A 144,179-nucleotide genomic window follows, 5' to 3' on the forward strand; every position below is an offset into this window, starting at 1 on the left:
TAGGTGTATGCATCCTGAAAAAATTAATTAAAAATCCTATGTAGCCTCTTGGATGCGATTGAGGGCACTTCTTGTCCACCTATAACTATTGAGACTATTCCTATCACATATCTCCCAACCACCCTTAGAATGGTAGCTTTGGAACTCCATTATCAAGAGCTTTCATTGTCTTCATGATCTCCCTAAGACATCTCATAGCTTGTGAGAATCTCCTTTTATGATTTATTGGTGGATTGGATAGCTTGGAAGATTGACGGATCTTAGCAATGTTCCTAAATCAATCTTTTGCTTCCTTGTAGTTGCTTTAGTTCTAGCCATAGGTCAATAAAGCAATTGCAAGAGAAAGATAGAAAAATACAATTATTAACCCACTAATTTGCATATTGATGTATGATATACAAAAATATCGTCCTACAATAATAAAGACCCTTAAAATCACATTTCACTCGATAGCCATCAAAGTCAGATCAATAAATGTATGAAATGTGAAAAAAGAGCAGTCACAAAATGAACCAAGAAAAGGACATTGCGTTTCATATGACAAGAGAGACACAAGCAAGAAATAGGAATAATATTATTAAAATACAAGCATTATACTATATGTTGAAGGTTAGCTACCTCAATCATGTTTAATTGGATAAGTGTGTATCAAAAAATCAAAAAAAGAAGATTCTTTCACCCATATGTAGTGACTTGATGAAATTTTTTCATTGGAGGATTGAGTCATGAATGAAGAGGGTTGTTGATTTTGCTTAAATACTCTTGCTAGAGATGGAAAGGTCGTTGTATTTGAAATGAGCTTTCCTTTGAAAGGCTAGATGAAACTGAGTCTTTATTGGAAAGGCTAGGATAAAATGCCCAAGTTTATCTTATGTCAAAATAAATAATATTAAAATTGTTAATTAGAGTGGTACTTGGTAATACACGATCTCATTAATTACTTTTTGTAGGTCTAAAAAATAGTCTAACATGTGAAAAGTTATCTTTAAAAAAGTAAAAAAAGTTAGAGCTCTCTTTTTGGGTGAAATTTTTTATTTTTAGCATAAGTACAAGAATAATGACTCTATTATTAGATGCTTTCTTTGGAGTCATTTAAGAGTATCGTCTCATAATAGCTGAACATTTCTAGACACAATCTTCCCTATTTTCATCAAAGTGAAGCTAAGCCCTCCTATGCCCTATTGAAAGAAAATGCAAGTATTAATTACCAAATTAGACACTTGTAATTGATCATATCAAATTAGTTTTATCTCAATGCCAAATGAAACACAATTTTCTCACCTATGGGCATGCCTTCCTGACTTTCAATTGTGTTCCATTTGAACTTACTATTTGTCAAGTTGTTCTAGATCGAATCATGTGAAATAAGAGTTCAATATTGGTGTTCTCTATTGGCTGTAACTAGTCTCGTATTTCATATGTCAATGTTTTATTGTGTATATATTCCACTTGATTTTTTAATTTTTCTTGCTCATTAAGGTATGCTCTTTAACACTTTTTTGTTTTTGCATAGTTAGAATGTCAAAGAGAAAGCTATCCCTTGAGGGAATGGAGCAAGAAGATTTGGAGGATAATTGTGGTGATAGACTATTTGATTTTCTTCAAAAGACAAGGATCTCATCCAAGTTTATGTACATTAGGGATATGCTCAATATCCCTTTTGATTTGCAAGAACTCCTAGGATATCTTGAAGAGAAGCTTGAGGAGTACTTGGAATTTTATACTAGAGATGCAGACTCTCTCACAATTGATAACTATGTTCATTTGAATGATGTGATCCAAGCAACCAATGCTACCAAGACAACTTTGCTCACTATGTATTATCTTATTGATGAGGAGTTTAGAAGGCATGAAACGAATTGTCCTTTTATAGGGATTAGCAATAGTATCTTTTGATTTAGAAAGATACACATTTTCTTATCTTTCTCTAATATATGGAAGATTCTTCTTCAGAGAAAGTGCAAGAGAAGAAGGGAAAATACGATGCGTACATAGATCAAGAGGTTGAAGACAAGGTAGAGATATTTCCAAAGGATGCTGAGAACTAACTAGTGCAAGGTTTTGATCCTGTTGTGTTTAAGAGTCAAAATATCACAAAGGTAGAAGAAGAGGAGATGGAATTGAGCACAGAGATTGAAGAAGGCCCTTTTGATTGTACCACTACATTTCCTATCTACCTTATCAATAAAAACAAGATATATGTTGCTCAATGATATTCAACATCTTTTTTTATTTTAGAGATGATTACTACTTAGCCATCCTAGTAGCATGGGGCTAGATTGATAAGGATTTCACAAGTTATGAACCATGCTCACCACTAGTAACTTTGGATGTTGAGGGAGATATTTTTTAAGATAGCTCCATGGCCTTACACATGTATTAATCACACTGTGGAATATGAAAAGAAGGGGCTACCCACCACAAAAGAAGAGTTGTTAGAGGTCCAAAAAAGACACGACATTGAGAGCATAAGATATGAAGACACATTGAAGTCTCTATCAGAGGAGAAGTCGAAGAACTTAATAAATCTCTATGATAGGAGCTTTCTTGAAGATGATGAAAACCCAAAGGTATGAAATATATTTTCAAGATATTCATAGGCTTAATACTAGAGGCTTGTTGTGCTTACTGGATAAGCGACTTTTAGATTTCCATTTATTGAGAAGGAAAATTTTCTTGTTTCTTATGCAGATTGAAATTGAGGACCCTAATAAATTTCTTAGAAGAGCCAAGGGCTCTAGATCACTGAAGCTTAGAAAAAGTCAAGGACTTGGCCACTATATTTGAAGCTTAAATAACCAAACTATTATAATTTACCACAACAAATTCTCAAGCTCTTCAAGCATACAAATGATGGCTTTAAAAGCTTTTTCCAAAGTCATTGGATTTTAAGTTTTAAGTAGAGAAGTGGAGAGTATACTTTTGGTAAAGGAGGAAGAAGCCATAAGGGTTTTTGGCTACATGCTTAGTTATAGTGAGTCTAGAGCTAAATTCTTTGGAGTTTTTTGCTTCTATTTACTCTTCCATGTAGGAGATGCAAAAGATTTGAAGCTTCTCCCATGCTACAGAAAGTAAGAGTTTTTGAAATGTAGAGGTCTTATTGCTTGGGGTGAAATCAAAGATTCCTTTGTACAACATAAATAGATTGAAGGATTTTAAAGAGTCAAGGGTTTCTTGAAATCTATCTTTTGCTTTCTCTTTGTTTAGTTTGTAATCATTTTGAAAATCTCTACTTTGCACAAGAGTTTAGATATTTCTCTTTCCTTTTTTAGGTAATCATTTGTATGGTCTTTGTCAAAGATGATGTATTGCACTGTGTGATTTTTTCTTTAAGCTTAAATTTATGTCAAATTTATCTATAAAACCATTGAAAGATCTCTAATAAACTCTTTGCTTTGACTCTTCCTCCTCCATGTCTTGTGTGCCTAAAATATTTTGTTTTTGCTTAATAATGTGATTTTTTCATTCTTTGAGTTAACTAAATAGATAGGCTTTCATATAATTTTGATGAAATATGGAGCATGGTTGTATAAGTAAAAAATAAAGAGAGTTAGACATTTTATATGAGTTAGACGATGAAAAAATATAACAACTTACCATATAGTGAGTGAAGAGTTGATTATTCCAACCTTCTATCATTGCCTTTTTAAAAAGGTTCAATTGGTCTTTGAAGTCTTTGAGATAATCATCCTTTCAATTAATTTTATCGTAATGAATTTTTTTAATCTTATAATTTCCAAACTTTGACTTTTTTGTTTCGAGCCTGTCCATTATTAACGTGATCCTTAGTTGCATTAGATATGGATTTTCATTGATTATATTTAATGGTCGAATCCCCATTTCTAGAGTTAATCTTGCCAAGCTTTCCATGAAAGCCTAGGAACCTTCTAACCTTCACCACACCAATAGATGAATCTTTTGGGACACAATTTCCATCCTTGGACTTTTAAAGATTTGGTTTAATAACAATGTTATCTCCACGCAAACCAATTGTAGATAAAACTTGCTCAAACTTTGTTATAGCATCTTATATAGTTGATAAGGGTTTTAGCTTTCAAGCAAACCCTATGTAAAGATGAACAAGCTTTTCAATTATTCTACAGAGTGCATAAAGTGTATACATATGAGCATTGGCCAAAGGAATATCTAAAACTGGATTGAAGTGTGGATCTTTGATATACCATGAGGGGGCTCTATTCTAGTTGCTTGAGCTCAATTGCACATCTAGGGAATGTAATATAGGTAGGGACATCTAGAGCTTGCTCCTTTAGATACATTATTGTACATGCACTAGAGTGTCTTTAAGTCACTAGCTATGAGCCATTTAACCTTGTAGTTCCCAAATCCCTCAACGAATAGCTATTCTCCTGCTTGTTGGCTCTTAATCACATCACGTGTTGAAGTTTGATAGAAGACCTAATATAGTATATCAAAATCCTTTGTATCTATTTCAAAAGCTCCTAACGCCATATATTGTGTTCATATTGAATCACTACCATGGCTTGATGAAAGTGCTTTATTCATCAATGTAATGGAGATCCTTTCTAATTTTATACACTTTAAAATCTCAGTTTCATCAAGTTTGATCACAAACATGGCTATTTCTTGTGCTTCTTCTAAACATAGATCATAGAACACGATCATCAAACATTGTAGAGTAGGCAGATCAAGAAAAATGTTGTTCAATTTATTGTAAAGAACCTCTTTCTTCTTATCCTTAAATTTGGCCTTGTTATGAAAAGGCTTACCTAAAACTTCAATTACTTTACTATTAACTCTTTATCTCATAGTCTACACCATAGATGGCTTTGGAAATAAACAATTGCATAGTTGATCTTGTTTCATATTTGATTGCATTAGTTGGAAAATTTGTCTATATGCATCTCGACTAATACCAATACTGTCTACAGTCTTTTGCACTAGCTCAAAATCCAAAGAATGATGCTTACTGAAAGAGTCTCTTGGATGAAAGCATGCTACAATGTAAATACGATTGACAAAAATACTTAATACTAAAGGAAGCTTCCACTTAACGAGCATGAGAGAATACATGCCTTTACTACTCACATGGACGATAGAGTGAAGCTTATGGGAAAACCACTCTAGACTTGACACCCTAGAATTATATCTAGATAGTATAAATTCCATGCTTTAGTAACTATGTGTTTACTTTTTTGAAATTGAATTTGTGGCACCCTCTCTCTTTGGTGAGGTTGTCATCTCTTTGTGATATATATATATATATATATATATATATCTCATGCTCTCTATGTGTGAAGCTCTTGCTCTCTTTGTCTGTTTATCTCTCTCTATATGGCTCTGCGCATGTAGCCTTGACCATCAATCCAAGATGACAAAGGCATCAAAGAACTCCCCTGCAAGACAAAAAGTCATGGTGTGAAGAAATTACCTAAGAAGAGTTAGGGAAAGGCAAAAAGCAATGCCAAGGAGTAGAAGACTTTGATTGCACACTATGTTTTTCCTTGAGAAGTTAAGTTTGAGTGAAATTTCTTCCTACAAGCTAGGCCAGAGATTCATTGAGAGCTAGAGGAGTGGTTGATGAGAACATGGGGCTCATCACATCCTACAACATGCAAGGGCTACCACATAGGTTGCTTAAAGAAGGGGTCATGTGCTAACCTTTAGAGGTTGTACAAAAGGATTTACTGAACAAATATGATCATTAATAATGAAGTTGACATTGTCTTGGCTTGTACATTCAACGCATTAGAGTATGGAGGCATTGATGTTGACTAGGGGGATTTTGCTCACTTTTAGAGGGGGTCTACTTCTAGTAGCATAGGTGTTAGAACATAGGAAACATAGTCTCTAAATTCTCTAACACCAGGTTTACTTGAAAAATATGTAATCCAAAAATGTGGAATAACTAAAAGGCAGCAGTATGTATTGGTGACATGTAGGTGCCTTGTAAAAGATGTAAACCATGCATTTATTCAAGAGTTAGATGAAGCCTCCAAGTTGGAGATAGAAGTTGAGAAAAAGTGTGCCACAATCATAACCTCTTCTAATTGGATTCTCAACAAAACTCAAAATTTGCAAAACTAGGTACTTATTAAAGAGCTCCAAAAAGAGACCTTTGACATGCAAGAAAAGCTAAATGCTACAAGAGGAGAGCTATAGGCAACGAAGCACACTTGTGAAAGAATTGTAGAGTGGATGATAGGGAATGATGGATGGGTTTCTGCAAAACACCATGCATATGGTGGAGTCTTTGTCTATAATGGTTAAGGGCAGTTCATCCTACTCCAATTGAGCATCTTGTAGCCCCTAAAAGCTTGCTCCTTGACATTTCATGGTAATATACATTAGGTATATGTGTTAGTGTCCTTTGTGCTTTTGTGCTAAGTATAGATATGTTGATCTTCTTGTGCATTTTCTATACAACCATGTGTTTTGTGGTCTGGGTGATGCTTTGGATGTTGTATTTAGGCCTTGAACACACAGATATCACATGTTGTGTGCATCACATCACTTCTTCGATTCCAAATTATGCATGGCCCATTCATGTAATGAAAGCATGAGTTGTGACTAGATGGCTTCAATGGGTTTTAGGCCCCCTACATGCATCTATCTGATTTTGTAACTCTAGCAATAGAGTTGTAGGTAATACATTGTATTTTGCTAAGATCTACTCCTCATCAACTTTAAATACTAGGATAATTGTGGGATTAGCTTGCAAAAAGAACTCATCTTCATCATCACCTATCTCAAGTGCCACATTTATGGTCTAAGCCACTAAAGGCATAAACTTAGGTTTCAAAATACATTGGTTAGCTATAGAGAGCTTTACCTCCTTAACCCCATGCAAAATAAGCACTTTGTCTGCACCCTAATCTTGTTTAAGCTTGGGAAGTCTAAACCTAGGCTTCATGGGCTTTTACTTGGCTTAATCATGGTCTAAATATATCAAGGCTCACTTTCTATGTGATGCAAGACCCTCTTTATTTGTCTATCCACCACCAATAGCACAAATATAGAGAAGAGAGAAGCTAAAAGACAATAGTACTTTGGTGCCTGCACATGTAGTGAGACAAGAGGACCCAATACATTATGGTATAGGGGTACATGCACAATAGTTTATGTTGTTATCAAAGTTATGTTGTGTTTTTGAAACCCTTTTTTTTTGTTGTATCCAAGTATATGGCATTTTGCTTCTCTCCTCTCTCTATTTGTGTGTGCTCTCCCTCACTATTATGTATTTGGATATAGACACAGATATAGAGAGGAGAGGAGTCAAAACACAATAGTACATGGGAGCTGGCACAAGTAAAGAGAGGAGAGGACCCAATACATGGTTTGGATGACGTTGTTGTGCATCGGATGATTGTGTTGGTGTGGTCAAGTTTCCGTGGATATATCAAAGCTCACTTTTCTATGTGATGCAAACCCCTCTTTATTTGAAAATCCACCACCAACAACACCCTTTGTGGCCGGCTTAGCCATTAAGTTGCCTACTACTGTCCTATGTCCACATCTACCCCACCAAAGCTAAAGCAAGGGCAAAGAAAGAATCTAATACATAATGTAAAGCGTGTTCAAGCATAAGTAGAGAGACTAGAGGAGCCAATGCATAATGACATCTAGGTACATGCACAGAGAGAGAGAGAGAGAGAGAGAGAGAGAGAGAGAGAGAGAGAGAGAGAGAGAGAGAGAGAGAGAGAGAGAGAGAGAGAGAGAGAGAGAGAGAGAGAGAGAGAGAGAGAGAGAGAGAGAGAGAGCCAAAGGACATTAGTATTTGGGTACAATAACAAATAAGGGTACCTTGAATAATGCCGTTCTGCCTTGACCCAATAGATGACGGTATCATGTTACATGCACAAATAGACAAAAGTACAAGCATTGAGATTACCCTAATGCAAAGAGGATCTTAAAATAAGTAGTGCTTAGAGCTAAATGGTACTAAATATACTATTGAATTTTCTAAGTGTCCATACCCTGAGGTGAAGGGTACCCAAGTATTACCGTCCTCTCTCTCTCTCTCTCTCTCTCTCTCTCTCTCTCTCTCTCTCTCTCTCTCTCTCTATTTGTGCTTGTACCTAGAAGTCGTGCATTGGATCCTCTAGTCTCTAAATCCTAAACCCTAAACCCCTACCAATATCCCTTGTGATTGGATCCTCTAGTCTCTCTACTCTAAACCCTAAACCCTAAACCACCAATAGTAGCTCTTGTGGCTGGCTCAGCCGTCAAGGTGCCTATTGTTGTCCTATCCACATCTTGCAAAGCCAAAGTAAGGGCAAAGAAAGAATCTTATCCATAATGTAAAGAGTACTCTAACATAAGTAGAGAGAGTAAAGGGGCCAATAAATAACAATATTTGGGTACGGGCACAAATAGAGAGAGAAAGGAGCCAAATGACAATAGTATATCAAAGCCTACTTTTTTATGTGATAGAAAGCCCTCTTTGTTTGTCTATCCACCACCAACAACACCCCTTGTGGCGGCCGACTCAACCATCAAAAGTTGCCTATTGATGTCCTATTGACATCTGCCAAAGCCAAAGCAAGGGGAAATAAATCATCTAATACATTTAAATGTAAAGTGTATTTGAGCATAAGTAGAGAGCCTAGAGGAGCCAATGCATAGTGGCATCTGGGTATGGACACAAATATATATATATATATATATATATATATATATATATAGAGAGAGAGAGAGAGAGAGAGAGAGAGAGAGAGAGAGAGAGAGAGAGAGAGAAGGAGCCAAAAGCCAGTAGTACTTGGCTACCCTTCACCTTTGAGTATGGATGCTCAAGAAATTCAACAATATATTTACTACCCTTCACCTCTTAGTACTCCTTAAGTTACGATCCTCTTTGCATTAGGGTAATCTCAATGCTTGTACTTCTATCTATTTGTGCATGTAGCCCAACACCATCATCTATTGGGTACCCACCACCTCTGAGCCAATACATAATGACATATGGGTACGGGCACAAATAGAGAGAGAGAGAGAGAGAGAGAGAGAGAGAGAGAGAGAGAGAGAGAGAGAGAGAGAGAGAGAGAGAGAGAGAGAGAGAGAGAGAGAGAGAGAGAGAGAGAGAGAGAGAGGGAGAGGGAGAGGGAGAGGGAGAGGGAGAGGGAGAGGGAGAGGGAGAGGGAGAGGGAGAGGGAGAGGGAGAGGGAGAGGGAGAGGGAGAGGGAGAGGGAGAGGGAGAGGGAGAGGGAGAGGGAGAGGGAGAGGGAGAGGGAGAGGGAGAGCGGGAGCGGGAGGGGGAGCGGGAGGGGGAGGGAGAGGGAGAGAGAGAGGAGAGGGAGGAGAGGGAGGAGAGGGAGAGGGAGAGGGAGAGGGAGAGGGAGAGGGAGAGGGAGAGGGAGAGGGAGAGAGAGAGAGAGAGAGAGAGAGAGAGAGAGAGAGAGAGAGAGAGAGAGAGAGAGAGAGAGAGCCAAGGGATAGTAGTACTTGGATACAATAACAAATAAGGGTAACTTGAATAATGTCATTATGCATGAACCCAATAGATTATGATATTGAGCTACATGTACAAATATACAAAAGCACAAGCATTGAGATTATAGTAATGCAAAGAGGATCCTAACATAAGCAATACTCATAGGTGAAGGGTACTAAATATACTATTGAATTTTTTGAGCATCTGGACCTTGAGGTGAAGAGTACCTAGGTGCTACTATCCTTTAGCTTTGTGTGTGTGTGTGTGTGTGTGTGTGTGTGTGTGTGTGTGTGTGTGTGTGTACGTGCTATTATGCATTGGATCCTCTAGTCTCTAAACCCTAAACCCTAAACCCTAAGCAACCACCAACAACCCTTGTGAATGGCTCCTCTAGTCTCTCTACTCTAAACCCTATGCCCAACAACATATGATAGGAATCTCCTAATATCTCCACATAGAGTACTACAAAGCTGACTTTAAACTTCAAACCTACAACTCCAATTAATTGGTTCTTCAAGATCCCCAAAGGTTGCAATCTCCTCTAGTCATTCATCTTCATTTGAAATGGTGTAAGCAATAAACCCTGAAGTTTATAAGCAAGATATAACTCTTGAGGGATTATATTGACCCCTCGTCCTTTATCCAACAAAACATCATCAAAGCTCTTTCCCAAATACTCTACTTGACCTTGTAGTCCACTACCTCTATTTGGATAGATATCAATGCTTGGCATTTCATTGTACCCATTGCATTTTTCACATGATGCTTTCACACGTGTCCTTGGTTGTTCATAATCCTTAACAACAATTTCTCTTTGAATATTGGAATAAGATCAAGGGTTTTTTCTGTAAAGAAGACTTAGCTAATGCTCTAAACAACTCATAAGAGCCTCCTTGTTGCTCGTGGACCCAATCAGCATCAGTGTATCCATGCAACTGTATCTGAACCCCAGTCTCATAAAATAGTCCATACTTTCATCATAATCATTTTGCTACTGCAAAATCTCTTGTAGTCCTTAGTGTTCTTGGCAAATTCTTGATTTTTCCACATTTCTTGTAGTGGATATATGAGGTTGAATTGATTCACCCTTCTTATTTTTTATTGTCTTTGAACCTCTTTACAACAAAATATAGGGATAAATGGAGGTAGCTATGTGGGTAGCAATGAGTTTGGATAGGAGATTGTGATTGACATAGGGTCTCCCCCATATCACACCACAATGTATTGATCCATTGGGATCCCCTCTCCAATGCTTGTGACCCCCTCGCCACTACTTTTGACCCACTCTCCAATGTGCGCGATGTCTCCCTAATTGATATTGAGTTGCCACATGGCATGAACTTGCTTTGGTGTAGCCCTTAGCTAGGCTTCATTGGGCTAGCGTCTGCTCTACTCTCTCTCTCTCTCTCTCTCACTCTCACTCACTCACTCTCTCTCTCTCACTCTCACTCACTCTCTCACTCACACACACACACACACACACACACACACACACTCTCTCTCTCTCTCTCTCTCTCTCTCTCTCTCTCTCTCTCTCTCTCTCTCTCTCTCTCTCTCTCTCTCTCTCTCTCTCTCTCTCTGTGGGAAATTCATCTCTTCACTCCACCTCCTCTTTGTGACATTTAGCAAAATTGCAAATACAAAATGTTGAGTTGTAGCAGTGACTTTGAATTTCTTTACATTAAAATGGGAGTACATTTGTACATTGATCTCTTGTATAAAAAGCATTGTTACAAAATGAAACTTTGATTGAAAAAATAAGCTTTCATTACAAAATCCATTCACATTTGGAAGTTCAAATATATAGTTTAGGAGAAGAAAATCATTAAGGCACATTCTCCATCTACAATTAACATCATTAGTAGGTTGTTGTGGGACTCACATAACATGTGTAGTCATGTTATTTACGAGGTGATGCTCTATCAGAAGGTGCTCCAGGAAGCATACAATTTTGTGTGTAGCTCTAAAGACACAAGCCAGGTTAATGCTCTTGATGACACCTTGAAAGAACACAAACTAACCTCAAAGGAGAGGCCTAGGTGCTTATTGTGTCGATCTCCTCTTTGTAGTAGCCCTTGCTAACAATATTTGCAAAATAACATATACTTGTATGTAGAGCATACATTATTAAACTCGAGTGATGCCTATCCAATCAATCAGATTAGATCAAAATTCTAATACAAAAACTAGAATAGAAGAAGCTAGTATACACAAACAAGTAATGCTATTGATCAAGCATTTGTAGACTATGATAAATTCAAACTTTGTGAAAATGAAATTGCATCGTTTTGTAGATGCACTGAAATCAATGGGTTAAGGTAATATATGGCTCTTTGGACCTTCGGTGGGGCAACAAAGACATTACATAGCTATTTAAAAAAATCAAACTATTTTTTTTAAAAATTAATCAAGTCAACCTACGTAATGAGAAGAAGGATAAAGATTCCCAAACACTAAATATTAAAAACTTGCAATTGAACATTGTGAACAGCGAAGTCGGTCAGCTTCTCGTCATTTGGGTGAGAAAGCACTCGAATGTCAATGATCAAACTCTACCACCTCTCACTACCCTCTCAAGGCTAAAACAAATTGGGTGGAGAGCACTAGCTACTCTAGCTTGGCAACATAGTCACTTAGGACATTGTTAAGTTGGTTATCATAGCATGTTTTCCTCTGTCAAAATTGGCAATTTTTGAGGTGTGGGATGAGTTGAACTGGATATGGAGACTCAAATTGAGGAAGAGGTGGGTTGGGGCGAAGGCTCAAGCGTAGATTGGAGTCTCAACATTAATATATGCATAGGACGAGGACTCAGATTGGGTGTCACACTAGATCTCCAGCTAGGGCTCACGTTGGGGCTCAAGATTGACCTCAACTCAAGGATCAGGATCAGGGGCTTGAGCTAGGTCTTGAGTTGGGGCTCAAGCACGGGCTAGGTCTCAGGCCAGGGCTCGAATTGGGCATGGTGTTGGGGTTGAGGATCGTCCAAGATCGAGCTCTCGAGCTTAGACTATGACCAAGGGGATCCTTGAGTTGTTACTCATTGCAAGCATGTGTCCCTCTCATGGGAGATAAGGTATCTTAGGCTAGCTCGTGGGTAAAAAGAGGGGATGGCAAGAATCTTCCATGTGCACAAATGTAAGATCTCTATAGGATTCAAAACACTATCATAGTGTAGTTGCAAGTGGTGCAAGCTGAGTAAATCCTTGGGCTTTGACCGTGACCGAGTGAGCATGGGTAACAAGGAAATATATAGCTTCAAGAAATTTGGCAAGGAATCTTTTGACAATCTTCTGAAGTGTAAGGACGTGGAGATGATCCATCACATGCCTATGCCCAAGCACTCATGGGTTTTGCAAACCAATCTTTGGAAGGGCAGGCATGGCATTGTAGACTATATGTGGTGTTGTATCTTGCATAGCTCATGCACTACATAGTATGTTTGATATGTTCTACACTTGGGGTGGGAGGGACTACATGCCATGAATACTAAACCATGAACTGAAAAGAAACACTACGAAGTGATAGAAATTGCACCGTGATACTTATGAGCATGAACTGCTTGGTGGTGACCCTCAAAGATAGAGGTTGCTCCATGAGAATGAGTTGCCATGAATCACTCGATGGTGACTCTCAAAGACCTCGATAATAGCGAGCCCTTCGTGGGAGGACCACCACCAAGAAAAAGCAAGCTATTGCCTACAAAACGAGGCTAGTAATCACTTTGGCGATGATCCCCAAGATTACAACCTCATTTGGGGGGGGGGGGGGGGGTAGGGGGGGAGGGAAGGGGATTGTTTCGGGAAACAAAACATGGCACTACCTCTGAATAGGTCATGGAATGGGTACTATGGTTGCAATATGCTTCTCCTGGGAGTGGAGATATTGTGTGGATTGACTCATAGATATGCTTTTTATGGAGAGAAAGCTCGAAGCACTTAGCAAAGGGCTCAACACAGATGGCTACGTGCATGGTAGAAATTAGAACCAAGCAAATACATGTTTAAAAAAAGTGACAACATGGATGGTGAGTCCAATTTAATAGAAGACACCACCAGGGGAAATAAAATGGGGGTATCTTGCATTTAGAGTGGGATACATCCCAATAACTTGGATAGAGTAAGTATTGAGTACTTTGCATTAACATGGGAAATTTATTTGCTTGTTTTGATGGGCTAAAATAGCCAATTTTAGGCCCTGCTAGGACATAAAGCATTGCATCGCCAATGATTTTTGGAACTCATGCTTTCTTCTCCAAAATAAAAAATCTCTCAAAAGACCATAAATGAGACGAGAAAACCTTGCGGCTAGCAATGAAAAAGGTATATGTTGATAACATCACTCATTAATTTGAAATGTGCAAAATGAAACAAGGATGCATAGACACACACACACACATGCACACATACGCACGCACATACATAAACATAATGTCACTTATTGATTATAAAAGTGCAAAATGAAGCAAACACACATACACCCTCCCTCCCTGCCCCCCCAAAAAAAACAAAACCAATTTAGCATATATATCTTTTTTTCAATGGAAATGGTACATGTTTTTATAATGTGATAAGTGTAAAGTCCGCTTCAAGACCAAATGGTATTATACCTTTGAAAGCCGTTTAACAAAAAATTTATAGCCTTCATCCAAAATTGTGGAAATGGTTTAGGATATTAAACAAAAGGGGGGGAAAGTTTACAAAATGTGGACTTTTCCAAGGAGTCTAACCTTGGGTAAATTAAGCATTTCTCCTAATTAACATGGCAGTCCTTTAGATTTTTATATGTAAGGGAAACAAAATATTGATTTCCCATCTCTTGAGCTTAGGTGTTCTTTTGATGTAATGCCCGCTAACACAAGGTTTCGAGGACCTCTGCCATCTCAGTCTCGAAGAGGTTTTGGAACTTCGCCTCTTTGACCTCCATTTGCAATCTTTTTTCTTGATGAGTCGTTAACCGGCCCTATTCCTTCATTTGAGCCTTCATGATTTTTCTTCTTCTTTTGAACTTTGTTGAGGTCTTGCATTATCTTGGTGGCAATGCTCATAACTTGCAACAAAAATTCAACACTAAAACCATGCATTCCATCTTACTAGCCATGCTTCATCTTTGTTGGGAGCCAAGGACCATGACAAAGATGAACTAAAGCTTTTGCTTCATATTCATCATTCCATAACCTCAAACTATTAGTTGGTGCAGTTACCTTCTTGGCTTGAATTCACTGCTCTTCGGTCTCCAATCATCAAAGCTCCAATTGTAGCCTCTCGTTGGCCTCTTTTGTCATGTCTTGATTGATTTCCTGAAGTCTCTTGATCTCTGTTGTCTTCATTATACGAATCTTATTTTGTTGACCTGCTTTTGGATTGACCATCCAATCTAAAAGCATAAGCGTAGCCTAATAACATTTCTTAGGGTTGACATTCTTCTTTGTTGTGCATCTAGTCAATGTTGTTGCTATTCTACTATTCTAGGAGTAAGATGTTGCTAGACGCTTTGATTTAAAGAGTTGGTGTTGTGGTAAACACCTTGCTAAAGAAGAGGTTGAAAGAAGGTCTCAAAGGCTCAACTATTCCTTGGCCTTCATACAAAGAAGTTGCTGTCATCGATAGCATTATTGTGAGATCATGTTTGTATCATTATTTGAGATTGCAATTGTGTAGCTCTTCCTCGAAGGGGAGAGCTTGACTAGTTTTCCATATCCCATGAGCATTGTGTACTATCCTTAATAGTGACAGTGGGGAGGGTAGACAAGATGTTGCATGCAATGGGAAGGGACATTTGTAATGGAAACCTTATGGACTCCAATCCTCTTCTTCTTCTCTATTATGTGTAAACGGTCTTTTTTAGGTACATCTTTTCACTAGGTATTCTAAGTTGCCTAGCGCCATAGTGGAGGTGTTGGCCCACTAGAGCATATACATTGTGCTATAGAGAGACCTAGCCAATACCTTGCACGTACACTGGGACATCTCCTAAACTAAATCGAAACACATGTAACTCACACTACAAGGATCCCTCTAGAATTGAGGATTACTTAAAAAGGGTTTAGGGTTCAAGGCCTGCTCTCCTACTCTCTTCCTCTCTCTCAATCGCATGCACTCTTACTCTCTATTGCATATGCTCTTGTCTAGCTCTCTTGCTTCACCCTTGCTTTCTCAACATGGTAGATCAAGGAGCCCACTTAGCCAGGGATATCGCCTATTTTTCATGCAAGTACCATTTGATGACCTAGCATATGTAGGCTATTTCTAACTCTATGCAAGCACCATTAGGATATCCACAATAAAAAGCAATCCCATGTTTTTTAAATAAAATAAACCAAGTGAATTGCAACTTCTGACATCTAGAAGCTCTTTAAAATAATATGTGTAGTTTTCCAAAGGAAAAATTGAGTCATTTGGTAGTTTAGGCTAGACCCTCATGTAGCTCGATGGTGACCGTAGTGTGGTGTGGGTAGGTTTTGCCATTTTCCTTCACAAAAATCATATGGTAGTTTTCTAAAAGCCCTCATGTGGCTCAATGGTGACACTAGTGTGCTGTAAACCCCAAATAGGTCAACACTAACAGCTCCCTCTCAAAAGTGGAGACCCCTCATATCACTCCTTAGTGACCTTGGTATGGGGTAAACCTCAAATGGGACATCATCAAGCATAATAGGCTCCTCCTAGAAGTGCAAAGCCCTCATATTGTTGGGTGGTAACCCTTGTTTGGAATGAATCCTAAATGGACCACCATTAAGCGAGAGAGGCCTCTTCTAGAAGTGGAGAGGCCTCATATTACTAGGCAGTGATCCTTGTGTGGGTGGTGACCCTAATGTGATACAAATCCAGATAGCACTAAGCAAGAGAGACCTCCCCTAGTGTAGAGCCCTCATATTGCTAGGTGGTGATCCTGGTGGTTTAAGCTATTTGTTTAGCTTGGAGATTTTTTTTTGCTAATTGCTTAATTTTTATATTAGAAACACAAAACAAGATGAAGTCCAAGCTAGTGTTTGAGGATGATGTAGAGGAGAACCTCACTAAAAAGCTCTTTATGTTCCTCTACAATGCTCATGCTCCTACATTTGCCAATATGTTGAATGCATTGTTTCCTATTGAGAATGTACTGCACTCTTGTAGGATTGTGTTGGCTAAGCACATGGAGGAATATACCCTATACGCTAGCTATTGTAAAAATGAAACACTAAATACTAAACCCTCAACCCTCTCACTTGTTACCTTAGCAAACAACATATCAACGATGCAAATGATTAATATTTCTAATGTTTTAGCTTTAAAAATGTTTATATTTATATATGAGATTAAAATTGTGAAAATTTGAAAAAATAGAATCATATTTTATCAAAGAAAAGTGATCAAAACTGTGAACTAATTACTAAGAGCAATACAAATAAGAACCACTGGATTGTTTTAAATTAGATTGTTATTTGAAATAAAATCTTTAGCTTCTTTATAATTGTAACTATTTTCATGGGAAGTGAGATAATAATAATTGTCTGATATGCCATATCCAGTCTCTCAGATCACAATTGACTTGAGGATATCAAAGAAGTCTTTGTAACCCTTTGTGATTGTAAGATCGTACTTTGTACTATGCTTCTGTACCCTTGACTTACATTGCTTTGACTAGACGGATAAGTTATACCTTACCCCCCCTTTCTTAGTATCCCATAATGCTTCAAAAACTAAGGATTGTGATTATGAATAATATGCTTTGCATAAGAAAAGAGATTAAGTTAATTAAGAGCTAAACAATAACTTCAACAACTCCTTACCATATAGTGTATAAAATTATTGTTTTTGAAATTATCAAGCACCTTCTTGAAGATTGGGAGATCTTTATTGGATTAAAATATCTTATCACAATACAATAACATTATTTCCAATACCTCCCAAACTTCAATCTTCTAGTCATTGCTCCTCCATCATTCCCATGGTCTTTGATTGCATTGTGTAGTGATTTCCATTGGTTATATTGGACGAAACAAAAACCTTCTTTCAAGTTCTTTTTTTGGAGCTTGACATGTAATATTATATCCAATGCCTCCCAAACTTTAGTCTTCTAGTCCTTGCTCTTCCATCATCCCATGCTCTTTGATTGCATTGTGTAGCACTTTCCATTGGGTATACTTGATGCGAGAAGAATATGTTTTGGAGTTCTTTTTCCCGAGCTTGCTATGAAAGCCCAAAAACCTTTTGACCTTAACTCCACCTATTAAGGATTTTCTACAACACTATTCTCACTCTTGGATCTCTAAGGATCTTCCTCAATCACAACATTGCCCCCATGGAGATCAATATCTGTCATGACCTTTTCAATAGTTGTGATGGCATCATCCCTAACTATTTGGGGTTAGAATATGCACATGTGAGTGTGTGATAATGGGATACCTAGAATGACTTGAAAGTTTGTATCTTTAATATCTACCAAACATGTTATTTTAACTAGCATCATTGTACTCCTTGGTCGGGGCCATGTAGTAAATGTAAGAACTTTAGTATCTCTAAATATGTAGTCGTGTGCCACTTCACTTCATATTGTCCAAACCCTTCAATGCTTAGTTTCTCTCCTACTTGTTGAGCCTTTATCACCTTGGGTATAGAAGTTCGTTGAAATACCTGATTTTTTGCCTTACACTTATGCATGAAGGCTTTTCTCCCTATTCATAGGATCAATATGGTGTGAGATTTATGGCTTAAAAGCATGGTATTAAGGCTTGAAAGCATGACAATGATGATCTCATGCAAATTTTTTAGAAGATCTTTGCTCCTTGAAGCTTGTCAAAAAGCTCGTCAATCTTGGGGATTGGATATTTGTTTTTTACTGTCACTGCCATGGTAGCATATGCAAAGAGGAAGGGTACCATCCTTCTTTTGAAATAGAAGTGGGGCTCTCCATGGTGAATTACTTGGCATAATATATCCTCAATCTAATAGCTACTTAAGCTATTCCTTTAATTTGATGGCTTCGAGGATTGACATTGGATAAGACTACTTTGCCATACGTCCAACTCCTATGACAAGTTTAATCTCATGGTCTAATTCCCTTTTAGGAGGAAGCTCTATTAAATTTGCTTAGAAGATATTGGCATATTCCTTCATCCAAGAAGGTTTCTCTTCTACTTCTTTATTTTGCTCAATCCTGGCATGACTATGACTCCTACACTACATTCGAATTCAATGAGTGTCACTTGGTTGGCATGTAATCCGGTCTTCTATACAAAGACAAAGCACATTGAGGTGCGCTATCACTTCATTAGAAGTGGGGCTCTCCATGGTGAATTACTTGACATAATGTATCCTCAATCCCAAGATTACAACCTCATTTGGGGAGGGGGGGAGGGAAGGGGATTGTTTCGGGAAACAAAACATGGCACTACCTCTGAATAGGTCATGGAATGGGTACTATGGTTGCAATACGCTTCTCCTGGGAGTGGACATATTGTGCGGCTTGACTCATAGATATGCTTTTTATGGAGAGAAAGCTCGAAGCACTTAGCAAAGGGCTCAACACAGATGGCTACGTGCATGGTAGAAAATAGAACCAAGCAAATACGTGTTTAAAAAAAGTGACAACATGGATGGTGAGTCCAATTTAATAGAAGACACCACCAGGGGAAATAAAATGGGGGTATCTTGCATTTAGAGTGGGATACATCCCAATAACTTGGATAGAGTAAGTATTGAGTACTTTGCATTAACATGGGAAATTTATTTGCTTGTTTTGATGGGCTAAAATAGCCAATTTTAGGCCCTGCTAGGACATGAAGCATTGCATCGCCAATGATTTTTGGAACTCATGCTTTCTTCTCCAAAATAAAAAATCTCTCAAAAGACCATAAATGCGATGAGAAAACCTTGCGGCTAGCAATGAAAAAGGTATATGTTGATAACATCACTCATTAATTTGAAATGTGCAAAATGAAACAAGCATGCATATACACACACACATGCACACATACGCATGCACATACATAAACATAATGTCACTTATTGATTATAAAAGTGCAAAATGAAGCAAACACACATCCACCCTCCCTCCCTGCCCCCCCCAAAAAAAAAAAACCAATTTAGCATATATATATTTTTTTCAATGGAAATGGTACATGTTTTTATAATGTGATAAGTGTAAAGTCCGCTTCAAGACCAAATGGTATTATACCTTTGAAAGCCGTTTAACAAAAAATTTATAGCCTTCATCCAAAATTGTGGAAATGGTTTAGGATATTAAACAAAAGGGGGGGAAAGTTTACAAAATGTGGACTTTTCCAAGGAGTCTAACCTTGGGTAAATTAAGCATTTCGCCTAATTAACATGGCAGTCTTTTAGATTTTTATGTGTAAGGGAAACAAAATATTGATTTCCCATCTCTTGAGCTTAGGTGTTCTTTTGATGTAATGCCCGCTAACACAAGGTTTCGAGGACCTCTGCCATCTCAGTCTTGAAGAGGTTTTGGAACTTAGCCTCTTTGACCTCCGTTTGCAATCTTTTTTCTTGATGAGTCATTAACCGGCCCCATTCCTTCATCCGAGCCTTCATGATTTTTCTTCTTCTTTTGAACTTTGTTGAGGTCTTGCATTATCTTGGTGGAAGGAGGTCCCTGGTGGTCAGGGCATCTACTTTAATGACATGAGAATGGGCATTGACCTCTGCATCTCAATCTTCTTATTTGCTACATCAATACTCCCACCTTACTCTCCTTGGCCTCACCTGCAGCAAGTGAAATAGGCACCCAAATTAAGTTTCCTTTGACCAAATAACCACCGCTTAGTCAATTAGACATAGAATGGTAAACCTTTTCTGATGAGACCAATTCACAAGAAATTATGTGGGCTTAAAACATAATGACCAAGGCTTCATAATTGTTAGCTGTGGTTCATTCAGTAAAAAAAATATGGCTCAGGAAACCAGACACCCTTGAATTACTTGTAGCACACTGGCCACTTTTCCACAGCATTGGAGCTACTTGTACCTGTGCATATAGTGTCTGAAAATATGTGAATATGGAGAAGCTGTAAAAACTTAATAGCAATCTCTATTCATTGACATAAGTTTGTATCTACTGTCAATGCTGTGCAACTCACTTGAAAAATGGTGACTAACACTTTTTTCTAGAGTTGTCTAGAGATCTTGGCAAACATCACCAATACTTACCTCTACTTTAGCTTGGATTCCTTTGACAAAGTTCAATCAGAAGGTTTATAATACCATGACTAGTAGTTAGCAATAGTTTCAGAGGATAAATTATAAACTGGACTCCAACTTTCCAACTCAAGTTGAACAATTCAGAAATACCTTATGAGACTTTCTTGATACACTTCCAAACATATGCAGCAAGCCAAGCCAAAGCCAGCATGATGCTATAAGGTTTTCTACAAGTACAACAATTTGCTTCTCATATGATAACTTGTTCTGCTCTATCATCCTCCTTTCATGCATCTTCTTTTAGACTGCAGTGATCTGCTCTTCACCGCCGCACAACTACAAAATAGAAGCACACAAATTACAACACAAATAAGTAAGCAAAATAAGTGTAACTTATTTTCTGAGAGTTCAAGAAATAACCAGTCCTTTCCAGCTCCTACTTCAGCCAAGATAATTAGTAGGAGTGCTTGAAGACCACCAAAAGACATGAAAGCCTGATGTTCCACCAGACAAACTGTAAAATAAAATTTCGAAATAAGTATAAGCTCGCTCTTTGTAAACTGGAGAAATTAACACTACGTTTACACTAATTAATTATAATAACCCTACCTGCTTAAGGCACTTTGTTATTTCCAGTTGCTCAGATGTCTCAGTATACTCTTTGGCACTTGCCTAACAAATGACTGCCGCTTCTGCAGACCTCCCGAAAACAAACTCCATCTGCGGAATGTGTCCTCCATCCTTCAGCTTTACTCTCATTTGCTGTAAAAGGCCACTCAGAGGCTTATGTTGTGGATGGTCTAGATCACCCACCATAAAAGAATGCACTACATTACTATTCTCAATCCAACATTCGCCAGGCTTCTTCTGTGCATGTCCTTTCTGTCTGTAGCTATCCAGCTCAGTTGCACAATCAGACATCCCAGTATTAGCATAAATATTTGACATCAACACATATGCAGAAGCCTTGGAAGGCTGCAGTTGCAGTGCATGATCAAATGCTAGGAACCCAAGTTCCAGATTGCCATGCTTGCGACATGCACCCAATAAACACAACCACATGGCAAGATCAGGCTTCATGGGCATTTGGGACAAGATTTCTGTCACCCTGGCAAAATCACCTGCATTTCCAAGGAGATCTACAATAGTAACATAATGCTCAATCCCTGGGGTAATACCAAAGTCCCTACTCATGGATTCAAAATAGTCAACACCTTTGTCCACAAGACAAGCATGACTGCAGGCAGACAGGAGTGCAAGAAATGTAACTCCATTAGGCCGTACACCTGCTGATAGCATTTTGTCAAAATTCTGGATAGTTGCCTGAAAATCACCTTCTTGGCTATAGCCAGAGATTAATGCACTCCATGAAACCACATCATGCTGTGGGACACTAACAAATACTGACTTAGCATCCGACATGCATGCACAACTCCCATAGGCATGAATCAATGCAGTCGTCAAAAGAAGACTCATTTCACGTCCTGTAGAAACAATATCAGTATGGATTAGCCTACACAGCTTTGCACTTCCAATCTCACTGCAGACGTGCACGATGCAGACAAGCATGGCATCATCCAAAATCACATCTTCTTCATACATTTGCCTATACAGATGTAATGCCTTCTGTACAAGTCCCTGCTCAATGTATGCTGATAGCATGCTTGTCCATGCCACCAGGTCTTGCAGTGAAAGCCTATGAAAGACTTTTTCTGCTTCCATGATACTTCCTGTTTTACCATACATGCACACAATGCTGCTACCAACAAAACGGTCACGATCAAAGCAGTGCATTTGTGCATCAGCATGCAATGCCTGGCCAATTTGTAAAGATATTGCTTTGATGGGTCGCCCTCCTGCAATAATAGCTGCCTCCTTATCAGCAAGCACCGTACATGCCTGTAGAGCCATCATGATAGACCTTGCATTGGGACGTACCCCTTCCTCATGCATTTGTTTGTACAATTGTAGAAGCCTCCTTTCACTGTTGTTTTCCAAATAAACCGATAGCATTGCATTCCATGCCACCACATCACACTCCAACAATCTAGCAAACACACTTTCAGCTAGTGCAATGCTACTGCACTTTCCATACAAATTCAGAAGCGTACTACCAACATAGACATGTGAATCAAATCCCTTCTTTCTGGCGTCAGCATGTAAAGCCTGACCTATTCTAAAAGAAGTTGCAATGGACAATTCCCCTTGTGAAACAAGCACTTCTTCCTCCTCTGCAATCTTACAGCATGCTTGCAAAACCATTGCAAAAGTCCATTCATTTGGTTGCACACTACCCTCAAACATTTGTTTGTACAATTGTAAAGCTACTTTAGCTTGGCCCCTTTCAACAAGTGCTGAAAGCAGCATAGTCCAGGAGACCACATTGTGTTCAGACAACTGAGTGAAAAGATTTAACGCTTGGTCAACATTACCACATTTACTGTACATTTTGACAAGACCATTCCCAATGAAGATGTTTGAATCAAGTCCCCTATCCTTCACGTTTTCATGTAGCTCCTCGCCCATCTTCAATGATCTTGGCTTGATTGACTGCCCTTCCACAAAAGAAGAATCTTCTTCTTCAGCAAGAAGACAGCAAGCTTGGAGGAGACTTACGTACGTTCGCTCATTTGGAGTCACTCCTTTCTTTTGCATTTCCTGGTACAGCTTCAAACAAGTTTCAGCTTTTCTCTGTTCTACATATGCTGCAAACATTGCATTCCAAGCCACAATGCTATGCTCAGACATCATATGGAAAACTCTCTCTGCATCAGCATTACTTCCACATTTGGCATACATAGTCAAAAGAGCAGTCCCAACAAATACGAATGAATCAAAGCCTCGCATTTGGATATCTGCATGTATTGCTTTGCCACACTCAAGGTCCCGGATGCTGCTGCAAGCCTTGAGTAGGTTCACAAAGGTATATTCATTGGGGTTCACACCCTCTTTTATCATAAGTTGATACATTCCCAGTGCTTGTTGACATTCTAGCCGCTCAGTGTATGCTGCAATGATAGATGTCCACGAAAACACAGTACGCTGTGCCAGTTTCTGGAACAACTCAAGGGCCTCCTTCAGGCCACCACATTTAGCCAGTGTACTGACCAAATAATCATCAAGGAAGGGGGTGAACCACAATGGATGCTGGGAGAAATAGTTGTACACTTGTTTAGCTGGACCAAGTGCTTGGCTCTTATTGATGGCTTTTAGAAGGGACCGAAGCATGTGTTCAGAAGGTGCAATGTCTGCGCGTAGAATGGCATCTGCAGCTTCCTCAAGCTGTCCCTCATTCAACAAGTTTGCAACACCATGTTCTTGTTCATCACAGGCAAAATGCTGCATCTCACTTTGCTCCTCGTGTAGGCCATGAACATGTCGGATGGCCTGACATCCATAACACGTAGAGCTGAATTGATGACACAGGGGTTCCCTTGTGCACCTGTAAGTGAGATCTGCATGTGCTTTATACTGCCTCAAATAGCTACTGAGGCATTTCTCCATCATGGTAGGGATACAGAAGCTTGATCAATTGCGCTTAGCAAGGTGAAATGACGTTTCACATGAACCCAACAATGTCTGACATCAGAAGAAGCAAATATGACAGCCATGTCTCACTTTTTCTGATGAATAAAGTTGAACCGATAACGCAGGAGTTCCCTCGTCCACCTATGGATGAGACCTGCATGTGCTTTATACTGCCTCACATGGCTACTGAGGCATTTCTTCATCGTGGCATGGATGTCCCGATAATGCGCTGCTTCAGAAAAAGCAAACATGGCAGCCATGTTTGCTTGCTTTTGGCTTGCTAAATCCTCGCCAATCATGTCGTACATGCTCTGATAAGGCCTGCTAATCGCCGATCATCTGCATCTTAAGTCACATACCTGTGGAGACCTTATCTGTGGTTTATCAATATGCAAGTTCATCGAGCACGAGAACGACGATGAAATGGTGTCATTGCGTTCGTCGAGACATGGACTCTGACTCGATGTAGACATACGGTAGCCTAGGAACTCCATAGCCTCCCTATTTGTGTCTTAAGTTCGCGATTCGTGCAAAAAATATTATTGAATTGATTGTCTTTGAACGTTTATTATCATAACTAGCTGGCCAGTCACGCCCGCTAATGCGGTTCATGCGATGTGAATCATTGTGAAGCTCGCGAGGTTACATCTTGATTCTTGCTCATTTCACATTTTTTTAGACAAAAGTTTTTTCTCAAAATAATTACTTTTCAAATATGTTTCCTTTATGAAACACAAACATTTGTAGGAGAATATTATTAGGGTTCATAGCATTCAAGTTGGAGTGGGTGCATTAACTCCTCCAAGCATCCAAGTTGGAGTGGGTGCCATTAGCTTTTTACACATAAAAAACCCCAATAATGGAGCTCTCTCTCTCTCTCTCTCTCTCTCTCTCTAGGTTGCATCTTAGTTCTCTCATTGAAGATGGCATAATGCACAGTTTTCTCCTTACACATGACATAGCCCATATATACACATCTCGTGGATTTATAAGCCTTGAGAGTTGTTGAGAGATGGGCATGTGAACCCTATGTATGCACAAAGGTAGATAAGGGTAGTTGGTATTGGAAGAGACAAAGAGTGGAGCATAACCTATGAGCATCAACTCTTCTTCTTCTTCTTCTTCTTCATTATTACATTACCCAACTACTAACAGGAAGTGAGAGCATTACACTAGGTTTCACTAACCATCATCTAACTATGGTTAGGTCCCGATTTATTAATGTTACACATATGTACAGTTGTATCCAATTGGTGTCGATCAGTCACACAGGCATAAAGAGATACGGGTGGAGCTCGATTTCTGACACTCCTCCTCAAGCTCAAACCATCTGTAACACTCCAAGTAGCTGCCTAAAATAGATGAACTTTTCTTTACCAAGTGATTTGGTAAAGATATCTGCTACCTAGTCTTCAGTCTTCACATGTATCAAGTCAATCTGCTCTGCTAGTACCATTTCTTTGATGAAATGGTAATGAACTTCAATGTGTTTAGATCTTGCATGGTAGACAGGATTGCTTGCAACCATCACAGTGCTCATATTATCACAATGCAGCTTCACTTTGCTATCCAAGTGTATCCCCAAGTCATTAAGTAACTTCAGAACCAAATAGCTTCACAAGCCGCTAAGGCCGCACCCCTGTACTCAGCTTCTGTACTAGATATTGCAACTGTAGGCTGTTTTTTACTTTGCCAATTGATCATGCTGCTGCCCAATCCAAATGCATATCTACTGGTTGACCTCCTGTCATAGGTACAACCAGCCCAATCAGCGTCAGTGTACCCTGTCAAGTCAAGGGATTTCCGATATGCATAAAACAACCTATAATTTGTCGTACCCTTTACATATCTCATGATTCTCCTGACTGTATCTAAATGCGGTTTGCGAGGCTTCTACATGAATTGATTAACTAGCCCCACAGCATAGCTCAAGTCAAGTTGAGTAATAGTCATGTAGATCAAGTTGCCCACCATCTGTCTATACATGGTAACATTCTCTATCTCAGTCCCAACATCAATCTGCAGCTTGACATTTTGGTCTAGGGGTGTATCCATAGCCTTACATTCAGCCATACCATACTTCTGTAATATGTCATAAGCCTACTACTTCTGCAATAACCATATGCCTTGAGGCATAGACACTACCTCAATTCCTAGAAATATTTTAGCTCACCAAAATCTTTGACTTTGAATTTAGCCTACAACAATGACTTTATTTCAGCAATCCCGCTCTTATAATCTCCAGTAATGATTAAATCATCAACATAGACAACCAGAAACACATAGCCATGATATGTCTTCTTCACAAATAAATTGTGATCTGCATCACCTAATCTAAATCCATGCTGCTATAAATAACTGCTAATTTGAGCATTCCAAGCTTTGGGTACATGTTTTAGCCCATATAATGCATTTTTCAGCTTGCATACATGTGTCGAAAAATTCGGATGCACATAGCCTTCAGGCTGCTCCATATAAACTTCTTCTTGTAAGTCACCATTTAGAAAGTCATTTTTTACATCCATTTGCCATAGCTTCCATCCTTTAGTTGCTCCCAATGCACTGATTGTTCTGACTGTTGCCATTTTAGCTATAGGGCTAAAGTCCCCTCATAGTCAAGGCCATACTGTTGTGCATACCCTTTTGTGACCAGCCTAGCCTTATAGCATTCCAATGGCCCATTCAACTTGCATTTAACCTTGTACACCCATTTTCAGCCAATGGGGACTTTAACTTCACGCAACTGAACCAAATCCCATGTTCCATTTTCAATCAAAACTGAATACTTTTCGTCCATGGCAGTACACTAGTTCTCATCTACAACTGCCTCATCAAGTTTAGTGGGTTCTTTGAAACCTGTCACCTTAGTCATATAGGCATAATGACAGATTGAATATCTAGTGTATATAAACCTGTCAATTGGTCTTCTAACCGTCTCAGATCTTCGCAATTGTGGCTCACTCTAAGTTTGTCTCTCATGAGGTGGTACATATCGATTCTGCCTTGAACCAGGCATCATAACAAAAGGAATCCCCAACTCACTATCCAAGCTATCACTGCAGGACAACTCATAACCTGCAGTAAGTGGACCTATTACATCCTTAAACATCTTTTCTTTTCCCTTATCCAATCTCCCTCTCACTGAGATGTCCATATTAGTGGACGTAGGAGTGCTATTTCGTAACCGTCTTGACCAAGGACTCACTATAGATGACACATTACCTATTCGAGACCACTCATAGATGTACTAACTACAAGGGTATTTTTAGCATTACTTGTGCTGGCCAATCCATCAGTAGGCATTGCAACTAGATTCCCATACCAAGAAGCCAACTCATCAAAGACAACATCCTTGTTTATCAACGTCTCATGAGTAGACAACACATAGCATTTATAAGCTTTCCTATCCTTTGCATAACCCAAAAACACGCTCTTGACAACCTTAGGATCCAATTTCTTCCTCTTTTCATCCGAGATATGTACATATGCAATGCAACCAAAGACCTTTAAGTGCCTAATGTCAGGCTTATGACCATACAATCTCTCATAAGGTGTTATATCATGAATCCCAGCTATAGGGGTTCTATTCAGCACATATACAACAGTCACCACTGCTTTAGCCCAGTAAGCATTAGTCAAACACTTTTCATTCAGCATAGCTATAGCTGACTCCATCGGTACCCTATTTTTCCTCTCTGCTACACCATTTCGTTGCAATGTATAGCTACAAGTAAGCTGTCTTCTGATCTAGTACTTTGCAAGATATCTATCACACTCTTTAGAGACATATTCTCCGCCTCCATTTGACCTAAGACAAGAGATATAGTAGTCCAAATCATTTTCAGCATGCTTCTTGAAATCTTTGAATGCATCAAACACTTCATCTTTATGTTTCAATATGTATAGCCAAGTGTACATGCTAAAATCATCAATGAAAGATACATAGTAATGAGCACCTCCAAACGAAGCATTATGAGACGGACCCTAGACATCAGAGTGTATCAATTGTAAGGGTCTCGAGCTATTCTTGACATGCTTCATAAAGGCAAACCTTGCATGCTTTCCAAATTGACATGCAGGACATACATGGCCAAAGTCATTATACTTGAATTTGGGCAATCCAAGTACCACTTCCTTCTGCTGCATATATTTCAACTTTTGAACATTAACATGGCCAATCCTCTTATGCCAAATCTCAACATCCCGTATAGCACCGTCATCATATGCAAACATGGCTACCTTAAGTTCTGGAATGGTCGCATCCAATGTAAACATCATGCCATCCCTTCTACCTCGAGCAATTAATTTGCAATCATTATTGTATTCTTCAATAAAGCAATCATCTTTATTGAATCTAACATGGAGATTTTGTTCTGCCATCTATCCCATTGACAAGAGATTCTTAGTTATTGACGGTACATGCAATACATTATGCATGCTCTTTTTCTTGCCATCAGGCATCATCAACGGAACAACTCCTGTGTGCTAAATGTCATGCTAGGTGTTGTCCCCAATACAAACATAACCATGCAAAATTGCAACCAACTCATCAAACCACTCTCCATGGGGTGTCATATGGTTAGAAGCCCCAGAGTTAATGTACCATCTCTCATCTTCGTTCTGCCTAGGTTCATTCTTGGGCACATGCTGCATGACAAACAACCTGTCACCCTACTCATCATGAGCACCGCTAGAAGATGCATAGTTCCCATGTTGTTTGCCCTTAGCCTTCATATCTGCTTGCTTCTTATGACAATCCTTTGCAATGTGCCCATATCTGCCATAATAATGACAGCCCTTTGTCCCTATTGGACTGATTATTCGTTGACTGCCACGATCCACCACCTCTGCCTCGGGATGATCTCCCCCTGCCTCTAAAGCTATAGATCCACACTGGCCATATGTATTTGTGCCATGGCAAGTACTCTACTGCTACTGTCCATAGGTGTTTTGAGTGTCTCTATGACCTTGAAACGAGCCACGACCTCTATCGCCTTTGCCACACTGGCTAGAATAAAGGACAATGTCTCTGCTTTGAGATGTACTAGAACATGTGCTCAATCCAAGCTTTACTTTCTCATGCAACAGCAAAGCAAGCAGCTTATCCCAGTCAAGGGGTTCAGAGTGATAGCAATCATATCATCCTCAGATACTTGTGATCCAATAGTGGCAAGCTGGTCCGTTATGGTCTTAATCTCCGTCATGTAAGCCTGGATACTTCTGCCATTCCTAGACATGTTGTTAAATTGCTGTTTCAGCTGAATCTTTCATGCATGTGTTACATTTCCATAGTTCTTTATGAGTATGTCCCAAGCATCCTTCGGGGAATCACATCCAATGATCTATATTGCCATAGCATTAGATATACGTAAGAAAACTAATGTAGCACTTTGCATGCTCTCTCTGTCCATTGTTTATGAGCTCTTCTCCGATCATGTGTCGGCTGTTCAGGCAATTCAGGTTCAGCTTCATCATCAGTGCATAGATCCCAATATCCTTTGCCAACCAAAAAGTTATTCATTCTGAATTTTCACAAGGCCAAATTCTTGTTATCCAACTTCTCACCAACAATCTGGGTAACGTTGTTAGTGCCCTTTGCATTTACCATGTCGCAATACACAATGTCAATGCCTACCAATGCCTGACTACCTACAAGCCAGCAAGTATCACTAACCAACTATAGTCTTTGACTGTTTATGATAGTTTTTTGTAGCAAATTCACTGTTAAAACCAAGGTATTTCAGCCCATCAACATCTCAAAACCATCCACAAACATGTGGCATAACCCGTAGGTACATCAGTCAATACATAGACCATGTAGTTGCTTTAAGTCAGTATCATGCAACCTTACTGCCAAGGTACATACATGTAATTTGAAATTTGTAGGTTGTAAATGACTAGTAGTTGATTTACAGCCAAAACCAAGGTTTATGCATGTCATATATGATCCAAAAGCTCACACACATCTGCTAGTACATGTAGGGTTCCATACATAATCATTCGCATGCATACCAGCGCATATACATCAAGTACAAGTGTCAGATATCTTGCCTGCAGGTTGCAGTTAGCAAATACTCAGCAAAAAAAAGTTTATTCAGCTCCAAAATGTCTTCAAATCACTTCATACATTTGCTTCAGTGTGTCGGGGATACATGATCATACTCACAACCATAAACACTCTATCTTCAAGGAGCAAAGTCATGGACTGCATTCCCTGCTTGTAGCCAGCCAAGACATTTTAAATGCATTTGTTTTCAGCTCTAGACTTTAGTTTTTAGTAGCATTTAGTGCTTGTCTTAGTCCTCTAGACATTCAATAGACATATCTCAAGTCACATAGTTCATAGGAACCAACCAATGTCATGTAATGCTTCAAGTGCAGACAATGCCTATTGTTCACAGATCTATGGCAGTTTTCAGCTTGCAAAAGGCTCCCAGATCTGAGTGTTTTGACCTCCAAATTTTAGCTTCAAGGCATAAGAACAAGTGCATATGTCCTTCTTGCATATACCTATGCTTCAATTATGCTTTCTGAGCATGTTAGAGAGTTCCTATATGTCAATCATGACAAAGTACATGCTGTCCATTCAAGTATATAGCAATTCAAACTTAATTTTAGATTTGTACATTCATGTCTCAGCTCATAACTGAGCCCTCTCCAAAGCATTTTCATACAACAATCTTCAAGCACATTTCAAAGGGTATGGGTCATCATTCAACCACTTAGTAGCCACTTTATGTGATGTCTTGGCAATCAAGGAAGTTCAGCCTGTAGCAGGCATAGTTCACACAACTTGATAGGCAAAGTGCGCCAAGGCTCCATTGAGCTTGTATAAATTGTCAATGAGCACCATGTGCTACTAATCTGCTACAAACACAGCCTGCCCACAGACAATGCTTGAGCAATAGCAAACTCAATGTCTCAATGCATACCTTTCAAGAAACAATGGCAGCTTGCATGTCTTCAAAGAACCATGGATCTTCACTTTCTTCAGGTTTTCTTCATTGTTTCCTACTCCAGAGACCCCACTTGTCATGGCTCTGATACAATATTGGAAGAGAGGGAGAGACAGAGAGTGGAGCATAACCCATGAGCATCAGCTCTTCTTCTTCTTCTTCATTATTCCATTACCTGACTACTAAAACTGGAAGTGAGAGTATTATACTAGGTTTCACTAACCATCATCTAACTATGGTTAGGTCTCGACTTATTAATGCCACACACATGTATAGGTGTATCCAATCCTAGCCATCCAAAGGCTATTTAAATAGCCAAGAGGTCACTCTCAAATTGTGGGAGGGTATACCAGTTGTACTTGTAAATAACTCATTAAACAAGATCTTTTTCTTGCACTTGATCTCTCTCTCCTTCTTGTGCACACTTTCTCTTACTCTCATTCTGATATTCCAACATGGTATTAGAGCCATCTTTAATCCAATAAGCTTCCTTCAACTTTATTTCCCACTAAGTGCACATGAGCATACCATTTTCTCATAATACCCCTTTACCTCCATAGCTATCTGCCATACCTACCTCTATTAGAGGACTTGGAGACAACAAAAGAGAGCATATCTTACCTGGATTTCTTCTAAAGAGTTGCTCCCCAAGTTAAGGCACTTCCACATGCCACAACAAACCCCAACATTGGGTAACAAGGAAGGCAACATTGCGTGTTCTCTCATAGCATCGCAGTTTTGGATAACGTGGAGGTTGAATGATGGCATGACCTATATATGACACATCCATTGTAGTCACCATAGGTCTTTGTTAGCCCCCCAAGTGGGCTATCTCCACCTAAGAGGGTTTCTTTAAATTCCTTCCCTACTGCTCACACAGAGCATAAATGTGTACCTTGCTGGCAGCCATAGCCCAAGCTTGAAAGCTTGATTTTTAGGAATTTTCCACTCACTAAAATCATCAATAGTGATTTTAATCACCGATTTAAGTCATGTGGAGTCTATTGCAGATCTGAAGCTCTGTCTCTCGTTTAAAAACACTCGATGGACACCATTATGCTCATAAAAAGGCCAACTTATAAACATATACTATGATATGAGTATTTGTAAGCACTAATGCCACACTTCATAGTCATGATCTTGTTTCTAATCAATATGTGGAAGATGTTTTACACTAAATCTCAGTCTTGAGGAGATTAGTCTCCATCTTAAGCATATTCATTGAGTGCTTAACTGTCATTATAAGGCTATGTGTAGGATATAAACACATAGACCATTTTCCTCATCCCTCATCTTAACTTGTAACACATTACATTTGAACATGCTACTTATTAATAATCTCTTTTGCTTCCACACTTATTAGCCATTGTGTAAAGGACCAGACACTGCCATTGCCTATAGTCATCGGTAAGACATTCCTATCATGGCCATGGCCTATGTCGATGTTAGACCTCAAATTCGTGAGTTTGATGGAAAAGAATTTCATCCATGGCAAGTATTAGTGAAGTATAAAATGATAGAAGAGGGCTACTGGCCCTTCATCAAATTTACCAAGGTTATTAACCCATAAAACCCACTTGATGTAGAAGATGATGAAAAAGCTCAAGCTATAATCATGCTTCATTTGGATGAATCCTTGATTCATCACATTGATCAACTTGCCATTGCCAAGAAGAAATGGGATGAGCTTGAAAAGCTTTATGGAGCTGAGATGGAGCTAAAGGAAAGAACTCTAAAATTTTCCTTCAGACCTAATTTTTTAGCTTGGAGTATAAGCAATGAGAGGACCTAGATAAGTTCATCTCACACATGAAGGGACTCATGGCATAGCTATCCTTTGTTCAAGCTCCAATTCATGATGAAGATGCTATTGCAATTCTCTTAAAAGTTGTAAAAAAGGTATTCCCAACCCTTGTAACTACCCTTACAAATATCCCTAATCCAACCTTGGAAAGCACCATCTAATCTTGATTAGATGAGGAGAAAAGAAATTAGAAAGAAGGCATCACTAGTTAGCCATCTATTTTAATAGCTCGTGAGCAACTCTTGGTTCATACTGTCTCCACTAAATGCTCCTTTTGCAATGAAAAGGAACATCTTGTAAGCAACTATCGAAAAAAATATCCTGACAAGATGAAGTGCAACAAATGTAAGAAGATAGGGCATATTACCAATAAATACTCTACCACTCTTAAAGTATCAAAAGAATTGGAGCCCAACTTTATCTCCAAAACATCTGATGATCAACTCTTCTGAATCTGTAAATCCTTTACCTATAAGCACTCTTGTAGCATGATCTATAAAGGCATCCCATTTGGTTGAGGGAGGGAACAACAACATGTCTTGTATTCCAATGCCTCTTTGGCATTGGGGGGTGTTGAGAGATAGGCATGTGAACCCTATGTATGCAAGGGTGGATAAGGGTAGCTAGGTGTGATTGGATTGGAGGGAAGGGGGAAACCCTAACCCTAGCCATCCAGAGGCTATTTAAACAGCCAAGAGGTCAATCTTATATTGTGGGAGAGTATACCAGTTTTGTACTTGTGAACAACTCATTAAGCAAGATCTTCTACTTGTACTTGAGCTCTCCCTCCCTCTTGTGCACACTTTCTCTTGCTCTCACTTTAATATAACAACTATAAGAGCTTATGGTTGTAGTGTAAAGGGAGAAAGATTGTGGTTGCATGTGTGAGGAAGTCTCTACAATACATGAGCACTCAAAGCATGTGTGCCACTATTAGATTAGCCTCAATATGCTTCATGATTTGTGGCTAATGACTCTATAAACATCTTTACTATTAGTTAAGAGGGGTGGGCAAGTGCCACGTGGTAGCCCCCACACCCCCCTTCACTCAAACACGAGGCGCCATGCAATAGCACCCCGAGCAAATTGTGCACCTCTCTACCCTCGATAGCCCACATGATTTGCACACCCATCCACCTGTGCAAATTGAGGCCACACGATTCGAGCTTGTGCTTCGCTCCATTTGTCTTGTAAGCACAGAGCATCAAATAGACACAATTGCACCACTTTAAAGCGAAGGGTAGGGGATTTGCTTTTAGATCATGCAAACCTTACAGTCAAAATCAATGCCATGATTTTAGAATTGTTTAACAAAGCATCCCATCAAGTTGGACTTAGTGTCGTAATGCTGGACTTAGGGACATTTAATATTTTGATATTTATTAATATATTTACAGACTATCGATATACTAATATATATTATCAAATATATCAATATCGATATATTACGACATTGATGAATATTTAAATTAACATATAGTCGTTAATTATATATGTATTAAAATATGCTACGTTTAATATCATGTTATTGCCTATTGATATATATTTAATATTGATATTTGACGTAGCCATAATATACTATCTATATATACGTATTTATATTAATGTATAATCAATTAAATAATATATATATTAATATTAATATACTATCAATTATATATTATATTAATTGATATATAGTATATGATAATATAATATGTATCGATTATACTCTCTCTCCCTCTATATATATATATATATATATATATATATATATATATATATATATATATATATATATATATATGGACACACACACACACACACACACACACACACACACACACACACACACACACACACACACACACACACACACACACACACACATGTACACACATACGCGCAAATATCTTTATTGTTACTGTTATTAATGGAAGGTTTTTTTTGGGGGGGCACGTGCATCCACTAGATCCCCCCCCCCCCCCCCCCCCCCCCCCCACCCCCAAACAGAGGCAACTCCCGCCCATTGCATCCTCACAAAACACAAACAACTACTATCCACTACATCCTTGCTTGTGCCCCATGTCATCCTACCTAAATGTCATCTATCTGTTCGAGTGTTCACATCCCTTCCCCCCTAAACCCCCACCCTCGCCCTTATGTGTTTAGCTTAAGTTGGAGTGTAGTGCCAGCCGCCTTGGCACAAAGTGCTAACTAGTTCTAACTATCAAGAGCTATTGCTTCATTGGAAACCATATCTTAAATAGAGGTGAAGAATATGAGAACTCATAAAAACTATAAGTGCTTGCTTGTGAACGTGTGCAGTGATGGTCGTATAGTGTTGGTAGCAGTGTCATGCGGCATTGCTACCTTGCTCCTATCGGGTGGTTGTTCTCCTCACTTGTGGTTTAAAATCCTAGTAGACTTAAATAGTCGGTCTACTTGTAACAATCTTTTTCAAAGTGACCTTGCTTAGTTGTTGAGATAGTCGAGTCTTATTTTGTGGGATGAGGCTTGTACGACCCAATCGATATGCCTTTGAAGTAGTTAATAGAACTTTGAGAGACATTATGAGCTGTGATACACCATTTGGTGGAAATGTTGTTTTATTTGGAGGGGATTTTAGGTAGGTCGTGCTAGTTGTAGTGAAGGGAACATGTGAGGATATTGTTAATGTTGCAATGTGTTACTTTGATTTGTGGCATTATGTGAGGGTGTTAAGGCTATCTGGGAATATGCGAGTGTATCAATGGGGCTAGTAATGTGGTAGACAATGGGTTCATTTGTTGGATCCAATGAATAGGGGATGGAGTGGGCATTACTGAAAACTATGATAAGTTATGCATTCCACATGGCATGGTGTTAAATCGACACTCTACTGAAACCTTAATCGGTAGTGTGTATGGTGCAATATCCAGTGTGGGTGGCTATACAGTTTATTTCAGTGAGCAAGCTATACTAGCATCACAGAATATAGAGATAGCTACTTTGAATAAACATGCATTATAGTTGATGCCAGAGCAAGTTAGACAATATTATAGTGTAGACTCGATTATAGAGACATATGACTCATTTTTGTGCTCTATTGAGTATTTAAACATGTTAGATCTTGGAGGTGGATTTCCTCCTCATTTATTGTTGCTAAAGGTAAATACACTTGTTATTCTTCTTAGAAATCTAAACCTAGGAAGGGGTTTGTGTAATGGTACACGGTTGATTTGTAAGGCCTTCAATAGAAAGGTGATAGATGCTAAGATAATAACAAGGGAAAATGTGGATGAATGAGTTTTTATTCCTAGGATTACTTTTATTTCCAATGCTGCAAAACTACAATTTATTATGAAACGAAAGCAGTTTTCCATCTGATTGTCGTTCGCTATGACGATCAACAAGTCGCACAAGGGCAGACTCTATCCATTGTTGGGCTTTATCTAAAAGCCCCAGTATTTATGCATGATTAGTTGTATATTGCATTTTTAAGGATGAAATCTTTCCATGGTGTGAGTCCTATTGGGTGACAAGGATGGGGACATGACCACAAACATTGTGTATAAGAATGTACTTTAGAAAGTGCAGTGATATGCGTTGCTTTTTCTGCAAGGATGTAGCTGTTGTCGATCAAGTAGGGTCACTGGTTTGGCATATGTGTGAATTGCTCTTCATGCCATGTTTGATTAGCATATACTCTTTTGAAAGTGGATTATTTTTCACGTTTCAGTATTTATTCAACTTTTGCATATGCCTATCCAAGAGTGGGGATATTACTTGGCTTCTTACTATAAAAAGGAGCTATAGTGCATGTTGCATGTGGTAACGAGCAATGATATTATAAAAATGACACTTGCAAAAGTTGTTGCGTATTTACATAATGATGTCAACATAAACATTAAGCTCTCAATTTTTATTGAAGTTGTACATTGTGGATACACACAATGTTTTCAGGTGCATATGTATAAGATTGGCCAAGGAAGAGATTTCAACGGTCTCATACTAATAATAAGATACCAAGGCATTGGTTTAAATATGGGTCAAGGATTTGGGTTTTTTTATGACACTGCATCAACATCTGTTAGTACTTACTGGATGGTTCACAAGTGTTCAATCACTTATCATTATTTTGGGAATGAAATGGTTTTCATTAGTTGTTTCACGTACTTATGTTGAGATTTTGTTCAAATGTAGGTGCTACAAAGAGAGGTTAAACTATCATATCTCCCGTGTGGTTACCAATGAAAACTGTGGAATTAACCCTTGCTTCGCCTTCTCATGTTTTGCTTTAGGATGGTGATTTTGCCAATGATTCTTCGAAGAAGAGGAAGCTTTGTTTCTATTAGGCACCTCTGAAGCGGTGCCTTTTTTTGTTGGCATCGGCCACTTACTTGTGGTACTTGGAAACAACCATGTGTGTGTGGACAAAAAATAGAATGCCTTAAACTTGGCCTTTGTGGCTTGCTAATGGAAATTAGGATGTCTTATATCTTCCCTTCATGGCATGGTCGATAGAAAGAGGCCAGCGATAATGGCATTGGGCTCTACTTCACTTGTGAATACCCTACTCGCAGATAAAAACCAACTGTGCTTAGAGAAAGTTCTTTTGTGGTGCTTGACCTTTGTTTCAATTGTGATCCATTTTTCAGTATAACATTGCTATTTTTAAGTATCACACAAAACAAATATGTGATTTCTTGCCTTCCTGTAAGGGTGAACGTTGATAAGTACAGTGCATAGAAGAGATTGCTTGTATTTCTAGCATTCTATGTTACAAATTTTATAAAGTGCATTTAGTTTTAAGTTTGATGAGAGAGAGAGAGAGAGAGAGAGAGAGAGAGAGAGAGAGAGAGAGAGAGAGAGAGAGAGAGAGAGAGAGAGAGAGAGAGAGAGAGAGAGAGAGAGAGAGAGAGAGAGAGAGAGAGAGAGAGAGAGAGAGAGAGAAGCATTTCTAAATATTACACAAAGTAAGCATGCGTTTCTTATGATCACGTATAGGTGAGATTGTATGGATATATGGCATTCTCAATTGGAAATTTTATAAATGAGAGAGAGAGAGAGAGAGAGAGAGAGAGAGAGAGAGAGAGAGAGAGAGAGAGAGAGAGAGAGAGAGAGAGAGAGAGAGAGAGAGAGAGAGAGAGAGAGAGAGAGAGAGAGAGAGAGAGAGAGAGAGAGAGAGAGAGAGAGAGAGAAATTTGGGGGAAAGAGAGAGGGAGGGGGAAAAATATCTAGACATAGGGAATCCAAGGGGGGCAAAGAGAGAGAGAGAGAGAGAGAGAGAGAGAGAGAGAGAGAGAGAGAGAGAGAAATTTGGGGGAAAAGAGAGAGGGAGGGGAAAAATATCTAGACATAGGGAATCCAAGGGGGGCAAAGAGAGAGAGAGAGAGAGAGAGAGAGAGAGAGAGAGAGAGAGAGAGAGAGAGAGAGAGAGAGAGAGAGAGAGAGAGAGAGAGAGAGAGAGAGAGAGAGAGAGAGAGAGAGAGAGAGAGAGAGAGAGAGAGAGAGAGAGAGAGAGAGAGATGAGACAACTTAGAAACATGGTGGGGAAAGAGGGGAGAGAAAGAGGAGAAATGGATTATTGAGCGAAGTTATTGCACAGCAACTTCACTCCGCTTCATGGCAACTCCACACAGAGCTGTCATGAAATGACCTAGTGTTTGTGCACATGGGAGTGCATATCAATGGCTTGCTTATCACATGACGATTTTGATATGAGTAAATAGCTCCATCTGCAAAGATATTAGGTTGTTTTTGCAAGAATAGAAAGCATTTCACATCAGTGAGACCGAATGACTTTCCAAACTTTAATCTATATTGAGAGTGTAAAATATGAAGGTTGATCTATATTCTAAGTGTACAATATAGAGGACCCTCATTACATACACCAAAATAGACTACACAAATGATCACTTCCATATTTAAATTTAGAGTGCAAAATTTAGAGCCAGTAGAGGAAAAAGTAACTCAATGGGAGTTGAGGTGCAAAGAGAGAGAGAGAGAGAGAGAGAGAGAGAGAGAGAGAGAGAGAGAGAGAGAGAGAGAGAGAGAGAGAGAGAGAGAGAGAGAGAGAGAGAGAGAGAGAGAGAGAGAGAGAGAGAGAGAGAGAGAGAGAGAGAGAGAGAGAGAGAGAGAGAGAGAGAGAGAGAGAGAGAGAGAGAGAGAGAGAGAGAGAGAGAATGAGGCTCCTGAGGCTAGTAAGGCTACAATCTCCAATTGTAGTGAAACTTGGTGAGAAGGAAGAACATTGAATATCTAATTAGCTTTCATTGCCTAGACATACTCATATTTATTTTATTTGATTGTCCATACAATTGTCACAATGGATCAAAATGAGTGTTTTGCACCCAAGACCAGCAACCAAACAACACTTGCATGTGGAATGCCTAGCAAACATGTATTTAGGATTAAGCACAATAGTAGGAAACTGAAAAGTCGATATCACCATGGATTAGCAAGAGTGTTTGCAATTACACTAGCAACCAGCCAACACTTGCTGCAAAATGCCTCACAAACCTGTATGCATCCTTGATGATGCCTCTCCTACCCTCATCCTCACCGTGAGCATGAATCAAGACCTTCCCTGCATGTAGCGGCTTCTACGTTTGCAAATTTTTTTGCATCAAAACAGATGAAAGTTTCGGATTTTAGCAATATAGTTGTAGAAAGTATGTTACGATGATTGCTGATGTCTCCATATCTGTTTTAAATAGCTTCAGCTTGCAAGATCTTAGAGAATATCAATTTGCAAGAGTCATTGACATTGCTTGGCAGGGCTCATGTTAAGAATTGGCCTCCTTGCCTACGTGGCAAGGAGGCCCACCATCTTTTCTCCTTCCAAAGACCCCAGGCCTGCACCCTTTTCCACCATTTTACCTCGTCGAGACAGCGTGATGCTGGTCTCCCATCCTTGCTCAGCTGAGTATTCCATTAGCTCATTGAATGCACCTCCCCCCCTCTCTCTCATCCGCCACATTTCCATTCGCATATTTCACAATCTCCATATTCAATCTCTTTGTCCCCCTCCCTTTCATCCGCCACATTTCTCTCCCTCTCTATTCTCTCGCAATCCCTATGCCTCCATCTTTTATGTGTGCCTCCTAACCCAACCCACCTCTCCCTCTCATAGACAACCAAGAGGTTTGGAGCTGCATTTGAGTGCATCCATATCATCCCACCATATACCTTTGTCCATCTGCCTACCACCACAAAGCAAAGGAGCAAGTTAACCAGAGCAAGTGGCCTTCGTTTCCTCATTTGGAGCATGGATCTGAGGTGCCAGAGAGTATTTGGAGCACTTCATCACTGTTCAGCCCAAAACACCTTGCAGTTTTTCTCCCCATTATATGGATCTTCTACACCATTAATTCGAGTTTAGGGCTATATGCAACTATAGTGCAAACAATGTTTTGCACTATTGATGTACCACTGATTATTCTAGCTATGTATGCAGATCGATTATCACCTATAAGAATGTACGTACTACAAGAACATTATTCCGGTCTATGATATTGATCTTGAGCTATAAGAATGTATGTTTGTGCTCCTCCATTACATTTGTTATTAGCAATCAAAAAATAAGAATGTGTGTTCTATCCTACTCTATTGCATTTGTTATGTGTTTTGAGAATGTATGTACTGTAGTCTATAAATTGCATTGAATATAAGCTATAAGAATGTATGTAATGAATGCATATAAGGTACTCACAAAACAATTAAAGATATATAGCATAAAGAGTCCCAAGTTTTAACTTCATGTCATAAGCTATGACCAATAGATACACCACTATATGTAGCTAAACTACATCAATCTATGTATTACAAGAATCAACATTACTCTATCACATAATAGGTCATACAAAAATACGGTACAATAGGAATATATGCTACTCGATTGCATTGATTTTAAGCTACTACGGTGAAAGGTATGCACATAACTATTAATGATGCAAAGCATGAAATGTAATTGAAGTTGTAATTATATTTCATGTACTATGAGCAATAGATACATCACTACATGTAGCTAGACTACATCAATGCATATACTACAAGAAATAAAGTTCCTCTATTACATTTCTTATTGCTCATATAAGAATGTGTATATTATAAGTATTATATTAGGTAACCACAAAATCATTAGTGATGCACAACATGAAGTTCAAAGTTATTAATGTATGGAGAGAGAGAGAGAGAGAGAGAGAGAGAGAGAGAGAGAGAGAGAGAGAGAGAGAGAGAGAGAGAGAGAGAGAGAGAGAGAGAGAGAGAGAGAGAGAGAGAGAGAGGAGAGCTTGCACTAATGTATTCCTTTTTGACACTACAATAATATATAAACTAATCATACTTTAGAGAACAAACAACTTTAGAGGAAAGTAACATTTAGTCTATCTAATAAAATATATTGATGGGATAACTGTACTTTTGTGCATACACATAGCCCAAATTCTCACTCTCTTCTCCTAAATATGGCAAACCCACAATCCCTGACATTGCATGTCAGCATATTCAGTGCAAAGCATTTACAATGGCAGCTCGTCTATGACGAGAGATCGAAATATAAGGTTTTGAGAAGGGCAATTATTCCATGGTGTTGAATAAATGATTTTGCATAAGGGGAAGGAAAAAATATTGATTTTCCTACAACTTTCAAAAAGTACTCTCACCATCGACGACAACCAAATGAATTGAAAAAACCATCAGAGAACACATGGATAGAGAAGATCACGTAAGTGTATATAATTGTTTTGCTACTCATATTGATTTCCTTATTATTTGACCACACTAATAGCTACAACTTTCATTTCCTACAAAACAAATTTTAGTGTGCTTATGGTCCCAAGGACACCCAAAATGTGGAGGTTTTATGTCCTAATGACATCTTGACCAGCCAAGGACAACCAAGAAAACACAGACCACACAAAATAATGGGACAACTTAACAGGGGTTGTTTGTGTCATTTTATAGTGACTCGCCTATCCCATGAAACCAATTCGGCATTTATCTCATTTATCAATTTGTATCATAATGATGATGCAGATATGATTTGTCATGGCATTGCAATGGAGGATTTAAATGTCAATTCACATTCCTTTCAGTAGAGAAAAAATATGGGTGTCCAGTATGTTATACAAAGGTTTTTCACCACAACAAGTATTGGAGTGTCACATTCAATATGTGCATCAGCGCGAAAGCAACAATTAAAATCATCCTATTATGGAAAGAGATGACTTTCTCTCCATCTAAGATATTATGAATATATCTAGGAAGCTTGCCATCGACCAATATCAATTACATGACAATGATGTTGAAAGCATAAAGAGATGGTGCATTGAAAACAAGGAAATGTTTGTGTATGAGGAACAAAATCTTTCTACTGACAAGGATTTCATATTGGGGATTCAAACACCATGGCAACGAGATATGTGTGATAGATATGGAAATGGCAACTTATTAGCAATGGATTCGACATTTGGTACAAATAAGTATAAGGTAAGTTATATTCTTGCATACTTATAGTTTTTACTTCTCAGAGTTTTATGCATTTTGCTTATATTTGAAACTTGCATTTGGCAGTTCAATTTATACACAATCCTTGTATTTGACTCCCATTGAAATGATGCCCCAATTGCTTGGGTGTTAGCCTCAAGTGCAACATTTGAGGTAAACAAATTTTGGCTCACAAAGTTTATAGATCACATGCTAGATTTTCACAAATCATGGGAGCCAACAACTTTTTTGGTGGATGATGTTGAAAGAGAGATAGATACTTTAAGGTACATTTCACATGCATGCGTCATTTTGGAAAACATTTAATTCATGGACTAAAAGTGTTACATTTTTTGAAAAATTTATTGTGTGTAGGGTTGTCTTTAATTTGCCTATTTATTTGTGCCTATGGCATGTCTGTTGTTGTTGGTTAAAGCATCTTATTAAAAAAGTCCCAGAATGGCCAAAAAGAGCTATGATTTTTTGAGCTCTAGGCAATATTATGAACATGAAAGGTGAATGCAAGGCAATAGAAGGGGCTATAAAGGAGGAAGTAAGAGACATGATAGATATATTTTAAAAAGAGTTTGTAGATGATATAACATTCTTGCACTACTTCAAAACATAATGGGAGTCCAAGATTGGTAAGGACTCCTAATTATCTATTTCAGATTACTTTGTTATATTTTCATTTTTATACATATTTTAAATATTTGTATTATGTGTGTGTTGTAAGATATGTGGATACGTGCAACACATACACTTCCACATTTGGGTCAAGACATCGATGGTGCTATAGAGGCATACCATGGCACCTTGAAGTACAAATTCTTAGGTAGCTCAAAGAGGTTGACTAGCAAACGAGTGGATTGGCTCCTTCATAAATTGACAAGTTGAGCTCTTCCATATTATTGGTATGTGCAAGCTATGAAAGAAAGTGGATTTGTGAGAAACAATAACATTGAAAAGATAGTGGCTAACTCATATGAGAGGGCTTTGAAGATTCCAGTCGAGTATGTTAGATTCGAAATGAATGGTACAAGGGCTTCATGTGCATATGTAAGAAGCATGTCCAAAGTGTAATACCCCGCCTGTGGGGAATAGCCACGTGGCCTATCACTCCCCACCTGACTCCCCCTCGACAACACACTGCATGGATGTAGCCATTCCGACCGCCCAGATGGGGGTAAGGGCCCCCCCCCAATTGTCAAGGAAAAAAAGCCTTGGAGGAGGCCTCAACCTGTTGCTGCCGTGAAGAAGAGAAAGGGAGAGAGAGAAAAGATGATGATGATGATGATGAGGGAGAGAGAGAGGTAGAAGAAGAGAGAGGGAGAGAGAGAGGAGAAGAAGAAGAAGAAGAGGGAGAGAGAGAGGTAGAAGAAGAGAGAGGGAGAGAGAGAGAGAGAGGAGAAGAAGAAGAAGAAGAAGAGGAAGAAGAAGAAGAAGAAGAAGAGGGAGAAAGAGAGGGAGAAAGAGAGGGAGAAGAAGAGACAGGGAGAGACAGGGAGAGAGAGAGATGAGAAGAGGAGAAAGGGAGAGAGAGAGAGAAGAACAAGAAGAAGAAGAGAGAGGGAGAGAGAGAGGAGGAGAAGAAGAAGAGAGAGAGAGAGAGAGAGAGAGAGTTAGAGAGAGACTCTATGAGGGTTCTCCTTCCTTTTCCCTCCTTAGAGAGTGACCACATGTGTTTACCCCTCCCCTCCTATCCGCAAGCCTAACCCCTCCCATCGCGGTAGAAGGTCACTCGGCACGCCATCTCTCCAATGAGGGAAGGGGAGAAAGAGGTTTACAAGCCGAAATATGGCCCCAAAATGGAGGATGACACGCACCAATGGAAATCCCGCATCTAGCAGTGGAGCCATCGGTCCGGGCGATATCATCAATTCGAATGCAATGTTGGGTGTGGTTAAGCCATCTCTGAATATCCAGGTACTAATTGCCTTCGTCCCTATTCGTGAGTCATAGGCTATATCGCTTCGGTATACGCAAATATCTTGAACCTATTCCTATTATTACAATTTGGCATTCCGATTGTTCCTTTTAACCCAACTTAGTTGCATACGGCCTATTTGCTAATAGGCAATTGCAAGGAGGAACTAGTCAAGGTTTATGAACGATATAGTCGCTAAAAGAACGACACTAGAAGATTGTGCATACAAGTGCTGTTGAGATATCGAGCTCCACTCGTGATACGCCAGGATGACCGTTGTGCATTTATGTCACCGACTTGTCAGTTGTAGATGCGGTTGGTACACCACCCATGAATAATAGCTACATGATAGCTATCCTTATCTACTCTAGTTCGTGGCTCAGTTAGTATGCCACCTTAGTTACTTGAGTTTGGTTTGAGACCCATATAGAGGGTTCTTCTATTTTCTTTGTACTAGAGTTCTTTTGGCTTACACAACTAAGAAGAGGAAAACTGTTTTCAGCCTCCACCCTTGTGTGTATTCCCCCATTGTGCAAGCAAGGAAAGCTACAAGTGAGACTCCTTCCTTCTCTCCCACAATCTTGACATGGTATCAGAGCCTTGTTCGTGGTAAGGAGCTCAAGAAAGCAAGCCAAGCTCGCTGTGTTCTGGTAAGAGGAGCAGTGTTGCTTTCATTTTCTGTTTTGGGAGCAGATCTCTGCAGGCAGCACAGCCAGAAATTGCAGGAGTGCATTGTCTCAGGTTGAGACGCCCTTCGCGTTGAAGCAAGAGGGCAGTATATGCTGCGGGCGAGAGCTTTAGCTCTCGGCGACCCTGTTTTTTTGATTTGAGGCCATTTCGGGGCCTGTTTTGGAGGCGGAAGTTTTCTGCACGCACTCAGAAAAAAGCCCTGTTTTATGCTGTGCGACCACTGTTCTACAGGTCGGTGAAAAGTTACCACAGATATTGCATCGTATGCTCGTGTGCAGAGACATTGGGAGTTACAGAATCATCCTTGGTTCCTGTATATGCAAAATCGTCACTAGGAAGTGACTGTGTGGTTAAATACCACTTTCGTCAGTTTTGCAGATTTGCCCTTGTGAGGCTGAAGCTGTGTTCTCTGCAGTGACAGAATTTTTTTGCAGGATTCTGTAATGGCGTCTGATTCTCTTTCACAGATTGTAACTGAAAAGCTTGACAAGAACAACTTCCAAGCATGGAAGTTTAGAATGACGAATTTCCTTATGGGAAAAGGATATTGTGAATTTGTTGCAGGAAATGAAGAAGAACCAGTTCTTCCTGATGTTCCCAATCAACAGCAAATGCAGGCATTCAAAGCATGGCATGAGAGAGCCAGGAAAGTTATGTACTGGCTGTCTATCAGTATTTCAGACTCTATGATTGTGCATATTCAGGATGCAAGTACGCCAAAGGAGGCATGGGATACTTTGTCAAAAATGTATAGCACAAATACGCAAGCCAGGAAAATGCAGCTCAAGCAAGAGTTGCATAATGTGCAAAGAGAAAATATGAGCATCAATGACTACCACATGAAGGTGAAGAAGATTGCAGATACACTTGCTTCCATTGGGTCGCCAGTGGAAGATGATGATTTAGTTTCCGTGACCTTGAATGGTCTAGGAAAGGATTATGCACAGTTTCGAACATCCATTTCCGTTCGTGAAAGATTTCCTGACTTTGAGGAGTTGATTGCTCTTCTAATTTCTGAGGAGCAGAGAAATGGTGGTGCATCTTCTTCAGGAGGAACTTCAAAGGAAGCTGTCTTCTACTCAAATGCTGGAAGAGGTAGAGGCAGAGGTAGAGGAGGCCGATTTGGAGGCCGTGGTAGAAATCAGAATATGCAGCAAACTCAAGAAAACCAGTCCTATGGAGGAGGACGTGGTAACTCTAGAGGCAGGGGGAGCCAAAGAGGTCGTGGTGGATGGCAAAGAGGCCAAAATGCAAACAGTAATGTTGAATGCTACTATTGTGGTAAAATGGGACATATGGCTAAAGACTGCTACAAAAAGCAGAATGACATCATGAATGGAAAACTGCAACAAGAAAATTATGCATCTTCTAGTAGACAGGGTGATGACAGAAATGAGCATTTGTTCATGGTGCAGCACATGAACAATTCTGTAACAAGTGCAGAAGAAAGCAACGATGTATGGTATGTTGACTCAGGTGCGTCAAACCACATGACAGGTCATGCAGAATGGATGGAGGATGCAAGGAAAATGGAAAAACCAGGATTTGTGGAGACTGGTGATGATACTACACATCCTATTGTGCAGATTGGAAAAATTCCCTTGTCTATGCAGGATGGGAAAAAGAAATACCTGTCCGATGTATTTCATGTTCCGAATATCACCAAGAATCTGGTTTCTGTCGGTCAAATGGTTGAGCAGGGCTTGGAGGTCAGATTTAATCCTCATGGATGCTTTGTTGAGGATATGAAAAATAAAGGTCGCTTGATAGCAAAAGGAAAGAAGAAGGGCAGAATGTTTACATTGGATGCAGACATGTCTGAATTGAGTGCAGCAATGTTTGCATATGGGACCGGTGTAGTTGCAGATATTGATATCTGGCATAAACGCATTGGTCATGTTAATGTACAGCGACTTAAATCAATGCAGGCCCAAAATATTGTTGCAGGATTGCCCAAATTCAAGGTTGCAGAAATGCATAAGATATGTGAAGCCTGTCAATTTGGAAAACAGGCAAGGAAACCATTTCCTAGACATGTTCAAGAGAGTGAGAAGCCATTGGAATTAATCCACTCTGATGTGTGGACTACTAAAGCTGCATCTCTTGGAGGCTGTCATTATTTTGTCACTTTTATTGATGACTATAGCAGAAAAGTTTGGGTGTATTTTATGAAAAAGAAAAGTGAAGTTTTTGGGCATTTCAAAACTCTTAAAGCTATGGCTGAAAAAGAAACAGGTCTGCAAATAAAATGCCTAAGGTCAGATGGAGGGGGAGAGTACCTCTCAAATGAGTTTGCAAGGTTCTTGCAGGAGCATGGCATAAAGCAGCAATATTCATGCAGTTATACCCCACAACAAAATGGAATTGCAGAAAGGAAAAATAGGCATATTGGAGAGGTATCTCGTGCCATGCTCAATGAAAAAGACTTGCCAGATTTTTATTGGGCTGAAGCAGTTGCTACAGCAGTCTACATAATGAACAGGACTCCCACTGCAGCAATACATGGAATGACTCCAGAGGAGAGGTACACTGGTAGGAAACCACATATTTCTCATTTGAAAATTTTTGGTTGCATTGCCTATGTACATGTGCCAGATGAGCTGAGATCCAAGTTGGATCCAAAAGCTGAGAAGTGCATCTTTATTGGTTACTCTCTGCAGCAAAAAGGGTATAGATGCTATAACCCTTCTACTCGTAAGTTTACAGTGAGCAGAGATGTTGTTTTTGATGAGATGAGTAGCTGGTATAAACCAGTAAATGTGATTGTTGATGTAGATGCACAAAATGGTAATGCTGCACAAAATTCACAGCAGCAGTCACAAAATATTAGTGGACCTGGAGCATCTTCTAGTAGTGGTTCACATTCTTCGCCATGGACAGGCAGATTGAGATCAGGAGAATCTTCTCAAAGCAGTGCAGATGGTGGTATGCAGGTATCACGAAAAGGAAAAGAGAAGGTTGATCAACCCATGTTTGATGTGAATGCAGGTCACTCTTATGTGGATGGTGAATCCAGTGGCTCAGAACAGAGCATTGATGATGAGTTGGGTATTCTTTCTATTGTTACACCTGGAGTAAGGAAGACCAGGGATGTTTTGAGAGCACCTGGGAGTGAACCTACTTTGCGCAGGTCTACGAGAGCTAGGTATCCTGTGGATATGCTGAAATATGATGGATTTACAGCCATTCACTATGCATATATGGTCAAAGTGATACATGAACCAGAACCCACATCTTTTGAGCAAGCCATGGGAAAAGAAAAATGGGAGAAAGCCATGGATGAAGAAATGGATGCCTTGGAAGCAAATGCTACATGGGAATTGGTACCTTTGCCTAAAGGTAAGAATGCAATTGGCTGTAAGTGGGTTTATAAGGTGAAGCACAATGCTGATGGTTCTGTGAACAGATACAAGGCAAGATTAGTAGTCAAGGGGTATGCACAAACATATGGCATTGACTATGAAGAAACATTCAGTCCGGTTGCAAGGATGGCAACCGTAAGAGCAGTCATTGCTATGGCTGCATCAAAGGGATGGTCTTTACATTAGATGGATGTAAAGAATGCCTTCTTGCATGGTGATTTGCAAGAAGAGGTCTATATGGAGCAGCCAGCAGGTTATGTGCATGATGTTCATCCTCAGTTTGTTTGCAGGTTGAAGAAAGCCTTGTATGGCTTGAAGCAAGCACCTAGAGCATGGTCTGACAAGATAGGACAGTATCTTGTCACTATTGGCTTTCAGATTTCCAAGGCAGATTTCTCACTTTATGTGAGAAAAACAGAGAAAGGTATTATGCTACTTGTCATTTATGTTGATGATTTGATTATGACAGGTGACAGTGATGAAGATATCCTTCATGTGAAAATGCTATTGAAGCAGAAGTTTGAGATGAAGGATTTGGGAGAGCTGCGTTATTTCTTGGGCATTGAGGTGATTAGATCACCAAGTGGGATACAGCTCTTGCAGAGGCAGTATGGATTGGACATGCTGTCCAAATATGGGATGACAGGCTGTAAGCCTATTTCAGTTCCTTTGGAGCAGAATGTGAAGTTAAGCGCAGATGCAGGTGAGCTTCTGGAAGACCCTACTATGTACAGACACATAGTAGGAAGCTTGATTTATATGACTATTACCAGGCCAGATTTGAGCTATGCTGTTGGATTGGTAAGTCAGTTTATGCAGGCTCCAAGGAAATCGCATTTGGATGCGGCTAGACGCATACTCAGGTATGTGAAGTCCACATTGCAGTATGGACTATTTTATGAGACTGGGGTTCAGATACAGTTGCATGGATACACTGATGCTGATTGGGCTGGTAGTATTTCTGATAGACGATCTACCAGTGGATATGTGTTCTCTTTTGGGAGTGCTGCAGTCACTTGGAGCAGCAAGAAACAGCCTAAAGTTGCCTTGTCGAGCACAGAGGCTGAGTACAGGGGTGCAGCAATGGCTGCATGTGAGGTAGCTTGGTTGCATAAGCTACTTTATGATATGCATCAGTCTACAGATGGACCAGTTGTCATTTATTGTGACAACATGAGTAGTATACACTTGGCAAATAACCCAGTCTATCATGCTAGAACAAAGCACATTGAGGTGCATTATCACTATGTGCGGGAGAGGGTTTTACTAGGTCTTATTGATCTAGTTTATGTCAGCACAGAGGATCAGGTAGCTGACATATTCACGAAGGCATTGGGCGCGGAGAAGCTGCGTAAGTTCAGAGACCTGCTTGGTGTGCAGGAATTGGGATTGAGCTCGAGGGGGAGTGTTGAGATATCGAGCTCCACTCGTGATACGCCAGGATGACCGTTGTGCATTTATTTCACCGACTTGTCAGTTGTAGATGCGGTTGGTACACCACCCATGAATAATAGCTACATGATAGTTATCCTTATCTACTCTAGTTCGTGGCTCAGTTAGTATGCCACCTTAGTTAGTTGAGTTTGGTTTGAGACCCATATAGAGGGTTCTTCTATTTTCTTTGTACTAGAGTTCTTTTGGCTTACACAACTAAGAAGAGGAAAACTGTTTTCAGCCTCCACCCTTGTGTGTATTCCCCCATTGTGCAAGCAAGGAAAGCTACAAGTGAGACTCCTTCCTTCTCTCCCACAATCTTGACAAGTGCTAAGTTAAAGCATTGTCAAGGTTTACAACTAGCATAATTGACAAAAGAATATGATATTAAGATTTGAGAAATAGAAGGTTCTAGTTTAAAGTTTGGATACTTCAAAAGTACCTAGCCTAAGGGCCCAAATAACAAGGAACCCTAGATTCTAATTCAATGCAAGGCTTGTTAGAGTCCAGTTTACGTGAGATTATCTAGCACTTATCTTATCAAGTATTTACACATTACGCCTATAACATGTTCAACATATGGGAATAATTTCATGTTGCTTCATGCATGGCTTGACTAGGGGCTAGTACAAAAAATTAATCACAAGGATTGTAAGTAAGATGTCTTAAGATCCATTTGTTAACTACGACTCCCACCAATCCAATTCAGGGTTGGGTTATTGAACAATGCAAGTGACCTATAGAACTTACGTCGCGTACAGTGTTAAAACCCCTAACATATGCCTTAGCCGAAAGAAGGGTGTGTTAAGTAAATTTTATGTAAAACCGCCCTTACTCCCAAGGGGGAGAGTAAATACGTGATGGAAAGGTTATCACGACTATTCCTACAATGTTTGGAAAGGGATACCATTGTTTTTGTTGAATGACCAAATAACCTCCTAAATGCTTTTGCATTAAACTAATTGTGGGATGTGATTTGGATGATTATTCCAAGTGTTTGTATTTGATGGTAAATGCATGGTAGGGGTTTGTGATGACAAGTTGCCATGGGAATAAATGAATGTTTTCTTGGAAGATGATAACAGGTCGATTGCCTTCATTGTGCTTGGTTCTTAATTGGATTAATTAAGGAAGGATATTTTGCGCGGGTGGATCCTCTCCAAGGTTACGCCGTGTTTCAACCTGAGAGGGCACTTCTCGATTCACGAGTGGAAGGTCGAGTGGTGAAAAGGCCAACCACGGAAGTTGTATCTCACTCCTAGGTTGCTTGGGGCCAATGGAGCTCTAGACACCCCTTGCTTAGACCGAGACGGAGTTGTAGACTGCCGTGAGCCCAATGTCTAGGGCATTGGAAGATCCTATTCTAGATATTGGATGGAATTTATGGTGCCATGTGATTTGGGCCGGGTACTTCTGTTGGACAGAAGGGGATATATAATTCTCCTGTATGGGCAGGAGACAAAGATTAACTTGATATAAGTTAAGGAATTTGTTTGAACTTGTTTGTCAAAGGACTGCTTGCTCTGTATTTGTGTCTGAGACATAAATTACGCGAACGAACCCTGTTTTCTAAAAGGTTTAATTAAGGAAATTGATTTTAAGTGTCGCACATAAATGTGGTAGGACCTATTTAGAAAACTAAAGCTATTAAGAGAAGTGGGTGGGCAGAACCCCCGACGGGTCTATCCTACGACAGGGTGGTGTTAGAGAATTGGGAGGCTTCTCACAAGGTTTTACCGACGTTCAACCTTTAGGTATTATTAGGTTAGAACCGAATTCATGGCGTTTTAGGGGGATCGGATTGAGACTAAGCCCTATGGGCAGAGAGGTTAAACGGTGTCGTGATGTTATGAGGACACAATGTGAAAAAGTATGGAATGCATCATCATCCGACTTCTCTATTGATCTAAAGAGTCAATGTGATCTGAGCCATTAGTACTAGTGTGAGTTGCATGGATTATCCGAAAATACTAGATTTTTGGATAATTTTAGTCTATTTTTGATATTATTTATTGTAAAAATCTGAAAAAGTTAGAAAAAGCTTCTAGATTAGGATGGCATGCAAAAAGCTAGTTGCTTTTTCAGCCAATTACGAGATTTTTCATAAAAAAGACAGATTAACGAAATCGCACGCGTCACAATCGCTGTAAACAGGCTAAAAACTGCAAATTGAACTGAAAGAAGAAGGAGTGATCTGGGAGATCCGTGATTAGGCGTCCTGCGGTTTTACCCCCCTTTCGGAGCCATCAGATTTGGGTTCCAGACAGTAGAGAAAGAGCTGATTTTTCTGATCCACGTTTTTGGTCTACGAAGGAGCTCCAAGAGAACTAATGCCTACAGATTGCTTCTAAGTAGTGCAAAGATTCCAAGTTCTTTCAATATATATTGATTCAATTCATTGTGATTTGTTTTTGTCGTGTTTACCACTTGGGTATTCTCTATCTTCTCTTCCATCCCCTATCTCTACTTCCTTCTACTTCTGATCCCCGGTGGATTCGACCTTTCGACAAAAACCCCTTCGACATCGGCGCATCCCTCTCTTTTCCCATTCTCTTTGAACCAAGTGTGGTATGGATCTACTTCGGATTGGATATCTCTGCGTAAAGTAGGATATCCATAATCCACCGATGCTAGGATACTATCAGGAGACCTTGTCCACTAGGAGCCTAAATTTCAGGTCGATCCTAGTGGGTTCAGCCGTTGCGAACGTTCCATTGCGAGGCAGATTTAGGAAACTCTAGGAGACAAACCTCGTGACATTCCATGGGAGTGCCGAGCGGCATCGCTTAGACTCGTCTCTCAATGGACCACTAAAAGCGTGCCTGGACAGCCGATAGGTGGGCACGTTATACAAAGACACTATTGAATACATAGTTTATAATGCGGGGCATGTTGTACATGCAAGTGGGCAGAGTTGGGGAACATATGTAAGCACCAAATCAAGGTGCTACTTCTTATAGGGGTATCGAATACTACAGTGGTGACACAATGTATGGACTTATATAAAGGCATGGAACCAAGAGACAAATATAAAGGACTTATAAGTAACTCTCATGTGATACAAGATGAGGCTGCACATGATCCTTACACACCAACCACGCTAAATGTGGATAATCTCCAAGACATGGATACAACTATGATTAATATCTCTCGTGAAGACACCCACTCATCCACAACATTGCAACATCTATGCCACGATGTATTTGATTTGGTGGGGGATGACATGGAGCTTATTTCTGAGGCATGTTCTTCTATGAAGAAGATGTTGAGCCAACTTCAAGCTCTAAAAGCTCACAGAGAAGATATGTGCAATACACAAGCTTTTATGCCCATTAATGATAGATTTGGAAATACAATACAATGAGCTAAGCCTTTCATTGAAAAATGGCTAACTAAAAGAAGAGTTTCTAGATTGGTAGAATCACCCACAACATCATCCTTCATGGCTCCACCCAAAACCAAACAGCCCTCAATGCAAGAGAAGCTTGATGCTAGAGCAAAGAAAGAAGATGAAGAAGCCCATATCTCAAAATAGGAGGAATGCTACATTATTATATTCTTATGGTCCTCTTATTAAATTGTGAAATCTTTGAGCTTTTATTCTCTATGTCTTTAAGCATGTGTATTGGTCCTATCTAATTTTAAGGAATGTGTGTGTGTGTGTGTGTGTGTGTGTGTGAGAGAGAGAGAGAGAGAGAGAGAGAGAGAGAGGTATGTATGTTGATGGTGTTAGTCTTATGGAAATTCAAACCAACTAATTACCTATTTTGTTGTTATTTTGGGTGTAACAATTGGCTTATAATGTAGGGCACATTATGTCCTAATGATTGGCCACCTCTCCTTCGATAATATCCATGTGTGTTAAGTTTTTCATTCCATATTCTTCAATGGTAATATAGTTCACTAGAGCACAAAATTTGAGTAAAATTATGATCAATAACCCTTCGCATTTGAGTAATCCATCACTCGAGCACATATTTTTTCATATGCATATAATAGCACAAACACAATCCACCCATTCATATATGTATTGTTATATTATACAAGCACGCATACATATAGAGATACACACAAAATTTAATTGTTATATGAATATATACAAAATATAAATATCTTATATTTTGTCATGTAAAAATGCATTACTATATCTAATAGTTATATCATTATATAAATTTTTATCTAATAAAACCTAAAGCTAATTTGTACACCTTGGGATTTAAAGGGTAGCCTAATTAGTACCTTTATTTAATTGCATCGGAATTAAATTTTGGGTGCGGGTCAGGGGGTTGAGAGAGAGAGAGAGAGAGAGAGGTGGTGGGAGCAGCATGACTCCGTCTCAACGGGGTAAAACGCCTGGGCCCTTCAGAAGGAGAAAAGAAGGTGAGGAGCAAAAGCGCATAAGAGAGGCCTTGGTTCTTCAACAAAACCGAGCGGCGCCAAATTGCTCGAGAGACTGGAAGGTAAGAAGCTATTGTAGGGTTGCTATTGTAGCTTCTCGTGCCAGATCCACCACCACGCACACCTCTGCCTCCGTTGCAACGGAGTAGAGGTCAGAGGAGCATCCTTGGCCCACAACGGCCGAGAGAGAGAGAGAGAGAGAGAGGGAGGGGGGGTTCTTTCTCCACCTCCATCCCCAAAATAGAATACATCAATCCACCTCCATCCTAAAATAGAATGCCTCCTCTCACGAGAGAGAGAGAGAGAGAGAGAGAGAGAGAGAGAGGAAAAGAAGCACTGTCCACTTTCGGGGAAAATAAAATTTGTGAACTTGACATATATCCTTGTCTTAGCTTAAGGGGGTTTCATAAAATTTGAACCATCCAAAACCTTTACTTTTCCCCATCCAATTTTCTTTATTTTACAAATTGAATGACTTATTTTTTAATATTTAATAAAAAATAATCACCTTTTTTAGTATTTGAACGGATCTTTATTTTGAAGTTTTCCTTGGGATTTTTTACATTACTTATCTTTCATACCCTAAAAATGAAAACTTTTATTATCATTAAGAAATTTATTTAATTTATATTATGTATCTAAAATTTTAATAATAATAATAAAATGTATAGAGGTGGTTTCTGTGTCTCTTAATGGGTCTATGGCCTCAGAGAAGTATATACATCATAACCGCAAAGATAAAAGAAAGTCTAAAACAAAAACCCAAAAGAAAAGAAGTTAAATCTTAGAAGAAACAAAAATAAAAGAAAAAACATGAAAAAGAACATCATGAAATACAAGAAAAATTAAAAACGAAAATATTTTTAAAAAACAAAGCATATTTTATTGAAAGCAACCATGATACCAAAAAGAGAAAACAAAACTAACATGAAAGAGAACATAATGAAGTACAATTATAATTGAGCAAACATTATCTAAAAACAAATAGGAAAGCTTTCTACTCAAAAGATAAAAGCACTTGAGGAGTTTAACATAGAAAAAGGACTAAACATAGAGAAAAAAATTTACAAAGTTTACATTTTAAAAATACAATAAACACATAAGAGAAAAAAAATTGCACCAATGAAAAAATGCCAAAAATTCAAGATAACAAAAGTCCAAATAATGCACAATGACTTCAATATTATCATAGGCCATAAAAAATCAAATGCCCCTTTGAATATGCAAAGTTATTACAAAATCAATTAGCAAACTCATTGTGCTATGTATAAATGTAAATGTGTTTTTTCAACCCATAAGTCCATACTCTCAATGAATTCCATATTAGTAAATTTAGAAAGTCCTTTAATAAAGATTTTCATTAATGTATTTAAACTCTTAATCTCCAAACAATTACACAGCTTACTCTTTATCACAGTTCCAGAACTAAAATCTCTCTCACAAATAGCAATGCTCGAACATTGGACAAGAGCTCCTTAACAAAGAGTAAGAATATAACGATAAGCATCCCTCTGTATACTATTGCAAGCAAGTGTTGAAGCTACCTCTGGTAATGTGAATCCTACCCAATCTCTAGAAGCTTGATGCCTAAAATTTCTAAATTCTTTATTAAACTCATCAACTTCTATCATTGTAGGGAATTCCTCTATATTCAACTTTTTGGGAAAACCATAAAATGAAGTTACTTTATCTATATCTTGGATTCCATAGTTTTTTAAGGCCTTCTCATGTATTGGATGTTGTGTAGGCACAAGTATTTTTAAATAGTTAAGCATGGAATTATCTTCAAATCGAGAATTCAAGTTGCTTACCACTGACTTGGCAAAAGCAACTTGAAATTCTAAGGCCCTATTAAAGTCTTCTCCATTAATTTTACGTTTTAAATCATGCTTATAAAACTTATTTCTATGCAAAGCACATCCTAATGTATATAAATATTCTTTTTCAGGCCCATAGTTTGGAAGGATATCATAGCCATATACACCGACATCAGTTAATGCATTCACATCAAGACAGTGACAATAAATGTACTATTCTGTTTATGGATATAATTTCATTCTTCACACTAGACTATCTATAGTTGTGATATCTACAAAGTCTTTTTGAAACATTTGGCTTAATGTTGTTAAACCTCTTAAAATGTCAGCTAAAAAATGTAAGCAATAAACACACTCAAATTCAGTCAATTCTTCATAAATATGCAATGCCTCTTTTTTTGTCATACCAAGTATGGCATCTAAAGACTTGCATACTCTACTAATAGCTCTATATATACTTAACCATCTCATATCAAAAGTATGCTCAAGTCAAAGAATGGGACATGCCAAATCTTGTTGCATATCTTGCAACCCTTTTAATCTCTTTGTGCTAACATTAAAATAAGAAGCTATGGTATTAATAAGCTTTTCTAGCTTTTTACAATAAGGCATCTTTGTTGCTACACTCAATACTGCAAGGGCACTACGATGTGCAACACAATGAATTGAAGTTAGAAATGGATTAACATGTTTTTTCAATAAGGCTTGAATACCATTATCCTTTCCTACCATTGTGGAACATCCATTGGAGGCAAAAGCAACAAATCTAGACAAGTCTAGCTTGCTTCTCTTTAGCTCACTAATGATAGCCTCAAACAAAGATTTTACAGTACCATCATGCACATGTATAATGCCATGGAAACTTGTCTTGGGAATGCAATCTCCCTGAAGATATGATAAATAAATAACCAAATGTCTATGTGAGGAGATATCATTGGACTCATCAATTAAAACACCAAACCATGGACTAGCAGAAACCTTCTTTATTGTGGTTTTCATAAAATGTGATGCCATGCAATAGATCATTTGAGCACATATCTTATCACCATTATAGAGATAGTGGTATATGGTGCATGACAATCTTGCAATAAATTTATCATCTCAGAAAAAATTAAAAATTGTAAATTTTGTTTAGCAATTAAATATGCAATTCTAAATAATGAAAGTAATGCCTCATCTTTTACTTTCCTTATTTTTTAAACACTCTTTTCAATACAATATTTTCCTTCAAGCAGAATGCTTCCATGGCAAACTTATAACAAGTTGTGAGAACATGGGATTTTAAGTTACTAATTTTAAATTTTATTGATTCCCCTTTTGAATATGCACTAAGTGGATGAGGATATTTTAAACCATACTTACAATACATTTTTACTTAGTCTCTATCATAAACAAGCTATTTGAATTGGTCGAGTTGATCCTCTTGAAAAAGTAAGCTTCCTTTTTTTTCTTTCAAATTCAGCCTTATCTTCAAGTGAAATATTATTGAGTGGTCCATTCGAAGGCAATACATTAATTGAAGATGACTCCACAATATTATTAGTGTTTTCTTTTACCTTTTTAGAAGGCTGCTTAGCTATATGTTAAATCCCGACCCAAGATAGAAGATCTTCTTGTCTTTTTTCTTTTGATTTAGGTGCCATTTCTCAAAAATTAAAAGAGTGGTTTCAATCTTACCTTCTTTGCTAATAATACTTGAAATTTTCTACCTTTGTTCCTTTGAAAACCCAAGCTCCTCGGATCTTTAGTCTCTTTTTATCTTCAACCTTCAAAAATTTATCAATAAACACACAACAAAAAGAATTTGTTACTAATATTTCATTTCACCAATGATTAATGAATTTTCCATGCAGAGATGATGAGGAGAGAGAGGCAGAGATACACACACCAATATTATTTACCTAAAGACTCGAGAGGCCAAATGATGGAATTGTTATGCTCAGCAATTGCTAGCAGTAGCCACTAGTAAATAGTAAACTTTAATTCAAAGCCAATATATAATGAGTTATTAAAATAACCAATCTTAAGAGAAAAGAGATTGTATGCTTTTGCTTTATTGAAATATGTCAATACTTAATTAGAAATTACATTGGTAATAGTAAAACTTAGAAGACTTAACTTTAAACTTTAAAACTTAATGTAAAATAAAAATTGAACAATGGAGAATCGAGATGGGGCCTACATGCTTTGCCACTTGTGAACCATGATTTTCGAGAGAACATTGAGCAATGAGGCTTGGAAGTTGGAGGGCTAATTTAGGCCCAAGCACCTTTCTCTCTCTCTCTCTCTCTCTCTCTCTCTCTCTCTCTCTCTCTCTCTCTCTCTCTCTCTCTCTCTCTCTCTCTCTCTCTCTCTCTCTCTGTGTGTGTGTTTTTGTCTATGTCTCTATGTATGTGTCTGTTTGTTTGTCTATGCATGCCCAATGAAGCCCATGCCCCTCTTCCAAACCTCCAATGGCAACAAGGATAGTGGTTTGAAAGGGGGCCCTATGGTGCGCACACGCGAAGATAAATATTAGTACAGGCCCCAGATTTTTGCAGATGTGTCGGTTCTCTCTTTGTTACTGGCCAGTCGCTTAAATTTTTATATTTATTTGAATAATTAGTTTAGTAGATGCTCATCTATCATCAGCTTCTCACGCGGGCGCATGGTTCTGAGTATATGCCCATGATTGATAGAGTGCAGGGTTTGAATCAGGGAGAGTCCGTTGAGGAGACCAAACCTCATTTTAGGGGCCTTTTAATCTAAGGAACCCATAGTCACCATGTATGGGCTGAACCCGTTAAAATGTGTGGGGCCCGTGCTGATATATATCCACAACCAGCGCGTGCATGTGTCTATATCCATGCGGAGGATGTGGTTTTGATTTTGAGGACAAGCGGATCAATTAGATCCCCGCGAGCAACACAACAGCCCCTTCCACTTCCCAAGTAAGCTCTGCCAAAGCGTCATCATCATCGTCGTCATCAAAACCCTAAAACAAGTCCAAAAGATGATGCAAACAAGAGCATTACACAACCCTTAAACAAGTCCAAAGGGCAAGGAAAAGACATCACTAGCTAAAAGTGTTAAGAAGACATGGAGAAGGTTGCCCCATTGTCCAATCATGATCATCACACAGAGATTGCTGGGAAATCTTTAATGGATAATCAAGCTCAAAGCCAGATGAAGTTGCCAAGCTTGTGGAATAAGATGTTGCAGCCTCACCACTAAAGGCTAAAAAGACTTCACGTATGTGGACATTGGTCAAGGAAATCATGCTTTCAAATGAAATCTTGAACCATGTAAGATCTAGTGGGTACATTCCTAACAAAAAGGGTAATTGTTATTATCATTGTTTACATGTAAGTCTTGCCATTTCTCAAGATTTCAATCAAGTAGGTTCCTATTTATGTTATTAATTCTTGCATTTCAATCTTCCTTCTCTCATTCTTGCACCATTGGTATATTATTACCACTACTTGGCATTGGATGGATCATTATTAGTTTTAATCCATGCTTCTCAATTTGTATTCTCTTTCTTAACAAGTAGCATTGTGTCCTCATGTGCCCATGTCATGGTTCCTAATTTATCTCATGCCAATATTATTTTGTGTTAATGACCTGAGCAACAATGGTATATTTCTTAATTGAATAGTTGTTCAATGCACATTAGAGCAAGCTTTGTTTTAATGTTTTTTTCTTGTGATACACAAGAAGTTTTTGACATTTTCCCATGTGAAAAAAGTGGTTATTTTTCCTTGTTTTCCCTTATAGTGTTTTAAGTCATGAGCTTTAGGCCCTAGCTATGTGAGGTTGGGGCAAGGGGTTACCAATATGGGGTTTTTCCTCCCTATAGTTGATGCCAGGAGGCATATTCCACGGCGGATTCCATAAGTTTTTATTCCACGTGGATTTCGTGAGGTTTTGCGGTGGATTCTGTAAAACTATATTTATTTTTCGAGGCTCATACACAAGGTGGATTCCTTGTGCGAGAAGTTGACGGGGACACATGTCCTTTTCAGGTGTAATGTTAATTTAATGTGCACATGGGTGACTCCACATCGGGTGATTCCACAAAATACATATTTAAATTAATGGACGTTTATGAGTTTAGAGTGCACTCATATTAAATTAAGGTTAGGATAGAGTTTCAACCTATTTATTTATTTTGTAGATGAAGACAACTAGGCATTCACTTTTATCGATTTAATTTTATTATTTTCTAACAATTGTGAATGCTTCAGTTGATGTGTAGAGCAGACGGCGATGGCATTGGGAAGGACTGGGCAATAGGGTGTATTTAAATTACCTAGAAGAAATTATCATTTTTAATGGGTGCGCATCTTATCATTAAAGGCATGGCGCTAATATTTATTTAGGCGTGCTTATTTATTGAAGCACTTGACAAATATTTATTATTTTGTATGCACATGGATGCACGATTTAAATATTTCATTATTGGAGGCCCGCCCAACCGATTTATTTTTTATTTGGATAAAAGCAAACACAAAAGCTAAAGCATGCTTATTGTAAAATTGGGCTACTTTTTGAGCTTTGAGATGAATAAACTTTTAAATATATACCTTGTGAAGCGCTCACACAAGGCATAGAGGGAGATTGTACCCAATTTGTCTCTTTTCTTCATGTTGTGCAAGTTTATCTTCTTGGTTTTTGAGCTTAAATAGTAGAGTTCTTTTGTTCTTGGGGACCTTCCGGCGCTCACTACGTACACATCTAGCATCCGATTTGCGCACCACTAGTATCAGAGTGAACTACTGTCAAGAATAGATATCCAATCCCTAGGGTAGACGACCTCATGGATAAGCTATAAGGGGCCACAATATTTAGCAAGATGGATCTTAAATCTGGGTATCATCAAGTACAACTGGATACACTTGATATTTTCAAAACTGCATTTAGACCTCAATTTGGTCATTATGAATTCATTGTTATGCCTTTTGGTTTAACTAATGCACCAGCCACATTGAGTCATATGATGAACCGTATATTTTTGAGGCATCAGCATTGTGTAATTGTTTACTTTGATGACATATTGGTTTTCAATAAGAATGAGAACAAGCATTATGACCATTTATATTTGGTTTTCAAATTATTGAAAGAGAATCAATTATATGCTAACCCTGAAAAGAGTGATTTTTTCCAAACCCACATTGAATACTTATTATGACATATTGTTTCTTTTGATGGTATTAAAGTTGATCCTAAAAAGATAGAAGCAATTTTGAATTGGCCGATACCTAAAAATGTACATGAATTACGTTCTTTCTTAGGTCATGCTAGCTTTTACAGAAAATTTGTGAGAAAATTTTCATTGCTTGCATTGCCTTTGACAAAATTATTAAAGAAAGGTATTGTGTATCATTGGTTTGATAATCAACAAAAGTCTTTTGATTTACTGAAACATGCCTTAACACATGCCCCTGTTTAGCAAATACTTTACTTTAATAGACCATTCTTCCTAGTAGTCTCATCATCACTGATGCTAGTGAATCTGGAATAGGAGCTGTCCTTATGCAAGATTCACATCCTATCGCCTACTCTAACTACAAATTAAACCATCTAAACTCAAATATTCTACCTATGATAAGAAATTGTTAACTGTAGTACAAGCTTTACGTCAATGGAAACATTGTTTAATGGGATTTGAATTCATGATCAAAACTAACCAACAAAGTATCAAACATCTCCTTAGTCAACCCCACAAATCTCTGACCGTCATATTAAATGGGCTGCTTTTATTCAAAGTTTTCATCCACTTATTCAATATCAATCCGGAAAAGAGAATGTTGTCGATGCCTTAAGTAGAAGACCAAATATTCATAACATCTCCGTTATATCTTTTGATTCCCTTATCCCTATGAAAGATACATATAACCAAGACCCCAGTTTTCACATTGATTGGAATAAATTAGTTGCAAATAACTGGATTCCAATAGATTCATTGTCTTATACTGATGGATTTATGTTTTATGAGAAAAGGTTGTGTGTAACTGTTCAATTTAGATCATTTGTGTTGCATGAAATTCATTGTTCCCCATATCAAGGCCATAGAGGTATTATTTCTACTTTGCATACATTTCTTGAAGATTTTTATTGGCCATAGATGGAATCTGATGTTTCCAACTTTGTATCTGAGTGTTTAATTTGTCAAAGAATTAAGCGACACCATGGTAAGTAATATGGTTTATTAATGCCTTTACTGATTCCTGAACAACCATGGGAACATATTTCAATGGATTTTATTATTAGTTTGTCTAACATCCAAGCTAATCATGATATGCTTTGGACTATTATAGATCGATTTAGCAAACAAGCATTGCAAGAAAACATTAACTGCATCTCAAGCTGCTCAATTGTTTTTTAAAACTGTTTTCACTAACCATGGTTTGCCAAAAGTTATTATTTCTGATCGTGATTCTAGATTTTGCAATAATTTTTGGACTACATTATTTACTAATTTAGGTACAAAGATTGATTTCTCATCTGCATTTCATCCTGAAACAAATGGGCAAACAGAAGCTACTAATAGTACAATTTTAGATCTTTTACGTGCATACACAATTTCAAAACCACAAACATGGGATACATATTTGCATTTACTTCAATTTGCATATAATAATACACCACATATAGCTACACAGAAAGCACCTTTTGAAATCATTTATGGACATAGATTGCCTACACCTGTTACATCACTGTCAAACAAAGTTAAAGTTGCTAATGATATTGCCAATATGCATGCTACAATTTTTGTTGAAGTCAAAGACATGATTGCGAAAGTCTAGCAATCATACACAAAACAAGCTAACAAGAAAAGAAAAGCTATGAGTTTCAAAGTTGATGATTATGTTTGGTTATGCATTGAAAAGAGAAGATTGAGAAACACCCTGTTGTTAAGTTAGCCCCTAGATTTTATGGACATTTCAAAATCATTCACAAAATCAATGACAATGAATGTAAATTAGAACTACCCCAACACCGAAAAATCCACAATACTTTTCATATCAGTGTTACGACCTTTTAGAGGGCAATTACCTGTTCACCCTGTCTATGAAAACCCTCCTTTGTTAGAAGAAGAAACTGAATTCCTTGAACCTGAAACTATTCTAGACATTGACTTTATGACCACTAGAACTGGCCGCAGATACTCTAGATATTTGGTTAAGTTTAAAAATCATCCTGTTGAAGAGGCCCCATGCATGCACGGCCACGACCTAAGTGCTTACCCCTCACTACTCGCTCCACATTGAGCTAATAGCAATGGAGGACAATTACTATCTCACCCCGGGGGTATGATGCCATGAGACATATTCCACAGTGGATTCTGTGAGACCACAATGGATTCCGTGAGTTTTTATTCCACGTTGGATTCCATGAGGTTTTGCAGTGGATTCTGCAAAACTATATTTATTTGCCAGGGCTCGTACACAAGGTGGATTCCTTGTATAAGAAGTTGACGGGGACGTCTATCCTTTTCATGTATCATGTTAATTTAATGTGCACGTGGGTGACTCCACTGTAGGTGATTCCACAAAATACATATTTAAATTAATGGACATTTATGATTTTAGAGTGCACTCATATTAAATTAAGGTTAGGACAGAGTTCCAACTTATTTATTTATTTTGTAACTGAAGAAGGCTAGGTATTCACGTTTGTCGATTTAATTTTACTATTTTCTAACAATTGTGAATACTTCAGTTGATGTGTAGAGCAGGCGATGGTGGCGTTGGGAAACACTAGGTGATAGTGTGTATTCAAATTACCTAGAAGAAATTATCATTTTTTATGAACGTGCGTCTTATAATTAAAGGCGTGGCACAATATTTATTTAGGTGCGCTTATTTATTGAAGTGCTTGACAAATATTTATTATTTTGTATGCGCATGGACGCACGGTTTAAATATTTCATTATTGGACATTGTATTTGGGCACAACTTGACTTTTGGACCGCCCAACTGCTTTATTCTTTATTTGGACAAAAGCAAACACAAAAGTTAAAGCATGCTTATTGTAAAATTGGGCTACTTTTTGAGCTTTGAGATGAATAAATTTATAAATGCATACCTTGTGAAGTGCTTACACAAGGCATGGGGTGAGATTGTACCCAATTTGTCTCCTTTCTTCATGTAGTGCAAGTCTATCTTCTTGCTTTTTGGGCTTAACTAGAGTTCTTTTGTTCTTAGGGACCTTCCGGCGCTTGCTACGTACGCATCCAACATCCGATTTGCACACCAATGTTGAAGGATAGCAACCCCTTGCTGCAAGGGCACCAAACTTCCTATGGGAATTATAGTGGCAATTTGCCTAAAACTTCATGTGGTAGCCGATATACCCTATTGAGGGTCTTGAAAATACTTTCTTCATGTTTAACAAAATTATCAATGGGATTGAATCCAACACAAGGTATTGCTCTAAAATCAGAGAATTCCTAGCCTTGAAATGGTCAGAATCGCCAAAGTTCTATTAGCATGTGAGTAGGGCATAAACCCTAGATTTGTTTGCTTTAAGTCCTAACAAAGCTTGCTTCCAAGTAAGTTTCATGTGCCATCCAACATTTGTAAGCCATTTCTCTATTTTTTTCCAACAACTCCAAAAAACACCATGGAAATTGGTCTCTTTCTCATTATGGCACAATTATCATGGTACACCATCTCTTTCACTTTTTCCCTTTTGTGAATTTTTCCACAATCACTTTAAGCACTTGAATGCACCTATAGCAAAAGAAACATATATTGTCTAGTTATTGTTGCATGATTGTGTGAGAAACCATACACACTGACCTGTTCCAAGCAATGCTCACATGCACCATTGCTTTTGTCAGAGCCAAGTGAACCAAGGTGGTTTCTTGTGTCATGCAATGTTTGTGTTTGTCTCTTCTAAGCAAAGTATGTCCACACAAAACATCCCATCAAGCAATTACCATAGAGTTGAGACACACTTACGAAATGGTAGGCTTATGTTCTAGCAAGGAAATTCCAAGTGGTGAAATTTTGTCTTTAAGGTGACCATTTTACCTAGTGACAAAATTTCCTTTAAGATGACCATGAATAAGCAAATATATGTAAACCTCATGGACCCTTTTTCCTAGAAAGAGTTGCATAGACAAGCCCATGAGATCTTGTCTTTTGACATTAGTCATGTAGACCTTAGCCCTATGCATGGTATGAGCTCTGTGATTGACTATATTAGGAATCAGGTTTTAATTAGCATGGTTATTAGGACTTTGTCTTTGATTTCTACTATTGATGACTCTATCAAGCACATCAAATTTTCAAATTGCATATCAAATTTTATCATGAGTGTTACAAGAAGAGACTACAACAACCTTTTGAAGATTGAAATGTTGTGGTCATCTTTCAATCTAATTGTGAAAATATGAGCAATCTAATCCACGTATTTGATATTTGCAAGTCCTCATATGACATTAAGTGGATGGTTCATCATTTGGGAAGCATTTCATTTTTATAGGTAATACACATTTTCATATGTAGCATTGTCCCCCCCCCCCCCCCCCCCCAACCATGAAATAGTATACAAGATTATATTGTCTTCTAGTATACATGTAAGTAGACTTAAATCTTTTGGTAGTAACCATTATAATAAGTTGCGATGCCTTTTTGCTATTCAAGTTTGTTTTCTATGTTGTATGGTATGATATTACATATTTGGAGTTATCACTAAAGGCCTCCAAGCTCAACACTTTCTTCTACAAGTTGGTGAGTCTATTCATATACATATCCTTAAATTTTCCATCCTCTATATATGCTTCCTATGTTAAAATATTGCCAAGCAATGAATTTTTCTAGCAAACAAATTGTGGAAATGGAGAGTAAAAGACCAAGTTAGAGAGTGGTCAATGATATTACATAATGTTGAAGAAAATGGTGAGTGGTGATGGAAGGTTGACAAAGTTTGTAGAGATCGGCAACAATGGATTGCAAGTGTGGAAGATTTGAGGTGATTAAGCGAGGTAGAGGGGATAGCTAGGGACACAAGAGGTTGTGTTGGGATAAAGTGGGGTAATTGTGGATAGAGTGAGGTGGAGGGAGGTAGGGAGGGGTAGAGTGACATAAGTGGGGTATAGAACAATGGATGGAGGTTGATGAGAGCAAGGTGGAGGGAGATAGGCAAGGGTATAAAGACATAGGTGGAGGTAGGAAGGGGTGGAGTGACATATATGGAGGTAGAACAAGGGAGGAAAAGTTCAAGGAAGGTACATGGGTAGAGGGATATGGAGGGTGGAGAGATAGAGAGGGTAAGGTTGTGTGGGAGAGAGTTAATCACATGATTTTTGCATATGGAGGTCTAGGGAATGTAGGGAGGGAGGTAGAGAGAGGTGTAGGGGATCTAGATGGAGATGTGGGTAGAGGGGTGGTTTTGTGTATAAAGATTTGACTAGATGATTGTTGCATGTGCTACATTTTACATAGTCAATGACCCTCATTTCATTTGAAAGGGGGGAAGAGAGAGAGAGAGAGAGAGAGAGAGAGAGAGAGAGAGAGAGAGAGGCACATTTACATGATGCTCACATTTTAATCAACATGACTACCAAATATATGCACCTTTGAATGCAATTGACAAGCAAATACTATATTCTTCTCAATGATATGTGTAAAGTCTAGATAAATAAAATCAGAACATAATATAGTAAATGAATATCAAGATGACCAAAGTGATAGTATGATGATTGAATTCAATTTCAATGGTCTAGGTAGGTTCTATTTTTCTACAAGCAATGCATGAGGTTTCCTTGAGTCAGCATTGATTGGTGCATGTATATATTTCCATTTTGGTGGAGGCCAACAACAGTACTTGCATGCAAGTTGTGGCCTCATTCTCTCAACTCTATGTTAAAGCATTGGCTATAAGCAACTAGCATGACTCCATACCTATTCTTGATTCTATACATTCTTAACATCATTCTTCTTAGACATCATAGCTAATTTCTCATGTTTTCCCTCTTCAACCATAAGAACCTCTATGATCTTCACTAATATTGAGATTTCCTTAACTCTCTTTGTTTCTTTGTGGCATATGCCTACTCTACACCTCACCCACCTTCAACCCATGCATGCTTCGCTAGTGTCTTATTGATGAATCATGCCCTCTCTAGGCCCACTTTGTCTTTCTGGAGCCACTGTCACTTCAACCATAAGAACTTCTGTGAGCTTTGCTATTGTTGAGATTTCCTTCTCAATTCTCTTTGTTGATGATATGCCTACTCTATACCTTATTGTCTTCCATCCGTGTGTGTCTCACTAGTGTCTTGTTGCTAAGTCAAGCCCTCTTTGTCATGCTTGAGTTATTAGCAATTGCACCACCTCCATCTGCAACCACATGTACATTCATTCTAAAACGAGCCACACTTTTGGAACTCATTTTGTCACATCACTTATAACTTGAGTTTGTGTATATTGCATTAGTGAAACAAAACCACATAATTTTCTAATTCATGCCATTTACATGTGACCAACTAGAATGAAACAAAGGTCAAGTGTCCCATTAGCATATCTAGATATAATGCATCCACACTTCTCCTAACCAACCACCCCTATATAAGTCACCTTGCTCTTTACCATTATCCTTCTAATGTATCTACAACATCTCATGCACCTTGGTTCTTCCATTCCTTTCCTTAATGTAGAATTGTTATAGCTCTTTACGACATAATAGCATAAATTAACAAGAAATTGTTGAAACCCAAAAATTGTGAGGAGAAAAAATAGAAAAAGAGTGCACAATACAATATTAGGTACAATCTTTCCCCATGCATGTTTTTATGGATTTGCATTATCTTCTTGTGCTCAAAATATATGAAAACTATCCTTTTTGGGCTATCACTTTCTTTGCATATGAACCACAACAAGAATGAATCTCCCAGGAACAATATCAGAGCAAAATCTATGCTGAGATTCAATCTCTCACTCATGGAATAAAATGGAAAATGAAAAAAACCCGCATCATCATCCTCTCCTTTGTCACTCTAAATTTCCATTGCACAAAGAGAGAGAGAGAGAGAGAGAGAGAGAGAGAGAGAGAGAGAGAGAGAGAGAGAGAGAGAGAGAGAGAGAGAGAGAGGGAGAGAGAGGGAGAGAGAGGGAGAGAGAGGGAGAGAGAGAGAGAGAGAATTCTTTTTCAACACACGAATTGTTCAAGGTGCACTTGAAAGAGAGGAAGGGTGTATATGGAAAGGAGCACATCGAATCATCTCCCATGTGCACCCCTTTGTATTACCATTTATTAAAATAAAATATATTTTTGGTTTACATTTCCCTTTACCATTATTTCTTTAGGGCCTTCAAAGTTATGGTCGCCTTTTATGAATACAACATTTTATAAAACATAAAAAGAATACATTAAAATATGATATGGTTGATGTAGATGTGTTAGAGGGCTAGATTGAGCATTTTTAGGCTTCATTAGCATGAGCGTAATTTTCTTTGGCCTATTATTTTTGAGCTTCTAACTAAATAAACTATTGTAAGGTTCATATAAAAATATTATCTAGACCTATCAGCCATGCACAAAGATTACAACCAAATAAATAAATTATGCATATGCATATATAATAATCCCGCACTAGAGTAGCACCCAAAAATACAATAATTTTATACTAGAGAAGCACCCAAATTATTTACTACTTGGGGCTATTCAAGTATTGTCAATACGGGTGGCTAAGACATGGTGTCTTATGTAAAGCCACGTATTAAATTGGCAAATTAAATATCAATATCACCTACCATACTAAAGCTCGTTATGATGTAGTGGCAGTGGGATAATTAATCCTTGCATATCAAAATGCACTTCACATAACTCTATCTAATAATCTTCTCACCACAATACAAAACTCATTAGTTTCCTGTTATCTATCAACAAAGCACAATGTGACCAGTGCTGCACGTGGACCCATCCATAACAAGTCACTATTATGTTGCAAATAAACAAATGAAATCCACCAAAATAAATATATAAAAGTAATCTTATTTTTATATCAATTATCATAATATTGGCATGTGGTGAATTTGCACTACATCAATGAGGTAGTCCAAAATATCCATGTACTGCCTCATGCGGTAACCTCGTGCATACCATGGGAAACTAAGGAAGCCATGGACTTTCTCAGAATACTACCTCATGCAACAAATCTTGTTTATCCCACATTGATGTGACTGTAAGTGATGCAATTGCTAGATACTCATGCAACGACTTTTGAATCCATTAGGATTCTTTAACATAATGGTTATTGTATTTTACTAGATACCTATGGTGTTGAGGATTTATTCTTGTAGCGGTATGGTCATAGTCATGGTCATGGTCAAGGATAAAATTCAAGTATTAACTATATATGTGTCTTCCTTTGGTAAAGAAGAGCCATCTACAACTAGAGCTACTAGTGGATTTCCCTTGAAAGGTTTTAACAAACTAATTTGGGATGAATAATGAATTTGTTAATGAGGAGGAGCCCAATCTAAATGCATTATCATTAATTTTATATATAATACAAAATGGTCTATAATATCTTGGAGCTAATTTGATCCTAGGATGCTTTTTGATGGAATTTAACATTCTTTTCTCAATATGAAGCCAAATCAAATCAATTTCTTTGAATGTAATTGCTTTGTGTTTCTTGTTGGCTTGAGTGGCATACCTTAATTGGGATTGATTTATCTTGTTAATCACTTCTTCTAGAATTTTCACATGGTCAAGCATCAACTGTTGAAACATTGATTGCTATAGTGGTTGTAGGGATGGGTAATTTCTTGCCATAAACTTCAAAAGTTTCTCTACTTGAATGTGGAGTATTACTCTGAGAGAATTATAGGATAGGTAAATGTTGGCCCCAATTGTTTGGCTTATCAATTGTGTAAGATGTAAGAAGATCAAGGATAATATTATTGGTTGCTTCAGCTTGGCCATTGCTTTGAGAGTGAAAGGTTGAAGTAAAATCTATCTTAAAACCTAGATTTTTAAATAATACCACATAAAAGTGGTTATAAAATTACCATCATGGTCATAAAATATTACTTTTGGAAAATTGTGACGAGGAAAATGGTATTGATTAATAATTTAGTAGATTGAGGTATAATCAAAGTCTTTTTATAGAAAACTAAATATGCTTGTTTACTGAATCTATCTACAATTTTATATATCATATCATTGTGAGCAAATGTCATAAGTAGACCAATAATAAAGTCCATAAACATTTGTTCCAATGTTCAATTAGATACAAGAAAAGCCACGATTGATCCATAAGATTTACCATATGATGCTTAATTTGTTCATAAACATGTAGTTATGGTTAATTGAATGCCTCTATGTCCCATACAAACAAGTGCATGCATTTTATTCAGTGCATTGTTCCTCAATGGTGTAGCTATACACAATTTTCTTTGATAATGCAAGAACCCATTTGCATATGTATAATGATAGAAAACAAGGGTGTTAGTATTCTGAAACCTTCTCCATGCAATGGAAAAATCAAGATATGATGCATATGTAGATATCATGGCATTAAAGTTTGAATTTCAATAGTGGAAATATGATTCAAGTACATAATTTTATCAAAATGGCATGTAACATTCTCATTAGGTCTACAACTCAATGCATCTACAATCGCATTAGCATTTCTAGGTTGGTATTGGATCATGGGGTGAAAGTTTTGGATGACAAATCCCCATTTGATGTGATGGATGGAAATGAGTAACTAGTTCAATAAGTGATTGATGACTCATTGTTTAGTTTTGGAAAGAACTTTAGACCCCAAGAAGTTATTTTTCCCAATATTTAATGCATAGGCTATGGCCAATAGTTCTTTGTCATAGGCGTTGCAATTTTGTTTTGAGGGTTTGAGTTTCCTACTTTCATATGCAAAAGGATAATTGTTTTCAATTGAAATAACACCTATGCCATACGCACTAGCATGTGTCACCATAAAAAGAAAGGTTGAGAAAAATTGGGAAGTTATACAATTGGTGCATGGGTCAAAAGACATTTGAGAGTATCAAAAGATTTTTGTTTACTCAAACCCCATCTAAATAAAGTGTTTTTATGCCTATCAATGAAAAGTTTCAAACAATTTTTCTATTTAAAAACCTGTTAAACCAAGACAAGATCTAACTTCACAAACATTCTCAAGGACATGCCAATCTCAAATGGTTTGGACTTTCTTTGGGTCAACAATGATTCCTTTTGTTGATACTATATGCCCTAAGTATTCACTTTGGTATCAAAAGGATAAAGTCTTTGATATTAGCACATAAGTGCTAATCAAACAAAATATGAAAATGTTTCTTATGTTTTTTTTGATTTAGTGAAAACAAGAATATTAGCAAAGCCTTGATATTCTAGAAAGATTTTAGTCATTAAGCATGCAAAGGTGGCTGGTGCATTTGTGAGACCAAAAGGTATAACTCACAAATGATGAAACTATATCTTAAATGCATTCTTAAATACATTAACATGCAAATTTAATGATATCTTGGCTAAATATCTATCTTACTAAAGATTTTAGTTTCCCTAAGTGTATCCAAAAAACCATCTACTCTTGGAATAGAGTATCGATTTTTGATAATTACTTTGTTTAGTGCCTTATAATCAATGCATGTATGATAAGTTTTATTTTTCTTTTAAACTAAGAGAACATGTGCACCAAAGGAGAATGAACTATAGATTGGATTGACAAACATTTATCAACTCAATAACTTACCTTTGAATTTCCTTTTGGTGCAAAGGACAATACCTATCTAGAGCTTTGTGAGATGGAGTTACTCTAGAAAAGAGTTATGTTATATGATTTTAATCTCTGTAAGATGGTGATAACTCAAGTAGATAGCCCCTAGTGAAGCAACGTTTATATGAGTACAAAACCTTTTTCTATAGAGTCAATTAATTCAAAAGTTTGAAAGAGTTCTACTTCAATGAGAATTATACATGATTTTTATTGTTTGCTAAGTACTTATTTAGCTTGAGTGGTGACTAGTGACATAAAACAATTCAATTTTATAGTCAGTAGTCAAGAAAATACTTTGAACTTGGAATTCAAATGTGATGGTGTGTGTGTGTGATAGTCAATGCTTGGATTGTATTGGTGTCTAAAAGGCATACCCAAGATAATGTTAGTGTCGGATGTCCCAAGGATATAATACTTCCCCCCTTATGAACGGTCACTATGGTCATGAAGCGCCGAAGTGCAAAGGCACTAAGGACACTTTGGGGTTAGGGCACCTGAATCCTACTTATAAAACAAGGCCCTATTGTACATCATCGTGTGATCACCACTCTTAAGACTCTTGGCCCATTGGACGATGTGTCCATACACGAAGACAATGTGAGCTGGTGGTATGGGATGCCAATTCTTGGGATGTGGTCGTGACCCAGAATATTGCTAGCTTCCAAGCTCAGGGGTGAGCCCATTTGGCTCTAGGGATGGGAGGTGAACCTGATGTTCAATTCCTTATATTGGTAGATATAGCTTATATCATGTATTGTGTGCAAGTTTGGATCCTAGGTGGGTGTTACAAGCCCTCTAAGAGAGTTGATAGAACATTGCCAAAAGCTGGAGCGTAAAGTAAAAATTTTTACAAATGAGCTCAAAATTTGTCAGGGTTTGCAAACTTAGTTTCTGCTCACCTCTTGAGGGAGTAGACTCGGGGAGTCTTGGAGAATGTTGTCTTGTGGAACAAATCCTAAGTGTAACAAACCACCAATGCTCCATGTTAACATCTGATGTAGAGCACTCTGGCAGCAGTGATGACAGAGGATTGTCACACACAACAGTTATTGAAAGGAAAGGAGGTAAACGAGATGCTAGAGAGCTGGGGGACAGCAAGAAGGTAGGCTGAGATGCAAAATACAGCGGTGCATGAGAGCTGGAACTGCAAAACACAGCCTTGCTTCCTCAGATATAGAGGCCATGCCAAATCCAACTCCACAAGGGACAAAACCTATCCAGCACCAATCCCTACAGCTTTCCTCTGTAAATATCCTACTCTTCTTAGGGTTGGTTCAAACCCCACAGCCGGAAGAAATAATTTTGTGTTCAGAGAGTCTTTTTGTTCACACAAGGCAGAAGCCATCAGTTGAACACAAATGATGTTCTTGCCAAGTTGGCTTACATAGAGGTACATAGATTGTCACATGGGTTGGAAGCTTCCAAATGAAGGTGACTAAAACATCATAGGTCAGTACGCCTCATGCAAAGGTACCTTTCATGATAGCTCAGGATACTGCATTGAAGGACTTTGGGCTAAAAAATAGGCAATCAACAGAATATTCCCAAACATTTGGGTGCACAGTAAAACTTGTACAAATGAGCTCCAAATTTCTTGGAGTTTGAATATTTAGATTGTACTCCTCTTGAGCAAGTGAGCTGAGTGAGTGTCAGAGAATGTTGTCCTATGGAACAAACCCCAAGTCTAACAAACCACCAATGCTCAAATCTGGCAATTTCTTATTTTAAATAACCTTTCCATAAGTTATCCAGCCTTTCCAAGCCCTCATGATGGCTGATTTTGCAGTGCTAATCATAGAACCAATATTAGGCGGGCACACCAAAAGCCAGCCCACCCTTAGCTCTTTACAACCTCTTGGGGTCAAAAGGGAATTATCTCTGCCTCCACATTTCATTACAATGAACTCCTGGACCTCTTGGACCATATGGACACAAAAGCATCCGCCAACCATTGCCTTCTTTAGGCTGTATGCATTGCTTTTGGGCCACTAACTTGCGACTTCCTTGAGTTTACTACATGGCTTAATGGTGCAACAAGGATTTCCAGAATGTTCTTGTGGGCTTATTCTAGTAACAAGTAAACTCCCCCAACAAGCAGTTGCTCCATTGGTTGAGAGTGTGTGAGTTACGATGGGCCAAAGGTTCAAAACCCATAATTGGGCAGCTACACAATGCTGCACCTTCAGGTGAATAGTAGGTGTTAGTAGTGTTACCCATCAACAAATTCTGACAAACGGCTTTGAAAATAAAGAGTAGAGACTGACCAATTATGTCAGAATGGAAATTGGATAACACTTACCAATTCCAATTAAGTTTCTCTGCATAAGAGGCCACAGTAGTTTCCCTTCAAAGAGGAAAGAACACACGAAGGTTTATAGAAATATATAAACCAATTAGGCCTGCCCAAGAATCTGACCAACTAAATGTGCCTGAAGGGAGGGGAGGAGCCAAATACACCATGAACAACAGCACTGCAAATGAAGGTATCCTGCCGAGGCTACCTGGTTGTGAGCTAGCCACTAGCCTACTTGTTTATAAGTTCACCATTACCAGGTTCTAACTAGTTGCTTTACCATCTTTGAAATTATCGAAACATAAATCTTACAGACTTTGCCTCTCCACCAGGAACATGCATGCCCTTCAACCAGGCTCGACTCTGAAAAAACCAATCAAGTGAAAATGGTATGATTCTAACAGTTGAACATGGCATGCTGACGAATATAACAGTTCAATAGTGTAAACTGTATGAGACAGTCAGAATTAAAAAATGGATGTGATGTTTGTGTTCATCACTTTGGCAACAGTTTGGAACCAAATTCATTTGAAATGATCATAGCCAGTTCACCATTCAATAGGGACAAAAATAAACATGAATTCACAATCTACATTCTCATAAATACATCTGCATCGATTCTGAAAAAATGAGCTTAAGAAACAGGTGAAGATCATAAAAGCAATTACTTTCCTTTGATGATACAGCATCAAAGAGGCCCCCTCTTTGCTAGCTAGTGCCCTTCTCAACTCAAGTGGATACGATACCTACGTTAGATTCTTTATCAGCAGACTAAAAAATTCAAAAGTGTTTTTCTCCAGTTGGTGCCTCATAAAGCTTCCAATATGCAAATGCCCTCTGCGAGTGCCTCCCAGTCTTTCCGAGATATCACCAGATTAGAGATTACATGTTGTTGCACATTTGGAATTCGTGTGCACATTGTCATCCAAAGTACATACTTTCCATGGCAACAGAACCTTGCACTGCCTTCATTACCACAGCAGCACAGGTACAGTGCATCACAGTTAACCTCTCCTTTAGACGGTTCATTGGCGCTATCAAGCTGCACGCTTCCTCTTAGAACGCTTGCTCCTTTTTGATGATGGTGTTCCACTCTTGCTGTATATCTCCTCCAACGAGCCCTGCTTTTAGCATCCAAGTTAGACAAACCTCATGTGCTTCGATTTTTACAGGTCAAAATAGTCATACACATTTAATTGGGAAAAACTGAGAGAGTAAGACAAGCCCTAAGAATTTTGATTCATCTAACAGATAGCTGCAGAATACCTTCGCAGTGGTTAAGTTCAATGCTTCATCTCCAGGACGATCATCATCACTGGCGTCAGAATCAGACAAAGGGACTGCAGAGTTGGCACTCTCCCCTGAGCCACGTTTGACAGCCTCTGCTCGTTCAGCCTTCTTTCGTGCTTCCTCCATTTTGATCTGCCTAAATCTGGCACAACAAGTTTCATGAAGTTCATTACTCAAAACAATTGAGAAACCAGAAAAATAGTTAAGACAGTTCATGGTAAGCCATAGATGTTAAAGAGAGAACTACTACAGTTAGCCATCCCCTCTCAGAAGCACAAGGTTACCAGATATTTAAGTAATACAACTAGAATAAGAGAGACACCTTTCTGCACGGCGTTCCTTCTTATCAAGAACTGTTGTAGAGCTTGAACGCACTGCTTGTCCTGCACTGATGATCTCACCTCCATCTATGCCAACTGCAGGTTTTGCACCACCTAGCTTTCGCAACCATACTTGTTGCCCAGTGCTCAAAATATTGTTGGTTAACCTTCAGTTCAGAGGAAAAAGGAATTTCAACCTCAGCTGCTAGGACTAGAGTCATTTCTCTAAAAAACAACATAGACATGGTTGAAAACAGTTGAAAGATCTTTGCAAATTCTACGAGACTTGCTTGGACAGAAAAACAGATGTTTAAGAGAGAAGACTTAAGAACTGATTGGAAAGCAACTACGAAGTACTCACCAGTAAAGACTAAGGCCAGAGGGCACAGATAGGGAGAAATAACCTATCATTAAGGGAAGAAACTTCAGAATGAGCTGAGTGTTTTTCTGATTTGGATCATCTGACTGTCACAAAGTCCAAAATGTCAGCTCTTATGTAAGGAAAAGATTGACGAGGAAAGTGGTGCTGATTATCAAGGAAAATTTGTAGGCATGCTTGAGCATGAAGTTTTAGTTGTATTACCTGTGGAGTCTGCACAATTTGCATTGACACAAACTGTGAGACTATCAACAACACAGGTAAAACAAGGTAGGCTATAGTGTCTCCCCATCCTAAGGGGGGCTGGCCATCCTGCAAAACAATCCAGGGCAATGCAGAATAACCATCAGACAGTTGCAAAAGACATCTGACAAACTTCATGACAGCAAAGGAGACATGCAAATTAATCATTTCAATTGTATAGCGGTGTTTGATAGAGAGGTGTCCAATGCTGGTTCTTTTGGGACTGTGTCCATACAGAGAGTTGGCTTAGCAATATAACACAAAGCCAATATCATAGAACTTACAATAAAGGGAAATAACCATGAAATTCCACTTCCACTTTGACGAGCAGCTATGGTTGTGGGTCCAGCTAAAGATGGAATCCAGAAAAATCCCTCTGTCAATAGGCCCTGGCAGGACATAACCAGAACATAGGCATTATGTGCAATCATTCTGAAACTTCTGTTTGACCTCATATTTGGTAGCAATACTCAAGTACTTTATTAGCATATGAAGTACTTGAAAGTTCGCTACTTCCAGAAAGATTCTACGATTGAGATATAAGAGAACTATTGAATCGTGATCAGCTCCCTAAATCTTGAAGTATAGTTACATTAGGTTTATATAAAGTTCATTTAGAACAAAGATAACCAGTCTAAACAGAAAACAATCAGGTTAGTTTACGAAACTTTTCTAACCGGCATGTCATCAATCTAGACAGTAACAAAGAAGATCAGATCCTCCCTCTAGAAACCACATCGACTAGATTTGCAAACCTTGCCTCAAAAATCAGGTTTTTTTCATGTCTTCTGCACCCGTTTTGGTCAGCACAAGTTCTTCAACAAACATTTTTGTGTTACTCCTTGCAGCTTAAGTATATTCTGAGCTACCAAGGACTCATCCTTTTAGATCAAGAAGGCAGTGCACGTCGAGAGGCAACAGATCAATTACTGCATGAGTCGTCAAATGATGGCAAGCGACCTAACTTTCAAAGCACTTTGCGTGAATGCATGAATAGATTAAATGACCTAAGACAGTCTTCTACAAAATTTATGCACCTCATTAGCCACATTTGAAAGAGCTCGATAAAGACCAATCCAGACAGGGATGGTTGCCAATGTTGGAAAGCAACCTGCAAAGCCATGACCTTTTAGCTCCAAAATACAAGTTTTAAAAAACTGAGGTACAGGATCATTGCTTCCCGCTCACCTGCCAAAGGATTGACACCAGCCTGTTTGTAAAGTCGAGCTGTCTCCAGTTGTATCCTTTCCTGTTAAAAAAGCAGACTGACTTTGATTACTCTGCTTCACAGATTACTAGAATGAGATTTTTCTCTGTCTGTGTGTGTGTTTTTGGAGGTGGTGGTGATGGTTTGGGGGGCCAGGGGGGGAGGATGGGATGGGGATGTTGTTTTGCATTGGTATCAAGGATGGATATGTGTGGAAGAAGAGAGATTTCATGTAATATGACCCAGCAAAAAAACTGTACAGCATGCCTGACCAGAGAATTACAGTGAGAGAAGGGGGTGGAAAAATCCACGCCCCCTGCCCTGCCCCCACGTTCTTGTTACAAGACACTATCCGATACAGCCTTTTACCCTTTTAATAACAGCATGGTTACAATCATGAATGAGAACATTTGTAACATTGAACAGTAACATAAGTGTGTGTGAGCATATAATGCAACTACATCACGACTGGCTAGCTTTTAGGCTGTGTATGTGTGTGTTTGCACACGTGCACATGCAGGCACAGGTGTGCGCGCGCACGAGAGAGAGAGAGAGAGAGAGAGAGAGAGCATAAAAATGCAGCTACATCATGACTAGCTATCTGTTTTGCTTCACTATGAGATGCAACACCTGACACAATTCGCTTTCAATAACAGAACATTGGAATACAACTGTTAAAGTGTGCCACTCATAAAGAGGGTATAATATGTAGCATCCTCCTGATCTCACTTAATAAGTTTCATCTCCTTCTGTTGACCATGATCAGCAGTAAAGTTTGTTGACAATTATCAGACAACTCAGCTTATCTCATTAGAGTGCAACTCAGATAGCCAAAATTCATACTGGGGACATTCACAAACACAAATACAAAATCTTAACTTTCGTGGTAAGTTGTGTGCATGCATGTCTGTATGTCTGTGTGTCTGTGTATCAAAGAGAGGAACGGTGGTGCTTCTTCTATGGATTTGGATGGGAATGGAATAAATGGTCTCAATAGCAATGCCTTTGTGACCCTGATAAGTGGAAGCTGTTTTAAAACTATACACATAACATAAGTCTGCATATTGTTTGTTGCAAGAGCATAATCAACATACTTTGGCAGGACAATCAGGTCCCTTTGCAAGTTATGATGTCTTTTATGCTGCACTAGATCATTTCTACTGTTGCACTACTGGTAGATAATGATCTTCAGCCTTGTGTTGCATTCAATGTCCCTGCAGGAAGATGGATGATTGTTTGGTGTCTATGTATAGGCGAATCTTTAAATTTGCATCACTGTATACATCACAAGTCTCAAGGGAAAGAGCTCATTTGTGGTCTATTGGTTGCATAATGCTTTTATATGTGGAGATACCAATAATGTTCCTTTCTCCATGGAGCATTCAATAGTGCTTTCTCATATACAAGACTCAAGTATATGAAATGGATAATTGGATTACTATGATTGATACATTTTGATGCACTAGATTTTTGGAAACATATAAATCCTAATCATCCAAGATATACTTTTCAATAGAAACTTTGCAAGATGGTTGTCAAGGTAAATGCTCCACAAAATTGGTACAAATGTTGGCTGTCATTTTTAGGGTTTGGCAAGCTGAAGTGTTCATCTGCATTTTTGAACACTCTACAATAAGTTGGAGGCCAACATTGAAGGCGACAAGGTTATTTTGCACTTGTGGATCAGTTGCACCAAGAGAAATCACTGAAATACAACCATTTGTAACTAATTTCAAGCATACACCAATAATCTAAAGAAATATTGAAGAGGCACCAAGTTTTGGGGCAAAGAAGTGTCATGTGTGGTACAAGAGCACTTTAGCTCTAGTTTTGTGTGGATTTGTGACTTTGTCTAGCTGAATTTGCTGTTATGTTGATTAAATGTTAGGTAAACTATGGTTTACTGCCCTTGGATTTCCAAAGGCCAATTTCATCTACCATCTTAAATAATCTGCTCGAAAGTATGTGGTGGTGCTCTAGCTTTAGCTACAATAAAACTAGAACTTGCCACATCTTCAACATCATATATTTCTCTTGCACTTGCAACTTCCACAGCCACAATGGGACGTATGTCAATTCTTTGCACAAGGTTCCAAAACCCTTTTGCAACCAATACATGGCATACAATATAAGCCCACAACAAACAGTCAGTTCTATCCAACTTGTCCTCAACAACCAATATATGCAATAAATTATTGTTGCCACCCATGACCCCAATCAAAGAAGATGAAACGGAGCGTGTTGATAACTTTTGCCCAAAAGGTTGACCCCACTCCAATTCCAACAAGGTTTGGGTTTGCATCATCACATTATTCGGCATGCTATTATAGATACATTGCAACCCTTTCAGTCATGCCACATTTAGTTTCAGATCTTCAGCTGCAATATTGGAAGTTGAATTGCTGATCGTCACCTTGTTCGTCCTTTTCATTAGCAAATATTTCTGCTAAATATGTATTATCTCTTATTTCCACAGCAATGGATTCAGGAGTATGGTAATCGTCTTTGGAATTTGCATAAGCCTCTTGCCTAGTGGAAGAAATGTCTTCAACTCATTGGGAAAAGCAAGCTTTCTCTCAAGCAAAAGGTTTTTCTAAGACGTTTGGCTTATGGGTTCATAATTTAATTCAAAGACATCTTGCTCCACTGACTTGTTTTGTCTGTTCTCATTCATGTAACATGATGATACATTTGCTATGTGCATGCCCTGCTGCTCGAGGTCTCCTTATTCGCCTCTTTGGCCTTCTTCATTCCAGATTTCCAGGTATTGCATTTGGATGGAAGTTTTGGATAAATGGACATTATGCATCACAAGCTGATTATGCTCAGTTCTTCTCTTGGTGATATTGGGCTCTGCGGACTGTTTACCATGCCCATTAATACTCAGCTCTTCAATCAGCATTCCACTAATATGCATGCTTTTTTTCATAAATCCTGGTTCCTTTGAGATGCCCTTTCCCTTGAAGATCTTCACAAGTTCAATTTGAAGTGCTTTTTCGTAGTTTTTAGGGCTTTAATCTTAGTTGCTCCATATTGGGGCAACTAAGGCTGTGCATTTTAGATCAATGAAGATTGCATTCCACAAAGAAAGTTTTGTGTGCACACACGCACATGTAACATAAGATAGGAGATACAATTGTTTAGCTTTACTACTCATTAACAGGATTTAAGATGTAGCATCCTCCTAATCTCACTTAATAGTTTCATCTCTTTCTGTTGATCATCAGCAGTAAAGTTTAATGAAAATTATCAGATAACTCAGCTTATCTCATTAGAGTCACGAGTGCAACTTAGATGGTCAAAGGTCATAATGAGGACATTCAAAAATGCAAAAATATTTTTAATATTGTTGTAAGTTGAAAATTTTGTGTAAAAGCATTTAGAGAAAAATGACACCATGGCAAATAAAACAACTAATTAAGCTGAATGGCATTTTAGAAACCTTGGAGCATGTCTCTTGTCTAGTAACTTCATAGAAGGGCATTATAGGAGATTAAGTTTCAGTGAGATGAAGTGTTATTAAGTCAAGCCAGATGAACAAATATATCTATGGATTACGTCATCACTTGCAAGTGTGAACATTAGGTTCCTTTTGAGTCCTAATCAGATCAGGAAGGAGCGATCTAGAAGAGTTCAGAAGCAAGTGTAAGTGCTCATGGGTCAAGTTAAAATAAAATCAAAGGCCCCCCTCATACTGTCTACTTTCTAGGAGAGGTGGAAACTCTCTAGAAGGATTCCAAGGGCCTCAAATAATGACAATGGCAAATGTAATTCAAGCAGGAGTATGTAGGCCTTATTTGTCATCAATTGGTACAGAGATTCTACAAAAAATCAATGCACTAAATCATTTATAATAAGCAACTCAACACACATTGCCACAATTGGAGTGGGAAAACAGAAGGTGAAAAATAGATCTGCCAAATAGATTCTCAACAATGTTACACACAGACTAACCTAAGATATGATATATCTCCAACTTGGCCAGCAAACTCAATTCTAGGAACAGAATCACAGATAAAATTGAATGGAGCATTCATCTGAAGTAAAAACTTATGCTACTGCTAAGGGCCAAAGAAAGGGAACGTGCGACAAACCTGATCTCCAGCATATCGCTGTTGAATAGCTTTAATTTTTGGTTGCAGATTCTGCATAGCCAAAGACGATTCCACCTGACAGGCATTTAAAAGTAACAAATCAGTTCACAGGTGAAATCAAAACTCCTATATCTAGTTGTGATCAGGTGTAACTTAACCATTTTGTCTAGAAGTGACATTCACAACGAAAGTAGAGATTGCAACCAAAGTTCAAACCCTATGCATGATTATTGCTCGTCAGAAAGGCATTTGCTTTCCTTTTTAGAACATGTCAAGCCAAAATTGTCATGAGTTTATGTAACTTTAATACCTTCCCTACATTCTGATAAAGTGGGCAAATAAAATGAAGAGCCTTGAAGTCACAAAAAATTCCCAATCTTAAGTAGGTGGGTGGGTTAAGAATGTCATGTGTGTGCACGCACACATGTATACATGCGCAAGATAGTAACTGTGTATGTAAATCAAGCTGTAAATCAGATGCAGCTACTGCTGATTGAGTGGAAGCTAATTAAGAAACTTCAGGGATGCTCTAGACAAGAGCAATAATATCTGTAAATATCTTCACACCAGCTGTGGGCTGTTTCTCGAATTCTTCCAAAGGTAGGGCTGCATTTTCAACAAATACATCCCACAGGTAACAAGCACACGGCCAGTTGTTGCCTGTAAATTCAAGTGCCTCATCCTGAAGTTTAAGGCACTTCTGTGAAGGAGCAAATATGTGAGCTAGGCATCCAACAGTCCGCATGTGAGAGAAGTGGGCTTGCACCCATTCCATGCCTCATAAGGAATAATGGACTAATGCATCTAGCCATTCCATGAGTGATTTATTCTTGCGTTCAACAACCCCATTTTATTGTCATATAAAAGGTACCGTATACTAACGCATGATCTGACTTGGATCAAGAAGTGCATTCACAAGCACTAGTATTCAATAGCATGGAAAGCAAATGCTAAGAACAAGCAAATACATCCGACTTTACTCTTAGAGCAGAAGCCTCAAGAGGTGGTGCATACATGGGCCCACATATATCGCTATGCACAAGCTGCAATTTGCAGGTAGCAGCAACACTCAATCCTTAGAAAAGCTGAATCTATGTGACTGCCAAAGTAGTCATCCCTTAAATATATGCTTCCCAAGAGTTTGTAGTTGTGGTGAATCACGTACATATCAAGCCTGTGAGAATGAACACAGCTACTAAAGTGTCAAGGGACCAAAGCATACAAGCCATAACTCAATGATCACTGCAATCAAAGCATCAACATCCAATGCATCAAAATGCTGACTTCTGTCATGGGTGTACAATTTGTCTAACAGATTGCAAAAAGTCAGAGCATTCTGATTTACTGCAGCAATATTATTCGTCCAAATGTCCCTAACTACATGTCAACCATTATTGGGAGGAGGATGTAACTTCTGATGAGCAACAAGAAATTGTTGCTTACAAGCTTACACCAATGCCAATGACAATATTCTAAACCCCATTTGCCACCAATACATTGTTCATCACGCATGCCCACATAGCATAGCTTGAATCATCCAACTTGTTCTCCAATGGCCACATTCCAAATAAATTATTGTTACTCTAAGCAATTAGTGCAACTTCTCATATGCAAGGACTAATGCAAAAACTTCAGAAACTTCTCCAAATTGTGATGCTATATTGAGTACCTATAAAGGAACTAAGCCAAGGGAAAGAAGAGCAACACCCATCAAATATAACATTGAGTGGATGGATAGACTCTGCAAGTTTGACAACCACATTAAGAAACCAAAAGGTAGGGTCTGCAAAAGATCCTTGGATGGACAGTCATCATTTAGGTAGGCACAAATTTATGGATAAGAAAAACTGAAGTTAACTGCCCAAACAATGGCACAGTACCCAAACGTATGTTTGTCCACCCCAAGCTTAATTTAAGCCCAAATTAAGGACATCACAACCAGATATTTTAATAAGATCCTTGCATTCATAGGAATTCTTGTAGATGTGAAAGGAGCACATGTCTGCAAGATAGGACTTGGACCAAGTCACTCGTACAGTTCTGCCAAGTCACCACTACAAGGAACATGAAACCATGATTAAAAGGGTACAATGTGCTTGATAGCCAACTTGAAGTGTTGCCTAAAACAGCTCACTAGTTTTTCCTTAGATCAGTGGAAGCAAATTCTGAAATGCCAAGCGCACTAGTTTGTCCTTAAATCAGTGGAAGCAAACTCCAAAATGACAAGCTACGCAACAAAATACATGTCTGATTATCTCCTAAGACCAGCCACAATTCAAACCATGCAATTTACATGTACCTTGAAATAAAATGATTCTAGGGAAAAGAAGAATCCTTACTTGTTGTCTTGTCAGGGGGAAAGTACCAGCTTTCACTAGTAGTGTCAACAAGATAATAGCAAAACCATATGAATATGGCACATGTAGAAACTCAAAACAATTCTTCAAAACCTGCAAGCAAAACACAAATAAGGTTGACCAGAGCCATACTAAAACTGGTGCTATATGTTCAAGAACCAAGTTCCAATTCTTAGCATATCTGTACAAAGTAGTGTACTTGTTACAGCATGCAGAAAATCCCAATAGGGAGTTGACTTGCAAAGAGCTGAATATCTTTGGAAATTGTGCATCAGATTTGTATATTGCAGAACCATGGATGTCTTAGAACATACAAAGGAGTAAAACAGAAATCTTGCCACTTCAGCACTAAAAGCGCATAATGTTCTGAAGGCAATTGTAACTTGTACTATATGAACAAAATATTAAGCATGCCTGCTAAAGGACCACAAGCCTTATTTCTTTGTCATTGTTGGGAAAATCCATGTAAGCAGTTTAGTGTATATACATACATCTGGAAACAAACCCGAAATGGTTCAATTATCTAGTACTTCAAACTTACAAATTGCCCTGAATAAAGTGGATCTAGTGCATGCAAACAGCAGCTAGTGTAACATCCTTTGTAAGTGGGAACATCCTTTATGGGATATTTGTAAAGTGGATGCCCTCAAGTGCGACACCTTTAATCTGCCCCTAAATTTTCCTTGGCTCAATTCCAAATTATGCCAACAATTTGGTATCTGAGCATAAATGCTTTTCGCCCTATCCACCTCAGCTCTCAATAAATTTGTGCCTCTGGGCCTAGTTGATCTACTTCAGCCGTTTGTGGTGAACCACACCTGATTCAACAATTAGGTCTTCAGCTAAACTAGACAATGAAGCTCTATAACAAGGAAAAGAAGCAAAAAGAGGAAAAAGGGAAAGGTTTCTCAAAATTGTGCTTGAGTATTTCGGAATGAATCAAATTCTACAACTGTACGAGTATCTTAGATCATGCAATACCTTAGTCAAAACTGTCCTCATTAGAGGCAATCAACTTTGTTCCAAACACACAGATAGATTTCACACGTTCTAGTTGGTGTCTACTTATGATGAAAGCAATATGAAACAGAAATCAATTGTAGCACTTTTCACAGTACACACAGTTTGACATCAGAATCATGACACGGAGATGAAAAATCATTTGCTAAAAAGAGATTCACAACACAAACAGCGGTCTTGAGGGATATAGAACCCTCAACCATGTGGTATACACCATCAAGCTCAATGAAAATGTTGTACATTTTATAGTCAGCTGGCAGAGAATCCATCTTACTATAAAACCATGGCATTCACAAAAATACATCTATGTGCTCCATGCACATAAGCCAAAAGTCTAAAGGCTCATGGTATTGTTGGATGCACACATCCAACTGCCGCAATGCCTTGGTGCCTCAATCCGAGCACACTGACTTTTCACATACTGAAACATACTCCTGTCCCACAGAAACTATTGGGAGTAAAAGATCCTATATCACACCAGATGAAATAAAATTGTGAGTAGAGCCATCATCAAAGAAAATTGTTACTGGCCACCCATTGATCTCCCTGTGGCACAAGAAAATCACATGGGCCAAACCTAGTCTTCTTAATCTAACAACCCAAATATCTACATTTATTTGCAATACATGTTACTGAATCAGAAATAGATATACCTAGCAATTAAACACTGTGCACTATCATTTCTGCTGCCAAGGTCTTCTGCTCATTGCTCTTCCATGGACATCCACTGTCACTCTCAGCTGTCCTGCCTAGGGGCAATTGAAGCAACAATTCTTATTGAAATCCTCTTTGAAAGAGGGGTTTTTGCCAGCAGTACCATCCTCGTGTGAAGAAACATCATGTGATTGCATAGTGCTGGAGAGAACTATGGTGTATGGGCACTCCTAGCCATGCTTGTATGGGCACAGCCCATCCTTATCCGCCTTGATTTGACGACCCAAATAGGACTTGAATTACCACCCTTAGCCTTAAAAGCTGCAGTGGACAACCTAACAGCTGCTTGCTCTAGCTGCACCAAGAGCTGGAGCACCTCCCCTAAAATGTTAGAATATCAAGCTCCCGTTGCTCTTCAATCAGTCTATCTTTATGTGTGAGACCAACATTAGCTAGATTCTGTGAGAGTGCGCTGCGGAAGAAGGAATACAAACACGGAGGGAGAGAGAGAGAAAGCAGAAAATAAGGAAGAGAAATCTGCACTGACTGAAATGAATGCTGAATACAAATGGGAAGGCGGAAGGAGACTAATTAGTCCCTGCACGTAGCCCACAGCGTCAGTGAGGGCACCAGATCAGGCTGATGATGATGGCAGCACCACCATGGGGGAGAAGGAGTGTCGGAATCTGCAAGAAGACAAGTGATCAAGTGGGGAGGGGGGTTGCCTATAAATAGGCAAAAGGTCAAACCCTAAAAATGCCCTAAAATGGGCCCAAACCCTAAAAATGCCCTAAAATGGGCGCCCCACATCAATGACCAAAAAGTGGTCGGGCAGCCACTGAAAGAGGCCAAAAAGGAATACACATCCTAAGACAGCCAGTCGAGAGTGACTAGCCTCCCCCATCATAACACATGATAGACATGTCAGAGCTCCTAATGTTCTCATCTAACTCAGACTGAGGCTCACAGGCAGGAGATGACAAGGCATGACAAACATGACTGCTAACACCCCCTCTCAAACCCTAGATGTGGCTGAAGGCCAAGGGAGAAACGGATCCTGGGGTGGCAAGAGGAATGCCAAGGTCGATGAAGTCCGTCGATGTAGACTGCCGCTGAAGGAGCTCCTCACGATCCTGGGAATTCCCCTCTAAAACACTAGGGGCCAGGGAATCCACAGCCGCATCACCGAGATTGTCCCCCACTAAAAGGGATGGGGGGTACGAGGGAACCACCGGAGGAGAAGGTGGGGGATGGGAAGGAACCTGTGGAATAGAAGGTACACAAGCGGGAATGGGTGTAGCAATAGGCTGCCTCAGAGGACCCTGCATCAAAGAAGGGGAATGGAGCCTGTAAAGCCTGCTCTCCTGCCAGCCTGTAGATAAGACAGCTCCTGTAAAAGAATCCTCAATAACAACGGCATGCTCGGTGAAGATCACTCGTGTGCCAAGCCTCGTAAGGCCATAAACTGAGAGGAGGAGAAGGCCCAAATCCGAAACATGTAGGGCCTGTGAAAAGGAGCTCAAAGGTCAGTCGGTAAACAAAGGAAATGTGCCAACACCACTAATAGGCACCGAGAAAATGTCACCAACAGTGACTGAACCCTCTGATGGACGGAGATCCTGTAACAAATCACCTCGGGGAGTCATATGACTCGAAGCACCACTGTCCACTAACCAAGGCTGCACAGAAGACACTGCAGCCACGGAAGAAGGATCCTCCTCCATAGCATGGATATGAAGGAACACTGACTCATGGGTAACAGCTGGTGTAGAGGTAGAAGAAAGCTCCGATGTAGATCCACCCTTCGCTCCCGGACGAAGGTGAGGGTACTTCTTCCAGCGTTTCTCCTCAGGATGTGTCCCTTTCCCACAGTGTGGGCACTTCGGTCTCTCTGAATCTGAGTCAGAGCCTGAAGAACTGTCCTTCTTCTTAGCCTTTGACTTCTTCTTCTTCTTCTGTCCTCCCGAACCTGCAACAAAGGCTCTAGTGGAGTCGGATCCACTAGCACTGACCTCTCTGAGTCGCTCGTCGTGCTCCAAGATAAGCAGGGATAGCTCCTCCCATAGAAGCTTCTCACGGGTCCTCGATGTAAGAAGGCTAGTGTAGAAGACATCAAACCGAGGCGATGGCAGCTGAGTCAAGAGAATCATAGCCATGTCTTCAGAAGATATCGTCCGACCGAGGGATACAAGCTCATCCCTCATATCCTGTAATCTATTGATGTGGTCCTTCATGGAAGGACTATCATCAATAGCAAGCATCTGCAACTTCTTTTCGAGAGATATCCAGTGGACAAACGTTTTCTGTTGATAGAGAGACGCGAGCTTTCTCCACACGTCTGTTGTAGTCTTCAACCTGTGAACATGAACAATGACAAAATCTTGCAAACTCAGAAAGAGGAAAGATCTAGCTCTAGAATTGAGCCGATCCCATAAGGCTGCACGATCCATAGAAGTCCCATCTGCGGGATCCACCTTAGGCCGGGGAATAGGAACAAAAACAAGCTCCCAAAGATCGAAGGAGTCCAAGATACACTCCACCTTGCAGGACCATAGAGAAAAGTTGGAGCTATCCAACCGGTCCTCTTTGGGCAGCTGAGGAAGTACAGGTACCTGTACAGGGGGTACCAAAGGCTGCATCTTCGGCACACTGGAAGGGGCTCGCCGAGATACATGAATAGAAGGGGGACGGGAAAGAGGAATAGACTCCAGACGACGGTCCTTGTGATAGAAATCACGCCTCCGTTCAGATGAGTGTCGAGACAAAAGCTTGTCATCTGAGTCATCAAAGCCCGTAAACTGATGAGAAGACATCTTCCAATCTGCAAAACACCAAACACCAAAGAAAACTTTGCCGATGCCGAATAATGACCAGCAGTATGGTCCGCAGGCAGGGGAGGCCTACAGACACTTGGAGCTGCAAAACGCAAGTTTGTTTGATGAATAGCACCAAGATAGAAGCCGCCAGAACCAAAACACAGCCTGGGAATAGATCGCCAGTAGGAAACAGGCCGCCTGGAGATGGAACGACAGCCAGAACAGCAAGGCGCAGGCTGAAGGAGTGTCACCCAGCTATTGGAGTGGCTGCCCTGACTGAAAACGCAAGCAGGAAGAGGTTGTTGATGACGTGGCAGCCTCTGGAGGGGGCGCCTGCAGCAAACGCAAAGTTGTGGGTGTTCTCCCGCGTAAATCTCAGCTCCGTGTACTCTCCTTCGGCTCTGATACCATGTGAGAGTGCGCTGCGGAAAAAGGAATACGAACATGGAGGGAGAGAGAGAGAAAGCAGAAAACAAGGAAGAGAAATCTGCACTGACTGAAATGAATGCTGAATACAAACGGGAAGGCGGAAGGAGACTAATCAGTCCCTGCACGCAGCCCACAGCGTCAGTGAGGACACCAGATCAGGCTAATGATGATGGTAGCACCACCACGGGGGAGAAGGAGTGTCGGAATCTGCAAGAAAACAAGTGATCAAGTGGGGAGGGGGGCTGCCTATAAATAGGCAAAAGGTCAAACCCTAAAAATGCCCTAAAATGGGCGCCCCACATCAGGTACCAAAAAGTGGCCGGGCAGCCAGTGGCTGCCCACTAAAAGAGGCCAAAAAGAAATACACGTCCTAAGACAGCCAGTCGAGAGTGACTAGCCTCCCCCATCATAACACATGACAAACATGTCAGAGCTCCTAATGTCCTCGTCTGACTCAGACTGAGGCTCACATGCAGAAGATGACAAGGCATGACAAACATGATTGCTAACAGATTCAACTGTACACGTGTGTAACATTCAATAAGTCGGTGTAATCAGTGACTTAACCACAATTAGTCTTGGTTAGTCATACCTATGTGTGTAAGTCTCTTTCAGTGAGTATGATAAAAGAATAATGGAAGAAGAAGAACAATGAGCTGAGGCTTATCTTCTGCTCCACTCTATCTCTCTCCCTCTCTTCCAACATGGTATTAGAGCTTAAATGCCTGAAGCCTAGAGGCTTGGCAGTGGCTATTTGACATCAAGACATCAGAACTAAAGAAAACGTCATCAAAGGAGACTGTGTCTGCAGCCCGTTTTTTTGCAGAAGCTATATCTTGCTACAGAAATGAATTTTGGAGAAACGGCCTCCACAACCTGACCGTTTCGACGTGGTCTACAACTTTGCAGAAGAAAATTTTTTCAAATTCCTTACAAATTTTGAGATATTCAGCACAGACCTGTGCAAACTAGCTGTTTACTGCAGTAAACAACAGGTGGTTCCAGGGCACTGGTGGACCCTCTGGAAGGCATATGAAGTCCTGAAAGCATCATTGCTTGACTGAGAGCTCATCTGGGAGCTTGAAGAACTGATTACAAATCTGAAATAACAGTGGTCTGCTGTATACAGACAACCTACAGCATGTATGCACCTCTGACATGAGCTTGGAGCTCTCAAACTTGTTTAAGAGTACTATTGAAGCATAGGTATATGCTGGGAAGTCATATGGACTTGATGTCACGCATTGAAGCTGGGATTTTATGCTTAAAAATATTTAGATCTGAAATTTTTTAATGGTTGGAAACTGTCACTAGATGTAGGCAACAAGCATTGTCTCTTACTGAAGCATTACATGTCATTTTGGAGCTCCTGTCATTTGTATGACCTGACATATGTATGTTGAATGCTTGGAAGACTAAAGAGAGCATTGGATGCAACTGAGGATTGAAATCTGGAGATGAAACAAATGCCTTGACATCTACTTGGCTGGTCATTTACAGTAAATGCAGTGTATGACATTGCCTCTCTACACTCCTGAAGAAAATAGCATCATTTATCACTCATCAGGATTTCAAAGGAGTTGATTTTCTGAATGTCAGGAAGGCGCCTAAATGTCAGATTGCAGGCTTTAGACTGCATATCCTCTTCACTGCAGTAAGAATATATAAGACACAAATACATTGCTTGCAGAGTCTATGTATTGACTAAAATACCCACGGGTTATCCCACATGCTTGTGGATGTTTCTTAGGTTGTTAAGGGCTGAAATACCCTGTTTTTTTTGTGCAGAAAATTATTGCGGAAAACTGTCCTGAACTGCAAAAAAACCTGTTCCTGAACTGCAAGAAATTGTCCTGAATTGCAAAAAACTGTCCTGAACTATAGGAAAATTGTCTTGAATTGCAAGAAACTGTCCTGAATTGCAAGAAAATATACTAAATTGCAAGAAATTGTCCTGAATAGCAAGAAACTGATCCTGAACTGTAGGAAAAGGAGTCAGATACTTACAAGTTGTATACATCACTGAATACCTAAGTTGCAACTATGGCAAATGCTCAAGGCACTGACAATATCACTCAAATTATGGAAGAAAAGCTGGACAACAAAAAATTTGCTTTATGAAAGTTCCGTATAAAGAATTTTTTGGTTGGCAGAGGTTATTGGGACTTATGTGCAGGTGATGAGGCTGAACCTGAAATATCTGAAAGGAATCCGACAAATGATCAAAAAATGGCTCATAAGCTATGGACTGAGAGAGCATGCAAGGCATTACATTGGTTTTCCTTATGTATATCAGATGCTATGGTTATACAGATTACTGGATGCAGTTCTCCAAAGGATGCATGGGACATACTCATAAAGAATTATGGAAATATAACATATGCAAGAAAGATTCAGCTGAAGCAATAGTTCAATAACATGTCTAGGAATGGCAGAAGTATTCAAGCCTACACTACAGAGATCAAGAACATAGCGGATCAGCTTGCCACCATTGGATCTTCAGTATCTTAGGATGATATGATTGCAACGATATTGAATGGACTTGGCAAAGAGTATAAAGCATTTGATATATCTATTTCTGTGAGAGCTGAATCCCCTAATTGGGATGAGTTAATTGCTTTGTTGCTCCATGAGAAAGTTAAGCTTGGGCTGAATACAAGTTCTAGTATGTCTCAAAGCACAGACATTGTTCTTTACTCTAGCAAGTGTGGCACAGGCAGCAGAGGCCGTGGCTCTTTTCGAGCTCGAGAAAACACTCAAAACACTTATGGACAGCAATAGCAGAATGTCTAGCATGGCACGAATTCACATGGCCAGCGTGGATCTCGCGGTTTTCGAGGCAGGGGGAGATACGCTAGAGACAAAGGAGGATCCTGACAGTCAAATGATCAGTCCAACAGGGACAAGGACTGTCATTATTATAGTAGATATGGGCATATAGCCAAAGATTGTCATAAGAAGCAAGCTGACATGAAAGCCAAGGGTAGACAGCATGGAAATTATACTTCATTTAGCGGAGTTCCTGATGATCAAGGTGATAAGTTGTTTGCCATGCAACATGTGTCTAAGAATGCATCTAGGCAGAACAAAGATGAGAGATGGTACATTGATTCAGGGGCTTCAAATCATATGACACCCCATGGAGAATGGTTTGATGAGATGGGTGCAAGTTCGCATGGACATGTTTCACTGGGGATAACATCCAGAAATACTATTCAGCATAAAGGAGTTGTACCTTTGTTAATGCCTGATGGCAAGAAAAGAGCATACATGATGTACTACATGTACCTACAATAACCAAGAATCTTTTGTCAGTTGGACAGATGGCAAAATAAAATCTGCAAGTTAGATTTAATAGAGATGGATACTTTGTTGAAAAATATGGTAATGGCTACAAATTGATTGCTAGAGACCGAAGAGATGGCAGAATCTTTACTCTTGATGCGTCAATTCGAGAATTGAAAGCAACCATGTTTGCACATGATGGTGGTGCTATACGAGATGTTGAGATATGGCATAAGCGGATTGGCCATAGGAATGTACAAAAGCTGAAATCTATACAACAGAAGGAGATTGTGCTTAGACTGCCTAAGTTCAAGTATCATAACTTTGGACATGTATGTGATCCATGTCAATTTGGAAAGCAAACACGGTTTCCATTTATGAGACATGTGCAGAATAGCTCACGACTCTTGCAGTTGGTACATTCACATGTATGGGGTCCGTCTCATAATGCTTTGCTTAGTGGTGCTCGTTACTATGGATCCTTCATTGATGATTTCAGCAAGTACACTTGGCTTTACGTACTGAAACATAAGGATGATGTGTTTGATGCATTCAAGGACTTCAAGAAGCATACTGAAAATGAGTTGAGCTATAAAATTTCATATCTTAGATCCGATGGAGGTGGAGAATATGTCTCTAATTACTTTGACAGGTACCTTGCTAAACATGGGATCAGAAGACAGTTAACTTGCAGCTATACACCGTAGCAAAATGGTGTAGCAGAAAGGAAAAATAGGGTACTGATGGAATCGGCACAAGCTATGCTAAATGAGAAGATTTTGCCAAATGGTTATTGGGCTAAAGCAGTAGTGACTCCTACAGCAAGGATTCATGATGTAACTCCATATGAGAGGTTGTATGGTCATAAACTTGGCATTTCACATTTGAAGGTATTTGGCAACATTGCATATGTGTATGTTCCTGATGAAAAGAGGAAGAAATTGGATCCTAAAGCTGTCAAGAGTGTGTTCCTTGGTTATGCACAAGACCGGAAAGCTTACAAGTGTTATATACTGTCTACACATGAGACATCGATTAGCAAAGATGTTTTTGATGAGCTAGCATCGTGGTATGGTAATCCTATTGCAATGGCTACTAATGGATCAACCAACACTAGTAATGCTGAAAATACACCTACAATGAGTACATCTATGAGTGGTCCTACAGGTGATGGGTCACCTACAGTAAGTCCTTGGTCAGGACGCTTGCGGAGTCGTACTCCTACGTCCACTGACACGGATATGTCAATGAGAGGAAGATTGAATAAGGGAAAAGAAAAGATGCTTAAAGATATGACAAGTCCACTTACAGCAGGTTATGAGTCATCTAACAGTGACAGTTTGAATAGTGAGTTGGGCATTCCGTCTGTTATGACGCCTGGGAGTCATTATGTACCGCCTCATGAGAGGCAAGCTCAGAGTGAGCCACAGTTATGGAGATCTGAGAGAGTCATAAAACCAGTTGACAGATTTATATACATTGGTTATTCAGCTCGACATTATGCATATATGGCTAGTATAACAGGTTACAAAGAACCTACAAAGTTTGATGATGCAGTTACAGATTATAACTAGTGTGCTGCCATGGATGAGAAGTATGCAGCCCTGGCTGAAAATGAGACATGGAAATTGGTTGAGCTGCTTGAAGGCAAAGTCCCCATTAGCTGCAAATGGGTATACAAAGTTAAGTACAAGTCAGATGGTTCGTTAGAATGCTATAAGGCCAGGTTGGTTGCAAAAGGGTATGCGCAACAATATGACCTTGACTATAAGGAGACTTTCAGTCCAGTGGCTAAAATGGCAACAGTTAGAAGTGGCATTGCTTTGGCAGCATGCAAAGGCTGAAAATTATGGCAAATGGACGTCAAGAATGCTTTTTTGAACAGTGATTGAGGAAGTATATATGGAGCAACCTGAAGGCTATGTTCACCCAAACTTTCCTACATATGTATGTAAGCTGAAAAAGACTTTATATGGGCTAAGATAAGCACCTAGAGCATGAAATGCTCGGATCAACAGTTATTTACAACAACATGGATTTAGATTGGATGATGCAGATCACAATCTGTTTACGAAGAAGACAAATCATGGATATGTGTTTCTAGTGGTTTATGTAGATGATCTTATCATCACAGGAGATGATGAAGAGGGCATTGCTGAAATTAAATCATGTTTACAAGCTAAATTCAAAGTCAAAGACCTTGGTGAGCTGAAGTATTTTCTTGGAATTGAGGTAGTCTCTATGCCTCGAGCTTGGTATATGGCTGCTATAGAAGCAATAAGTCCATGACATGTTACAGAAGCATGGTATGGCTAAATGCAAGCCTATGGAGACACCTCTTGATTAGAATGTCAAGTTGCAAATTGATGTTGGAAATGACATAGAGAATATAACCATGTATCGATAGATGGTGGGCAGCTTGATATACTTAACTATTACCTGTCCTGACTTATGTTATGCAATGGGGCTGATTAGTCAGTTCATGCAGAAGCCTCGCAAACCACATTTAGATACAGTCAAGAGGATCATGAGATATGTAAAGGGTACTGCAGATTAGGGGTTGTTTTATGCATGTGGAAAATCCCTTGACTTAATAGGGTTTATTGATGCTGATTGGGCTGATTGTGCCTATGACAGGAGGTCAACCAACGGATATGCATTTGGATTGGGCAACAGTATGATCAGTTGGCAGAGTAAGAAAGAGACTACTGTTGGATTGTCTAGTACAGAAGCTGAGTATACAAAGGAGCTTCCTTAGCGGCTTGCGAAGCAGTTTGGTTGATGAAACTGCTGAAAGACTTGGAAATACAGCTGGAAAGCAAAGTGTGATTGCATTGTGATAACCTCAGCAGTGTTATGTTGGCTAGCAATCCTGTCTACCACGCTAGGTCCAAACATATTGAGGTTCACTACCATTTTATCAGAGAAATAGTTCTTACAGGGCAAATTGACTTGATTCATGTGAAGACTGAAGACCAAAAAGCAGATATATTTACCAAGTCTCTTGGTAAAGAAAAGTCCATTTACTTCAGACAACTACTTGGAGTTTATCAGATGGTTTGAGCTTGAGAGGAAGTGTTAGAATATCAAGCTCCCGTTACTCTTCAAATAGTCTATCTTTATGTGTGTGACCGACATTACCTGGATACAACTGTACATGTGTGTGACATTCAATAAGTCGGTGTAGTCAGTGACTTAACCACAATAAGTCTTGGTTAGTCATACCTATGTATGTAAGTCTCTTTCAATGAGTATGATGAAAGAATAATGGAAAAAGAGCAATGAGCTGAGGCTCGTCTTCTACTCCACTCTGTCTCTTTCCCTCTCTTCCAACATAAAAGAGCCTGACTAAACCACCTTAAGGGCTGGAATACACTGCCCAAAAGGTTGCCACACATGTTGACTTAACTGCCCAGCAAAAGGGCCTGTTACTTGCCCTACTGGGCCTGCAGAAAGTTGAAACCACCTTATGGTACCCACAAACCGCCCCAGAGGGACCTGGTTAGGACCACCCATGCATTGCCACAAACTGCCTCAGAGGGCCTGGTTAGAACCGCCTAGATTCTGCCACAAACCACCCCACAGAGGCTGTTAGCAATGTGTGTCTTGTATGTTCATCTTCTGCTTGTGAGCCTCAATTTGAGTCAGACAAGGACATTAGGAGCTCTCACATTGTATCTGTTTGTCGATTTATGTGTTTTAGACACTCTAGATGGAGGGCACATTAGTGTGTTTCTTTTTGTGCACTTTTGGCTATTTTTTAGGGGTTTGACCACATTTAGGGTTTTTCCTCTTTTTTGCCTTTATATAGACAACCTGCCATCCCACTTTCATTATCCATTATCCATCATTGATCCTTTGTGATCAGCCAACCGTCCTCATTCTCTCATCCCCTTGCTATTGTCTAGCGCCCACACTGACACATAGAGCTGCATGTCAGGGCTGACTTTTGCAGCCTTGTACCTTCAGCCATTGTAGTCACATTGTTCCTTCTCTCTTCTACATTCTCTTTGTCTCCTTTTTCTCTCAGTGTTCACTTTCCTCTTTCCGTTGTGCACTCTCAAAGGCTTGGTTAAGACCACCCTAATGGACTTGTATTCAGCCCTCAGTAATAAAATGAAATCTTTGTAGATTCCTGTTCATGCTTTTTGTACACATGATGCTGTTAGTGGGAATATCTATGGTCTTCGGGATTAGCAGTGCCTTATATATTGGCATCTTTATGGACTTGATGTGACTTTCTATCATTTGCAGACATCTAGAACAAAAAAATTTGTTTAGTAATCAAAAAGCCAAAGCTGCCTTAAAAATCTTCTTGGCTCCAAAGTTACTGTTGTATTTTCAACTAAAGAGAAACAACTTTCTTCAACCACATTGTTCTACTATAACACCTCCAAAAAAATTCCCCTAAGGTAAACTACAAAGATCCCTGTGGAGAGTAGTTGAGCACATCGTAGATACAATGGTTGTGTAAACAACCATGGTGGCTATAATGCCACACTTTATGAGAGGCTAGGTGAAAAAAGGTGCCAAAACCTTAAGTCCGCAAGAAGGCGTCTCTCCTCCTACTCATCCTCTCAAAACCACCCTACAACCTCTCCCATCTCCCTCAAAGAGTGTGGATAATCTATGTCCAAATCCTCAAAAAAGTCTATGCAATGGAGATGCCCTAGAGATTAATCAACTAACATGACCTTGCAATCCAAATGTGTGAGAAAGAGATATAACATGGAGGCAATGAAACAACTGCTGTTGAACACTAAAGAGATGGACAAGAAAGCAAGAACACAAGAACTTAACAAATGATGAATATGCCATGGAATCCATATACCACAACATAGAAAGAAGCATACAAGCCACATAAGCTTGACAAACACCAAAGTGCCTCCAATTCTCTCTCTCCAAGAAATGCAAATGTGAAAAGAATAAGGAGATTGATGAGGGGGCACCTATAAATAGGCCATGAGGCGAGCCCTGAGACAACTAAACCAAGCATAAATGGCCACTCAAATGCTCACTCAAGCATCAACTCAAATAAGCAAATATAACCAATAAAACCCATGAAATGTACTAATGCTAATACCCCTAGGAACCATCATCATTTCCCTTATAATAGAAATGATCTGCCAAAAACTTGTACCACCATAGTACATACAACAATGACAAGCAAAGAGGACCATGGATACCCAAGTAATGGGTGATCACGCCACCACCACTGTGAAAGACAAAGATGTCAATGTCGAACATACCAAGCCCAAAAACAAAGAGTAGAAGAGGTCCCCTCACATGGGAACAAGCTAGGAGCAAGCATCGCTCTCTGTCGAACCTCCCATCATGAATCCGAAAGGCAAACCAACTCTAGGATTTGAATCCCCAAACTGCTCATGGCCTCCTCCTTCAAAGAGATGATCTTTAGACTTTTGCAAGCTCTCATCCAAGTTTCTAGCTGCCCATCCAACTAAGAAAGGTCTAGGTCCCCAAATTCCTACAACAAACACTCTAAGATAATCATCATAGTACAAGTGCTTTGGGATCCTAATACTAGAATAGGGTCCTTTGATTCTCTCTAAAAGAAATAGATGAACAATAGAACCTATCTAACTTGAAGAAAGCCCCAAATCCAATAGCCTTGTCTCTCTTAGAAAACTGGAGCAAGCCTGTAGATCTATCAAACTCTGATAAGTGTGACTCCGCCCTGGCAATAGCTTTCCACAATACTAGGATATCCTCTCTAGTGAGAGGTAGTACTCATATAGCATGAGAAAGCCCACTGATCCTCCCACTAATGCTCTTTGTGTAGATCTTGCCTCAAGAAGCTCCGTCCGTACCTAAGAAGTCATCCCTAAAGGCCTTGTACATTCCATGAGAGGACCCGCACAAGGTGCATCTCAGTCTCTAAGACCCGTGTGGCTCTGCAGTTCATGCCTACCTCTATCGTCTCCTAGAGTACATCATATCAAGCCTCCTCTCTACTAGCTATGCTACCTCCTTGTGGAGCATACGGGGGTGGGTGGGATAAAATCCTCGAAGTATGCATCCAAGTCATTTGTCTCCTACTTGCTTTCATATAGGACAGCCATGCCTCCCACCTACAAGGTGTTGATAACCTATGAAATCAGACCCAAGGACTCAATCTAGTGATTAGAGGCGATTAGAGGCACTGGTGTATCAACAACTCAACGGCCCTACAGCAACTCCATCTCCTGAAGGGCTATTAGATGGGCAGCCTCTATGTCACACGACAATGCTACCTCTATCTAAGGGGTCACTACACAAAGGCCATAGGAGGCTCAGGTGGTGCAGCATGGGCTGCCAATCTAAGGTCTCTGACCACTCTCCTCCCTCAACCTATCTTTGCAGGTCCATACTTCTCTACCCCTGTCTTTGTCCATCAGCAGTGCACTCTCACTGTCCCTAACATTTCTCTTCCTCTTCCTGGCCGTACATTGTCTCTCACACTCTGCTTCACTCCTTTGAAGCCGGCACCTACCACCTCCCTCATCTCAAGAGGAGGTCTGCAACCGTCATGTATTGGGACATGGTTGCTAGATGTCCAACCATCCTACAAGTGAAACACTAGCCAAGGAGTCCTGAATATGAAACTGGTTGAACAAGGAATCCCCCAAAAACGGAAGGAATCTTGATGGTCAAAAGGAAGGTATCCAAAGACTCTTTAAGGACAATAACTCTGACAGATGGGTCAGTGTAGACCCCCTGAGGCTGTGTCAGTAAAAGTTCTCTCACTATATATAATATGGCCAAAAGCACTTTATATATAGCCAAAAGCACTGTCAATCTTGGCTAGTTATGGAGTGAAGTACTCGTCGAAGCCAAGAAAGAAGATAGTGATGGTTGGTGCAATGACAAAAGCACAGCGACCCCAAAAGCTTCACAAAAATCAAACTGATCTTCTATCAAGTGATTAATATGAGCCAAGAACAGTGAGGTGTTTTAACTGCTTGATGCATGAAGAAAAGTACGACAGAATTCTTCATCAAGCATGAGGATAATTTATAACACTTATTTATGAGCTCTGACTTCTAGGAAGAGTGGAAAATGCTTATTCAACAACCTAGCCCATCTACTTGACAAGCTATGCATGAGGCATCTATGACATCAAAATCAGACCCCTTTTTCACACACCCTGTATCATTTTCCCTTCCCTCCCTCCTCAAACAACTAGTATTTCCAATCTCATCAAGCTGAAAAATGGTTAAGTTAAAGGCCATGAGGACATCCAAGGTGAATACAGCATTCATGTGTGTCAATATCATTGCCTGTAGCTTTGAAATTGCTCTAAACTGCAACACCATCATGATTGACAATACTTTTGCCAAAACTTGTAGACTGAGAGAAGTGCACTTTGGCTATATTGGGGACAATTCTTTCCCAGAAGAGCAGGCATTGCTGCTTCTGTTTCTAGTCTAATGGATTTTACCATCTTGAACAACAATGGCCCCCAAAGAAATTCATTCACAATTTTAACATCCTTGCCCAATTTGATGATACTTATTATCTTTACAAATTAAGCTTAGTCATTTCTGCAAATAAAAATGCATGGGAAGTCCTTTATTTTACTGTCCATCAATTATATTGGCCTGAACAGGACAGTCTACAATATAAACAACGCTCAAGTTGTAGATTAGGCTGAAATTACCTTCAGAATAGATTCCAATGAATCCGTCAGCCCACTAAGCCAATCACGGTTCTGTTTCTGCACAGTATCTGTGACCACAGCATCGGTCGAAACCGCAGCATCAGCCAGGGTATAGAGGATGCCTTCTGCTCTAGCAAAAAGGTCAGGTAAGCTGCTTGAAACTGTGTCCAGGCTCTCGAAATGTTCTATGTTTGCACGAACCAGAAAAGCTCTGCCACGGAAGGCTGCTCTCTTGCTACTGACAGTGAAAGGATCGAATGCAAGCCCCTTCTTGGAATACAGCAAAGAAGGGGAGGTGAACCAGGAAGAAGAGGAAAGAGAAGGCCTGCTGCCACAACATGAGCTTGAGAGGAGATGGGTAGAGAGAGCAGATGCCATTGTACCAACTCAAAAATCAATTCGGGAAAATCCCCAAAAAATGAAGAAAATCGGGAGAATCCAAATGGGAAAGATTGAGAAATTAGGGGATATATGAACACGAACAAGGCAACCCAGATGCCTCAGATAACTAACTCTGTCACGGACAACACTGTACCAGCCCCAAACATCACTTTAAGGAATTCTCCCAAAAATGAAGAAAAGCAAGAGAATCCAAATGGCAAAATGAAGAAATTCAGGGCAAAAATGAAGGGGTACAGGGGAACCCAAATCCCTCAGATGATTAGCTCTGACATGGACCCATGTACTCCAAAAACTGATTGCTTCAGAATTGAACCCAGTTGCCTGAACGTTTGATAGAGGCAGAGAGAGAGAGAGACTGAGACAGAAGACACACTGAATAGTAAAGCAAGTTCTTCTTTCTTTCTCTCCGTTTTGTTCGTCTCTCGAGAGGCGATGCTTGGATGGCGAGAGAAGGAATATGTTTCTTCGCAAGCCGCTGCTGAAATTCAAATCCCACTTGGCAACCACCCAGATGTTTTAGAACGTGCCTTATCTTCTACTTCACAAGATACTACAAGGCCCCTTACACATTGGGGAAGGGCAAAAAGTGCATAGCCCCTCCAACCAATCAAATATGTGATAGGCTTGAAAATTGAAATTTCAAGCCTTCTCAAAAGAAAAGAAAAGGGCAAAAATGTGATGGGGATTAGGATGGTGGTTACACATAAGGGCACTAGACATAGAAAGATTAGGAGTTTGTGTCCATCGCCTTTTTAAACTTGTGTCTAGAGAGCTTTCACATTTGATTGGATCGGCTCTATCAGTATTAAGGCCCCTTACAAATAGGTTGGGCAGGCAAGTAGTTGTGTAAATAGGAGCTCAAAGTCACTTCATCTACATAAACAAAAAACGTACATATACTATATTTTTGAACTCAATAACTTATCAACAAATTGTTACATCACATTACTAACGACAATAAGATCTACATAACAAGGGATTCTAGAACATTCTAGAAAAATAGTATTAATGGTGTCTATATGCATGTCATGCCATGTTTCGACATGCATGTCATATCACATGGCATCCTCTTGTATCGACATATGTTTCCCTTAACCTCCATAGGCTATAGTATAAACAAGGGTCATGGGTTACAAGTACTTCAATCTTGCCAACACCAGTTGTGAGGCTCCTGCGAGGTAAGTCCTCTTCCAGTCTTTGTCTTTGTTCTAGTCTTGTCGTGTAATCAAGCCACACTATTGTCAGCATTCCTCGCTGTCGAATAGTACTTGCCATGCCCATAATAGTTTGGCAAGACTCTCCTGCCATGATCCTACCTAGCCGTGATGGAGTTTATGATGGAAGATATTGTTGCTTAGTTACAAAGCATCCAGCAATAAATCCAAGAGCTTCAAGAAAGTAATGCAAGGCTATAAGTTGAGCAACCACAAGCTTTGGGCTTAGATATACAAGACTTACAACGACAACTTCAGGAAATTCAAGAGACACAAGCCAAAGGTCCATCGGCTATTGGCAACCTTCATGATCACATGACAAAGAACAAAGTCAGTCTTCTAGAGAAATTTAATGGCACAAGGTCAAATTCAAAGATTTCCTCCAACATGCACAATTATATGTATGCAACCAGATCGTTATCCAAATGATGCTTCTCAGGTCGGCCTCGCACGAACTCTTCTCTCAAGTAAAACTCTCTCTTGGTTTCCCCCCTTGCCTGAGAAGAAATCCCCATTGCTATATAATTTTGAGGCCTTCATACAAGAGTTCTCTGTCACACTTGGAGAAGTAGACAAAGCAAGTGTAGTTGAAACAAATACTAGAAATCTACGCCAAAGGTCAAGACCCACCTTCATATATGCATTAGAATCTCGACAACTCACATGCAATTTAACATGTCATGATGATTATTTTATTAGATTATTCCATTGGGCATTGAAAGATGATGTTAAAGATCTTTTGTTCACTATGCCAAAGATATATACATTTATTGAATTTATATCTCAAGCAATTGAGCGTGACAAACACCTATTTGAGAGAAGACAAGAAAGGCATCGAGGAGCTGCCATTGAATTCAAGTAGAATGAAGACTTTTGAATACCCAATCAGCCAAGAAAACCAAGTATTTGAGGCAGAGAGTATGCAAACTGATATGATGTGGTTCAAGCCATTGATAACCCAAGAATTGATGGATTATGCATGTATTGTCGATCAGTTACTTCTTCATGCTCACATTTAGACAATCTGTAGGGTAGCTTATTAACTAGCTTTGAATGAGACTCCTAATCTATAGGGATCCATTGCTATCTAAGGAGGTAATGAAGTAGGCACTTCAAACAAGTTCATGTACTCCTCAAGTAGACCTTTCAACATTGGATGCTTTGTTGAATTCTTGGACTGATCTTCTACCTCTTTATTTAGTTATAAAATAAAAATCTAAGCGCCTCTTATATTTCTTCTTGAGTTGTTTAATGGTGATAAGCTAAAAATCAAATTTACTAGGGATTCCCCGCAGATGAATAGGCTTCCCATCAATGGCAAACTCTATGTACAACTGCGAGAAATCCATAGTAATTTTTCCTGAAGTTATTAACCAATCACACCCAAGCACAATATCCATGGGTCCCATTTCCAAAGCAATTAGGCTCACCTGTATCTCATAATTTTCAACTAATTGTATGGGAACTTGTGCGCCTTCACCATTAGCTACTTATACTCTTATGGGGGTGGTTGTAAATCAGTGAAAAAATAGTGTAACCTGTCCACAATTGACTTATTCACAAAACTATGTGTATTGCCATTATCTATCAGAATAAACACATCCTTTCCATGAATGGTACCCTTCATACGAAGTGTATTAGGGCTCTTTAAACCTATCCAAACATCCATGGAAATAGAACAAAGGGTAGTGGTAGCAAGAGTTAAATTTGTCCCACTGGGATCAAAAGGAATATGCCCACTAGGGTCAAATGGAAATTCATCCATAGCCTCATAAGACTCATTGGGATCAAGATCCTCATCATGCTCTTCAAATTCAGCTTTTATACTCACTATTGGTTCATCAATAACCTCATCATCCACATCCTCAAGTACTATCATATTGTAATTCTTGGCCTCCTTGGCATTCTTGAAAGTGCACTTGGATGCATGATCTGCCCTCGATCTGCCATATATTTTTCACACATTTGAAACATAAACCCTTTTCTTTTCTTTCCTTGAAAATATCCATAGGTATGAACTAATCACTATTTGCTAACTTATTTCGAGGTCTATTGTTGTTACCTTGCTTAGGCTCCACTTTATGAATGATTGCTAACTTTGAAGCACTTTGTTGTCTTGAAGCATTGAAAGTAGGATATGTAGGGACTTTAGGACTATTAAATGAATTATTGGATCCTCCATAATCGCCACCAAAGTTGCCATGTTTAGCAGCATTCCTTTGTTGTCCAAAAGAAGCGTCCATAAGAATATTCTTTCTATATTTACGAGAATACCTCTTTGCTAGCTCAATGGCTTGGAATAGTGTGGTGGGTTTTTGGGCCATAACATCAAATTAGGCTCCAGACCATGGATATACTTATGCAACTTTGCATCATTGCTCACACTCTCTACATACATGGTAAAATTCAAAAACTAGTTTGTATACTCTCTAATTGATAGGGTTCTTTGGTCCAACTGATACTATCTTCTAGCCAGCTTTTGTTTCTCAATGGTAGAGACAAACAATTGAGCCATCTTAGCTTTGAATTCCTCTCAACTATCTACCTACTGATTTTCCCTCTTTATGTACCCCCACCATGTATGAATAAAGGTCTCAAGGTGAAGTGTAGCAAAGTGAATCTTTTGGTCATTTGAGCTAGGAAAAATGTCAAAGTAGGATTGTCATTGAATTGATTGCTTATTAGGCATTCTCTATTTAATAAATTTATGTCAATAAATTAATGAATCACTTTTCTTTAAGTGTTAATGATGATCTAGCATGGCCATGAGACCATTTAGAGACTAGTATTCCTAGTGCATTACTTAATGCGGTGATCAAAGCACTATGACGGGGATATCTGGTACATGCAGTATAAGTTATGAAGGGGGAAAGAAGTGTCTACCAAGTGTAAGAGTGTACACAAGAACCAAGGAGTTACACATAAATGAAGATGGATTGAATTCTAAGAAGAGGAAGTGCATTAGCATTATATATATGTATTCATGTGTGCATCTAAGGACGCCTGGGAACGTTTACTTGTGTGTGATGAGCATTGCATTCATTTGGGGTCATCCTCTCCCTTACAAGTCAAGGTTTAAGGTCTTTTCTTTCATTAAGAAAGATGAGAGAGGTAATTCTCTCACTAAGAAAGATAAGAGACGTGATCCTCTAGAAGTGAGGAGAGAAGAAGTGATTTTCTCTTTCTAAGGTCTAAAATGACACAAGATTTTGTGTGGAAGTCAATCTTAAGGTTGAGGCCCAAGGCAATCTAATGAACTCTCCTTAAGGTGGTTGCATGGACCACAAGTTAAGAGTACAATTAAAAAAGTTGTTTTTCTTAAAATAGACTTGGTGAATCCATTTTTTAAATATCTCCCGATAGAAAGACGATCTCTAAAAACGCCTCGCGAAGGTTATCGGAAACAACGAGATCTACAACTTTTGTGTTAGATGGTTCATTTGAGCAACACACAGAGAGATATCTTGAAATTAGTGCTGCAAAGTAGGTCTTGGAACAGCCACATCTTGCATGAAGATCAACCTTTCCAATCTTGGCACTCAAGTCTCTCTCCAAGAAGAGAAGCTCTTAAAAGCCTATAAAAGAGGAGGCTCTCCTTGGGTGTGAGGGAGGTAAAGGAAGCATCACTTTGCATGCATCCAAGAGGAGAAGAGAAGGTGCAAGTGTTGTAGAAGCTCCGCTGAAATCAAGTTCCAAGAGGAGAAGAGAAGGTGCAAGTGCTACGGAAGCTTTGCTAATATCAAGGTCCAAGAGGAGATCCCTACACATATTGTATAGGAGAGAAGGAGAGACTCAAGAAGGATCAAAAGGTGCCAACTTCCAAGTTGTGTTAAGTGTTAGCTAGTTATATACTGTGCAAGGAACCGTGATCTTATTCCCAAGATCTATAAGTAAGAACTAGTTATGTGTAACGAAGGAGCTTGCTCTTTGCCAATAATATAACTCCACAAGGGGGGGGGGGGGGGGGGGGATTGGCCCATCTTCCAGTCCCTAGTGTGTTGTCAATCTCTCTCTCTCTCTCTCTCTCTCTCTCTCTCTCTCTCTCTCTCTCTCTCTCTCTACATCTTTCTTTTCTCTCATCTATTCTCTCTCTACGCCAACATAATATTCACCATATATCTTTTAAGTATATAAGAAAGTCGCGAGCGTGTATCTTGGATCTTATAACAAGGACTCTAATTTTGAAGTCCACTCCTCCAAATCAGCCAGTGATGATGAATGACCACCATATTTGGTTAACACAATCTTATCACGGAGTTTCCTCTCAACAAAGCCTTGGTGTCCATTAGTTACTTAGGGTTACATGTCCATATAACTACCATTAGGGTTTGAAAAATGCACCATATTCTTGAGAATCTTCATCATCATGATGTGTCTCAGGTATTGTCACACGTGCTTCCTTAATTTTTTTTGTTGAACATCATCATTAGGCTTGTTCTTTCCCTTGTTTCCAACCATTTCTCCTCACTAGTACAGTGCAGTCACAGTAGACCCCCTAATACAAAAATGGCTATAACTTCTGGCTTCGATATTCAAAACAATTTTTTTAAATGGAAAACAAAGCCAACAAATGGCTCTTTAGGATCAGCTATAGTACTCAATTTCAAAATCAAAATAGAATATTCTAAGAGAATTCCTTTATTGCTATCAAGAATAGTCCTATACTTTGTAAAAGCACTATTTTAGTGTATCCACCTCCCCTAAATCCAAGATAAGGTCTCCCAACACTATCATACCCTATATATGACATGTAGGATCTAAATACAACGTGTAATACCCTGTATGGGTTCTATAAATTCTATGAATTACTTTGTGTACACCTGTAATCAAGTAAAAAGTCTCCCAAAAGTGGTCCCAATTCATTTTTTGAGTGAAATACTTTGTGTAAGACATGCAACCAATCTAGGATAACTTGTAACACTTATAGACGACTAAAAATTCACTCAAATGAAGGTCCAAATGCCTTGTTACCCTGAATACAAATGTCCCCTGCTATAAGGAGTATAATGGTTGAAATTTTCCTCGTAATAAACATGTGACAATCTATATAATCCCTATAATTGATCAATGGAGTCCCAATCAAAGCTATCTAGCTGAGATCTTTAGATCTTCAATAACTCCACTAGTAAGGGATATAATGGCATGACAAACTCCCTGCACAGGCTCTGAATCACCGGGAGACGGGCAAAGTTCCCCCTGGGTCAATTGGTTGCACCCCTTTGGGATCTTTAATAATGGGGGAGGTTCACCTTACTATTGTTCCACTATCTCCCTCGACATCCACCTTTTTCCTTAGTGGGAATATCAACATGGCAGGAGCATTCTAATTAAGCAAGCATGGATGAGATGTATAACTAAAATTTTCTTTCAACCTTCAATGATATGCAAGATTTGATCGAGGGTCTTACCATTGCAATCCAGTGACTTACTAATTGCAAGTATACCCTTTACGATTTTTCTTTCTTAGGCAAAGAGAATCATACAATAAAATTAGGGTTATGCATCAAGGCAATATAAATGACATTCATGATGAAATAGGACTAAAATGAATGTTGAATTTCAATGAAAAGACTCTAATAAAATGAGAAGAATACTAATCTTTGATCCATTGAGAAATTCAGAGAATTAATTGATCAAGAATCTCCCATCAATAAGTGGACAAGCTTTAAAACAAGTGGATATTGAGAGATTTCAAAGATTAAGCAAGTAAAACACCTTAATCAAGCTTGAAGAAGATGATTGATTCACTTGGAATCAAACTTCAATCCAATGGTTGAAGAAATTTCCATAATCCATCATCAAGCTCCAATAATCTATAGAATGCAACCCATACATGCTTGAAGAAGATTAAATTCATGAAGAATCAATGCCCCAAAATGAACACTTGAATGCCAAAGATTCAAACTCTTTGAAAAAAGCCACAAAACTCCATTATGAGCTTCAAGAGGCTCAATGTGCTGAAATCTTTGAAATGTCTTCAATCTTGAGACCAATCTTGCTCCCAAATGGTATTAGAGCATTCTCAGATGTCAAAAAGAGCCAAATATTGAAGAAATTAAAGCTTCCAAACTAGTGGCTATAGATGTCATGCTATGTATTAGGATTTCAGAGAAGGAAGATGAAGATCAGAGGCTTCAAGAGGCTAATGCCTATTGAGCATGATGTTAAGCACTAGTCCAATGAGTAAGCAAGGTGGAAATGAATGATCATTGGCTGCCATTGACAATGGAGATGGAGCAAGAAATAATTGTGGCACAATTTTCAGGCTTGTTTTGGTTGTCTCCTATGTATCAGGCCAAGGGATGAAGAATCATTGCCCCATGCTTCCAAAGAAAGATAAAGTGGTTACTTAAGAGAAAATCTTTGTTGTTCACCATGAGAGATTGTGCCAAAAGCTTGAAAGAGAGAGAAAGCCTGCCTTGGTTCTTGGAAAGTGATACCCTAGCCTCACGTGTCATCTTAGCTTTCCCTCTTACTTTAGTAAACTTGTGTAGGTTATTCTCCTTGTTCTATCTATTACTTTGCCCATCCTTCTACCCCCCCCCCCCCCCCCCCCCCCCACCCCCCCATGTATACTATTAGCTCTTGAAGAGCCATTGATGGAATCATCCTTCCTAACCACTTCCTCCCTTGGGGAAACTTGCTTCAAGTCAAGATTAGCACTGACCATTTTCTCATCATTCTCATCTCCCATAGTTTGAGATTGTGCTACCATGAGTGCCTTGCTAGGGGAATTGCACACAAAATGACCATAAGCTTTGTAATGATAGCAAGAATCACAAAAAAATGCAAACTTAATAGATAGCACAACTTCCATTCCCAAGGTACTCTATTTGTCATGTCTTTAACCATTTTGCCTCCAAATATAGTATGTTATGGATGCACGACCAACCATTTTGTCCAAGATGCCTCCAAGTACTCCAGTTAGTTTTGACTAGTTGTCCTTGGTCATTGCACTTGTCCATTTCCAATTTGACACCAAGTCCTTGAATATAACCAGAAGATAACTAGCCTATGGAAGAAATCCAAGAAAAGATTGAACCAAATGGATTAAAGACCAATGCTTTGATATCACTTGTCAAGGAGAGGACTGAGAGGTGAGAGAAAGAAGAGCAGAAGAGAGAGAATGAGCGACGAGGAGAAAGAAAGACTAGAAAGATAGGAAAGAAGAGAGAGAAGCCATGAAAGCTGAGTATAAGCATGTGAGATGAGAGACAATAATTATATTATGCTAAAATATATAAAAATTTACAAGTCTCACACCTTTTAAACCTATGTCAATGTGATGAGAGGCAGTAATTGTATTATGATAAAAGATATAAAAAATTGCATGTATCTCACCTTTTATACCTATGTCAGTGTGAAAAAGTATTATTAATAACTCTCTCACTAAAACATGTCTTCCCAGCTTCTTACACAAGAAGAGATACAATTCCCCCTTAGCAGGGCATTTTGGGATTAACAAGACAATCACGTTGGTTTCAAGGGATTTTTGGTGGCCACAAATATAGAAAGCAGTCAATGACTGTGTGTTCTTGTGACATGTGCAATTAAGCTAAGATCCCTTGTCATCGACCTCATGGCCCTCTTTAATCATTATCTATTCTAAGTAAGCCATGGTCATCCTTATCTATGGACTTCATTGTTGAACTATCTTCTTCTAGAGGGTATGATCCTATCTTAGTGGTGGTTGATCAATTCACAAAAATGGCACACATTATCCCAACAACCAAGAATATCAATGGAGAAGGAACAACAAGGCTCATCCTAGAAACAAGTATATCAATACCACGGGTTACCTGATGATATTTTCCATGATCATGGCCCCTAGTTTATATTTGGGTTTTGGAGAAGCCTCTTTAAACTTTTGGGAGTACAAGTGAATCTTTGTTCATAAAAAATGTCTCTTTTATGGCTCTCATGCCAATTAGGTGCTTTAAATTTGGCTTTAAAATTAGCTCTCATTGGCGACTACATAAGATAGGGTGACTCAACCCATTAACACAATTGGATAGGTATAGCCTCTTTTAGCTTTGTACATACTTAGACTTAACTCATTCTTTTCCTCTACCTTTGGGCACATTGCCTTTGGGGGGAGGTTGTTGGGATAAAGGGCAGGGCCCAATGTAATGCCCGTGCTTGCCCTTAAGGGTTGACTTGTATATGACTTATATACCTATCTAAAATATTATTGAGGTACTCTTCAGTACCACCAAAAGACAATGTCTCTGTCTTTCATCTCTCTCAACTTGGTATCAATAGCTTCACTCCATTGATCCGTGCATACAACATCTACTTCATAGCTTCCAATCTAATCCATAAGCAACTGATCTATGAGATAAAATGCAAAGAAGAAGAAAGATAACCTGATTGCTCCTCCAATCGATCTCTCACCTAAAAAGAGAAGAGTGTGTATAAAGAAAGAGCTTCACCTTTCCACTCCCTCACTCACACTCTCACTCTCTCAAGATGGAGCACAAATAGATAGAGTCGAAGCAATAAGAAGAAGCATACTCTGAAGTTTGCACACCACAAGAATGAGCTTATCCATGAAAGATAGAGCTCGAGCGGAAGCACATAAGTACAAGCAAGAGCTATGGTGGATGGAGCAAGAGATCAAGAGAGCAAGAGAGAGAGAGAGAGAGAGAGAGAGAGAGAGAGAGAGAGAGAGAGAGAGAGAGAGAGAGAGAGAGAGAGAGAGAGAGAGAGAGAGAGAGAGAGAGAGACCGTATCTAGGAACTCCAATGGTCACAATGTGTGCTTGACCTTTTCTTGTTCAATAGTCATTGAAAGAATAAAAAATAAAGTGACACTGATGGACGCCTACCACCTATAGACCACCTATAGTGTACATGTGTGTGGTCACACTATGTGTAGTAAATACAGGGTGGTGTAGGAACATACACCTTTACCCCCAGCAACCTTCCACTTAAAGGCAAATGTGCCTTGAGTGAGGAGAGAATAAAAAAAGTGATAGACTACAAATGTACATAAAGTACAGCAAGATGAGGAAAATATGTCATCTAGTCCTACTCCTATCATCTTTTTAAGGAAGGCAAAATATTCAATTGAGATTACTGAGCAAATCTATAGGATTCTTACAATCGGCTTGACTGACCTTCACATGGGAAGGTAAAGGATAGCTAATAGTCTTAAGATTCCGTACATGAAATCACTCAAGTATTGTCTTTATGTTTGCCTCCTGTGATAGGTAAAGGAGCCCCTTAGAGTGATCGGGTGTGATACACATACCAAGAATATGTGAGGCCTATTCCGTGTCCATCTCAAAGCTCTTCTTAAGCTCAGTCTTCAAACCATCCACCTCATAATGAGCTCTCCCAACAATCAATATATCATCAACATAAAGTACCAAGATAATAAGACTACCATCATGAGCCTTCTTGTACAAAGACATAAAAATTATGGTGCCATTATCTAAGTGTCTGCTTAAGGCCATAAAACTTATGGATCCATATCATTAGGAGTATATTCCTATGAATGCATAAAAGCATCAAACTTATGGTGCCATTCCCTAAGTGTCTACGTAAGGCCATAAAAGCTCTTTCTCAACTTGCACACTAGGTGTTCCTTGCCCTTTTCCATAAAGTCCTTGGGCTACTGCGTATAGATATCCTCATGCAAGTCCCCATGTAAAAAAGTTGTTTTCACATCTGTTTGATAAAGGTGTAGATCTAATTGTGCAACCAAGGCCAAAACTAATTGTAGGATGCTCATCTTGACTACAAGAGAAAAGACTTAATCAAAATTCAACACCATGCTCTTTCTTAAAATCCTTAACAACCAATCTAGCCTTATATGTTAGCTTGGGGCGTTCAGGGGTACTCTTCAACTTATATATCCACTTGCATGGCAATGCATGTTTTTCACTAGAAAAAGGAACCAAATCCCATGTATGGTTTTTCTTTAGTGAATCAAACTCAAGCTTCATAGCCCTCTCCCAAGAGTGATTATCACCTCTAAGATGGCCTCCTCATAAGTAAGGGGCTCACTAGAATATGTCACCATAGCATAGTCCATGGAGGGCACAAACTAATCAAGTTGATGTTTTTCTTTAGTAGACCATGTCAAAATAGGCTATGAGGCCTATACATCTTGTTCAACATCATGATCATGTGCCATTGGAACAGGTTGTCTAGCTAGCTATATAGTAATACGAGGCTCCTCCTAAAATATCACCATGGGTACCTCAATTCAGGGTACTTATGCATATTCTCCTTATGGAAAACAACATCATGGTTGTAGATAACCTTCTGAGCATGTGGATCCCATAGGTGATATCCCATCTCATCTACATCCCTATAACCAAGAAAGATGCATTTCATTGACTTAGGATCCAACTTATTGCATTTGTCCTTGGATACATGATAGAAAGCCTTACATCCAAAGACTCTAAGATGTCCATATGAGGGAGGTTTTCTAGACCATACCTCCTTTGCAACTTGACAACCAATAGTAGTGCGCATGGAGATCCATTTATCAAATGTATGATAGTAGTAACCGCCTTAGTTTAAAAACTCTACTAAAATCCACCTAGAGATTTCATGTCTCTCAAATTCCACTCAAATATGTCTGCTACTAATGCTACCACTAGCATAGTTGTTGTCCCTAATGTGACCAATGATGTATATATGGCATTATCTAGCAACAATATTCTTATATCCCTAGGGAGGTTAGCCATAAATATATATATGTATCATGTGTGTTCAACTTAAGGGATTTTAAAAATACCATTTTTACACATTTTTTTACATATAGAAGGGTCCCATATAAAGTGGTTACTTGAAGATTGAATAAAAATTGTTATTTTTAATTAATAAAAAATTTCATAGATAAGGATATTTATAAATAGACATTGTGAACGCACGTGATATAGAGGGTATACATATAGTGAATTACCCAGGCTTATATCCCAAAATTACCTTATTGTAGCATGGGCTCTATTGTTTGAATATTAATTGAATAAATTAATGTTTGGAAAGGGATATTAGAGAGGTGAATCAAAACTCTTGTTTTTCATGATCAAATTGTGTTGATTTGATTCCCCATCTATTGTGCTAGTGAAATTGGGATGGCCATTAGTATGATGAATCGTGTTGAGCTTGACATGTCACATGTTTTTTGCAAAACGATCATCGTATTGCATATATAAAAGTCAAAACTCAAACCCTTTATGGTAATACCTATGACAAGAAACTTCTACTTGTAGTGCATGTGTTAGAAATTTGGAAACATTATCTTACGGGATTTGAAGTTCTTATCAAAACAAACCAACAAGTCATCAAACACTTACTGAACCAATCACTTATCTCTTATCGCCATATTAAATGGATATCATTCATTCAAAAATTTCACCCAATGATCCAATATTAGCATGGATATGCTAATGTAGATATAAATGCATTGAGTTGTAGACCTAAGGAAAATGTTCCATCACATCATCTGCTTAGTTTTGATAAAAAACATGTGCACTTGAATTGTCCTTCTACTATTAAAGTTCAAACTTTTGATGCCATTATTTCTACATCTACATCAAAATTTGATTTTTCTACTATTTGTCATAGATTTCAAAATAGTAACACCACTTTTTTTTTTCATTATACATGTGTCAATGGATTCTTGTATTATCAAAGAAAGCTATGTGTGTTACATCACATTTTAGAAACATCATAATGAATGATGCACTAGCTTATATGGGACATAGAAGCATTCAATCTACTATAGCTAAATTTAAGGAATATTTTTACTAGCCTATAATGAAGCATGGTGTTGCTAAATTTGTATATGAATGCATTGTGTGTCAATGCATTAAATGTTATCATTGTAAATCCTGTGGGGTTACTTATGCCTTTATATGTACCAAATGGACCATGAGAGAAAATTTGTATGGATTTTATTACTGGTCTTTCTATGATGTTTACACTCAATGACATTATATAGACTATAGTGGTAGATTCAATAAACGAGCTTACTTTGCTCGTTGTAAAAAGACTTCGGTCGCACCATAAATTGTTAAACTATTAATAAATATAATATTTTTCCATTGAAAACTTCCAAAGATAAATTTTTTTTAGTGTGATGGTAGATTTTGTAATCACTTTTGGGTAGCATTGGTTAAAAATCTATTCTTTGAGGGACTTTACCTTGGCTTTTGACTACAAAAGCAATGATTAGATAGAAGTAACAAATAGTAGTATCCTTGACCTTCTTAGATACTACATAATTGACCGACTAAAAATAAGATGATTTTTATTTATCAGTTTTTGTAAATTTTCTATATGTTTGCTGCATAATAGTGACTTGTTATGCATGGGCCCACATGTGACACTGGCCACATTATGCATAGTAGATAGATGGCAAGGAACTAATGTGTTTTATGTTGTGGTGAGTAGATTATCAGAGAAAGTTGTGCAAAATAAATATTTTGAGGAGCACATTTTAAGAGTAAAAATTATTGGGTGCTTCATAGCACATAAATAATGTATTTTTGGGTGCTCTCTACCATGGGAGTGTTGTATGCACACATGCACAATTCATTCATTTGGGTGCTTCATAGCACAGAAATAATGTATATTTGGGTGCTCTCTACCATGGGAGTGTTGTATGCACACATGCACAATTCATTCATTTGGATCTAACTTTTGTGTAAGGCATAAAGGGCTAGATTATTATTTTTGTAAATCTTAGAATAAATTTTATTAAAATAGGATTTATATATTATTAGGAAAAAGAATGATTTTCATACAAAGAAAGCAAGATCCTAAAAAAGGGATGCTTCTCAAATGGTTTTTAAGCATAAAAAAGGCTTAATACAAATTCACAAATACATGCATATAAGAGGTGCTCAACCATGCATGGGGGAGATTGTACCCAATCTTGTGTTTTGCACTCTTTCTCTATTCTATTCTCTCGTGTAATTTGTGAGGTTAAATGAATTTCTTATTAATTTGTGTTATTATATAGTGAAGTACTACAACATGCAACCACCCATGGTAGTAAATCATGTGTTATGCAAGAGTTTATAGTAATAGGCATTTGGGGGAAAATGAAATTTCTCAATAGAGAGCCATGGAATATGTCACAAGGGTTAGGCAATAACACAAAATTGCATAGTGAAGGACTGTGGTAGGGGACACTCATCAATGATACCCACCTGCCTTGATAACTGCGTTGTTGGTTGTTATTGAGTTGAAGTATCATGAGGTCATTATGGTTGATGCACATATAAGGACTTTAACGAAGAAAAAGCTAATGTAGGAAAAATACTGAGGTTGGTGTGTTAAAAAATAGTGAATCATTATTCAATGTGACTATTCAAATTGGAAAAATGTGTGGATGAAGTACCTACACTAGTATTTACTAGAGCCCAAGGCAATAGTAAGATGGATTGGATGATCCAAGAGTAGATTTGGCACAAGCAACTCTAAAGTAGGTGCAATAGCATCAAAAAGGCAAGTACATAAGCAACCTAAAAGTAGTAGGCAAGTTGAAAGTAGCATACAACTATACAAAATGTCAAAGCTTGAATATATGGAATAGAAGAAGTTGAAGTAGTAGTTTGAGGCAAAGCTTGACCCAAGGACCTATGAAGGCAAGCCATCAGAAGCTAGCTTGCATTTATATGACCACATTATATAAGAACATTCAATCAGTTCAAAAGGCTTATAGAAACTATATAATTCTAACTAATGTAATTATTAGTCTTTCAATTGAAAGATTAGTTCGGTCAAAAGAACATTTTGATTTTTTTTCAATTGAAAGACACTCTCTATACAAACTTGAGGCCCAAGTCTAGATTTTGTATGAAAGAAAAGGTGATAATCTTAACATGACTTTTTAATAATACTATCTTTACACTATCCTTACATGATAATTTTTTATTTTTAAATTAAATAATAATTATAACTAACTAACTAACTAAATAATTTAAAATAAAAACAATGCTATAAATTTTGTGCCATTGTGCTTAGGGTCAAGAACAAATATAGTGATTAAAAAATGTTAGATTTAATAACACCTTGGTGTTAGTCTGCATGCATCTTGCGCCAACGTGTTTAGGATTAGGATTGAATAGACATTCGGATAAGAACACCTTAGTGTTAGGTCACATGCATCTTGCATCAATGTGTTTGGATTTAGGAAAAAAAAGCCCCAAAGTGATAGGAAACATCGGTGCAATGTGCTTGTGTCTTGCAAGTTACATCATTAGAACAAAGTGAGCCTTTAAATAAAATCATAGCAAGAAGTAGCATGCTCAAGCTAGAAAATTGAAATATCATAGGAAGTTGATTAGCATATATCATAACTAATTTTGACATTTGCATATAGTGATTCTAAATGATTAGCTTATGAGTTACTTAATTACTACACTTTAAACATCAGTCAAATTATATTATGTTTTATTCAACCATAATGTTTAGTATGCTTGAAATGTAACATGAGTTTTTCTAGCATTGGTTGTTACTATGCTTTGAGGGACTTGTGACGAATCCCAATGATCATATCAATCCGATGAAAGTGTGACAAATCATGGATGGAAGCTTTAAGAATCTAGGGAGAGCAGGACCATTCCACCTATTAGAGCTCCTCGATGATAGTGCATGTGAGAATTTACCTCCATGTAATATGAAGGAGGTGAGACATCTATGTCTAAAGAAATTCTTAAGAGAATAGATGTCTTGCAAATTGAGAAATTGTAAAGACACTTCCAACCCAAAAGTTCAAAGATCACCAACATGTTAATTTTGTCTAAGGTCCTTCTCAAATGCTTCGTAGGAGTGGAGAATATGATGCCTCTTAACATGAAAATTTCTCTATATCTTGCCCAATAGATCCATGCTCATGAAATCTATGGACTAGATGGACAAGCTCGTGAATGTTGGTACAGGCTTAAGAAGGGCAAACCAAGTTTGTGGCAAGAAGAGAGAATTGGACATTGGATTACACGATGCCTATCACAAAGATAGCATAAAAACATTAGGCTCTCTAGAATGAAGTGGATTCATTGAAAGAATTGGTGGAGGACCTCATAGAAGAGAAAGAGACAAGGCAAGACAACATATTGAAGAGCCTATGGCCAATAGAGCCTAAGTGATAAAGAAATATTGCTCAATGATGAGTGGGACCTCAAGTAGATCCTTGCTAACCTCGTGCCAATCACAAGTCAAGGGAATGTACATGATGGGACAAGCCCTTGAAACATCAATGAGGCAAGTACTTCAAATGTCAACTAGGTAGGCACTTGAAACATCAATAATGCCAGGCCATGAAATAAAGAGCGAGCTACATTTTTTGTAAATAAAGGTACAACTACATTGTAAAGTCTATTTATAATCTACATGCTTTGGCATTACCTTGAATTTGTTGATTTGCATTCTTTAACATGCATTGTAAACACCATTCATAACTTATAATTCAATAATTGACTCAATTTACATACTTTGACATTGCCTCAATTGTGTGCTTTATTTTCAGTTGCATATGAGTTAATTGTGTTTTAATTGTATACTTTGTGATTGAATCCTTTGGAGTCAATTATGTGTTGAACATTTAATTATACACAAGGTAGTTGCATTTGCAATTGTGTATTTTGTGATCTAATCATTCATGAGTCTCCTTCACGAGCTACTTAGTTATGAGTCTTGTTTATGAGTCAATTGCATACTTTACAAATAAATGCTTTTAAACTCTAAACATTTTTTCCCTACTCCTTAATAGGTTACTTGAAGAATGAATTCATCATCCACTTCAAAACTTTTAAATTCAAATGGAAAAAAAACTTTAACTAAATTTTATTTTATGTAAAGCCCAATTAATTAGAGTAAATATCAATTAACTATTAAATTTTAATTAAAGTTTAACTTAATAATTTAAATTTATTTTATTGGATTTAATTAATTGAGTAAGATCTAACTCAAGTTTATTTTGCTTAGTAACTTAAAGCCTTATAAGTTTATTTAATATTTGAGATTATTTTATTTATTTGTTTATTAACTCAAATTATTTAACAAAGAGACCTTATATTAATTTTAATTTGATATCCTAAAATTTTAAGGTTATTAACCTAATAAGAGGAAATTAATCTAAATTTTATATTTAAAATATACATGGCTATTTGGTATTTTATAAATTACTACTTTTGTTTTCATAGTCCCTTGGATACAAAGATTGGTCAGACATGGCATGAATCATGCAATCTACCTTTTTATAGAAGAATAGTCTTTCATATGGAATAATTCTTTTGAATCAATGATTATTTTGTATGAAAGAAACTTTGTATAAAATAATATTTCAAAGGAAAGCTTTTTATATGAAATAGATTCTCCACCAATCATCTTCTTAATCCAATATAATAATCACCATTTTTATTTATGTGTTGGTATAATATAGTATGTATTTTTAGGGGTTATCATACAATAGTCCCATATTTTCTAAATTATATGAATCTTGTATTCATATTAATGCAACCTAAATTAGAAGAAAAAATGAGTGGATCTAAATAATTGCCCCAAGCATTGCCCAAATCATATTTGCAAACTAAATCTACAACAAGTTGTGGATTTAATTCCAAGTTTCAAGGATAAGCTATCATGTGCACAAATGAGTAGCAACAAAAGATATTGGGCAATCAAGTAGAGGCCAATTATACAAATGCATTATGTAGGGAGTTTTCTAATGATATGTTATTAGATGGGGTATTTGGAGTTAATATTTTGCTAGAATTTGTGTACTTAGCTAATAAAATTATAGAGTTTATATCATCAACTTTTCAAGTTAAAATGGTAGATCAAAGAAGGCTCTAACTTGCTGGGATTTTGAAAAATCAAGAAATCAAGATTGCATGCTTGAAATTTAGTTGATTGAGATGTGCAAATAATTTTTTATATATGCGGGTCTGACCTAAAAGGATGTTTGCATATAAGCAATTTGAAATAATGCCAAACTAGCTGCACAACAAAGGTATTAAATGAATTGGGATTATGCAGCAAGTTAAGAAGGAAATAGATAAGCTACATATGGATTGATTTTTTGAGGCCCATCAATAGAGGAACATGATTGTTCCCCATAGTAGTTGTATTGAAGAATAATTGCAATATTTAGGTATTTCTAGACCACATAATGTTGAATGGAGCAATTGTAGGTGATAAATTACACTTCCTTATATGGATTCATCATTGGATGATGTAGCCAAGCACTAGATGTATAGTTTTATTGATGTCTTTTCAGCTGATAAATAAGGATGGCTTTGAGGATATGGATAAGACAATATCTATCACTAAATGAGGTGCCTTTGTTAGCATAATCACGAACTTTGTTTGAAGAAAAGTGAGTTGAGTTCCAATGAGTAGCTTAAAAAACCTTTAATCCATTTTGTGTTTTTGAAAAGATATCGGAGCATTTGCATAATTTACAACTCTATTTTGAGAGATGCAAAGAGTTTGGGATGTCATTGAATCCATTTAAATTAGTCTTTTGCTATAGGGGGGGGGGGGGTTTCTTCTTGGTGTTAATTGGATTTTAGAAGACCCTTGAATTCTCGAAAACTTTTTGAAAACATTGGAAGGTCAAGAAGATCTTGGAAGATTTTGGGAATTGCAATAATTCATTTTGGCTTTGTGACACTACCCTAGAGCTGGGTTTCCTCCCTTGCAAGTTGTAACACATGAATGTGGCTTATGAATATGGTTTAAGGTGTGCAAGATTGAGAAGACCAATCTTTTGGCCAAAAGACATGCATGGTGCCTAAGGGAAAAGGGGAAACCCTAACCCTAAAAGTTTGTATAAAAGGCATGAAGATGAATAGAAGAGGCTATTCTTGTGTGTGCCAACTTCTTGTCTACCTTCTTGTCATTTGTGAGCTAGAGAGAGAGAGAGAGAGAGAGAGAGAGAGAGAGAGAGAGAGAGAGAGAGAGAGAGAGAGAGAGAGAGAGAGAGAGAGAGAGAGAGAGAGAGAGAGAGAGAGAGAGAGAGAGAGAGAGAGAGAGAGAGAGAGAGAGAGAGAGAGAGAGAGAGAGAGAGAGAGTGTGTGTGTGTGTGTGTGTGTGTGTGTGTGAGTGAGGGACCAAGGGTGTAGCCTCCTTCTCTTTCTCATGTATGCTTTCTCATGCCTCACCTCATGCATTCTCCTTGCTTGTGAAGGGCCATAATGGGTGAGAGAGGGAGTGGGTGCTTGCATGAATCATGAGTCAACTAGTGCCACCTTCATGTTTGAGGGAAGGCCTAGGGGCTCACTACAAAGGAAGGACTACTTGCCACATGTGGGAGGCTAGGTGAGAGCTAGCCTATTGCATCACGTGCTTGACCTCTTGAAATAAGAAGGGGGTGCCCAAGGTTCCAATTGTTTGTTTGGAAGTTCAACATTTGGTTCCATTGCTGGGACAAAGGGGCGCATCGAGCTCGTGGTCACTTGCGTGTTCCATAAAGCTAAATAGGAGGGGCATGCCTTGAAGACTCCGAAATGCTTGTTAGGAAGGCACTTAGATTTAATTATTTCTTTTTAGGTTTTATGTTTGTAAACATGTGAGCATGAGCAAGGTAAAGTTGGGAAAAAGTATTTGACATTAAGCATGATGACATTTTTTTTGTTAGCTTTATGGTTTATGAATCATAGTTAGTTGCACTGTAACTTTTAGTTGTTGGGTGTTAACATTTCTCTCTTATTTCTTTATTTGTATTAGTTGGGCCTTCCTTACGTGTTGGTGGGTGTTTTCTTAAGAGTTAGGTTTTAAGGTTAGCAATTGTTTCTTTAAAAAAAAGCATTAGGTATCTAAAGTTTTTAAAAAGAAGCTTAAAGCTTCTAAATTTGCCATCTCCATCTCCATCTCCATCTCCATCTCCATCTCCATCAACCTCCTACAGCTCACCCTCCACGGCCATCTCCATCACTCTTGTCTCCTTCTCTTGTAGCTCACTGTCGGGGGCTTGTGGTGGGTAGCTGTGTTGCTGCTTCCATCTCCACTACCTCCCATGCTATCGGCCTCTGCCATCGTGCACTTGCAATATCATGCTTGTTGTTGCCTCTGCCAATGCCTGCAACATCCCATTGTAGTTGTTGCCTATGCCAACTCCATCCATAGCCACCATTGCCAGAGCCTTGAACCACACTGCCTCACCAAACTTGATGCTTTTCTTGGCTACAAGCTCAGAATTGATGCAATCCAAAGATCCCAACATGGCCCACCTCTTGTGGATGACCTCCAACTCCCAATTCTTGGCGAACATTTCTAGGTTGACCAGCCGTGTCCCACCCATAGTCTCCTGGGAACTCCTCGATCAAGTAACTTGGGGAATCACTGGAGAATGGGCTGAGGTACTTCACATGGTGGGACCATACCACAGACTGTCAGACACCTTCAACATAGTCTTCCTCATGGTCACTCGTGCCTCTTCCACATTACATGGAGAGCCAAATGCATAGAAGGATCAACACCATTGGAGGCGCAACACTGCCCCTGTGACTTGACCAACCACATCAATAACTTGGTGGAGCAAGAGGCCGTAGACATGGTAGGAACCAATGTGACTCATGGAAGCAATGAGCTCGACTTGGGGGATTTCCCAGTTGAAATCTAGAAAATGGTGAGTAAATACAATCTCCAAACCTAGATGGATCACCACGGTAGGCCATCGGAGGATATCATCATAGACCTCGAGGGGAGAAGAGGAAATTAGCACACAAGGTGTTGCAGAGCATCGCAACCTACAACCAGGAGTAGCAAGCTAGGAAATTGCGGTAGGACATAGAGATGCGAGAAGTCTAGTGCATGTTAGCTCTAGTGAACATGACCTAATGCACGCACACACACACACACACACACACACACACACACACACACACACACACACACACACACACACACACACACACACACACACACACACACACACACACACACACACACACACACACACACACACACACACACACACACACACACACACACACACACACACACACACACACACACACACACACACACACACACACACACAGAAAGAGAAACTTAATGTAGAGCGAGTTTCTTATGAAGCGGCTCATTGACAATACATCAGGTAGAGTAGAGTGCAGTAGCCTTAACAACCTCATTGCTTGCAAGATTAGGAGTCACCCAGGCCTCCAAGAGCCAATTGAAGATCCCTGCAATTGCAAAGAAACTAGACAAATATCAACTGGGCAATGACTCGATAGTTTTGTAGAGCAATTTGAGCAAGTTTGCGAGGCTCATGGCCTCATTGATCTTGCTCAGCGCTCATAACATTTCGGCCTATGCCTAGGTGATAAGGGTAGGACATGGTACAAGAGCTTCGACGCTGTGGAACACAACAACTTCAACAACCTCAAGAATCTCTTTATTAAGAGATTCTCTAAGGCTGGGTACTTCGACAATCTCATAGTTTAGCTGATGAATGTCAAGTAGAAGGACAAAGATGACATTAGGGACTATGTTACCTCATGTGGAGTCTCTAAAAGAGAATCCCAACCAATGAACAACCCACCAAGAGAGTAGTCTCCACCATAGTCTTTATCAACAGAATACACAACGAGGAACTCTACAAGGCCTTGGTAGGAAACTCAAGCTTGTAGAGAGACGCACTAGCTAGGGTCTTTGAAGAGGCCATATGAGTGGATGACCAACTTAAGGAGAGAAGCTCTCGGAGCTCTAATCGAGATGAAGCTAATTCTGGATCCTCAGAAAGGGTCACAATATCTAGCGATCGATCAATCCCAAGCGCCAGGGTTGACCAAAGTTAAGAGCCAGTAGAAATGAAGATGGAGTTAGGTAGATCGCACGAGATGGTAAGGAGACCTACCTGCCCACATGTCCAACGTGTGCAAGAGATGGTAAGGAGACCTACCTGCCCACATGTCCAACGTGTGCATTACGAAAAAAAGCACCTCTGAGTAGAGTGTCAACTTTCAAGTCCCTTAGTCTCGACCTTGCACCAATTGCGATAGGCTTGGTCATGATGCCATGCATTGTAGACTTCCAAGGAGAACTCCATACTTGCAACCTTACAACTAGCCGTACCTAGGGAGTAGACCACCAAATTCTTTGGGAGGGGGGCCTCCTTGGCTCTTCCAGCACCTAATGATGCAAAACAAGTCGTCCCTAGGATGGAAATTAACCCCACATGCATACCTAGGCTTCCCAGACCTTTTATAACCCACCCATCGAGTGATGCTCCCGGTCCACTACTTACGTGGAGGAGCCAAATGATGAAGAGGCATATGTGAATCCTTACATCTCATACAATGAAGAGGAAAATCCAATCTTTATGGACTATCGACTAGTGTTGGTGATGGCATTAGGTAGAGGTGGAGGTAGAGGCCTAGGAGGGAAAACCCAAGAGTCGATTGCTTGTTGGATGTGTGGTCATCCAGGGTATATTTCCTTGCGCTACCCTGAGAGGGAGAAAGTCAACTGAGAAAAGACTGACCTTAGATGTGCAGAGTGTGGAATCACCCACCTATTTGCCAATTGCCCTAGATAGAAACCATCCTCTAATTTGACAATCGTGCCATCAGTGCCATTGGGGCTATTCAGAATTGAAACACTTGATGGCGAGGCTACGCCCATCCTGTGGCATGTTATGACCCGAGCATAGTTGAGGCAAGTTGGCATGTCATTGCTAGGGCCTAGCAACCTAGACACAACCTCAATAGGAAAGAAGAGCCGTAGGTGAAGGAAAAAGAAAAGCAAGCAAAGGTCATGCTTAAAACTAAGAGTGCCATGACACTACCCACAGAAGGGAAGAAAGTCACGTACGTACAGATAGAAACATCTGCTCCAAAGACTGCAAAAAAAGGGAGTGCTAAGGTTGGAGAGTACCCCAATCCAAAACACCAACTCAAAGCCATAGATAGAGTCAAATAGTGGGTGAGAGAAGCCCATGAACACTTAAAGGATGTTGAGCCCATATTGGAGGATGAACTAGATGATCTCGCTAGTGTGAACACACCGGTTACACCTACACAATCGAAGTTGAGAGATGCCTTTGCACCTCAAGCTATGCCAAATAGACAGAGCTTGAATACCATAGGCCAACAAGCTAGCTAGGGACATTGTCCAAGGATGCACAGAATAAAGAAATAAGCAAGCAATTAGCAAACTTCTCGCGATGCTAGTAACCACCCCAATAACTTTGAGCTTAGGAGACATGCTTAGGCAGTATTCGACACTGTGGCAAGAGTTAAAACAGTGGGTGGAAGGACCACTTTAGCAACACCAAGGGGCATTTGACTTGCATGACTATGATGCAGTGATGCAGATACTGAGCTTGACATCGCACTCAGTGCTTAGGACCTTACATGTCAACAATTTTTGGGAAGGCACGGAGATGCATGTAGTCTTGCCAGTCCTAGCACTAAGAGACACAACAAGGAAATAAATCATAGACATGGGGGCAAGGAGTTAGTGTGCTTAGAGATGCGGTGCTCTAGGCTTGGGGTGTGAGGCCTGGGGTGACCCGCCTATTGAGACACAACAAGGAAATAAATCATAGACATGGGGGCAAGGAGTTAGTGTGCTTAGCCACGCGGTGCTCCAGGCTTGGGGTGACCTGCCTATTGAGAATGCTAGATTTAATGTCATACTGGCCAATGGGATGAAGGTCAAACCATTTGACGTGCTAAAAAATTGGCCATTGAAGATTGTAGGAGTCTAGTTCTTAGTAGACTTCATCGTCATGAAGGGAGTCAACTACAATATCCTACTAGGCTGACCCCTAATGCAAAATGCACGAGTCATAGAAGATTGGGAAAACGGTCTGATATTCTTAAGCAATCAAATGAAAGCAGTGAGGGTAGAAATGGACACCTGAAAGACTAGACCAACCGACCTCGACACCATCTCAGCTCTGTTGAAGGGTGATACTCAGGTTAGAAAATATTATGGGCCCCCAATAAAGTGTATCCCCTACCCTGAGGACAAGCACACTTGGATGCATGTGGTAGCCACTATCGATATGTCATTCTCGGACAATGAGGAATGCAAAAAAATTTCTAGCGCAATCGGTGAGCCCAAGGACAAACCCTTAGTGCCACTATGCATGGTGGCTAGAAGCCCTAGTGAATGGACCAACCCTATTGAATTCCATATCTCAAACAACAAGCGAGAGCTCCACGAGATCTTAGAGCACTTGGTGGATAAGCTAGCTCTACTAGCAACCTAGCCGCTAACCTCAAACCCAAGTGGAGGTGGACCAAGGTGCACGATCTCAACTTGATGTACAATTGGGCCATAGTCATCGATGAGAAAGAAACAGAGCATTGAGGCTTGGGAGATGACAAGCAATTGGATGAGGATAGTTCAGATGATGAGTGTGAAGACTACTATTCTATGAACGAAGACAATAAAGAGGAGACCGACACAATAGAATACGATACGAATGGTCGGGTGATTGAGAAGATCAGAGTAGACTTAAAGCCACATAGCACCAATGCATTTAGAGTACAAAGATGAGTTCTCAAAATCGAATGTGATCGCACTTGGCTAGACCATTTAGGGGTGATGGACTATGGGCAAGCATGGCTAGTTCAGCCACTTGCCGTGCCTCTATTGAGAATGGAATCACTGTCAAAGCCACGACCACCAGGAGAGACTCCCTCTTCTAGCAACGATAGAGAGTTTGATTTTGAATCAGAAGTGAGCTCAGATAGCGACCCTGAAATACCTCGGCCTCCTAATACAAAATGCACCAAGGGAGACCTATCGATCCACCTAAGGTGCCGACGGTTGAAGGAGGAAGGAAGAGACAGTCTAGGGAGTTGGAAGCTAGAGAATAGAAAAAACCGCAAGACCTACCAAAATGATTCATGAAGTTCAAGAGAGGTGATAGGGTAGTGGTCTTGCTAGGAGCCAAACGACAAGGGCAAGAAAGTAATTCTATAGAAGGACCTGCTAAAGTGAAAGAGGTTAATTTGGCTAAGGAAGGGGAGACACCCCTGACTTGCCTTTATTGCCGATGACTTGAGTGAGCAGGAAGAAGCAAGTCTCATTGCTCTCCTATGAGAGTACATAGACGCATTTTCTTGGTCACTTGATGAGCAAAAAAAGGAGTGGGAGTTCGAGTGTGGTGACTTAGAACATCCCCATGATACTTGATGCAACGCTGGTCACAAGCAATGACCATATCCGATGAATCCCAAGCATGCTCATGTAGTCAAGGAGGAGATAGAAAAACTCTTAAGAGTAGGATTCATCTATGAAATTGAGTACACGAAATGGGTGTCGCCCATTGTAATCATCCTCAAGAAGAACAAGAAAATCGGAGTGTGTGTTAAGAAAGTCAATGCTGTAGTGAAGAGAGACAACTATCCACAGCTGTATACACAGAGCATATGCTTGAGAGAGTGGCTGGCAAGGAAGCCTATAGTCTAGATGGTTTCTTAGGTTACAATTAGGTGCAAGTGCATCTTGATGGCATGCATAAGGCCGCATTCACTACCGAGTGGGGTGTCTTTGCCTACATAGTCATGCCCTTTGGGCTAACAAATGTATCAGCCACATTCCAATGACTCATGTGTACCATCTTTAAGGACATGCTTCGGCGGGAATTAGAAGTGTTTGTTGATGACCTATTTGCTCACTTGAATTGGAAAGAACACCTAGATAAACTCTACATAGTCTTTGAATGACACAGAATGTATCGTCTCTTGTTGAACCCCCTTAAGTGCCAGTTTTGGGTGAAGCATGGATGCATCCTAGGCACACATGGTGTCCAAGAACGGCATTGCCACTAACTTTTCAAAAGTTAGGGTTATTGTTGACCCTCCACTACCGACCAATTACAAGGGAGCTCAATGCTTCCTAGGGCATACATGATACTATCGACAATTTGTGTTGAACTATGTGTTATTCGCTAGGCCACTCTCTACAAACTACTGATAATATTTGAATGGACCAAGAAATGCTAATGTGCATATGAAGAGTTGAAAAAGGATCTGACAACTGCACCAATGCTATGAGCCCCAGATTGGACCATAACCTTCCACGTCCACATTGACGCCCTAAAGTTTATCGTGGGAGCGGTGTTGTGCCAGCTTGGCAAACAAAATCTAGACTATCTAGTGAGTTTCGCTAGCAGACAACTCACGGACAGCTAAATGAATTATTTCACAATGGAGAGAGAAGGTCTAGCCATGGTGTTTGTTGTGAAGAAATTTTGGCATTATCTATTGGCTATGCTTTTCACTTTCTTTATTGACCATCAAGCCTGGCTCTATCTTGTTAATAAACATTGTGCTATAGGATGCATTGCTCGATGGTTACTTTTGCTATTAGAAATCGACTTCTTCGTGGTTGTCTGCAAAGGAAAATAACATTCCATGTTTAACCACGTGTCTTGCATACCCATAGGAGAAGCCGCTGGACAGGCTATCGCTGATGACTTGCCAGAAATGCATCTCTTTAGCCGCCCGACTAGCGAGAAAGATTTGTTTAGAGCTGACATGATGCCATACTAGGCAAATGACATAGTCCAAGTGGTTGAACACTGACTACTCAATAGACCCATTGAGAAGGCCCGTCGACTAAGGCGACTCATCCTCAAGATGCAACCCTATCAGTTGATTGGTAGCAAGACAACTCTATAGGTTAGGGCATGACAACTTGCTACATAGGTGTGTGTGCAAGCATGAAATGCATGATGCACTTTGCAGAAGCACACAACGGAATTGCTGGAGGACACTTTAGTGGAGACACGACAACCCGTAAGGTGTTGCAATCTCAACTATGGTGGCCTACACTTTTTTGAGACGCAGTGTGATTTGTAAAGCACTGTGATGAATGCCAACAGACCAAGGTACCTATTTGCAAGGACAAGATAGAGTTAACTCCAATCATTGCAAGGCAGCCTTTTGTAAAATGGAAAATCTATTGGAAGAGAGGGAGAGAGACAGAGTGGAGCGGAAGATGAGCCTCAGCTCATTGTTATTCTTCTTCCATTATTCTTCCATCATACAAATTGAAAGAAACTTACACACATAGGTATGATTAACCAAAAATAAATGTGGTTAAGTCACTGACTACACCGACTTACTAAATGTCACACATGTGGACAACTGTATCCAGCTAATGTCGGTCACACACATAAATATAGACTGACTAAAGAGTAATGGGAGCTTGATATTCTAACACTCCCCCTCAAGCTCAAAACGTGTGATAAACTCCAAGTAGTTGTCTAAAATATATGAACTTTTCTTTACCAAGAGACTTGGTAAATATATTTACTACTTGGTCTTCAGTCTTCACATGAATCAAGTCAATCTACCTTGTAAGAACCATTTCTCTTATGAAATGGTAGTGAACCTCAATATGTTTGGACCTAGCATGGTAGATAGGATTGCTAGCCAACATAATAGTGCTGAGATTATCACAATGCAATCTTACTTTGCTTTCCAACTGTATTCCCAAGTCTTTCAGCAGTTTCATTTTAATGAAACTGCTTCATAAGCCGCTAAGGCAGCTCCTATGTACTCAGCTTCTGTACTTGACAATGCAACAGTAGGCTGTTTCTTACTCTGCCAACTAATCATACTATTGCCCAATCCAAATGCATAACCACTAGTTGACCTCCTGTCATAGGCACAACCAGCCCAATCAGCATCAGTAAACCTTGTCAAGTCAATAGATTTTCCATATGCATAAAACAACCCATAATCTACAATACCCTTTACATATCTCATGATCCTCCTGACTACATCTAAATGTGGTTTCCGAGGCTTCTGCATGAACTGGCTAATCAACCCCATTACATAACATAAGTCAGGATGGGTAATAGTCAAGTATATCAAACTGCCCACCATCTGTCAATACATGGTCACATTCTCTATGTCATTCCCAACATCAATTTGCAGCTTGACATTCTGATCAAGAGGTGTCTCCATAGGCTTGCATTTAGCCATATCATACTTCAGTAACATGCCATGAGCATATTGCTTTTGTAGCAACCATATATCTTGAGGCATAGAGACTACCTCAGTCCCAAGAAATACTTTAGTTCACCAATGTCTTTGACTCTGAATTCAGCATGTAAACATGATTTAATTTCAGCAATGCCCTCTTCATCATCTCCAGTGATGATAAGATCATCTACATAAACCACTAGAAACACATATCCATGATCTGTCTTCTTCGTATAAATAACTACTGATCCGAGCATTCCATGCTCTAGGTTCCTGTTTTAGTTCATATAAAGCCTTTTTCAGCTTACATACATGTGTAGGAAAGTCCGGGTGAACATAGCCTTTAGGTTGCTCCATATATACTTCCTCAATCAAATCACTGTTCAAGAAAGCATTTTTGACTTCCATTTGCCATAATTTCCAGCCTTTGCATACTGCCAAAGCAATGACAGTTCTAACTGTTGCCATTTTAGCCACTAGACTGAAAGTCTCCTCATAGTCAAGGCCATACTACTGTGCATACCCTTTTACAACCATCTTGGACTTATAGCATTCTAACGAACCATCTGACTTGCACTTAACCTTGTACACCCATTTGCAGCCAATGGGGACTTTTCCTTCAAGCAACTCAACCAATTCCCATGTCTCACTTTCAGCCAGGGCTGCATACTCCTCATCCATGGCAGCACACCAGTTATCATCTGTAACTGCATCATCAAACTTTGTAGGTTCTTTGTAACTTGTCACAATAGCCATATATGCATAATGGTAGGTTGAATAACCAGTATATGTAAACCTGTTAACTGGTTTTCTAACTCTCTCAAATCTTCGTAATTGTGGCTCACTCTGAGCTTGCCTCTCATGAGGCGGTACATAACAACTTTGCCTTGCTCCATGCGTCATAATAGACAGAATGCCCAACTCACTATCCAAGCTATCACTACTAGACGACTCACAACCTGTTGTAAGTGGACCTATCACATCCCAAGTATATTTTCTTTTTCCTTATCCAATCTCCCCCTCATTGACATATCTGTGTCAATGGACGTAGGAGTACGACTCCGCAAGTGTCCTGACCAAGGACTTACTGTAGGAGGTGACCCATCACTTGTAGGACCACTCATAGATGTACTCACTATAGGTGTATTTTTAGCATTACTAGTGCCGACTGATCCATCACTAGCCACTGCAACAAGATTACCATACCATGATGCCAACTCATCCAAAACAACATCTCTGCTAATCGATGTCTCATGTGTAGATAGTACATAACACTTGTAAGCTTTCCGGTCTTGTGCATAACCGAGGAACACACTCTTGATAGCTTTAGGATCCAATTTCTTCCTCTTTTCATCAGGAACATACACATATGCAATGCTACCAAATACCTTCAAATGTGAAATGTTAGGTTTATGACCATATAACCTCTCATATGGAGTTACATCATGAATCCCTACTGTAGGAGTTCTATTTAGCACATAGACAGCAGTCACTACTGCTTCAACCCAATAACCATTTGGCAAAATCTTCTCATTTAGCATAGCTTGTGCTGATTCCATCAGTACCCTATTTTTCCTTTCTGTTACACCATTTTGTTGCAGTGTATAGCTGCAAGTTAACTGTTTTCTGATCCCATGTTTAGCAAGGTACCTGTCAAAGTAATTAGAGACATATTCTCCACCTCCATCTAATCTAAGACATGAAATTTTATAGCTCAACTCATTTTTAGCATGCTTCTTGAAGTCCTTGAATGCATCAAACACATCGTCCTTATGTTTCAGTATGTAAAGCCAAGTATACATGCTGAAATCATCAATGAAGGATACATAGTAACGAGCACCACCAAATGAAGCATTATGAGACGGACTCCATATATCTGAATGTACCAACTATAAGGGTCGTGAGCTATTTCGTACATGTCTCATAAATGGAAACGGTGTTTGCTTTACAAACTGACATGCATCATATACATGTCCAAAGTCACGATACTTGAACTTAGGTAGTCCAAGCACAATCTCCTTCTGCTGCATAGATTTCAGCTTTTGTACATTCACATGGCCAATTTGCTTATGCCATATCTCAACATCTCGTATAGCACCATCATCATGTGCAAACATGGTTGCTTTCAATTTTGGAATTGACGCATCAAGAGTAAACATTTTGCCATCTCTTCGGCCTCTAGCAATCAATTTTCAACCATTACCATATTCTTCAACAAAGCATCCATCTCTATTAAATCTCACCTGCAGATTCTGTTCTGCCATTTGTCCAACTGACAAAAGATTCTTGGTTATTGTAGGTACATGTAGTACATCATGCAGGCTCTTTTTCTTGCCATCAGGAATCAATAACTGAACAATTTTTATGTGTTGAATGTCATGTTGGGTGTCATCCCCAGTACACACATAACCATGTGAACCTGCAACCATCTCATCAAACCATTCTCCATGGGGTGTCATATGATTTGAAGCCCCTAAATCAATGTACCATTTCTCATCTCTATTCTGCCTAGATGCATTCTTAGACACATGCTGCATGGCAAACAACCTGTCAACTTGCTCATCATGAGTACCATAAGAAGATACATAGTGCCCATGCTGTTTACCCTTTGCCTTCATATCTCCCTGCTTCTTATAACAATCCTTTACAATGTGTCCATATCTGCTGCAGTAATGATAGTCCTTATCTCTGTTTGACTGATCATTTGATTGCCATGAACCAGATCCACCACCTCTACCATGAGGTGATCTCCCTTGCCTCTAAAGCTGCTAGATCCACGCTGGCCCTATGTATTTGTGGCATGCTAGGCATCCTATTGATGCTATCCATAAGTGTTTTGAGTGTCTCATCGACCTCGAAAAGAGCCACGGCCTCTGCCGCCTTTGCCACGCTGGCAAGAGTAAAGAACATTGTCTTTGCTTTGAGACGTACTAGAACATGTATTCAACCCAAGCTTAACTTCCTCATGTAGCAACAAAGCAATTAGCTCATCCCAATTAGAGGATTCAGCTCTCACAGAAATAGACGTATCAAATGCTTTGTACTCTTTGCCAAGTCCATTCAATGTCACTACAATCATATCATCCTCAGACACTGAAAATCCAATGGTGGCAAGCTGATGCGCTATGTTCTTGATCTCTATAGTATAGGCTTGAATCCTTTTGCCATTCCTAGACATGTTATTGAACTGTTGCTTAGCTAAATCTTTATTGCATGTGTTACATTTCCATAATTCTTTATGAGTATGTCCCATGTATCCTTTGGGGAACTGCATCCAATAATCTGTATAACCATAACATCCAATATACCTAAGGAAAACCAATGGAATACCTTGCATGCTCTCTCAGTCCACAGCTTATGAGCCCTTTTCTGATCATTTGTCGAATTCCTTTCATGTATTTCAAGTTCAGCCTCATCACTTGTACATAAGTCCCAATAACCTCTGCCAACCAAAAAATTCTTCATACAAAACTTCCATAAAGCAAAATTTTTGTTGTCTAGCTTTTCTCCCACAATTTGAGTGATATTGTTTGTGTGTTGAGCATTTGCCATAGTTGTAGCTTAGGTATTCAGTGATGTATACAGCCCATAAGGATTAGAGTCCTTTTCCTATAGTTCAGGACCAATTTCCTACTATTTAGGACAATTTCTTACAATTCAAGATAGTTTTCTTGACAACTTGCTTGCTGTAAACTATATTCCAACAATGAAAAAACGCAGTCAACTGAGCATAAACCAAGCTTAAATTAGTTCAAAACATTCTATGGTAGTGGCAAAACATCCCAACAACAAGCCATGTCCATACAAGTATTAATGTTTGTAATGTATGCAAGTAGCAGTACCAAATACAGCCAATCCACTGCTATAACTAGCAGTATTCAAGTGCCACTTTATGCAAAAGTTGATACATGTCCAACCAGTTAGAATATATTGCATGTATGTCAAGTGAAGATGATAGGTATCCTTCCTGCAAACAATAACCAGTCAATACCCTAGTATAACCAACAACAAATCAGTCCAAACTTTGGGCTTTCAGCACTCACAATATCCCAAAAAGAATCTACCACTCAAGTGGTATGATCCAAGCATTTGTCACTAGCAAATAAGCATCACAGATACTTCAAACATGTAGGTATATTGTTTCCAAATTCAGGACATCAACCAATTCACTATTTCCAACTTGCAAATAAGCTCCAAAACTGAGCATTTAACACTCCAATATCATGCTCAAATGCATGATAATAAGGGCATATACATTGTTAGGATGAAAGCCACCAGTGCCTTGGAATCACCTATTGTTTATTGCAGTAAACAGCCAGTTTGCATAGGTCTGTGCTGAATATCTCAAAATCTGTGAGGAATTTGAAAAAACTTGCTTTTGCAAAGTTGTAGATCACATCAAAATGGTCAAGATTTGTGTCTCAAAAAGCTACAGGCACAGTCTCCTTTGATGACATTTTCTTCAGATCTAATGTCTTGATGTCAAATGGCCACTGCCAAGCCTTTAGGCTTCAGGAGTTCAAGATTTGATACCATGTTGGAAGAGAGGGAGACAGACAGAGTGGAGCGGAAGACGAGCTTGAGCTCATTGTTGTTCTTCTTCCATTATTCTTTCATCATACAAACTGAAAGAGACTTACACACATAGGTATGACTAACCAAGACTAACTGTGGTTAAGTCAATTGACTTATTGAATGTCACACACATGTACAGCTATATCCAGCTAATGTCGGTCACACACATAAAGATAGACCAACTAAAGAGTAATAGGAGCTTGATATTCTAACAAAATTGACTTCATCGGGCCAATTAGTCTCATAGCACAATATTTGTAGGCCAAGTACATCATAGTTGCCACAGACTACCTCACAAAGTGAGTAGAAGCATGAGCCACTAGAAAGAACGATGCGAGAACCACAACTAAGTTCCTTTGGGAGTAGGTGACCTCATGATTTGGATGCTCCATTGAATTGGTTAGTGATCAAGGCACATAGTTCATCAATGAAGTGATTGCTCACCTCCTGCCCACCTTTCTGGTTATACATTGGAAATCCTCACCTTACTACCCTCAAGCAAATGGCCATGCAAAATCTACAAATAAGATCTTAGTGAATGTTCCGATCAAAGGACAACAAGCTAATGGCAACCTTATGGGCCTATTGAACAGGCTGTAAAACGGATGTAGGACACATACTCCCTTTAGGTTGACCTACAAAACTAATGCCATTCTACCAGTCGAATTCCCTATTCCTAGCTTGAGAGCAGCTATTCCTAGCTTGAGAGCAGCTACCAAACACCTAGTTGAGCTAGAATGCCTCGACTTCTAGCTAGCCATGCACTAATTTGCAAAAAGGCACGAAATAAGAGCTAGTTTGACAAGCATGTCAAGCAATGAGACTTCAATCAGGGTGACCTGGTGCTGTTATACTCAATGAAAGGCAACAAGCAGAAAATGAAGTTTAGGGGATTAGAGACTTTTTGAGTTTGCACCATCAGCTGAACCAACAATGTGGAGCTTGAGACCCTCGATGGAGAGAGCATTAGATTCTTTAATGGTAGTCACATAAAGAAGTACTACCCTCCCACACATCCATTACACAAGCCTCCTATGCTAGAGTCCCCTGTGAAAGTCTGAGTTGCCAAAATTATGGAAATTGAAGACGAGGATGAAGAAGTAGTAGAACCTGTTTACCTCTGCATCACACTGCCCAATGAACACATACCTTTCATTCATTAATCGATGAAGGTGCTGATGTTAATATCTTAACTCACGATCATTGGGCTCAAATCATCCAACCACAACTACAGCCCATGAGCTCCAAACTCAGTCCTTTTGGGGGAATAATCATATGCATTTTTGGGAAAGTGCAAAGTTGCAACCTCTATCGAGTCTGAGAGCATAGCCATAACCTTTTATGTGTTGCCAAACACAAGTGTCGTTAAGGAATTGATGCTAGGATGCGCCTTTAAAAAATAGGCCCATTGCAACATCGACTACGAGTCATAGTGCATTCACCTTGCGATTGGCAATATACTCATCATGACAGCTTTCAGCAAAGGGCAGTGTGGCTCCATCAAAGCCCGCGAAGCCACCAATAGAGGAATCCACCACCAAGTCTATAGAGGAGGCTCATGACTTGTCACAACTCACCAAGTCTACGGAGGGGGCTAATGACTTGTCACAACTCACCAAGCCTCAACGTTAGCAAACCGTGGAGACAAAAGCCAAAGCCCATGAACCCAAGTTCAAATGGGTATCTAAACATCAAGGACTGCTACCAAGAAGCAACCAAGCATGACGTCACAATGCTCTCTGACTTCAAAGGGAGCTAGAGGGCTGCCAAATCATGACCAATGCTGAGGAAAGACGTGCCAGCAAAACCTCAAAGTGTGACCCAACTTATGTAGCTCCAACCTTCGAAAGGGCATTGACCACCATTCGCAACTGACCCCTAGAAGAACACATCATGACCCACCCCTATTTAGATCACATGTTGACATAGGAGGAGTTACACATTGCCAACCGAATCAACTCTGGTGACTTCCTAATGGATGTCCTCACTTGCCTCACCCACGTAAGCATTTGACCTATCGACATGGACCAATATGCTTAGATGGAGTACAACACCCGAATTTCTACACCTAGCTCATGTGAAAGTAAAACACCATGAGCATGCATTGAATGACCTTAATCCTTCAACCTCTAATCCTAGTAAGGATTCTTCTCCTTTCTAAGGGAGGAGGGGGTAAGGTGTGGAACAAAGTTATGGAACATAAAAACAAACCCTAAATCTCAATCTATGTCCAAAAGTTGAAAAGAATTGATAAAAGTCAACTTTTGATTGAGGAAAGTGTCATGAAATTTTTGAGGAATGCATGGACTGTTTAAAGGAAAATTTCCATTCTATATTTAAGCATTTTAGTTTCCATGAGTATTTTTTCCATTTCCTACGTGTCTTTCCACAAAAAATTATCTAAGAATACTGATGGTGAGCTATGGCTTCATGACAGGCACCTACAATGGTAGTATAGGAGAAAACCAACAAGTTGCCATTCTCAGAGGAAGAGAAATAAAAATATGGCCTCTCAATGGAGACAAGGGCCTACAACCAATTCAAGTTCAAGCACATCCTAAATTTGGAAGATGTAGTCATGGAGGAGTAGGCCATAAGGCAAATTGTGAATCAATGCAAGTTGTAGAAGTATGTGGAGAAGGTTGGCCAAGCCATGGATTATGAAAAGTGAGTGGAGTTTCTCCATACCTTCAACATGAACCGTGGTACCATGACTATGTGACAAGGAGAGGCCACCTACCAAGTAGAAGTTGACCAGAGTTGGTGGAGAGAGCATTGGGCTTGGCCAACAAAGTTGAAAGATGGCCGAAAAGGGACATGTACAACATGATGGGAATGAACAAAGTGTTAGTCCACACTAATGATGGCATTAGCTTAGCTAATATCCCCAACCTCAAAGTCCAATTACAAGCCAAAATAGTGCATGCCTTGTTTTCTAGCCAAAGGTACAACGCATTGATGAGCAGGATCAATGAGCCGATGCTGGAAAGCATTGCAGCCAAATATTTTGATGAAGTGAGCTTGAATGGCTTTGTGGGGAAGACAATCAAGACTTTAGCAAAGGCACTCGCTACACGTGGAAGACTTGCGGGTAGAGAGTCCTCGGCCTCCAAGGCAAGGAAGAAGTCGTCATCTAAGGCCTCGACCATTGGATTTGGTGGGGTCTTGATTACCATCATATCGGGGAGGTATTGGGGGAAGCACAATGCGACAAAGGAGTTGATGAGACACCAGATATGTCTCCTCTCCACCAAGAGCAGGAATAGTCCAATGAGAGAACCGTGAGTGATGAAGAAGGACAATAGGAAACACGGTCTAGGACAAGTTCCCAGGTGCCACAAATTACGTTACCTCTAGTGGCAGAAGACCCTATCCCACCTGTCCTAGTGCCTACCACCCTAGTCTCTGCACCCACCCAAGGCACTTCAACTACATTAGATGCTAGTAACCTTATGGCTTGGGTGTAGTTTTTGGTCAATAAAGAGATAGCTCAAGATGCAAGTGGAGGAACCCCAATGGTGACTGGAACAAAGAGACCTATAGCTGTGCACATGTAGAATTACGACAAGATCCTAAAAGATAAAAGGTAGAAGCATCCACAACAACTATCCCTATAGCATTGCAGTTGTCTACAAATTACGGGGATTATGTCAAAGAACTCCTTTCCCAACTAGAGAGAGCAAAGGAGGAAACGAAAATGGCTGTGGGACCGGTCCAGTTAGAAGTGGAGAAAGATGCACTAGCGACTTTCCAGCTCGAGAAAACCAGCCAACTAGCCAGTAATCAAAGAGAAATAAGTGAGCTAAAGGCAAAGCTTAGGGATAAAGAGGAGCAAGAGGACAGTTGGTGAAAGAGGCTTGAAGATGAGAATCAGGAGATGATGGGATTTCAAAGGGAGTACATGTTCCTAATCTTGCAAGAAGAAGAGTTGCAAGGACATATGAAAAGGGTCTAGCATGCCATGGAGGAGTTTGCAACTGCTGGAGAAGAAGAGAGGGCCCAAAGATATCAGGAAAACATGGACAAGTTAGAGAAGAGGGTGGTTGTGGAACTAGAAGAGTAGAAGAGACTAGAAAGAGAAATCGAGAAACAAGAGCATAGAATAAGGGCCTTAGCTCAAAGGCATAACGAAAGCTTGGAAGAGATGAAAAGAAGAGTAGATGAATGGGTGGCCAGGAGTGAAGGACGTGTAAGAGACTTGGTGACAAGGTGTTAGTAGAAAGCAAGGATGGTAGAGGCTGCACAAATAAGCTTGGAAGCCCAACAACATGCCTTCCTCAATACTCTCTTAGATGCCACATGATCAGAAGAGGAGGAGGTTGTTGAATCATTAAGGAGAAAGCTCGAGATTACTCATAGGGCTATAAGACACGGATTGCACATCCAACCAGAAGCAATAGGAACTAGCCAAGGCCCCTAGCCAGGGCCCACAGGATCAAAGAAGCTACTTACTAAGGGCATGCTTGATAGTCCAAGAAGCTCTCTCTAGGGCCCAAGGAAGAAAAGCCACAAGAGCACAGGGGAGAGGAGATGCAAAGGCCGACTGAAGAAGCAGGGCCAAGATTTGAAATGGGACAGCAAGACAAGGAGTTAGTCCCATAGCCTCCCTCCCCATGGCCAGAAGTACAGTAGGAGGTAGACACAGTGGCGTTGAAAGAAGACCAGAGAGAAAAAAGAGAAGAACAAACATGTTGGACCACACATAGAGGAGGCTGAGAGCTCAATCAGTTGTGGCCCCAAAGTGCCCATCCCTCCAGGAAAGGACTGTTTCCCAGTAGATTGGAATGCATAAATCATAGTATGGGAATAAAAGGAGAGCGACCGCGAGTCCCTTTGACTTTAATTTCTAATTCCCCACTACACTGAGTAGAGTTCTATCAACCAAGGTGGTGGAAGAGGTGATTAATGTAGGAAGAATTCTGGGAGACAGGTGGGTTGCTGAAAGAGAGAAGAATCCTATCTTATGGGGAACAAAGTCTCTTGACTACTAGGAGAACAAGGTTATGGAAGTGCCAAGAATGGTAAAGGGTTATGAGTGCTAGTCAAGGTGGAGAAGCTGCATCTAGGATGGCAACATGGACACTTGGATGTCATTCTGCAACACCCTATCCTTCAAGAGGAATAACCTCACCTACATGCCATATCCTAGAAGGGTATGAGTAGACTTTCATCTAGACGACCATGGCTGATATGACTTCCCAAACATCTATAATGTCAATGTCACTAAGCTTGAGGAAGTGCTCACCTTTTCTGAGCATGACTTGTATGCCTCTATTGTGACTACTTCCTCAATGAATTCAGCTCTTGCCCATACCCCACTTTCCTCACAACTTGTAATTACCTTAGGATCCTTAGAGTATTATTAAGGCAAGACCCTACTCTGCCTGCTAATCTAAGAATCATTTCAATATTTAATTGAAAAACCATCATTTTCTAGACTAATAGGTATCCCCGACGGGATTGATGCTAGTGCACGAACAATCATAGCTACTTCGATGGAACATGCTTGTCTGAGTCACGGCAATCAGATTTCTTGGTTTCCCCATTGAGTTTCATTCTTGTCTCCCCGAAATGCGTTGAGGCGCAGCAGTTGACTGGACTATCTAGGGGGACTGGCCATTTTTGGTCCTTCATTATGTCCAAATGGGGATTTCCCATGGGATGTTTGGGGAGGGCATATAGGCTACCAACACGTTTTTGCCCAATAATGATGCACACTCTCTTACCATATTCTTGCGTAGCCCTTTTAGAGGACATGAGGGATTGCCATTTCACTAGCTGTAACCACCCCTTTTTGTCCACAACCCCTCTCAATGTTTGAATGATCCTAAAAGGATACATACAGGGGAAAAACTTTCTTAGTAAGTCCCTTAAACCCCCCATTTCTCCCTCTCATGACCATGATGACAAAGACTAGCTCCTTGTCACAATTTATTAAAAAAAAAAAAGAGAGAAAAAAGAAGAGGAAAGATGGCAAAAGTAAGAGAAGAGAGACAAAGGAAAGGACAAGAACAAGAGAATGTGGAAAAAATTAGAGTTGAAGCATTGGAATGTGTGCACAAGAGGGAGAAAGAGGCTCAAAGTACAAGAACAAATTCTTGTTTATTAAGTTGCTCAAGGTACAACTTGGGTACACTCTATCTCAAGTTTGATAGTGACCCATAGGCTATTTATATAGCCTCTGCCAAGCTAGGGTTAGGGTTTCCCTTGCCCCTAAGGCTATTCACACCCATCTTCCCTCATACACCCTTGCTTATAGTGGGTTCCTATGCCTATCTTCTAACACCTCCCCTAAATGCCAGGGTGGCATTGGATTACAAGGAATGTAAGATGTCCCCTCCCGGGATGCCTTTATAAATCAGGCTTACAAGAGTGTTTTAAGTAGATGATTTAAAGAGTCAAAACAGTTGATCCTTAGATGGATTGGAGGCATAGTTGGCCACCAATTCTTTGGGTACATCAGGAGTGTTGGGGCATTTACTAGTGATATGCCCTATCTTCTTGCATTTGTTACATTTCATTTTCTCGAGATATTTCTTCCAATAGTTGTTTGCAAGATGTCCTTTTTTCTTATAGAAAGAACATCTAGTGAGAACTATATGTACCAATACTTGATCATGGGAAGTTGAAGATGCCTGACTGTTGCTGCTTTCTTTGTGGTTCCTCTTTTCTTCATCCAAATAGGATTGGATGGTACTTGCCAATGTAGGGTCTGGAATGTTGGTAAGAGTGGTTACAAGAGTAGGAAACACCTGCTTCATGTGAGAGATGAATTTTCCCAAATCTTCTCCTGATCTATATTCCAAGCTAAAGAATTCAATTTTAAGGAAGATTTTAGTATTTTTACCAGTGCCTCCATAGAGCTTTTTAAGCTCATCCCATTTTTCTTTAGCAGTGTTTAGTTGATCAACATGATGAATCGGGGACTCATCTAAGTGTAGCATTATGACGGCTTGGGCATGTTGGTCATCCTCTACATCAACCAGATTTGCAAAGTTTACAACTCTAGTGCCTTGAATGAGAGGCCAATATCCTCTTTCCATCATTTTGTATTTTATAAGTACCTGCCATGGGTGGAAATCTTTGCCATCAAACTTTCGAATTTGAGGACGGACATCAACATATGCTGTGGCCATTGGGAAGGTCTTACCACTTGTTAAGACAAGGGTAGTGTCTATTCCCTTACAAACTTGCCACTAAATGCGAAAGCAAATCAAACAGTTGAAATCAAAGCTGTAATGAGGAGAAAGGCTGAAAATCATTCAAATGTAATAGTTCAAAGTATGACTGTGGTGGTCCTTTCTTATGTACAATCTTCTTGCGAGGTTTAATAGTCTTTTTAGGTTTTAATGAGGTAAACCTAGACTGGACTTCAGGCTCCTCCCTGTGGTATGGCTTAGTGGATGAAGCTTGTGTTGGACAAGGTCAGTCTGTGATCTCAATGCTTGTTGCTGATGATTCTAAGGAGAGTACAATGACATTCATCCTTTTGATTGCATTGACTAGTGTACTTGAACCAAAGTCACTCAAGATATGCAATACAAATCTAGTGTATGATGGTCTATGTGTTTATAATTGTACACATAACCTTACAACAATATAAGAAGAGGAAGTTGACAAAATAACACTCACTACATTTAGTAAATACCTAGCAAGAAAATGATTAGATGATTAATGATTAGTGTTAGAAACACTAATGTCAAGCTTAGTGAAATGCTTGAATGAAAGTAGGTTGGAAGTCAGCTTCCCAATGCACTTAGTGATGTCCATTGAGCATGTTTGAGAGCTTTTAGATTTCAAATAGGCTTCATAGAAGATGCTTTAGTGATTAGAATCATTGTTTAATAAAGCTCAGAGTGAAAATGGTGAAAAATGCCAAGTTTAGAGCTTACTGGCTATGGATACCACAGGGTACACAGTTAGGGTTTGTCAGAGATAACTCTTTGTAGAGAAAATTTCCAGGAACCCTTGTATACGAGGATAGCCCACTAGGGGGGCTATCAAAGACCCAAGGTGGTTGTTGGGATTGCATCGGTTGCTGTGTGCATAGTGGTACGAATGACATACTAACAGAAAACTGTGCATGTTCTGGAAAATGCATTATGTCGGACTCAGTTGTGGACAATGTTGGGTGCAGACTTGACAAGCAGCTGCGCCCTAATGTGGAGAAGGGATCTCCAAAAGAAAGCAAGAGCAGATATGGCCTCCTTTGTCCTCCCCAAGTCCTCCAAGGTTTGCAGGTATAGGCTAGCTATGGAGGTGAAGGAGATAAGTTGAAGATGATGGACAATCTTGTGCACTTAGTGAGGCTGAGGATATAGGAAGCTGAAGAGATCAGAGGAGGCTCTAATACCATGTGGAAAAAAATTAGAGTTGCAGCATTGGAATGTGTGCACAAGAGGGAGAAAGAGGCTCAAATTACAAGAACAAATTCTTTTTTATTAAGTTGCTCAAGGTACAACTTGGGTACACTCTATCCCAAGTTTGATAGTGACCCATAAACTATTTATATAGCCTCTTCCAAGCTAGGGTTAGGGTTTCCCCTGCCCCTAAGGCTATTCACACCCATCTGCCCTCATACACCCTTGCTTACAATGGGTTCCTATGCCTATCTTCTCACAGAGAATAGAGAAGAAAATCACAAGAAAAAGTAAGAAAGACATGAGTGTCACAGTCACTACACCTAAGGGTCCTCAAGTTAGGAGCATCTTGTGTCTTCGGTCGGCCAACTCTATCCCTAACCCCCTAGCCCATTTTGATCTCCCACTTTATGCTTAGGGCATATTAAGGGCATGGCATACCTAGGGAGGTCAAACTCGCCTATGGTTAGACCTGTCTCACTAAGCTGCACCCACCGCACCTCCCTCCTGCATGAACTAGGTCCTCAAGTGTGGGACACCACCTAGCTTGCGACCTAGCTCCCAGTCCCACTAGCACAAGCATAGTGCACTGCATGGTAAGGTAGACACACTCCCTAGGCAATGAACTTTTCTTCTCTTTGTAGATACTTTTGAATGCTCCCAACCAACCACATTGGAGGCCCCACCATCCACTTGACATACCCTCAACCTCCACCATCGCAATCATTTGACAAGCTTCTCTCCCATGACAAATCCCCACAAGGCCCATCATCAGCTCACATGACCACCCTTCAAATCGTCGAGCACTTATCAACAGAGCCCCGTAAGTGCCATGGGACTGTTACTCGACTAGAGGGGAGTAATGTTAACCTTGATGCGAGACAGAAAAAAAGAAAATTCAAAATAGGAAATAATGCAAAAAAGGGCAGCCCGACAAACAAATACGAGAGGAAAGACCAAAAGCAAAAAAGGTCAAGATGAAGGTAAAGGCACGCTTTAAAATGCAAAGGCATCACCAAAATTTTGTAAAAGAGAGTCAAACTCTCTCCTGTACAAATTGTAAACATCTAGACAAGCATAGGTGAAGGAATAAGGCAACTAGAAGGGAATAGGGAAAGAGGACATTGGCAAGATGCCTGGTCATATAAAAAAGGGGATGGGTGCCCAAGGGATTTAGGGCTTGTATATAAACTCAAAAAGTGAATGAGAAGCTCATTATTTGGTGTGTGGCTAAAGTGGCTTCTTCTTCCTCTCTCCTTTTCTCCTTCTTGCTTGTGTGTGCTTGTGCTTGAGAGAGGAAGTGTCGGAGTGTGAGGGAGTGAGTGTGTGAGGGTGAGGGACCATGGTGGAGGAGCTCTCCATCTTCTCCTCTCTTCTTCTCTTCTCTTATCTTCTCTTGACTTGTGCACAATTATGGAGGATGGAGCTCAAAGGAGGATGCTTGAGGTTGCTTGAGCTCACAACTAGGATCATGGAGCTACCGGAGTGCTTGCGAGAGGAGGCCACTCATTCGGGTATCAAGGTAGCTCACTACACCTGTGGGATTGGAGGCTTGTTGGCTAGGTGCGAGATAGCCATTAGTGCTCACTTGAAACACTTGAAACACTTGAACAATAAGCAGTTCTGTGGGTCTTGGTGGTTGAGTGTGAGCTCCCACTACAATTGGAGAAAGGTCTACCAAAGCAGCCATTTGAGAAAGCTCAACTTACTTGCCTCTTGATTAAGACCAGGCCATACCAATTGATCAATAGTCAATTATATCGATTAGGATAGGATGATCTTTTTAGGAGGTGTGTGTGTGAATATGAAGTTGAAGAAGTCCTACAAGAGGCACATGGTGGTATTGCTGAAGGACACTTCGAAGCTACTGCTATAGCTAGGAAAGTCCTTCAAGCCCAACTCTAGTGGCCAAAGCTATTCAAGGACTCTATTCACCTTGTCAAACATTGTGACGAGTGCCAATGCACCAAAATCCCTATTTGCAAAGACAAAATGGAGCTCACACCCGTGATTTCTTGGCAACCCTTTGAGAAATGGGGGATAGACTTTATGGGGCCCATCAGCCCTACTGCAAAATACTCATAGAATTGATATATTATCGTGTCCATAGACTATATGACTAAGTGGGTAGAGACCAGAGCAACCCACAAAAATGATGCAAGGAACAAGTGATTTCACGATTTGGGTGCCCCATCGAGATTGCCAGTGATCAAGGAACTCATTTCCTCAATGAAGTGATACAACATCTGTTGTCCACCTTCCTAGTTATTCACCGCAAATTGAGCCCGTATTATCCTTAGGCAAATGGCCAGGTAGAGGCCACCAACAAAGTCCTCATTAGTGTTTTGACCAAGACCATTTCAACATCTTGATCTGATTGGGACCACAAGCTTATGGCAACACTTTGGGCCTATCAAATGGCCTACAAAATTGCTACAAGCCAAACCCCATTCTGTCTCACATATGGCATTGATGTTGTATTGTGAGTAGAATTTTTAATCCCCAACCTATGTATCGTTGTCCAAAAGCACTAGGAAGGCAACTAAGGTATGACAACATTGACTAGTGGAGCTAGAATGATATATTGAAATGTGCCTACTCGCCACTCATGCCTTGCTTGTTGAGAAGGCCAGACGGAAGGCCTAGTTTGACAAGCATGTCAAAAAATGGTCCTTTGATAGAGGGGATTTAGTCCTCTTGTATTCAATTAAAGGAATTAGATAGAAACTCAAATCACATGACCTTAGTCCTTTCCATGTCTGCGCAATCAATAGGATGGGGAATGTTGAGTTGGAATCATTGGAGGGCCAATCTATCGGTCATTTCAATGGCAGTAGAGTAAGAAAGTGTTATCTGCCTAGCCATACATTGCATGAACCACCTATGCTATCTGCAGAAAGCCTCGTGCTATAGATTGATCAAATGTTCTATAAACATTTCAAACAAAACCAACATGTGGCCCCACTAGTGATGAAGGTCCATGCTATCACCATTAGCAGCATAGGA

The 144,179-nt window shown here is 39.4% G+C and overlaps 2 protein-coding genes and 1 pseudogene across 2 annotated transcripts; 1 reads left to right on the top strand and 2 right to left on the bottom strand.

Annotated features, from left to right (window-relative positions):
- Positions 1–19,524: 19,524 nt before the first annotated feature.
- Positions 19,525–24,603, bottom strand: LOC148023224 (putative pentatricopeptide repeat-containing protein At3g01580). The gene is made up of 4 exons (XM_087696240.1): positions 21,163–24,603; positions 20,974–21,067; positions 20,704–20,889; positions 19,525–20,118 (listed from the first exon to the last, which is right to left on the bottom strand). The coding sequence occupies exon 1, from the start codon at positions 24,058–24,060 to the stop codon at positions 21,226–21,228; it is 2,835 nt and encodes a 944-aa protein (XP_087552366.1). The 5' UTR covers positions 24,061–24,603; the 3' UTR covers positions 19,525–20,118; positions 20,704–20,889; positions 20,974–21,067; positions 21,163–21,225.
- Positions 24,604–41,750: 17,147 nt separating this feature from the next.
- LOC148023225 (uncharacterized) lies at positions 41,751–53,068 on the top strand (annotated as a pseudogene).
- Positions 53,069–74,577: 21,509 nt separating this feature from the next.
- LOC148023226 (inner membrane protein PPF-1, chloroplastic-like) lies at positions 74,578–100,615 on the bottom strand. Its single transcript, XM_087696241.1, has 11 exons — positions 99,700–100,615; positions 83,821–83,931; positions 81,482–81,556; positions 77,369–77,429; positions 77,218–77,291; positions 76,465–76,569; positions 76,142–76,249; positions 75,920–76,023; positions 75,561–75,725; positions 75,215–75,380; positions 74,578–75,069 (listed from the first exon to the last, which is right to left on the bottom strand). The coding sequence occupies exons 1-11, from the start codon at positions 100,075–100,077 to the stop codon at positions 74,986–74,988; spliced, it is 1,431 nt and encodes a 476-aa protein (XP_087552367.1). The 5' UTR covers positions 100,078–100,615; the 3' UTR covers positions 74,578–74,985.
- Between the last annotated feature and the right edge of the window lie 43,564 nt (positions 100,616–144,179).

This window comes from Lygodium microphyllum, chromosome 16 (assembly GCF_053477565.2).
Source record: "Lygodium microphyllum isolate KBCC chromosome 16, Lygodium_microphyllum_v1.1.10, whole genome shotgun sequence".
Classification (NCBI taxonomy): Eukaryota; Viridiplantae; Streptophyta; class Polypodiopsida; order Schizaeales; family Lygodiaceae; genus Lygodium; species Lygodium microphyllum.

Excerpts from the sequence above, each read along its gene's own strand:
- LOC148023226 (XM_087696241.1), bottom strand. The coding sequence starts at position 100,077 with ATGGCATCTGCTCTCTCTACCCATCTCCTCTCAAGCTCATGTTGTGGC. Across the intron at positions 76,570-77,217 it reads TTTCAAATGTGGCTAATGAG|GGCCTATTGACAGAGGGATT; the intron begins GTGCATAAATTT and ends ATGTCCTGCCAG. Across the intron at positions 76,250-76,464 it reads CATGGTTATTTCCCTTTATT|GATGGCCAGCCCCCCTTAGG; the intron begins GTAAGTTCTATG and ends ATTGTTTTGCAG.
- LOC148023224 (XM_087696240.1), bottom strand. The coding sequence starts at position 24,060 with ATGATGGAGAAATGCCTCAGTAGCTATTTGAGGCAGTATAAAGCACAT.